This window comes from Meriones unguiculatus, chromosome 3, assembly GCF_030254825.1.
Source record: "Meriones unguiculatus strain TT.TT164.6M chromosome 3, Bangor_MerUng_6.1, whole genome shotgun sequence".
Classification (NCBI taxonomy): domain Eukaryota; kingdom Metazoa; phylum Chordata; class Mammalia; order Rodentia; family Muridae; genus Meriones; species Meriones unguiculatus.
Genome location: NC_083351.1, coordinates 15,666,575 through 15,806,908, shown reverse-complemented (window position 1 = coordinate 15,806,908; position 140,334 = coordinate 15,666,575). Strand labels below are relative to the sequence as shown.

The 140,334-nt window shown below is 47.5% G+C and overlaps 4 protein-coding genes across 9 annotated transcripts; all 4 read left to right on the top strand.

Moving 5' to 3' along the window:
* Positions 1-1,664: 1,664 nt before the first annotated feature.
* Asap3 (ArfGAP with SH3 domain, ankyrin repeat and PH domain 3) lies at positions 1,665-39,896 on the top strand. The gene is made up of 25 exons (XM_021631478.1): positions 1,665-1,957; positions 23,592-23,664; positions 23,745-23,890; positions 24,591-24,665; positions 25,646-25,695; positions 28,224-28,338; positions 28,575-28,660; positions 29,018-29,093; positions 29,293-29,379; positions 29,561-29,670; positions 30,698-30,767; positions 30,986-31,073; positions 32,359-32,407; positions 32,509-32,699; positions 32,779-32,912; positions 33,124-33,218; positions 33,418-33,595; positions 34,692-34,777; positions 34,917-35,032; positions 35,480-35,547; positions 35,631-35,738; positions 35,849-36,044; positions 37,363-37,588; positions 38,139-38,229; positions 38,462-39,896. Exons 1-25 carry the CDS (start codon positions 1,829-1,831, stop codon positions 38,534-38,536), a joined length of 2,718 nt encoding a protein of 905 aa, XP_021487153.1. The 5' UTR covers positions 1,665-1,828; the 3' UTR covers positions 38,537-39,896.
* Positions 39,897-42,636: 2,740 nt separating this feature from the next.
* Positions 42,637-70,588, top strand: Tcea3 (transcription elongation factor A3). The gene is made up of 11 exons (XM_060379287.1): positions 42,637-42,826; positions 49,514-49,576; positions 50,413-50,518; positions 51,040-51,181; positions 53,608-53,670; positions 59,473-59,636; positions 59,796-59,857; positions 63,155-63,304; positions 65,629-65,775; positions 66,830-66,901; positions 67,985-70,588. Exons 1-11 carry the CDS (start codon positions 42,758-42,760, stop codon positions 67,991-67,993), a joined length of 1,047 nt encoding a protein of 348 aa, XP_060235270.1. The 5' UTR covers positions 42,637-42,757; the 3' UTR covers positions 67,994-70,588.
* Positions 70,589-78,427: 7,839 nt separating this feature from the next.
* On the top strand, positions 78,428-87,006 carry Znf436 (zinc finger protein 436). 4 transcript variants are annotated; one of them, XM_021631476.2, is made up of 4 exons: positions 78,428-79,008; positions 80,305-80,397; positions 81,174-81,300; positions 83,188-87,006. In XM_021631476.2, the coding sequence occupies exons 2-4, from the start codon at positions 80,365-80,367 to the stop codon at positions 84,438-84,440; spliced, it is 1,413 nt and encodes a 470-aa protein (XP_021487151.1). In that variant the 5' UTR covers positions 78,428-79,008; positions 80,305-80,364; the 3' UTR covers positions 84,441-87,006. The 4 variants fall into 4 exon arrangements, with proteins under 4 accessions (XP_021487151.1, XP_060235269.1, XP_060235268.1 ...); XM_060379286.1 differs by having other exon boundaries at positions 78,434-79,008; positions 81,057-81,300; XM_060379285.1 differs by lacking the exon at positions 78,428-79,008 and having other exon boundaries at positions 79,450-80,397.
* A 16,580-nt stretch (positions 87,007-103,586) lies between these two features.
* On the top strand, positions 103,587-136,516 carry Hnrnpr (heterogeneous nuclear ribonucleoprotein R). 3 transcript variants are annotated; one of them, XM_021631475.2, is made up of 11 exons: positions 103,591-103,738; positions 106,898-107,066; positions 109,493-109,611; positions 110,214-110,321; positions 113,326-113,439; positions 120,603-120,779; positions 122,401-122,536; positions 125,831-126,036; positions 130,297-130,446; positions 134,394-134,515; positions 135,240-136,516. In XM_021631475.2, the coding sequence occupies exons 2-11, from the start codon at positions 106,910-106,912 to the stop codon at positions 135,850-135,852; spliced, it is 1,902 nt and encodes a 633-aa protein (XP_021487150.1). In that variant the 5' UTR covers positions 103,591-103,738; positions 106,898-106,909; the 3' UTR covers positions 135,853-136,516. The 3 variants fall into 3 exon arrangements, with proteins under 3 accessions (XP_021487149.1, XP_021487150.1, XP_021487148.1); XM_021631473.2 differs by having other exon boundaries at positions 103,599-103,738; positions 106,901-107,066; XM_021631474.2 differs by lacking the exon at positions 106,898-107,066 and having other exon boundaries at positions 103,587-103,738.
* The last annotated feature ends 3,818 nt before the right edge of the window (positions 136,517-140,334 follow it).

Below are 140,334 nucleotides of genomic sequence, written 5' to 3'. Positions count from 1 at the left end.
TTTTAAAAGGGGGCTAGAGAGATGACTCAGTGGTCAAAGAATACTTGTTTTTACAGATGACCCAAGTTCAATTCCCGGCACCTACATGGTGGCTCATCTGTAACTCCGGTTCCAGGGGATCTGATGCCGTTTTTCTGGCATCCAAGAGCACCCAGCATTCATTCATGTGGTACACAGACATATATGCAGGCAAAACAGCCATACACATTAAAAAACAAAACAAGCAAACAAACAAACAGAAAACAAACTCAAACCAAAACCCTAGCATACTAAAAGTGCGGGATAGGGAAAAAAGCCAGCAGGATAAAGATGTTTGGGGGTGTGGAGCGAGGGGTGAAGGAGGCATCAGGTGACTAGTTTTAAAAAAGGTGGCCAGGATAAGCCTCATAGTGACATTTGAGGGAAGCCTTGAAAATCAAAACCCCAAATCAAGTAAACAAAAAACAAAAACAAACAAAAACAAAAAACCGAAGGAAACAGTAAGTGGAACCGAACCCCAGGCCCAGGAAGAGGCAGATTCTAAGGTCCTGAGGCAGGAGTGCGTCTAGTGAGTTCATTAAGGAAGTCGGTGACTAGAGCAGAGACAGAGGATGAAGGAGAAAGAGTCAGAGCAGGTCTGACTCAAAACAAAGGAAAAGCAAGCAAACAAAACTAAACCAGAAAGAACAGCACAGACATCCAGGAAGGAAATGAAGACGGAGAAGCTCCCGGAAGCCGGAGAAAAGATGCACTCAGCATGGAGAAGCACCTGAAGCAGCTGCTGGGGCCACTTAGGACCTGGTGGGAAGGGGCCACAGGCACCACGCTAGACGGTGAGGGTGGCAAGAAGAATCCCCTGAAAAAGCCAAAGGAGATGGATGAGGAAGGCTTTCGAGCAGAAGCAGAAAGAGGATCCGGAGTCCAAGGCAAGGCGAAGGGTCCCCGGCCCACAGGTGGAACTAAGAAATCCGACAACAAAACAACAACAAACCCCGAGCTGTTCTGTGTACCTGAGATGAGGATGACCCGATGACCCCTTCCTACTTAAATATATTCTAGGTTATGACACGAGCCCAAACTCAGAAATCACTTTCAAAGCCAGAGAGGCAACTGATTCAATGGCCCATGGCTGGGTGACGGCGGTTATCTTACATGGCCTGGTGGCACAGGCCTTGTCTTTAATCTCAGCACTCAGGAGACAGAGGTAGACAGACGACTGACTGACTGCTCAGAACTACAGAGAAGCAACGCGCCCAGCTAGCCAGAGCAGGATGGGCGGAGCACCGAGCTAGGGACGAGGCTGGAGGCTGCAGGGTTGCAGGGGCTGGACGGGCAGGACAGGCTAGGGGCGTGTGTGCAGCCCTCAGAAGGTGGGAGGTCCTGGGGGCGGGGCTAGAAACTATGGGAAGCGGATAGGGGGCGGGGCCTGGGCATCGAGGGCGGGGCCCCGGGAGAGCTCTTTCCGACTGTTGGGTCTTGATGCCAGGCGGAACGGGGCCGACGCGAGGCTAGGGAGTGTCCAGGGAGTTAGGGGCGTTGCTGGGGCGTAGCCGGAGAGTTAGGGGCGTGGGCCGTGGGCGTGATCAGGGAGTTAAATAGCGAGTCGGGGGCGTGGCCAGAAAGGTAGCTGAGCGGGTCAGGGGCGTGGCCGGAGAGAAAGGCCGGCGGACGGGGCGTGGCAGAGGAGTGAGGGGCGGGGCGGGGCGGACCCGGAGGGTGAAGAAGCCTTGACTGGGACGCTGCGGGTGGTGAGGCAGGCCCTGCGCGGAGCAGCCACCCCGGCTCGGTTCAGTGCAGCGATCCCCGCGCCCGGCTCAGGCAGCCCCGGAGTCTCTGCCTCGCGCCCGCCATGCCTGAGCAGCTCAGTGTCGCGGAGTTCCTGGCCGTCACCGCGGAGGACCTCAGCTCCCCAACCGGGGCAGCTTCCTTCGCCGCCAAGATGCCCCGGTGCCGGGGAGCGGCGCTGGCACGGGAGGAGGTGAGGGGCCGAGACGGGAGGGGGCTCCCGTCACCTCGGGGCCTGGCTTTGACTTTTGCAGGAGTGCTTGGAGCTGCGGTAGATCTTCGCTGCGCTCCAGAAACCGGCCCCTCCTAGGTCTGTGGGAACCCCGCTCATCTCAAACAACCGCGTCCTCCCGGTGGAGCCGGGGAGAGAGGACCGGAGGGATTTTGTGGGGGATCCTCGGGGTCACCTCGATACAGACTCCACATGTCGAGGCACATCTCCCAAATACTTTGGACGACCTGCCCATCATATGTGTATTTGCTCAGCGGCTTACAGCTCTGTGTTTTCGTTTCTGGAACCCCACAAATATGCAACCCCCCGGGTCACGCCCTTTCTGAGAAGCAGGCTCAGTCCTGAGCTTACCTCTTCCCAGGCTGCAGGAGAGAGGAGGCCCCCTCCTTCTGGCCGCTGGTTCTGAGACTTGGCTCGCCTTGTGGAATGAATGCGAATGGGAAGGCGCCAGGAGCTGGGGTTCACCTTGGCTGTCGCCGGCAAGTTTATAGACTCCTCTCTCTCCTCCCTCTCCTCTTTGTGTTTTCAGGCAAAGTGTCCCAGGCTCTTTCTTTCGCCCTTGTAGGCTGCCCCACCCCATTCCCATGCTCACTGGAGTTCATTCCTCTTCTCTGAACTCTCTGCAACTTTTCATCCTCAAGGAATATTCTGGAGCGGACAGCCGGTGGTCTGGCGCCAGAGGAGGATAATGTAGCCACAGCCCTCTTCCATGGGATACCCTGAACTGGGGTGGCATTCTGGACCTCAGCAGGGTTTCTGACTCCTACCCTTCTCCATCAAGTGTCTACCTACTCTGTAGCAGATACAAAGCTATACAGAAATACTGAGAGCTGAGGTCTTAGGAACTCTCCCTTCCTCTTCTCCCCTGACTGGCTGGCCCTCTGTCTCAACTCTTTCCTCCTTGGTAAGGAGGCAGAGACTTGTGCGGACTGTCAATTTCAAGTGATGCTGACCTGTTTCCAAACCCTACCCCTGCAGTTTGCAAGATGGGCCTGACCATGTGCCCTAATCTGTAAAGTGAGCATAATTGTTTACCTCACAGAGCTGTGGGATGGCGGAAGCAATGTGGGCAAAGATGCTAACATTTCTGTCAAGTTAGTTGACAGATCTCTTCAGATAGAGATCTGATCTCTTCGAGCTTCATTTCTTGTGCACATAGTAGGACTACTTGTTTTCTGTTGCTCTTTGTTTGGGACCGTCTCCCTGTGTGACCCAAGCTGGCCTCAAACTTCTGATCCTCCTGTCTCTCCCTGCCCAGAGCTGAGGCATTACGGGGGTGCACCGCCACACCTGGATCAGGAGTTCAGGTCTCTATGAAGATTAGAAACAACAAGGCTAGGATTGCTTGAGCAAACCTAGTTTGGAGTCCATCCACAAATGTGGGCATTTTTCTGGTTGCTCAAAGGGCCTTAACCCCATGGCCTTAGCTCTGTGATCAGGAGAGCCTCCACATTTCAGGACCCTTCAGCATCTTTAGGGATTCTACCCATCATCCTCTTCTTCAGGTTGTCCATTAGAGTGTTGAATCAGAGCAGAAGGGACCTCTCTGACTGTAAGTGCCTGTACCTCTTACTGACCTTACCTGGCTACATAAGTTGGGAAAGGAAATGGGTCTGCAGATCTAATAGGCTCTAGGAAGGGCCAGACCAGACAAAACCCAGCTTTTTTTTTTTTTTCCTCTCCTTCAGATCCATGTACTTGCAGGCTGTTAATTTTGCAACAGAAAGGCATGAGGTCCCCAGCATAGCTTTTCTCTTCAGCATTCCAGAGTCCCAAAAATTGAGTCTAACTTCTGAATTAGATTTTGTTGGAGTTTTCTGGTTGGTTTTGTGGTCATGCCTCTCTGTTATTATACTGTGCTTATGTGTAGTTTGATACTGGGTTTTGTTTTTTTTCTCCCTTCAATACTGTGCATGACTAACCTAACTCCAGGCTTGAAACTGCAGTTGCTTTTCAAATCAAGGTTCCTAGTTCTAACCGGTGTCCCAGAGGTAACTAGGGACTCTGTCCTAGGACTTGCAGGCCTTTTTTTTCAACACTACTGGGTCATAGGAATCAAGAATGCCCAGGCTGAAGGACCCAAAAGAGAGAAATTGGCTAGAATTTCTCCCATTTAAGATGGAGAAACCCATAAACAGACAGGGCAAGACACTGCCTGAGCTCCCAGAGTGAGGGAGTCAGGGCAGCTGGCATTTCTCCCTCATTGCCTTGACCTCGGTCTTGCTCTCTTCCTTGCAAAGTTCGGTGGCCTGGCCTCCCTCTAGGACTCCTCCAAACCTCAGTTATTTCATCCTGAAACCGAGTCTCGTAATTCCTCCCTGCTTCACTTCACTGGATTGCTAAAGGCGGTTTGTTTTTCATTGTGAATCCTTGGGCAACACGAGGGGGTAATAAAATAAACTCTACATCAGAGAGCCCCCTCCTGTCCTGGACCCCTCTATGGCCATCACCACATTGGCTTTCACAGGGAAAGTAAGGCAGTTGCCATGTGTGACAGGGCAGGCCTGGCTGGCTGCTGAGTTCTGTGACGCTCCCTGTGCCATTTCTGTGCTGGGCACCAAGGGCATAACAATCCTGCCTTGGGGCTGACTGGAGTGGTCCCGAGTGTCCAGTGAGAGGCAGTCAGTGCTGTCTGAGGCCAAAGGAACAGGCTGGGGAGGGAGCCAGTGGGGACTAGTGCAGCATGGGAACTTCCTGGAGGAAGTTCTACTTCTACAAAAGTAGTTGAACCCTGTTTAGTGGAGAACACAAGTGATTGAATTCAGGGACTGGTTGGAAGAAAACTTATGAGGAAGCCAGGAGACTGCTTTGACCTGTGCTCCATAAAAGGCCCTCATGGTGCACACTCTCAGTGTTTGTCTTCAGAGCTGATGGGTGGGGGAAGGGTCATGGTTAGGAGAATGTTTATCTAAAATCTATATCATGTCTTACATTGCATTGTTGAAATTCTGATGAAGTCAGATTTACCTTTTCCTTGGTGTGTGTGTGTGTGTGTGTGTGTGTGTGTGTGTATTTTAGACAGGGTCTAGCCCAGGCTAGCCTAAAATTCATTGAATTCATTGATCCCACTGCCTTAAACTACTAATGCTGGAATCATAGGTATGCACTGTAATATCCACACCCAGTGATTTTGATTTTCTGAAACTTTTCTTTCTTTCCTTCCTTCTTTCTTTTTTGAGGCAAGGTTTTTCTACATAGCTCCAGGCTGCCTCAGCCTCCTGAATGTTGCAATTACAGTTGTGTGCTACCTCATCTGATTAAGGATTTCATTTTCAAGTTTGTTGTTGTTTTATTTGAGACAGGGTTTCTCCATGTAGCCTTGTCTGTTCTGGACTCACTTCGTAGACCAGGCTAGCCTTGAATTCACAGAGATCTGCCTGCCTTTGCCTTCCCACGTGCTGGGGTCACAGGCACGTGCCACAGCACCCAGCTTTCATTTTCAAGTTTTAATATTCTTCAGTACAGCTTGGCATCTTAGTCTAATTCCAAGCGCCATAAAAATAAAAGCAAAGTGACAGCGTAACCAGTATTAACATCCTCACAGTTTGCTTCATGATGTGCCTCTTTGTTGTAGTGTAAGAATTCCATAGACCGGGCATGGTCTTTAATCCCAGTACTAGGGAGGCAGAGGCAGGTACATTTCTGTGAGTTTGAGGCCAGCCAGGGTTACATAATAGAGAGATCCTGTCTCAATAAAAGCTTATATGATCCTGGAGTCTGTAGGCAATAAAAATGCTCTCAAGCCAGTTCCTGTGGAAAGGAAGCTTGTTTCAGAGAAACAGGTGCTCCTTGGAACTGGACAGCATGTCCAGCTAGACCCCCATTGGCCTGGGAGCTGAGGCTGCAGAGGAGTCAGGAGCTTAGGCAACTGCCTCATCCACCTTCTCTCTGTCTCATCCGATTATTGCTTCCGCTCCCCTCTCATTGCATGGGCCCCAGAGTGCAGCTTTACCCCCATGGTCACATGACATCATTGGCCCAGCGTCTAAAGGTAACCCAGCCAGTCTCTCATGCCCCACTTCCGAGTTCCTGGCAACCCAGCTCAGCTTCTGGACCGATTACAGAAGCTGGGTCTCCACCCCTGGTTTCATCAACAGAGGTCACAGAGGGAGAGACTCAGGCAGGGTAAACATGGCCACAGCTTTACCCTGGGGGAGGAGAGAGGAAGAGGACAGGGTCCCCCCATGGGTGTTTACAAAGCTTCTCTCCATTTGGCATGGTCTGGCCTCTGGGGAGAGGCTCATGGTTCCTCTGTTTAGAACAGCTACCTAGTCTCCCATGTGCTGATGAGCCTATCAGAGAGCTCAGCCAGAGAGTTCAGAGATGGGCTGGAATGAATGCCAAGGGATGCTTAGCACCTTGGGAGGCTTTGGCGCACGTTAGACATTTGGACTTTTTGCTGGACACTGGGGATCAGAAACCAAATCGGGTTGTCCACGGACTGGGTGAGGCAGCCTTACCAAGGGTCTCATGACCACACTGCATTCCAAGCTGTGTAGCAGGCGCCGGAAAGACCCATCTCTCAGTGAGAGACATGCAGACCCAGACAATCCCTTCTGGAGAAGTCAGCCAAGGAACAGATGAGCAAAGTCGATAGCGGTTGCCTATGGTAGCAGGTGGCAGGAAGTCCATCCCCTTGTCCAGACCTTCCTTAAGGCTGGGCCGTGGGTCATCTCTCTTCCTGCTGCCCGTCTCTCCAGGCTGCCTAGCCCATGGCTTCAGTCACCTCCCACCTCTCGGTGACTCATGCAGCCCAGACTCTCATGTCCAGCGGTTTGCAGCGGTTTTGCCTAGACCACACTCATGACTCTTCAAGGCTGGCTGCCAGGTTCTGTTGCACAAGCTGGGTGGGAGGCTCGTGCACACTTCTTCACCAAGGGCCATGGATTTTACCTGCCAGGTATCCGCAGTCTGCCCACCTCTCCTTAACTGCTCCCTGGTCCATACCTATCAAGCTGTCCCCTAGAACACGGCGGTGACCTCCAGCTGGCCCAACTGCCCAGCTCTCCTGTGTTTCCCACAGATAAAATGTATTATCTATTGCCGGGCAGCGGTGGCACATACCTTTAATCCCAACACTGGGGAGGCAGAGGCAGATGGATCTTTATGAGTTCAAGATCAGCCTGGTCTACAGAGTGGGTTCCAGGATAGCCAGGGCTACACAGAGAGACCCTGTCTAAACCCCCACCTCCTCCCAAATATAGGTATATATGTATATGTGTGTGTGTGTGTATTTGTATAACTATATTTTTATTAACATCTGTTTTGGTTTTTTTGTTGTTTGGTTTTTTTGTTTGTTTTTGTTTTTCAAGACAGGATTTCTCTGTGTAGCCTTGGATACCTTAGAACTCATTCTGTAGACGATGCTGGCTTCCGCCACAGCAATCCACCGGCCTCTGCCTCCCCAGTGCTGAACGTCCGGTTTCTTGATGGAATAGATTTTTCTCTTCCTTGAGACTTAGACTCGAAGCTTGGTATTATATTCCCAGTTTTACTGTTTTCAATGTGGCTGGCGATTGATCCTAGGGTGCTGTGCACACTAAACATGTCCCTTGCTGCGACCTATACCCCAGCCCCGTGTCGTAGCACTACAGTAGGTGCCTAGAAAGTATTAAAATAAATAAAACTGAAAACAGCGTAATGGTCTGGGGTTGTTCCATTGGAGAGAATAGCTTCAGCAAAGGCGACGTGGCAGGGTAGAGCCTGAAGTGTCTGAGGCGCTGAAGAGAAGCCGAAGGGAGAGCCTTGTGTGAGGTAAATGGAAAATCGTTGGCAGATGAGCTAGGAAAAGAGAAAGGAACAGGTCACATGGCAGCCTGCAGGCCATGCTAGCAAGTTTCCTTTTGCTGTAGTGTGTGTGTGTGTGTGACTTTTATTACTGTTGTTATCATTATTCATCGTCACTGTTATTATTTTGAGACAGTGTCTCACTACATAGGCCTGGTTCTCCAAAAGTTCCCAGGGTTCTGCCTGCCTCTGCCTCCTGAGTGCTACGGTTAAAGGTGAGTGCCACCATATCCAGTTTATTTTGCCTTTTTTTGTTTTGTTTGGTTGGTTTTTTGAGACAGGGTTTCTCTGTGTAGCCCTGGCTATCATGGAAGTGGCTCTGAAGACCAGGCTGGCCTTGAAGTCAGAGATCTTCCTGCCTCTGCTTCCTCAACTGGGACATATGGCATGTGCCACCACGCCCAGCTTATTTTGCTTTTTTTGAGATAATGTCGCTAGCCTGTTCTGCATAGCTGGTTAGAAGGCCAGCCTTGACTACAGATTCACACCCCATCTCAACAAAACAAGACACACAGAGAACTCTATCAACAACAAAATAGGGGCCTGGGGAGATGGCTCAGTAGGTGAAGTGCTTGCTGCACAGGCATGAAAACATGAGTTTGGACTCCCACATAAAAAGCTAGGCTTGCCAGTGCATGCTGTAGTCCTAGTGACGGCGAGGGAGAGAGGGGGGGTCCCTGGGGTTGGCTGGGCAGCCAGTCTATTGAATTAGTGTGCGCCAGGCTCAGGGAGAGGACCTATCTCAAGAAATGAGGTGGAAAAGCGGGATATAGTGATGTACATCTTTAACCCCAGCGCTCAGGAGGCGGAGGCAGGTGGATCTCTGAGTTTAGGGCCAGCCTGGTCTGCAGACTTCCAGGACAGCAAAAACCAAAATAAATAAGGTGGAGAACGATGGAGGAAGACACTTGATGTCAACTTCTGGCCTACAGGCACACATACACGTACACACCAGACATGTAGGTCCAGTGGTAGGTGTATCCTTAGGAGGGCTACTATAAACCCTGGAAACACCCACCCGGGCTGTTCTAAACAGAATAGAAACCCACTTGATGGGAAACTCAATAGTTCCCAGAACTTCCCGGAGCTGGGGAACTGGGTCTGAGCAGCAGGCAGATGTCGGCCAAAATGACATCACAGAGCCAGGTTGGCAGGACACCGTTCCGTGCGCTAAACGCCACAGCCTGAGGTGCCTCTGTCAGGCCACCGTCACTGCTGTCTCTTACCAGCACTAGAGTGGACTTTTCGTGCTCTGTCCTTCTGGTTCACACCCACAACGAGAGAGAGTTTCTTATTACCTGACCTTAGGTGCAGGGGAACTTAGGAAAGAAAGAACTCGGTCTCTTTGGCTTTTCTGAGTCACAGCCTGCTAAGACTTGTGTCATGATGTCAGACGTCCTTGGCATAGGTTTACCAGTGTGTATGGTGTCCAGGAGTCTATAATTCAGTACTCTACAATGTCCCCTGAATCTGTTCATCCATCCTGGCAGTGGACATAGACAGGATCACCTCTGGGAGAGGAATGCAAGGGCCACGGTCCACGCTCTGGTGAGCTGAGGTCTAGAGAGTTAGGGAAAGAAGAAGGGCAGGATCTGGAGACGGCAGGACCTCAGAGCTGTGAGAAGGTATGGAGGAGGAAGGCGTGGTCAGCTGCCAGGGTGCCTCGGTAGCAAAATAAGCAGACAGCAACCCCATCAATGTCTTTGGCAACTAGGCAGGTCAGTGGTGAGTGTATGGTGTCATCTTCTCCTGTGTGCTAAGGAGAAGAGGTGTGGACAGACTGGGAGATGGGCTGCAACTTTGAAGAAAGGTGCACATGACACCTGGACCTGGGGGCCCAGCCTTTTCCTGCCAGCTGTCTCTGTCTGGGGCGAGGGTCGGCCCCTGTCTCCGAGTCTGTCCTCCTGCACATACTTCTGCCGTGAGCGTTAGTTTTGTTGGCTGATGTCCAGCCGTGTCTGGTGCACGGACAAGATAGATTTGCGAACAGAAACTGAAACTTTGGAAGGAAGAGGCAGCCTCACAGGCAGCTTGAGCATCTAGTTCTGTGGTTGCTTGTCTTTTAATTTTACGGTGTGTGGTGTGTATGAGGGTCGTGGGGGCAGTGGGGGGGACGTGGCATATGTTGTTATGTGTGTGTGAATGTGTGTGCTGACAGATGTGTACGTGTGCATGTGGAAGGCCAGAGGTTGACCTTAGACATTTTTGCTTGATTGCACTCTTGACCTTTGTGTTTTGACACAGGCTACCTCACTGCTGCCTGGCAATGACCACAAGGGTTCTGCCTGTCTCTCCCGAACTGTACCGGCGCTGCAGCAGTCCTGTGAGCCTGGCTGTTTGTGCAGGTGCCATGGGTCTGAATTCAGGTTCTGGCGCTGGGCAACAAGTATCTTACTAACTGAACTATCTCCCCAGCCCTTGACTGGGGCTCCTGTAGCTCAGGCTAGCCTGGAACTGGCTAAGTAGCTGAGGATGACTTTGAACTCCTGATCTTCCTGCCTTTCAACTTTCAGGTGCTGGGACTGCAGGCATGTTCTGTACATATGTTCTACATACTGTACAGTGTTAGGGACCAAACCAGGCCTTCATGACTGGGGGACAAGCACTCTACCAAATGAGCTATGTCCCTAGCCCTCAGTCACATGGTTCTTCCACAGGTCAAGTCCGGAGAGCACACAGGGTCCCTCTGGCTCCAGGGCCGGCCCCAGGAATGTCCTGTCAGGCTCTGCAGTCACCAGAGGCACCTTGGCTGATCCAGTAGCCACTGTTATGGTTCCTCTATATTGGTTCTAGACCTTATGTGAGCTTGAAGAACCTCAGCTACCTCAAACTCCACCCTGACCCTATGGAATCAAAGTCAGAGTTTCCCAGGGTGGAGGCCTGAGTAGGAGCCATTTGGAAAATCTCCGGGTGACTGAGCAGTCCGTGAGGGAACAGATCAGATGCCCACACTAGAGGTTAGTGACCCATTAAACCGTATTTACAAAACACCCTCGGGTACAAAGGCGGTTTCTAAGGTCATGAGGTGACCAGACAGGATCCGCATCTGGCAGGGGAAGGACTCTGTCCTTGAAAGTGTGATCAACCTGTGATGCTAACAGCCTCCATTCGCCTGGCGTTGCTCAGTGAGTGAGGTCCGACGGACCTGGCCTTCCATTGCCATTGGCTGTGTGACCCCAGATAAATAGCTTAACCTTTCAGACCCTGTTTCCCCACGTGTAGGTCAGAGGGGCTTGTTTGAGGGGATTACATGCGATGCAGCCATCACATCTGGCACATAACAGACACTTAAATGGACGTGTCTGTGTGTTTAAACTGCAGGCAGGGTAAAAGTGGTGAGCACCGCAGCGAGAAAATAACTGCAACAGAGATGAGGCAGGCGCTCCGTGAGAAGAGTTGAGAATAGCCCTTGCCGTTCTGGTGCTGGGTCAGGAAGGACTCTGCTTTAGATGACAGAGAATGAGGTGCGGGTCCTCTTTGTTCGTTTGTTTATCATCATCTTTTTATTAGGGTTGTTAAGTCTTCATCTGTAGCCCGAGCTGGCCTTGCACTTCCTCCTCTTAGGTGCTGGGGTCATAGGTGTGCGCTGCCAGGCCTGGCTTGGATTTGCTTTGGAAGGAGGCAGGATCTTCCCTCTGCTCTGCCCTTTGCTCTCCCATCCACCTGTTTCTGAATCAAACATTTGTTAATAACTGACCCAGAGGCCCAGTCCTGGCTGCAGATTATAGCCTCCCCTGGTGCCACTAGCTGGTTTCATTTAAAGTGCCGGTAAGATTTACATTACATACAAGTCCCCATTTAAAACTTTCCCTCCTCCCTCTCTCACCTTCTTCTTTCTTTCTTTCCGTTCTCTCCCTCTTTCTTTCCTCTTTTTCTTTCTCTCTTTTCAGCTGAGCGTTGACCTCAGGGTCTTGCACATTCTTTGCGCAAGTACTTTACTACTGAGCAACAGCTCCACTTTAAAAATTATGTATTTAACTAGGCAGTAGTGTCACACGCCTTTATTTCCAGTACTCAGGAGGCAGAGGCAAGTGGCTCTCTGTGGGTTCAAGGCCAATCTGGTCTACAGAGTGTGTTCCGGGACAGCCAGGGCAATACAGAGAAACCCTGTCTCAAAACAAAACAAAAACAACAACAACAAAAACCGGCCGTGGTGGTGCACGCCTGTAATCCCAGCACTAGGGAGAGAAACAGGGGGATCTCTGTGAGTTCAGGACAGCCAGACCTACCATACAGAAAAACCCTGTCTTGAAAAACCAATGTGTGTGTGTGTGTGTGTGTGTGTGTGTGTGTGTTTAGGGGCTAGAGAGATGGCTCATGTTTAACAGAGTATAATGCTCTACCAGAGGACCTGAGTTTGGTTCCCAGCACCCACATCAAGGGATCACATCTGTGCTGACATCTGCACTCATGTACACATACCCACACTCAAACACACACGTAATTTTAAAAATATTCATTCATTCATTCATTTATTCATTATTTATTACTTGTGGTACTGGGGGTTGGATGAGCAGGCAAACACTGCCATTAGGCTCTATCCCCATCTTAAATCATATACTTTGGTGGTCTTCAGTACCTTCACAGTGTGGTACAGTCATCACCACTATTTAATTCCCAAACACATCACGCCAGTAAGGAGCCCTGGACGAGTGTCGGTGAGCCCCTACCCAGCCGCTTTCTGTTTCTGGAGTTGCCAGTTCTGGACGTTTTTCACAGATGCACTCCTATAGTATATGGTCTTCTGTCTCCTGCTTCTTAGATTTGGCATTGCGTCTTTAAAGCCTGTCCTTTTCGTCTGGCTTAGCAGACAGAGCAGGCAGCGTGGAAAGTGTTTCCCACAGACGCGCTCGTGGGCTCCCCAAGCGAGGCACCTTCCAGGGCATCGAGGGGGGAAGTAGCCTGGCAAGCGGGATTGCCAGGTAACATACAGGATGTCCTGGCACTAACCGGGCCGTACTTCAGTTCTTCACCTCCCAAGTTGTTCGCCAATTGTCTAAAATGTAAATACAGCTGAGGGTTGTGTATTTATTTTTGCTAAATCTGGCTACTCTACCAGCAGGAAGTGGCAGAGCCAGGATTTGCACCTGGGAAGCCGGCCCAGCGCTGAGCTTCCTGCTCACTCTGCTGGTGATGGGGGACAGCTCTTCATGCTGTCCCCAGGGGCTTTGAGGTCGTGGGCCTCAGGGGGGTTCCTGTTTTCTTCCTTTATCTTGCTGTTGCTTTTTGTTGCTGTCGTTTTATTGTTTAGCACGCTAGGTGGTTTTCCTGGGCAGCCTGGGGATATTGTAAAGGCAGCTGCTGGGCAGTAGTTACTGGGAAGCCCTTCCTCTGTGCAGCACACCAGCGTGGTCTCTCAAGCGCTGAAGAGACCCTGGGATAGGTGCCGGCGTTGCCTCACTTGACAACAGGGGAAATAGAGGCTTAGAGGTGGTAAGCCACTTGCCTCACATCTCACAGCTAGGATATCATACTATGACAGCTGCTGTTCTTAAGCCCTGCTGCCTTCTTTGTGTTCCTGTGGGGCTAAAATGATGCCTCAGTGGGTAAGAGCCTGCTGCAAAAGCACGAGGAGGACCTGAGTTCAGATCCAGACACCCATGTAAAAAGCCGAGTGGGGTCATGGTGGTGCCTGTAACCCCTAGCACTGCAGGAAGCAGAGACAGGAGCATTGCCAGCCTAGCTCCAGGTTCAGTGAGTGAGAGACCCTGTCTCAAAGGAATATGGCAGAGAGTGACAGCACGGCGTCCAGTGCCCTTCCCTGGCTGCCACCTATGCACACACACAGGAGGCACTCCCTTCTCTCTGTTTTCAGACTCACCTCCAAGGTCATGCATGCGGCCCACGGAGTGGTAAGGGCTCTGATAAAGAGCCTGTAGCTGGCACTGGATGGCAAAGTCGGGGCAGGGCAGTTCTGCAGTGGTGGGAGTTGGGGTGACCCTCACGCCGATCAGGAAAGATGAGGTGTTTCCAGGAGGAAAGAGCAAGAATCCTCCAGGCAGAGGGAGCAGCTGAGGTTGACTGGTTACAGCTTGGCGCACTCGGGAAATTGCCAGGCGCTCCATAGCTGGTGCCAGGGGGGCTCATGATGGAGAGCAGGGGGTGGGTGTTGTCCTGGCTACCGGTTGAGGCCAGAGGGCGCCAAGCTCCAGATCTCTTGCTTTTCTGTCCAGCGGGCCAGGCTGTCTCCCTCAGCTGGGTAGAATCCAGGGCTGGCTGCCAGGGGTCGGCTGGGAATCTTCGGGAATCTTCAGCCACCCGTCCAGCAAAGTTCTTGCTCTCTTAGCTCATCACTGCCGAGAAATCTCCTGAGGAAAATCCCAGCCAGGAAACTTGGGGTTTGCTGAGGTCTCCATGTCAGGGAGGGTGTGGCTGCTTTCCTGAGCCCCTCTTCCTCTCCACCTCCAAGTACCCCTCAAGGGGCAGTTGGAGGGACTGAGCTGGCCAGGCTGGCCTGCTGCCCAGGCTGGGAACCATCCACGGAGGCCCCACCTGGGGTGTATCGGGGCACACGGCAGACTCGGGCTCCTGCCTCGCAGGAAGGAAAGCAGCCTGAGTCCTGAAATAATAAATGGGAGAGCCAGCAGGAGCCTTCCCTGTCACCGCCCAGCTTCTTCATTCCAGATGAGGGGCTCCAAAGGAGGCCCAGGGACAGGGAGAGTGGGCAAAGCACTCCACTGGCCAGGCCTGGCTCCCAGGCCTTATGCTTGAACCCTATTCTCCTCCAGCACTTTCTGATGGCTCAGCAGGACACACAGGCCCAGGGCACGGGACATTGGGTAAAGTCACCAGTGCTCTTGTGTTCTTGCAGCTGGCCAGGCTGGAGCAACCTTGTGGGGCATCATGACCTCAGCTCTGAGTCCCAAGCATCCTTTGGAATGGACTTCAGGTCTCAAGTCTGTCAGAGCTAAACTGTACAGATGAGGAAACTGAGGCACAGAAGGAGGGAGCTTTCTCGGGTACACAGAGCGGACAGGCCAGAACCTCAGTATCTCACCCCCGCCAGCCTCCAGTCCAGGATGTTTGGTCGTGCAGCTGTGAACATGTGCGCTGGAAGGCTGGTCCCTCTGTGTTCCTGTGTTGCCTCTGAAGACGTCCCTGTTAGAGGAGCTGGCACTCTTTAGAAAAGATGATTGGGAAATGTGGGGGTGTGGTGACATATGCTTGTAATCCCAGAAGGTGAGGCAGGAGGATTGCTACGAGTGTGAAACCAGTCTGGGTTATAGAGTAAGACTCTGTCTCAAAAGAGAGAGAGAGAGGAGAGAGGGGGAGAGGTGTGGAGGGGAGAGGAAGGAAGGGGAAGGGAGGGGAGAGGGCTAGAGAAAAATCCCAGTAGGGTCTTTTTCTAACATGCATGAAACCCTGGGTTCACTCTGGAGATAAGGGCAGGAGGATCAGAAGTTCAAGGTCAGCCTGGAGAGATGGCTCAGAGGTTAAGAACACTGACTGTTCTTTCAGAGGTCCTGAGTTCAGTTCCCAGCAACCACATGGTGGCTCACAACCCATCTGTAATGAGATCTGGTGCCCTCTTCCAGTGCGTAGGCCCAGGGCTGGATAAATAATAAATTAAGAAAAAGGTACATAAGATCCTGACTCCCCTCACCTCCCCAAAAAAAAGGAAGGAAAAAAGAAAAAGATGACAGGGCCCTTACCCCTTGGGTTTACACGTTTGCTGGGGCAGGGGAATAAGAGAGATCTTCCTCCAAGACCTTGAGCCCATTGCTCAGCCTCCCCGGCCTCCCTCCCTCCTTCCTGTGTGACGCTGGGAGCCTAATGACCACCTTAGAGCCTATGGCGATGAGGAGAGCAAGCGAGGCATCCCAGACAGTCCCTGCCCCAAAGCTAGCAGCTCCTAAGTGGGGCAGCAGGTGAGTTCACTGCCGTGCAGGCTCCTGAGCCTGCTTGCAGGCTGCGTCCTTCCTGTCGGGGAATCTGCTCCAGGCCAGAGCTGGCTGTGCTCCTGTCACCCTGTCCTGCCCTCCAGGGACGAGGCTGTACTGCCTGTCTCCCACCTGGGCACCGACTGCAGCTGCCCTCGGAAGCCAAACTCTCTGTCCCAAGACCTTGTCGAGTCACCGCCCCTGTTCAGACCCTCCAGGACAGCGGTTCTCAACCCTCCTGACGCTGCGACCCTGTAACACAGTTCCTCGTGTTGTGGCGCCCCCCAACCATAAAATTATTTCATTGCAACTTCATAACTGTAATTTTGCTACTGTTAGGAATCATAATGTAAATACCTCATATGTCTGATATTTGACCCCCATTAAAGGGTCATTTGACCCCAAAGGGGTCGTGACCCACAGGTTGAGAATCACTGCTCTCTGTACTCCGGTGATTTGTAGGGGAAAACCCAGGGGTTTTGTTACTGCTTGGCCCCTGGAGTCTGCCTGCCTGGCTGAGTCTAGGTTCTAGCCCTTCTTTGGGTACCTGCCCTAACTCCAGCGGGCTGTAGTTTCCTCATCTATAAAACCTGCATTTGGTGGAATGACTCCGTAGGAGACAGAGTGGACCTGGTGCCGGAAATAAAGCCTGGGACCAGTGATGGGCAAGCGCTTCCCTCCCTGGCCTTCAGCGCATGCTCCCCGCAGCAGAGGCTGGGCTCTGCGGCTGACTGCTCACACTTCGTCCCTGGCCTGGGAGTGTAGACTGCTGGCATCCCCAGGCTTGCTCAGGCGCCCCTGGCAGGGGTGCTGACCTGCCCTCCCCATATATCGTCTTCTCTTGCTTTTCTGGGCCTGTGGCTGGTTCCTGGTTTGGGGGGTCTGAAGACGCATCACTTCCCCAGGGTGGGTCCAGGGCTGCTCTGCGCTCCAGGCCTGGGTGTGCCGAGTCTCCTCAGCCCTCAGCCCTCAGCCCTCAGTGAGGCGCCTCCTCACTGGTGTTCTGTCTTTACCTAGGCTGTGAGCGCCTGAGACAGGGTCACTCTGACATCCTCTGGCGCATAGTGCCATCTTCAGTGCCCAGGCAGTGCCTGAGACTGCCATTCTCATACTGGGAGCTGGCAGCCCAGAGGGACTTGGGACTTGCTGAGTGTCGCCGTGCCTGAGAAGGGTTGAGCCGGGGAAGAAGCAGTGTCCTCTCTCTACCTTTCACCCTGAGGTCACCTCCACCCACTGCTGCCCCACACCTTCCTTGTCTCCCACCCCTGACGCTCTCACCGGACCTGGGCCCCACGATCTCCCAGACTCCATTCTCTCTTACTGAAAGCTGAAAGGGACCAGCTCCCTGTACAGAACTGAAGTCGCTGAGCGAGTTTCAGGTTGCTCGCGCGGCCCTCAGCTTTGCTGGCAGTAAGGGCCCTTTTGTCTTCTTTATTTGCGTTGTAGAAATTTTCGAGTCTACTCTTAGCTTGCTCACCAGGCTTCAACGGGTGTCGTATTCTTTCACCCTCCTGCCTCCAGTTTTTCCTTTTTATGGGAAATTTAAAACATTCACAGAAACATCAGGTGGGCAGACTCCATTCACCCCGAGGTATTTTCTTTCTGGTCCAGATCTCCTGCCTGCCCCTTCTCCCTCTCTCTTTAAGACAAGGTCTCACTGTGTAGCCCTGGCTGGCCTGGAACTTGCTGTGTAGACCAGGCTGCCTCTGCTTTGTGAGTGCTGAAATTAAAGGCGTGTGCCACCATGCCAGGCTCCAACTCATTTTGATTTGCCTTCTGTTCTCTTTGGCTTGTTTTTTTTTTTTTTTTTTTTTTTTCTTGAGACAGGGTCTCACGTAGCCCAGGCTGGCCTCAAACTCACTACATACTCAACCATGAGCTTGGATTCCTCATCCTCCTGCCTCTACTTTTAAGAACTGGGAGTACAGATGCCACCATGCCAGGATCTCTCATCTGAGCTTGAAAAAAAAATCCTATCTTAATCATTTTATGCTTCAGTAGCTGGGTATTCCTTGTAAGGAGTAAGGATACTATTTCTGTAACTATGTCTGTTACCATCATTGTCCCCCAAACATTAACATTATCCCAATATCCCTAAATCATCACTTGCTCAGTGTTCTTGTGATTGTCCTAAGATCCTTTATTTTTTTGTGTGTGGATGTGTATGAGTTAAAGTTCTTATGACGGGTACATGGGTGCACACACATGACTGTGTGGGGGTCAGAGGACAGCTTTGGGAGTAGATCCTCAGGTGCTTTCCTCCTTTTGCTTGAGACACATTTTCTCATTGGTCTGGAACTTCACCATGGAGGCCAGGCTAGCTGGCCTATCAGATTTCAGGGATCTATCTCCACTTCCCATCTCACCACCCCAAAATTACACTGCCATAGCTAGCTTTTATTAAACAGTTTAAATCATAATATAATGTGTTAGATATCACTATATATAATACATTATATATAATTCTATGTAACATATTATTATATCTATATAATATATAATTATTATATATATGTTTTTTGAGGCAGGGTCTCACTGTGTAGCTCTAGCTGTCCTGGAACTCACTACATAGACCAGGCTGGCCTTGAACTCACAGAGCTCTACCTGTCTCTGTCTTTCAAGTGCTGGGATTAAAGATGTGCACATCTATACCCAGATTCCATTATGATATATATATATTTTTTTAACAGAATGTGATTTTTGTGGCTTCCCCACAGTCCCCTTTCCTCCACCCACTCACATTCAGCTTTTTTTTTTTTTTTTCTACCTGTGTTCTGGGAACTTGAACTCAGATCTTCATGCTTGTGAGATGAGTGACTGAGCTTTCCGGACTGAGCTGTTTCTGAGCCCCAGGTGTTCTGTGAGACAGGCTTTCACTATTTGGCCCAAACTGGCCTGGAACTTGCCATCCTCCTACCTCAGTCTCCCAATTACAGAGATCACAGATGTGTACCATCATACCCAGCTACAGTTAACTTTTTAAGAATAAGGGCTCGGGCTAGAGAGATGGTTATGAATGCTGACTGCCCTTCCAGGGGATGCAGGTTCAATTCCCAGCACCCACATGGAGGCTCACACCAGTCTGTAACTCCAGAGGATCTGTCACCCTCTTCTGTCCCCCTTGGCCACACAAGTGCTACATAGCCATACATTCAGGCAAAAACACCCACGCACATAATATAAAAATAAACCTTTAAAAATACCAGGACTCAAAGTTTATATAATGTCATTTGTAGATGTGTATTTTAAAGACCCTTAAGATTTCCCTTGCAGGACTGAGGGTGTAGTTCTGCGGTAAAGCACCTCCTTGGCATGCTCACAAACTGGGTTTGATCCCCAGAACTACAAAAAAAAAAAAAAAAAAAGAAAGAAAAGGTTTAAAAATTTCCCTCTTCTCAAATCTGTGCTGTGATGGCGCACATCTTAAGTCCCAGCACTCGGGAGGCAGAGGCAGGCGGGTTTCTGAGTTCAAGGCTAGCTTGGTCGACAGAGAGTTTCAGAACATCCAGAGCTACACAGAGGAACCCTGTTTTGAAAAAAAGAAATCCTTCCTTCACTAATTCTCCCTTCCTCCCCCCTCCCCACACTTCATCTGGGACTTTTTGCAGTTTCTGTATTATTTGCTAAGTGTGTAATTTGGTTTGGGCATTCCAATAACCTGTTTTAATGACCGTGTTTCATATCTAGAACATGTAATTTAATCTTCCTTGTGCACAGCCGTCAAAGATCAAAGGAGCCAGGAGTCACCACCTCACAGAATTATTTTGGGTGGCAAGGTCTCCGTGACTCCCCACGGCAGTTGCTGGTGTTGACTGGTTAGAAATCTGGGAAGGCTTGGAAGGGGCCAGGACCCCAGGAATGCTTTGATGATCTCCTGCAGTTTGCTGTGTATCAGAGCCACACAGTCTTAGAGGGCAATCGAGTGAGTTTCCGAGACCCTCTATTTTGTCTTTCTAGATCCGTGCTGGCAGGATGGGAGCACTCTTTTAACCGCTGAGGGTAACTCCGGAGGCACAGGTTGCAGTCCGTGGACTTCCAGGGTCTAGGTCACAGGGAAAGAGCTAAGGAGTTAGGAGTCTCACTGACTCATCTTCCAGATGGAAATACCCTGCCCAACTCCAGGGCCTCGTTGGAGTTAGAATGCTGGGGAGCTTACACTGGGTGTTATACTTCCTTATGATTAGCAAGCACCTTTGATCTCAGCGCTCTAGAGGCCGAGGCAGGCGCATCTCTGAGTTCGAGGCCAGCCTGGTCTATGGAGTACATTTACAGGGCAGCCAGGGCTACACAGAGGAAACCCTGACTCGGGAAACCTGATGATGAAGATGATGATGCTGATAGAAAACCATTAATAATTAATTTAATTTAAAATGAAATGTAAAGTCCCATCTGTTTTTTGCTTTGCTTTGTGGTTTTCAGACAGGGTGTCACTCGCAGCCCTGGCTAGCCTGGAGTTTGCTGGGTAGAGCAGGATGTCCTCAAATTCACAGAGGTCCACCCGCCTCCGTCACCTGCCGAGGTCTACAAGCATGCGCCCACTCATGGGTGTTTTGCTTCTGTTTTGTTTTGTTTTCTTCTTGTCTTAAAATTGACTTTTCCTTGTTTCATGTGTCACACATGCATGTGTGCCCACTTGCACTGCCGTAGCGTACATGCAGAGGCCCGAGGACCACTTGACGGGATCTATTCTCTCCTTCCGCCATGCAGGTTCGCTGGCCTTGAACTCAGCTTTATCAGTCTTTGTATCAAACCCTTTTACGCACTGAACCGTCTGCCCAGCTCCTGTCTGGGTTCTAGTTCAGCTCTTTCCCTTAGTCTGGTTGCGTTTCCAGTGAGACCTGGAGAAGCAACGCCTCTGGGCTTTCGTATTTTCAGCCTGTGAGTGTTCCAGGTGGTGGGTTCAGCCTAATATCCTGTGGCTCCGTCTCTCTTAGAGGCATCCTCATGCCACAGCAGAAAAGTGGCCCACCACCTGCTTCAGCTGTAGGCCACGGTGGGAGTTTACAGGCAGAGGGTACCTGGAGAGCCATCTCAGCAGAATGACAAACGATAGCCGTGATAGTCACTGGAGATACAAAAATGGTGCCTGTTCCTAGTATTATAATGGTCCAAAGGAGTGAGTGTCTAATGGTGAAATTTAATCTACAGCTCCCAGGGCCTTACTGCTGGTAGTTCGGCCCCTTTCCTGGGTTGCCCTGGTAACCACAGCTGGCACTGCAGAGCCACAGTGGTGAAGAATGGGTACCATTGATGCATCCTGACCCAAGAAGAGGTGAAAGCAGAAGGCCTTTCTAGGCAGGGCATCTGGGCACGGCCTGGTGCTGCCATCTGTGGTCTCTTGCACAGATAGAAAGCACAGGCCAAGAACCAGAGTGTATGTTTGTGTGTGTGTGTCCAGTGGGTAACAAAAGACAATGCCAGTGGTTGGAATTCAGGGCTTTTCTTGGGATGGACAGGCCAGGCTGCCTGAGGGACTCCAGTGGGCTTCCAAGTTCTCTTTAGTGCTGGGAGTCATTCATCTTTACCCAGTGCATTTATAGGTTTTTGCAGAGAGACACTAGCCTTTTAGTGTTGAAAGAAATCTAGATGGCCACCAGTCTTTTTTGCTTGTTTTTGTTTTTTTCAATACAGAGTTTCTCTGTGTAGCCTTGGTTGTCCTGGATTCACTTTGTAGACCAGGCTAGCCTCTAACTCACAGAGGTCCTCCTGCCTCTGCTTCCCAGAGTGCTGGGATTATAGGCATGCACCACTCTGCCCGGCTGGATACCAATCCTTAAACTTCATTTATTTGTTTGTTACAGTGTATCTGTGAGTGTGTGTGCATACTTGTGACAAGTGTAGAGGTCAGAGGACAAGTCTGGGGAGTCAGTTTTCTCCTGTCACCTTGCAGAATCCAGAGATCTAACTCAAGTCATCAGGCCTGTGCAAAAGCGCCTTTACCTGCTCAGCCATTTGGCCAGCCCTTGCCTGTCGGTCCTGATCTAGAATCCAGGGCCTCAGTCTCTTTAGCACCGACATGCCTGACCATGTCAAGTGGTAGAGAGCTCGCTCCCTTGGGAGGAAACTCTTGTCCTGTTTGAGCTGAAGTCTGTGTCTCCCAGACTTCCACCTCTGTGTCCTGGAATCCTCTCCAGGGTCATTCAGACCTCTTCTCTTTTCTGCAGAATAGGCTCGAGGGATGGAGGACAGCTACCAGCTTTGCTTTCTTAAGACAAGTCCCTCTTTCTTGCCTGCTTCCTCCTGTATGAAAGGACTGGGGAGATGGGGTTGGGATTGAGGTGTGGAAATGGTTTTAGTCCATGGATCAAAGCTGTGCCCTGACACTTGTGGGTCTGCTTGGTATGGGAAGAATATTGGCTGTGGATTTGGCCCAGCCTGGGTTAGGCTCTGATTCTGCCCATTTATGACTGCATAATCTAGACATCTTCCTCCCGCTTCGTGGTCATGGTGATGTCCTCCTACCCCATATGTGGCCGGGATCATGAAGTCAGCTGGGACCTGTGTGCCAGATGCTGGAGCCTAGAACCTCAGCTCCTCATTCACCACTGCTCTCAGAAATTCCCCCTTAACACTTTCCTTATCTATTTTTTTTAAATTGACTTTTCAAGACACCGTTTCTCTGTATAGCTCTGGTTGTCCTGAAAGTCACTCTGTAGACCAGGCTGGCCTTGAACTCATGGATCTGCCTGCCTCTGCCTCCTGAGTGCTGGGATTAAAGGTGTGGGCCACTATGCCCAGCCCAAGGTTTTGTTTTATTTTTGTTTATGTATATGTGGATGTGTATGCATCTGTCATAGTGTGTGGGTACCCGTGGGGGCCAGAAAAGAGCATTAAATCCCCTGGAGATGGAGCTACAGCTGATTGTGAGTCTTCCAGTATGGGTACCGAGACTTGAACTTGGGTCCTAGTTAAGAGCACTATGTTGGGCTGGAGAGATGGCTCAGAGGTTAAGAACACTGTCTACTCTTCCAGAGGACCTGAGTTCAATGTTCAATTCCCAGCAACCACTTGGTGGCTCAGAACCATCTATTATGAGATCTGGTGCCCTCTTCTGGCCTGCAGGCACACATGCAGGCAGAACACTATATACATAATAAATTGTAAAAAAGAAAAAAGAGCACTATGTGTTCTTAAGTACTGAGCCATCTCCCCGGGGCCCAGAAAGAACTAGTTTGATGCATGCTAAGGAATAATAGGAGAATATTCAGTTTTTGTTTTCTATAATCAAACCATAATGTTTCTGAAAGAGCAGAAGATTTTGTACGTGCAATTAGAAAACCACGCAATTCCTACCATGCAAGCGTCTTGAGTGTGCACCGACGTGTTTCAGGCTGTATTCGTTGATATTGTGTGGCAAAATGGCATAGTGTAAGGTGCTCATGTTGCGTATTCAGAACCACGCTGCAATGAAGTTGCTCCATAGAGCGTGGGTGAATGCTGCCAGGAATACCTCAGATTAATTATGCGTTTGATCTTGAATCAATTTCTGGTCATCACACCTTTAGAAACATTTTACTATTGCCAAATCATTTGTGATCCTCACATTCAGTTATGTGACCCATAGGTTAAGAAACCTTGGTCAGGTTGAGCTGAAGTTCCAACCTGGTCCTGGCGGCTCCCCTTTGGATCTCTAGGTATCTGTGGCAGGCTAGCCGGCACTAGGTTGTTAAGAAAGTCTGTAGTCTTCCAGTCATGGCTTCGTTATTTTGTGGCTTCTGTGTGGTCAGGCAGAAGTCTGTGTGGTCAGGCAGAAGAAGTCAGCTTATATTCGGCAAGGGGAGCCCAGGGAGGAATTCAGAAGATAACAAGACGAGTGTGTGTGTGTGTGTGTATGAGAGAGAGAGAGAGAAAGAGAAAGAGAGATATCAAATCCTGAAGTCAAGGCCGTCTTACACAGCCCCTCTGAACCTTTAACACTTTACCTCTAGGTCCTGGAAGGAGACCAGGCTATCTTGCAGAGGATCAAGAAGGCTGTGCGGGCCATCCACACCTCTGGCCTCGGTGAGTAAGCCTGCCTAGGGTCCGGGGCCTGGGGCCCAGCCAAGCCTGCAGCCAACTCTGAGAGCCTTTCCCATCTGCAGTCCATGTGGAGAATGAGGAACATTACCGAGAGGCTGTGGAGGCTTTGGGGAATAGTCACCTGTCCCAGAACAGCCATGAGCTGTCCACCGGCTTCCTGAACCTGGCTGTATTCACCCGTGAGGTGGCTGCACTCTTCAAGAACCTGGTGAGGCTCCCGCTTCCTCCCGCCAAACTCACAGCAAATCCAGTCTCTTGTTTATCTTTGAAGATGTGTTTATTTTTATTTCCTATGTGTATTTGTCTGCATGCATGTATGTGTGCCACATGTGTGTGTCTACCTGGTGCCCTTGGAGGCCAGAAGGGGGTATTGGAGCCCCTGGAACTAGACTTAGAGATGATGTTTGTCTACCACTTAAATGCTGGGAACTAGACCCAGGGTCTTCTTTGAGAAGCCAATGCCCTTAATAGAAGAGCCACCTCTCTAGCCCAAATCCAGCATCTTAGGAACTGACCAGGAAGAGTCAGTTGTGTCCCTTGACCTCTGACCCCTGACCTGTCTGTATAGTTCTGACCCATCTCTACGCTGTTGTTTTGAGACTGGTCCCACTCCTGCCTCAGCCTTCTGAATGCTGGGATCAGTCTGTCCCTGTCCCTCACCTTCCCCATCCCTCCTTCCTGCATCCCTTCTCTCTGCACTCAGGAACAAAGGGGGTCCTGCAGCAGGGCAGGAGGAGTCCCTTGCAGGCCTGGAGCAGCCCGGGGAGGGCACTGAGCGCAGCACCCCTGTCCTCCTCAGCTCCTTCATCTCCTCCCCTCCCTGCCTCTTACACTCCAGAGGCTCTCCATCACCTCCTGGTACTCCCTGGATCCTGATCCTCGTGGGGCGGGGGCTCTGCTCTTTGCAGGTGCAGAACCTGAACAACATCGTCTCCTTCCCACTGGACAGTCTGATGAAGGGGCAGCTAAGGGATGGGCGGCATGTGAGTGTCTGTGTGGAAGAGAAGGGCCTGCTGGGGTGGGGAGGACTGCATGCAGGGCTAGGCAGGAGGAGAGACCATGTGCGGGTCAGTCCCTGCAGTACTGCCTCCTACTGCCCCTGGGTCAGCTGGAGGGCCTGGCTTCCACGCCACGTGTAGATTTTGGCTTGCAGCTCTGCTTCCTCACCTCTACCAGCTGAAGGATAGGTGAGCCGCACATGTGTCCCAGTGCTGGTACACAGAAGGCTCAGGGTCCGGGCCCAGGATCCACAGTGTCTTGCTCCTCTGCACCCGGTAGTGCTGGGTCCATGTAGAGGTGCTGTGAAAGGACTGTGGCAGAGTCACCTCCTTGGGAGGTCTGCCCCACAAAGCATGGGGGTGAGGAGAAGGAATTGTCCTCAGCTGAGTGACACCGGCCTGGGAACCTCCCAAACCAGACAGGTGGCTTTTTTTTTCCTCAGAAGAAGTTGAGGCTGTCCAGAAGGGTGTGGATAGCTGGGCTGATTAAGGTTCAGGTATCCAGCCCAGGCAAGCCAGGCCAGGGGTCAGCTATGTCTTTCTGGTTTGCTGCGTGGCCTTAGGGAGACTTCTCAACCAGACTGTTCTGTGTGTTCATACCCTCCCCAGTGAGAGAGTGGTCTCATATCAAGCAGGAGATATCGATAGGATAAAATAGGGGTGGTGTTTGAGCTTCATCTTCCTGCCAGCATCCTCCGTGGCCCATGACAAGACTCAGAGCAGGGCCCAGAGGCTAGCTACATCCCAGCCTAGAGCCCACCGTACCTGACTGGTTCTTGGCAACTCTGGGAAGAGGCTGGGGTGGGCTGGGCCACAGGAAGGGAGTTGTCCCATGTGTTAGGGTCACTTGGAGAACAGTGTCAGATAGCATAACTCAAGAGTGGGTCCCCAGAAGGTAGCAGCGTGGCCTGCTTACTCTAGGCTTGTGTTTCCCTTTGGTCGACTTGTGCTTTCCTCAACACCAGGATTCCAAAAAGCATCTGGAGAAGGCGTGGAAAGACTATGAAGCCAAAGTGTAAGTGACCTTGGAAGGGTGGCCTTCAGGAGAGCGTGTTTGTGATGGAGAAGGGTGCTGACTTTGGGATGTGACACTCAGGATGTCTGGCTCTTGGGAGCCTTGGCCAGGCCTGGCTGGGTTCTGGGCCCTGTGCTGCAAGGCCATCTAAGGGAGCCGTTTTGAAAGGACCATGGGATGCTGCCCACAATGACCTGGCCTCTTGATGCCCCCGTGGACAGGGACATTGCATCCTCGAGATCATTTGGTCACAAGAGGGAGGTTTTAGTGTCCAGAGGCTCAGAGGATCTGCGTTGTTAGCTCAGGGCCACACAGCCTAGGAGAAAAATCTTCAATCCGCAGGAATGAGACAGTAGTATTTTTCTTCTATACATTGTGAAAAATGTTGACGAGACTGAGATCAAAGTTCTTGTGTAATCTGCTATTTACACAATATGGAGCTGGACCTGGTTATAATGCCTATAATGGTCGTACTTGGGAGGGTGAGGCAGGAGGATTGCAAGTTTGAAGCCAGTCTGGGAAATAGAGAGACCCTGCCTCAAAATGAAAACATAATAGCTGAGCCTCGTGGCCCATGCCTTTCATCAGGAGGCAGAGGCAGGTGGATCTCTATGAGGCCTGGTCCACATAGTGAGTTCCAGGCTAGCCAGGGCTAGCCTGTCTCAAGAGCAAGTAAACAAACAACAAAGGGGGCTAGGGATGTAGTTCAGGGTGTAGAGAGAGTGTTTGCCCATTGCACTCAATGCCCTGGGTCCAGTTCCCAGCAGAGTATTCCTGGGTGTGGAGGTGGCACAGACCTGTAATTCCAGTACCCAGGGAGAGAAGGCAGGAGGGCAGGAAGTTCAGGTTACCCACCCCTCCTCAGAGAGTTGTGAGGCTAGTCTGGGATGCATGAGACCCTGTCTCAAAAGATAAAAAAAGAAACCAAAATTGTGGCCCATCTTTCTGCATTAGGACATTTTCTCGGCAGCAGTTAGCTCCAGGGTGCGCCGACACACACATTCCTCAGTGTGTTTAACCTGCCCTGTCATGGCAGGAGCATCTTGGGAGCTGCATATTTGCTCCTGTGCATAATGGCCTCCTTGGGACAGGTTCCAAAACACAGATGCTGGAGAATTTATTGCCCTTCCATCTCTTAGAGCTGCAAACACCTGTCCCAGTCCAAACACCTGTCCTGGTCCTCCCTTCCCCTTATAGCTGGGAGCGCAGGGCCTCATCCTGTCTGGGATGGGGTGTGGCCATCTGCTCATTTTAGAGGTCCAAAAAAGGGCATAGAGACATAGGCTAACCTTATCTGTATGAGTTGCTGAGGGGATCATGTGACCCTCTTCTTCTGCCTTTACTAATTTTTTCTAGTGAACTTTTTGTAAGATTTCAAAGATGTGGTGGCATGTGCCTTTGATCCCAGCACTCGGGGTTGGGGGCAGAGGCAGGCAGGCCTCTGAGTTTAAGAGCTAGCCTGGTCTACAGAGTAAGTTCCAGGACAGCCAGGGCTACACACACACACACAAAAAAAAAAGTCTCAAAAAGCTGAAAAATAAATAAATCTTTAAAAAAAAATCTCCGGTGAAATTCAACAAGTATTCCTTTTCTACATCTCTGTGCTAGAATAATGGGAAAAGGCCTTACATTCACTGGGAAGCATTACTGTTAAGCAAGTGTCTCCTGTATATGGGACTCATGGATCCCCGCACTCAGCCTGAGACGTACAAATATACCCTCGGCTGCTGTGGGTGGGTTTCTTGGGAACAATCCACAAATGGATCTACCATCCCCAAAGAGGAAAAACCAGCTATCCCTGGAGACCTATTGGGTGTGCAGGGGAGAGGCCCTAGTTTTTTTTTCATTCTTAGGGGAGATGTGGAGATTGATCCAGAGATTCATGGGTACTAGGCTAGCCCACTGCTCCAGAGCTGCCTCCCCGCCTGTGTGCCACAGGCTTCCAAAGCTTTGACTAAGAGGCTCCATAGGCTCATGAGAACCAAGGCTCTGTGGTCATCTGCCCCCTACCGGGCCCCAAACATTTTCTAAGTCCCTTCTAGCTAATGAGAATAAATCACCCTTGGTCCCACCTGGCCTTCATCACCTCTGGCATAGAATCTTCAAACCTCTGCTCTAGCTTAAAGACCTAGGAGCTTAACTGGTGTGGTCCTGTCTCTCCCCATTGCTGTTGCCTCAGGCAATGTCCCATCCCTGTCCATCTCTGCACAGCTCCCTGAACCCGCCACCTCAAGGCATTCCAAGGTGTGGTCCTCCTCCCCAGGCCTAGCTTCTCTGAGCTGATGTCTCTGGCTTCATGCTGCCATGCCGAGGCCAGGCCTTACTCTCCTGTCACCGCTTCAATTTGATTTGTGTCTTTCTCTTCCCTCTGGACTCGCCAGAACCCCTCACTCTCTGTTGTTGCCAGTCCTAGTACGCAGATGGCACAGGGAAGGGCTTTGTCTCCACACTCATGGATCCATAGTAGAGATAGCAAGTGGGATTAGGGCTGGCGAGGCTTGTTCAATGTCTCTTCTTCTATGACCTAGGGCCAAGCTGGAGAAGGAGAGAGATCACCGAGCCAGGGTCCTGGGCGGAACCCACGGGGAGCTGTCCCAGGATGCACAGCGGGAGCGAAGGCTCTTCCAGCTGCACATGTGTGAGGTGAGGTGCGATCCCCCCTCCCCACCAGGGAGGATGTGCCCTGTGTGTTTCCTGTTTGCCTCTTCCAGATGGTCAAGGCTCTGGTCGCAGGCCCTAGGGCTGGCCAGCTGGCCTGTAGGATGTACCGAAGGCTCAGTCATGGCCGAGAGGGTTAGCCCTGGGGTAGGGACCGAAACCCGTCACCAGATCCAGCTCACACTGGATCCTGGCCCACGTCTTGTCCTGTCCTTTGCCAGTACCTCGTCAAAGCTGGAGAGAGTCAGGTGAAACAGGGCCCAGACTTCCTTCAGAGCCTCATCAAGTTCTTCCATGCCCAGCACAAGTAAGCCTGTCTCTCCCCGCCTCCACCCTTAATGCTTTGGGACAACAGGACAAAGCACCCCTCCGGGGGTTGAGACCTACCAGGTCTCTGTATATCTGGACATTGTGGGCAACGCTTTTCTACAGAGCTGCCACTTTATACACTACTCACCATGGCTCGGGCACTAAGGATTGGGCCTGGTGCTCTTACCGACGCCCCCCTGCCCCGCCACCCAGCAGCTGCAGCGTTTGTCCATATTTCATAGATGGGAAAACTGAGGCTCACTGCATGCCCAAGGGTGCCCTGTGGGGACCTTTTCCAACTTCTGGCCTCATCCACATTTCCATCCTTCCCTGATCCCTTGCTCTGGCCTCTCAGCTTCTTCCAAGATGGCTGGAAGGCAGCTCAGAGCCTGTCCCCCTTCATCGACAAGCTGGCAGCCTCCGTCCATGAGGTAAGTCAGGCCTTTCCCTCATTTGTGGGGTCATACCCCCACCCCCGTCCTTCCGGGAAGCTGTGAGTGTGGAGAGCTGACTCGCTGGTCATAGAATGAGACACTGCCCCAGGGTGCTGGGGTCAGGCACATTGTCCCAGCATACTGGGTCAGGCTCTGCCCTGCAACCTCTTCCCGGATCCTGTCCTCTGCCTCGTAGCTTCGGCAAGCTCAGGAGGAGGAGCTGCAGAAACTAACCCAGCTCCGGGACTCCCTCCGAGGGACGCTGCATTTGGAGAGCAGAGAGGTCAGGCCCTGAGTAATCCTAAAAGAGATGGCTGGCCCAGCCGCCACGCCCTGGCACATGGAGGGAGGGAAGGAGGAAGAGAAGCCCCCCCCTCCGGTATCCCCCACCCCGGGGAGCAGTGCAGCAGGGGACCCTTCCCTCCCAGTCACCCTGAAGTCTCCTTTGCATGTCTGAGGGGCAGGAGCACCCAAACCGGAAGAACTCGGGGGGCGGCTACAGCATCCACCAGCACCAAGGCAACAAGCAGTTTGGGACAGAGAAGGTGGGCTTCCTGTACAAGAAGAGTGATGGGTGAGTGACTCAGAGAGCTTAGGCAACTTGCCCAAAGACACACAGCTGGGAAGTGAAGGTTAGGAAGCTGCCTCAATGACTGTTCTCACAGCCCCTGCACCGTGTCGCCCACTCTGTCGGTGGACAGTTATCAGAGGGCGACTGGGCGTGCGACTCTTTGCCAAGGGTCCCTGAAGGTTATTCTTCCAGAACTGCGGCACCAAGGCCAGCCACGGCACATGCCCTGAATGCCAGCACTTGGGAGGCTGAGGCAGGGGACTGCTGTGAGTTTGATGCCTAGCACTTGATACGCCTCCATCTTGCCCTCTCTACAGTACCCTGAATGTGCACGGATATGAAAACACTGGCTGTGCCCTGCTTCCTGGTGTTAACTTTTTATCTTAAAAAGGCCTAGAGGGTAAAGGTGCTTGCTGCCATGCTTGAGCTCAATCTCTGGAACCCACAGGGTAGAGAGAGAACCAGCTGACTTAGTTTTCTATTGCTGTGAAGAGACACCATGGCAGAGGGGAAAAAAGGTTTATAGGGGTTTCCAGTTCCAGAGGGCCAGTGTATAACCTTTGTGGAAGAGAGCTTGGCGGCAGCCGGCAGGCTTCGGTAGCTGAGCGCCCACATCTCACCCATAAGCACAAAGCAGAAAAAGAGCGAACGGGGAAGGGCACGGGCTTTCGAAACCTCCATCTCCCACAAGGCCACACCTCCTCATCCTTCCCAAACAGTCCTACCAACTGGGCACCAAGTGTTCAAACACTGGCCTGCGTGAGTCCTTCTCATTCAAGCCACCGCAGTGATTGGTTATCCACTGCTGTGGGTTGTGTCTCTTCTGTCAGGCTGGAAGCTCTCAGGGTACCAGGGCTGTAGTGACGCTTAGAACAGGAATCCAAAGCCTGAGGCTTTTCCCCATCATGGTGCAGGGAGTGACGAGGCACAGAGGGTGGGACGGGAAGGCGGCACACATTCTGTCCTCTGAGGCAGGGCAGTTAGGCGTGGGCCACTGGTCACTGTTTTTCTCTGTCCTTTTGGGCCTTAGGATTCGAAGAGTCTGGCAGAAGAGGAAGTGTGGGGTCAAGTATGGCTGCCTGACCATCTCGCACAGCATGGTGAGGCCCCTGAGGGGATCTGAGCGGACAGGTGCCGCGCTCTTCCTGCAGAGCGGGCCTCCGACCTTAGATCCAGAGCATTCGGGAGCCCTCTCAGGAGGGACGGCATCCAAAGGACCCGCACCCCTCCCAGGAGGGACTTTTGAGATGACTTAATAGACAGGAAGGCAGAGTCCCAGAGGGTAACATGGCGGCCTCCACCCTCACGTTTCCCACAGATCAACCGGCCTCCAGTGAAGCTGACCCTGCTGACGTGCCAAGTGAGGCCAAACCCTGAGGAGAAAAGGTGCTTCGACCTGGTGACCCGTGAGTAGCCTACGCAGGCCCCACACTGCCCCGTGCTCCTCCTGAGGGGCTGTGGCCAGGGCTCTGTATTCGGGACACTAAGCAGCCAAAGGCTAGCACTGCAGGCCCAGGACTCCCAGGGCTCGCTCCCTTCCAGGGTCTCAGCTGCCGTCCCACTGACCACGGAAATACACCCACCTTCTATGTATATCAAGTATATGGTCACACAGAGCATGGTTGAATGGCTCTGGCCTGCCTGGCTTTGGAAAATGAGTTACCTTATTTTTGTGGCTACGGGGGTAGGCGGCTTTAATGCCGGGCTTTAGGGAAGGTGAATCAGGCTGGGATGCAGCTTATACTGCATGCATGAAGCTCTGCGTTCTGCTCTGAGAACCATCCAGCAGAGAGATCAGAAGTTCAAGGCAATCCTCAGCTACATAGGGAGTTTGGGCCAGCCTGGGCTATATGAGATCTTATCTCATTTAAAAAAAAAAGGCTCTTAATGGGTTATTTTACTTTATGTGTATTGCCATTTTGCCTGTCTGGGAGTCCCTAGAACTGGGGCTACAGAAAGCAATGAACTGCCATGTTGGTGCCGGGAATTGAACCCAGGTCCTCTGGAAGGGCAGCCAGTGCTCTTAACTGCTGAGCCATCATCCCAGACAGGGAACCCTCCCTGTAGTGAGAGGGGAATCCAAGATTCTAAGATGGCGGGGGAAGGGGTGCTCAGAGGAAAGAGGTATGCATAGAGGCCCTCGGAAGAGCTGAGCTGCTGGAGGGAATTAAAGGCTGTTTGAGGAGAGAGAGCATTTGTGTTTAGCCTTGAGAGATGCAGAGATTGGCTTTGTGTGTGTGGATGGCTGCTGGGGGGGGGAGGAGTTATCAGCGTGAAAGGCGTGGAAGCAGGACAGACTATGCCCACACCAGTCTTGCGAGGGACTCCACGCAGGAGAAAAGCCTAGAACTGCGCCGTAAAGGTTCGAGCCTTGTTCTCTGATAGTAGGGACCCTTGGGGGTCTGGAAGCAGGGTGCAGTGTGGTTAGAGCCCTAGACGCAGCAGCCTGGGAGCTGGTAGGACTGGGTGAAGGGAGAGAGGCCGGAAGCGAGGAAACCGGAGTGGGGGTGGCTGGGGGTGAGGCCCATGCTGTGCTTCACCAGGCAGGGCTGGGCCTGCGGGGGTGCTGTGCACCGGCTTTGAAGATGACTTGCAAAGATGGTGACGTTCTCTGAGGGGCACACAGGTGTGCTTGTCCTGGGGAAGGCCCACAGGATCTGTGGCCCTGACGCCATCTCCTCTGGCCCACAGACAACCGCACATACCACTTCCACGCAGAGGACGAGCTGGAGTGTGAGGCGTGAGTGCCGGGTCTGGGCGAGCAGCGGTGGGGTGGGGTGGGGAACCTGGTCCCTACCCCGTCTCCTGTCGGTCTCCAACCCGCCCCGTTGGTCCGCACAGATGGGTGTCTGTGCTGCAGAACAGCAAGGACGAAGCCCTGAGCAGCGCCTTTCAGGGGGATCCCAGCGGCGGCCAGTGGCCTTGGGGGGGCCCCAGACCGGATGCGGAGCCACACGACCTCACTAAGATGCTCCTCGCCGAGGTGAAGAGCAGGCCGGGGAACGACCACTGCTGCGACTGTGGGGCCGCAGGTCAGCGGTGGGCGAGGCGTTGGGGGGAGGCGTGGAGAAGGGGCCGTGGGTCGCGGGCTCCAGCTGCGCTCCCCCGCAGACCCCACGTGGCTCAGCACCAACCTGGGCGTGCTCACCTGCATCCAGTGCTCCGGCGTCCACCGCGAGCTGGGCGTGCGCTACTCCCGCATACAGTCGCTCACCTTGGACCTCCTGGGTCCCTCGGAGCTGCTGGTGAGAGCAGGGGCGTGGGGCGGGGCGTGGGAGATGGAGCTTGGCTAACTGGGAAGGGATCCAGAGTAACCGACCAGGGGGTTGGTAGGGGCGATGACGGCTGGGGAACTGTGGGGAGGGTCTGAACTTTGAAGGCTGAACCTTGCCAGGAGCTCTGTCCTAACACCTTATTCCCCGCTGACATGCCACCCGCACCGCGCCGTGCCTCCAGCTGGCTTTGAACATCGGAAACTCCCGCTTCAATGAAGTCATGGAGGCCCACCTGCCCTCCCATGGCAGCCCTAAACCCTCTGCTGAGAGTGACATGTAAGGACAGTCTTGGGGGCAGGGGTGGCCAGCTCCCCAGTTCCCAGGGTCAGAGAGGAGGGATCTGGGATCACAAGGCTGGGGAGAAGGGAGCCCTTTGACCCTAAAGTTACCGGGAAGCCGGATTCTTCTGGAGGGCGGTTCCAGAAGTTACCGTGTGGGAGAACTGGGGACCCGTGACCGTCTTTTGTCGTGACAGGAGTAGCCGCAGGAACTATATCATAGCCAAGTATGTAGAACACAGGTTTGCGCGCCGGGCCACACCCGAGCCCCAGAGGCTACGGACGGCCATCTGCAGCCGGAACCTTCTGTCAGTACTGGAGGCCTTTGCCAACGGGCAGGACTTCGGACAGCCTCTGCCAGGGCCTGATGGGCAGGTGAGGGCCCCTCCCAGGGCCACTTAACCCATTCCTCAGACCTCCTCTAGGACCGTCACCATCCAGTACCCTCTGCCCAAATCTCACACACCAAGTGGGGAAGAGAACAGTTCCAGCCAAGCAGACCTGGATTCAAATCCTGGCTGTGTCTTTTTTTTCTAGCTGTGCAACCCAGGGCAGTTATCTAATTTCTCTGAGTCTGATTTCCTTGTCTATAAAATGGGTTAGTCCTGGAAGGGGATGGAAGGGGGGGGAAGCCAGGTCTGATTAGAGTGGTGAAAGCCACTACTTTGGTGATAGTCATGAGGGAGGAAGGATTTTGTCAGCAAGAGTTGCTGTGAGTAGACATTTAAAACTGGATGTGTGCACTGGCTGCTCTTCCAGAGGACCTAGGTTCAATTCCCAGAATGCATATGGAAGCTTAACAACTGTATGTAACTCCAGGTCCAGGGGATCCAATGCCCTCTTCTGGCGTCTGTGGGTACAGACATGCAGGCAAAACACCCATGCAATATGGGATTGGACGAGAGAGAGAGAGAGAGAGAGAGAGAGAGAGAGAGAGAGAGAGGAGAGAAAAGGCAGTCTTTAAAAAACAAAACAACTGCATGTCACCGGCTGGGGGACTAGCTCAGCGATGGAGCACAGCGTGCTTAGCCTGTGAGGCCCTGCATTGGCACCCGGCCCTGGAGGAGACAGAGCAGGATGTCACTGAACTGTACAACTGAAATCTTCACAGGCCCCCCAGTGGGCAGTGAGGGCATAGCGCTTGAGTGAGGCAGGAAGCTCTCTCAAAGCACCTGGGTAAGAGGGCAAGCTAGAGACCTCAGTGAAGAAGTGGGAGAAGGCGGCAGAGCCCCAGACAGGTGATGGTTTGGGAACACCTTCTCCTAGGGCTGAGGAGGAACCAGAGGACTTCCTGAGCCTTGTCACGCCTCCCTGATGTGAGGGTCTCTCCAGATGGTCTCATCTCTTGGGGTTTCTGGCCACTTCATAGTCAGAGATACTGGGGCAACAAGGGTTCATGAGGGCAGCACTAGACTGAGTGCAGGTGATGGGGAACTCAGGCATGTATGTGTGTGTGTCTGTGTGTGTTCAGGCACCTGGAGAGCCCGCCCTGCACTTGGCCATCAGCGTCGCCTGCCAGGCTTCCCTGCCCCTGGTGGACTTCCTCATTCACAATGGGTGAGAACCCCTCTGCCATCAGCAACCCCACTGTTCCCCCCCATCCCCCCCATTTCCCTGGAACTTTGATACCGCCCCCCCCCCGTCTCTTGGCCGCCTGTTCCCCTCCTGGAACCTCCCTGCACCCTCCTCCTCCTAGCGGCCACCTGGATGCCAAGGCTGCAGATGGAAACACCGCCCTGCACTGCGCTGCACTCCACGGCAAGCTGGACTGCCTCAAGCTGCTGCTGACAGGGAGAGCCCCCGTGGGAGCAGGTGTGGCCTGGCGCCTCCTCCTGGCTTGTTCCTTCCCTCCTTAGTGGCCCCGGGGTGGGGTGGGGGTGCCATTCGTCTCTAGAGCCTCAGCTTCCTCACCTGTAAAACGGGAGTTTCACAGAGCTGGCGAGCCCACCGAAAGGTGGGGATGGAGCCATGAAGAAAATCCCAGCAGAATCCGGGCTCTAGTGATGTAACTGTTACGTGGGGTCTGGTCCCTTGATAAGTGATCTGTAGTGTGAATCCTCGAAGCCTGGTATCACATTCACCTTATAGATAAGATGATTAGGACCCAGTGAGACCAAGTAGGTCACCTAAGGCCACCCAGAAAGTCACAGAGACGTCTAGTTTTCATACCCAGATAGTCCGAGTCCAAGGCCCATATTAACCTCTGTGCTGCAATGTCTCCTTGATTCTGACCATGACCCCTGGACTTGCCCTCCACAGTAAATGATGCTGGAGAGACAGCTCTGGACATAGCCAGGAGGAAACAGCACAAGGAATGTGAAGAGCTGGTGAGTGTGAAGGCGGAGGCTGACCTCTGACCCCTCTTCATCCCCGATAGCCCTCTGACATGGCGAGCCTTTGGTTTTGGCAGCTGGAGCAGGCACAAGCAGGGACCCTCACTTTCCCTCTCCACATGGACTACCCCTGGGGACATTCCACGGAGCATGGCTTTGACAGTGAGGAGGATGAGGACGAGAAGGTAGGCTCAGCCCCTTCCTCTCCGGATGGCACCGGACAAGAGCCATATTGCGCCCGGCGTGGAAAGGGGCTGGCTGATCTGTGGAAACCAAGATGGCCTTGTCCCCACAGCACTGTCCTGTAAAGCCTCCAGCGCAGGCCTGCTGTGGCAGTGGGAGGCTGGACATCAGCAACAAGACCTATGAGACCGTTGCTAGCCAGGGACCAGCCACCTGTCAGAACCAGAGTGGGGACAGTCCGCCACCCCTGCCCATCAAAAACTCTTCTCGGACTATACTCCCTGGGCGAGCAGGACATTCCAGTGGAGGTATAGTTGGCTGCCCAGGAGTACCATGATCGAGCCATTTATTGAGGGAGTGCTGTGGAGGGCATTGAGCTGGGAGGGCATGGCAGAGCTAAATGTAGTGGCTCGTGCCTATGATTCCAGCTCTCAGGAGGTGGAGGCAGGAAGACCAGGAGTTCAAGGCCGTATATACTGAGCTCAAGGCCAGCCTGGGTTCCTTGAGACCCTGTGTGAACACAACAAAGAGCGAACAGTGGCAGCCCATCCTGCCCTCCGAGTTCTGTTGGGGCTGCCGTCCTCTTCTTCCGGTTCAGGGCCACACCGAAGCTGCCACTGTTTTTTAAGCTTCCGTTTCGAGATTCCAAGCCAGGTCTGTCTGGCTCAGACTTTTCAGTGCCGCACTTAAGCAAAAAGACAAGTGTCCGAGGAGCTTGCCCTGCACACTAGTGAGGAGATAAAGGCTGGGAGGCAGTTGGTGGTGACACAGGCGCTCCGCCCACTGAAGAGTGCTAATCCATTCCAGGAGGCCCAGCTTCTGTCCTCTGTAGGCTGCTCTGTGCAGCTCTGGGTAGAGCCCGGCTGTGCGCTTGTGCTGTGTTGGATGATTGGAGCTCGTTCTGGGAGGCCACAGAGAGAGGGGGAGAAAGGGAGGGGCAGGTCCTGTTGGAGCTGGCAGTGGGTTGGGAGGACTCCCTGAAGGAGGTGGTGCCTAAGCTAAGCTTGGTGGGGGGGTAGGCAGGAGGCCCAGGCTGAGGAGAGGGGGGTGAACAGAAACAGCACAAACCATCATGTTTGGTGGGTGTGACATGACTGTGCTGGGGTGATGGAGGGGCTGGAAGAATAGGGAAGGACTCATGAGGGATCCCGTAAGTCTGCTTTGACATTGGACAAAGCATCTCTACTTTCTTTTTTTTCTTTAATTAATTAATTAATTGGCTAATTAATTAACCGTGTGAGTGCGCTGTCTGCATGTACACCTGCATGCCAGAAGAGGGCATCAGATCCTTTCATAGGTCATAAGCCACCATGCCATTCCTGGGAATTGAACTCAGGACCTCTGGAAGAGCAGCCAGTGCTCTTCACAGCTGAGCCCTCTATCTCAGCAGCCCAGCATTTGTTTGTTTATTATAGTTTTGAAAAACAGAGTTTCTCTGCGTAGCCCTGGCTGTTCTGGAACTCACTTTGTAGACCAGACTGGCCTTGACTTCCCAGAGAGCCACCTGGCTCTGCCTCTGCCTCCGGAAAGCTGGAATTAAAAGCGTGCCCCACCGCCACCATGGGCTTCCATTTTCTAATTACAGGAGAACAACTCAAAGCAAGCATTGTCACTTTGTGGTTCTAGATCGCTCTGACATTCCCAGCCTGAGGTCAGAGTCTCCTGAGGCCTCAGAGAACCCGAGCAGCCCAGCATCTTCCTCTTCCAGCCTCACCAGCTCTGTGGAACCTGGAGGGCTGAGCCAAGCTCCATCTAACCCTGAAGAAAGCCTCCAGGAGCCACCATGCCCCTTCCACCCTAGGCTGGCCCCTGGAATCACCCCTGCTGAGGTGTATCTCCCCGTCAAGTTCAGGTTGGTAGAGGCCTGGCTCTGCCACCCAGCCCGTCTCCTGGCTCTCTGAGCATTTGTTAACTTCTCGACCTGAATGCTACCTGTCTGAGGCCTGGGTCATAGTCTCACTCTAGGCGCCAAGTTGTAGGCCAGACCTGGGTGGGGGGTACCTTACCTTTTCCTCTTCCACCTAATTGCTTTCAGGTCTGGCCAGGAGAGCCAAGGAGGAGCCTGGGGCTTGGGCTGCTGAGGTTGGTGGGAGGGGAAAAGGCTTTGCCCCACATGCATGGATTCTTCTTAAGGGCTCTGGAAAGTCTTCACTCGTCCCCAGCTGCAACCCAGGATCCAACTCTCTTCTCTGTAAACCCTTTTTGTCTAGACTTAAGTTTGGGGAGAACTGGACCTAGGAACACCTCAGAGCCCTCTGGGGAGGTCAGTTCCAGACCTCCAGGGTCTCTCAAGACCCAGCCTAGGGGCCTGATGGACTCTGGTTCCCCTTCATTACCCCCAACCTTGTTTGTCCACCTGGGCTCCGGGCAGCGGGATGACATCAGCTACCCCTGCCTTCCAGCTCAGAGAGCACTCGCTCCTACAGACGGGGAGGCCGGAATCTGGAAGACGGTCCCTCAGCCCGGCAGCCACTGTCTAAAAGAAACATTCTGGTAGGAGTGCTGGCGTGTGGTTTGAAGTGTGGTGCCTGGGCTATAGAGTTGGTCAAGAGCAGGCAGAGAGGGGAGGGAGCCCTTGCTCCGTGGAGGCCACACTTGGCCAAGGTTAAGCCTGTTGTCACCTGCCTGCTCTGGCCCAGGACTGTGTGAAGCTGAGCGAAGCTCACCCATAGCCGACTCCCAGAAAAAATGCCAGCTTCATCCTTCTCTTCCCTTCTCTTCCCAGGTTGGCCTCATGGAAGGAGATGGCTCGAAGTCTGGGGTCCTCCCGGCAAGTTCCCTGCAACTTTTGCACAACTAGCTCCTTGCTGACCCCTCTGCATGGCCCACGCTGGAGCTGAACATTCACAGCTGGGGCTTGAGCCCACAGATCTGGGAGCCCACCTTCCTATGGGAACCACGGCCCTGCCAAGGACACTGGCCCCTCGGGGTTGGGGCTGATGTCCTGGGCCAGGCAGCTCTGGCCTGGGTTAAGTTACACATCCCTCAATCCTTACCGCACCCGCACTGTGTTTTTCCCTGCCAGGGTGGGACCCGCTTGCCATCATTCACTCCCAGGCACTGTCTTGTGGCCATTAATTACAGCTTAATGTCCAGCCCTTTGCAGGTACAATGGCTGCCACATGAATAAGACACGCGTCATGCAGGTGTGGTTCCTCACCGGAAAGCCGGTCCCCAGAACTGACTCGGAATGAGCAGAGCCAGGCTGCAGAGGCCGGCTTTGAGCTCAGGGGCAGGACCGGCTTGAGCTGGTCCCCCGTCAGATCATTGAGGTTGTTACAGGCCAGTTCTAGTTGGCCCAGGCCTGTGCTGCACAGGCTAAAGTACTCTGAAAGCCTCCTGCAGAGGGGCGGCCTTGCCCTCCCTAGGGTCTGCACCGAGCTCCTCGCCTCGCTATCTGCCTTGATGCGACAGAAAGGAAAGGAATGGTCTGGGGTGACTTGACCCTGCTTCTCTCCCTTTTCTCCTGATCAAATCCGAAGCCTGGGGGAAGTGAGAGACTGAGAGAGGAGAAAGGAGTTGGAAAGATAAGAGAAACTTCAAGAGTCGGCTTTCCAGTGCCAGAAATGCTACCACTGCTCAGCCCCAGTTGTGAAGCTGGACTACCAGTAACCACGGGCAGCTCTGGTTCACAGCCACTTGGGGCTGGGTCCTGAAGGAGTGGGCCAAGCCAAACAGGGGAGACCAGAGGGCATCCAGTCTGGCTAGGAGTTGAGCTGGTCACCCTGGAGGCTGGGCTGTTCCCTGGTCTTAAAGAAGCAGGGTTCCTTCTGAGCCCCGAGGGTCAGCTTTTGTTCATCTCAGACTTCTTATCTTACTCATCTCCTAATAAAGGGTTCTTGGGGGAGGGACGAATCCCCCTGGTTTCATTTGTGGGTTCTAAAGAGAAATAGGGAAACGAAAGACTCTCAGGACCTGGGATTCTTTCCCTGAGCCTGGCAAGGGCCGTGGCTGGTAGAGAGTAGTGGTCAGAGTACAGCAGGAAATTTTGCCCCGGGAGACGTTTGGTATGGCAAACCGTTCCGACTGGAGGGCGCATCCCTGAGGCGAGGGTGCTGGTGAGTGGTCCTCCAGCACAGTGTCTCCTGGTCTGCTTTGTGTCGCTGTAACGGAATGCTGAAGGTTGGGGCACTTTCTGCAGTAAAGAGTTTGATTTGGTATATGGTTCTGGTGATTGGAGAATCCAAACAGCGTGCCACGAACGTCTAGTGAAAGGACCCGACTCCATCACAACATCGCAGAGAGGTGGAAAGCAAGCACCTGTGCAGAGTGGTCTCAGTGTGCTTTATTAGCAACTCACCTTTGTCAGAACTCACGCCCTTCCAGGGCAGTGCCCCTGTGACATAATTGCCCCCCACTAGGCTCCACCCCTTAAAGGCTGTCACCATTCAACATTGCCACACCAGGAGCCAAGAAAATACACTCAGACCATAGCCACATGGCAATAGCCGTCCCCACAGCAATGAATTAGCCAATCCAAAACGCTGTCAAGGCTCAGAACCCCTGACGTACAGGAAAGCACACTTGATTGGAGCCATGTTTGACTCTCCCATGGTCCCTACCACGGCCCCTCGTGATTGTCCTGAGATTGATGGGCAGAGTAGTTTGTGAGGTGACCCCTGGAAGCATAACAAGGGGGGAAATGAAACAGGAGGCCAGCAAGCAGTAAAGGCGGGTAAGGAGAAAGCTGTTGGGAAAATGCTTGCCGCACAAGCTCGACATGAGTTCGAATCTACAGGATGCATGCAAAAGGCCAGGCATGCAGTGCGCTCCCGGCTCTGTGGAATCGGACACTGGAGCTGGAGGATCCCTGGGGCTTGCTGGCCAGCTCCAGAGTCAGTGAGAGACCCTGCCTCAAAAAAGCAGGTGGCTGGCAACTGAGAAAAGCACCCATCAGTCTCTGGCTGCCATGTGCACCCACACACATCCACACAAAAGCACAAAGGATGGCGACACAGTGGCACACATCTGTAATTCCAGCAGTCTGAAGGCCGAGGCAGGAGCATAGTAAGTTAGGAGATATCTTCAGTCTGTTCCTTTTAGAGTAAAGAACGGGGCATTTACCACCAATGCTGGGCCCCTCTGGGGATATCAGTTCCCCGCCTGCCCCCAAAGCTCACAGGGAGACACGCCAAGTGGCAGCTATGTGTCATGATTGTGTGCAGGTGACCTCTCAGGTGGGCAGAGGGGATGTAATGGCTACCAGGAGTGCTGGCTGCATTCCAGGAGGCTATCGCTGAGGGGTCCCACCTCCAGAAACTCAGCCTTCCCATTTGCATAAGACTGGACATGGTTTCTTAGGGCCCTTCACAATTCTGTCGGCCACATGGCCTCCCAGAAGTTCCAATCAAGAAAAACCTGGTGGGGGCTGGAGAGATGGCTCAGAGGGTAAGAGCGCTACGTGATCTTCCAGAGGTCCGGAGTTCAAATCCTCACACCTGCATGGTGGCTCACAACCATCTATAGTGAGATCTGGTGAGCAGGCTCTACAGCAGATGCAGCATTCATCTACATTAAATAAATCTTTTTTTTTTAAAGCCTGGCTTTGTCTACTAGGTGCTACGGCCCCACCCTTCCCCTGCCCACCCTCTCCACTCTCTGTGCTACAGACACCAACTTTTCAGTTCCTCTACTGCTGACGTGCCAGGAACCCTCCCTTGCCCAAGCTTTGGGCAATGAGTGCTCCAGATGGGCTGCTGTCTTGCTCCCTACTAGATGCCAGAAATCCCTGGAACACAGTAGGTGCTCAGTCAATAGAACAAACACATGCTGCCTCCTCGATTACACAGACATGTCTCCTTCCCTCCACCAAACTCCCACTTTGCCCTTTGAATTTACTTTGCAATAAATTTCACTTCTTGAGAGGGGATGACCCCTCCCAGCTGGGCCTTCTAAGTGCCCTCTTCTCTCTTTTCCCCACCCCAGCTGGGAGGCATACAGTCCTCTTTAATGGCTATCTCGCCCAGCCTGCTGCCCTGAGGTCTTTCCTGCTTGTTGGTTAGATATTAGATATGTTTGTTGAATGAAAAAAAAAAAAAATCCTTGACTGTCATCACACAGCAGAGTGGGCAGACAGGCGTCCACAGCAGGCGGGATTGCCTGGGCCTCTGGTCCAGACCTGGTTCTCTGAGGTTATTTCAGAAAGCTGGAAGTTTTCACAGTTCCCCAATCCTCACACCCTGGGCCCTCTTCTGCCCTCCTCCAGATCAGAGACCGTCCAGAAGGGCCATTTTCTGTCAGAACTCGGTCCACAGAGGATTCTTGGAAGATGTTCCACCCGAGAGCAGATGTGTGCAGAGCTGAGAGGGGGAGGCACACTTCCTCAATTCACCCCAAACTACTCTTCCAAGCCCACCCACCCCCAAACCACCCCCTTGCACCGCCGAAGAACCAGCCAAAGCCTAGCCTTAGCCGGTCAGAGCGTGGCCCAGGAACTGGCAGCACCACAGCGCTCTGAGAGCTGGTTAGAAAAACAATAAACTAGACTGGCAGGCAAACGGCTCGGAGCATACCTCCGGGGGCGCGTGCACACCGCAAGCCTTGGGCACACGGAGGCGCCTAAGTTAGGGCTGAGCTGACTTCAGGATCTGATGAATGCACCAACTTTTCCCGGCCTGGGCATAGCCACGAAGCCAAACCCTCCCCCCGGGAGCGCAGCGATGGCGAGACCCAGCAGCTCAGAACTTCCCAGAGTTGCACTGAGCTGACAACCCCGCGGAACCCTCACGCCTAAATCTCCCTGCAGCTCGGAGGACCCCCCTAGAAGGGGCGGAGGAGAAAAGCCCCTTCTCCCAGCCTGGTCCTTCCTCCAGAGGCGCGACCCGCCAGGCCCATGCAATCTTTGCCCGGGCAGTCCTTGAAGTCTATATTTAGTGGCCGCCACCCATCCCCCAGTGCTGGGAGGGGCGCGCCCCGCCCCCGCCGGGCTTGAGTGTCGGATGTGTTTGCGGCCCGTGCCGCTCGCGCCTCGGCGCTCGCTCCTGCCCCGCGCCCCTAACCCCGCGGGGCGCCGTGGACCAACATGGGCCTGGAAGAAGAGCTGCTGAGGATCGCCAAAAAGCTGGAGAAGATGGTGGCCCGCAAGAAGACGGTGAGGCTGCAGTCTGCACCGCAGCCCCCCGGGCCACGGAGGCGCGCCTCGGCCGGCGGCGGGCGGGCTTGGTGGGCGTGCCGGCCGTGTGCCCGAAGGAAGCGCGCGGGACCCAGGACCCGAGGCGGCCGGCCGGTCGCCAAGCCGGGAGTCCCCCCGACCTACCCGCGGGGCATTTAGGGTGGGCATGTGCGTGGCCAGGTCTGGAGGGGATCACGCAGGCTCCCCCAGGCGCGGCTGGTGCAGCTCAGTGTGGACGGGTCCGGTGCGCTCGTGGTGAGGAGAAAGAGACACGAACCCTGGGAAGAAGGACTTTGGGAGTCCCGGGGCTCGGGGTGTGAGCAGGGCCCGGGAGCTGGAGGCACCACGGCGGGAGCTGGAGGGACAAACTCTGGGTTGACTCGGAAAAGGTCGGAGAAACTCGGGCTGAGAAGGGGGCGTCTGCACCCCCCGGGGAGTGGGCTGCTAGACCCGGGCGGAGGGCCGTGGCTGGGGTGCCAGGAGCTTGTTTGCAACTTTCTCCTTGGCCGCGGGACGGAGCCCTGGCTAGCGGGGGTGAACAGGTGCGGGCGGGGGAAGAAAAGGATGAGGCCTGGGCTGCCCCAGCGGGGAGGGGGAAACGGGGGGGGGGGGGAGGTGCGCGAAGGGGAAAAGAACCGTGCTGGGATGAGGGTCCGCAGCCCCGTGAGAGGGTCCCGAGTTCTCGGACCCGGCAGCGCAGGAGGAGAGCCAGAAGGAGAGTTAATGTTTGATCTACCTAGCGATCTTTGCCTCTGGGCTGGCTTGTGCCAATTCTGGAGGGCGTGGACTGAAAGGCAGAACACCGACAGACGCGGTGGCCAAGGCCCTTCATGCTAACGTGCCGTGGGTCCTTTTCAGCTCTCGCATAGTTTCTAGCATTGCCTTGCACCGGGACCAGCGTTGCTAGTAACATCCCAGAAAAGTTGGAAATGCTGGGGTCTTCGGAGAGGTTTCAGACCCAGGAAATCCTGCAGTAGTTGCTGGGTAGCAAGGAGAGATGTGATGGTTGCTGGTACAACGGTTGAGAGCCCAGGTTTCCTCGTCTGTAAGATTGCCTCGTCTGATTGCCTGGGGGAAGAGCGTCTCTGGGGCTGAGGAGCGAGACAGGTGTGCAAAGCCGGTGGCAGGTCTGAGGCTGGTCAGTGAGATGAGCGAGGCTTGCTTTTGCGTGGCTGGAGGGGGTGTAGAAAGATGCCTCACACCTGCGAGGCTTCAGGGCTTCCCTCAGCTCCCAGCTTCCACCGAGTTGCCCTGGGCTTCCCTCAAAGTCACGGGACAGTCCCGCAGCTGGAGAGGGCAGAGCCCAGGTAAGAAGCAGGGGAACTCGCTGGTAATTCGGGTAGACAGGTGTTGTCTGAGCCTAACCCCTTGGTCACCCCAGACTTGGGCCAGTAAAGAAAGCCTGGGTGAGAAGGATTAGGGGCTGGGAGGAACCTCAGGAGGCTCGGGGAAGACGGCCAGGTTGGAAAGGTTAAGGAGCCTGCTATGGCTCCCCTCTCAGTCCTTTTACAGCCCTCCACCAGCTAGTCCACGCTCCTTCTTTGAACCTCAGTTTCCTCTTCTGTGAAACGGGAAGAGGAAACGGCGACTCTTGGGGATGGGGAGTCCCAAGGAAGAAGCAGGGCGGTCTCCAGGAAAGCGGCACCTTTGGCCACAGACAGGCTCCTTCCAGGGCAGAGCTGGTGTAGAGTCGACTGTCTGGAGTCTGCGCCTGAACTCCGGCAGGGTTTGGGTAGGCACAGAGCTCTGCTGGCCTTCTGCCTGGGGAAGGCGGGCCTGCACCGAGTGAAAGTGGGCCCGCCCAGGGTTGGTGAGTCCAAGAAGGCATACTTCCTGCAGTAAGGCAGATCCTCCACGTTGCAGCTTGGGGCTGGAGTTTGTTTATTCAGTGAATTGGGGCTGCGTCAGACACTCTGAACACACACCAGCTAAACAGCTTGCAGAGACGAACACACATCAGCTGTCACGGCTGTTCGTGCATGAGAGGACGCATCAACAGAGCCATACAAATGCTACCTAGCGAGCACCTCCAACTTGACTTCATGAGATGTGCTACTGACCCTAACAGGACAGGCATGATTCACACACACACACACGCACGTGCAGTACTCTGACAGTTTGCATTAACGCAAAGAGATACCCCAAAAGTTGACAACACGGCTTCACTGGGGAACACAGAGAGCCTCTTTGATACCTTCAGACATCATCACACAGAGCCAGACAGACACAGGGGGCTCTCGGGCTGCCTCCTCATTGCTCCATGGCTGCACCAGAGAGGCTGTTAGCCATGCAGTGAGAGATGCAAGATTGGCATACAGCTTTATGAGCCCACCTGAAAACACCGGCTCATGGGTGTTACTCTACAGTGTGACCCGGTTATCCGGAAACCTGTACTCAGTGGTGAACTGCAAATGATTTCATGCTGACTGGAGTTTTCAGGAAAACCCAGTTCAGGAACAGCAGGCTGGCAGTTTGAGATTCATCACTGAGTGTTTATACCCAGAAACTAGCAAACGCTGTAAGTCGGGTTTTCTCCTTGAGAACTGTCTGTCAGTATGTGCCAACTAGTATGTGACTCCACACACGTGTGTCGGTATTCCGTGTCTGCGTACATATTGGCAGATCTGTGTCTGGATATGGTATGTGATGCTCCAAGCCCAGTGTTTGTCCCAGACCGACTCTTCACAAAGTTTCTTGGTTTCCTCGTCTGCGAAATGGGCTTGTCACCCTGTAGAAGTGGTATAGTGAAAGGACCCACTTCCCAGGGGCCTTCTGAGAGGAGGGTGTTTTGTGTCTTTGATTTTGAGACAGGGTCTTATACACAGCATGCCTGCCTCAAACTGGAACTGGAGTGACCTCCGTGCCTCCCAAGAGCTGAGATTCTGGTTGTGAACTAGCACCCTGGGTTTGTACAGTGCTGGGACAGGCCATCTAAGCCTTGTGTGTGATAAGGCAAACACTCTCCTTCCCATCTCCTCATGAGAAGTCAGTGCAGGTCAGGGGTCAGGGCTTAGAAGTATCCCTGGTACATAGGAAGCCTTTCATTAACATCATGGCTTCATGCCTCCAAGTTCGTGTGCACCCACACCTGGTCCGAAGGCCATTCTGGAAACACAGTGAGCCTCGGTGCTAAGGGAGGCTAAGGGCTACCAGAGGGCAGGCTCACAGGATGTGGTCCAGGTCCTGGCAAGGGGAGGCTGGTAGCTGGAACCAGGCGAGGGACATACTGGACATAGTGCATGTTCCACAGGGGGGAAAAAAAATCTCAAGATAGCCAGGGTTGGCTTCTAGACACTAAACTTGATCTTAGCCAAAACTCTGAGGTGACAGGGCTGGCTACTAGGAGGCAGGTACCAAGAAGGAGAAGGCTAAAATGGGATGAAGGTGTGTTTAGGACCTGGCAGACTGACTTTCAACTCTAGGCTTCCTTCTTCCTCTCTTCATCCTGCTTTCTACTTCATTTGTTCTTTGGGTTTTTTTGTCTTTATTTATTTATTTGTTTTCAAAACAGGGTTTATTTGCGTAGCCTTGGCTGTCCTGGACTCAATTTGTAGACCAGGCTGGTCTTGAACTTGGAGAGTACTGCCTCTGCCTCCCTGAATGCTGGGATTACAGGTGTGTACCACCGTGCCTGGCTATATTTATTTTTATTCTGCGTGTATGAGAATTTTGCCCGAATAGGTGTATGTCTCTCCACCATATGCCTGGTACCTGAGGAGACCAGAGGAGAATGTTCCATCCCCAGGAACTGGAGTTACAGATGGTTGTGAACCACCATGTTTGTGCTGGGAACTGAGTTCTATTTATTTATTTATTTATTTATTTATTTATTTATTTATTTAGGTTTTTTTGGGGACAGGGTTTCTCTGTGCGGCCCTGGCTGTCCTGGAACTGCACTACAGTCTAGGCACTGTACAAGGAGCTTCTTTTAATTATAAGTTAATTGTAAATGTTTGTAGCGGTCCTACCTTGAATCCACCCACTGGAGTCTTACTATGCCATTAGATAAGCAGATTGGCATGACAGAAAACTACCCAGTAACAAAAAGGAACTGTTGACCTGAAGCAGACTGAGCCGTCTGGATGGATCTCAGAAACAGTAAGCTGGGAAAACAAAAAAGATGCTGTACTGTGCCTTTTATATAAAATACTTAAAATGACCCGGCATGGTGCCACAAGCCTTTAGTCTCAGCATTTGTGAGGCTGATGCAGGAGGCCCACAAGTTCAAGGCCAACTTGAGCTACATATTGAGACCCTATTTAAAAAAAAAAAAAAAAAAAAAAAAACAAGAATAGAATCTAGTGACGCACAGCTTTAATCTCAGCACTTGGGAGGCAAAGCCAGGTGGATCTCTGTGAGTTAGAGACCAGCGTGGTCTACGATGCAAGTTCCAGGACATCCAGGGCTACATAGAGAGACCCTGTCTCAAACAAACAAACAAACAAACAAACACAAAATCAAAGGTGGGGAGGTAAGTCAGTTAGTAAAGTGTTTGATATAAAAGCAGGAGTTCAAGCCCCAGTCCCATGTAAAGGGAGGCATGCATTACAAAGAACCCAAGGAAATCTCTGAACAGACAACCACGTTTGTTCTTGGTGTCACATGATGATGGTTTCATGAGATTAGATGTGTCAAAACTCAGAGGCAGATCAGGGAGATGGGTTAGTGCACAAAGACACTTACTGCCAAGCCTGGTGACCTGAGTTTGCTCTCAGGTGAGAACCAGCTCCAGCAAGTGACCTCCACATACACACCTTGGCAGGAACATCTCTTCCCCCCACAAGGTAAATATGTTGGAAAAAATATTTTTAAAGCACCAATTTAGGAGCCAGAAGGTGGTGGCACACACCTTCAATCCCAGCGCTCAGTAAGCAGAGGCAGGGGGATCTCTGAGTTTGAGGCCAGCCTGGTCCACAGAGCAAGTTCCAGGACAGCCAGGACTACACAGAGAAACCCACCCTGTCCCGAAAAATCAAAAATAGAGTCAAAGCTGGAGAGACAGCCCAGTGGTTAAAATGCAGACTGCCTTCAGGGGACCAGAGTTTAGTTTCCAGCACCCACTGAGCAGCTCACAGCTAGCTAACTGTAATACCAGCTGTAGGGCCTGTGACCTCCTGCATTCACACGCCCACACAGAGACACATAGGTAAGTCACACACATAAATTAAAACGTACCCACGGGGCTGGAGGATGGCTCAGTGGCTAAGAGCACCGCCTGCTCTTACAGAAGACCCCAGTTCAGTTCCCAGAGCCCACATCAGGGCTCACAACCATCTGTAACTCCAGTTCCAGGGAGGCCCAGTGCCCTCTTCTGACCTTCACAGGTACCCAGCATGCAGGTGGTGCTCATGCATGCATATAGACAAAACATACATTTAAAATAAATTAGAAGGGGCCAGATGCAGTGGCACACATCTTTAATCCCAGCCCTTAGGAGGCAGAGGCAGGTGGATCTCTGTGAGTTCAAGGCCAGCCAGCCTGGTCTACAAAGCGAGGCGAGGGCAGCCAGGGCTACACAGAGAAACCCTGTCTCAAAAAACATAATTAATTAATATGTTTAAATTATGCATATGCACACACGTAATTAGCCGTGCAAGTCTGAAGACTGGGCTTCGGTCCCTAGCACCCATCAGCTGAAGGCCTGTACTCTCCACATGTGCCGCAGGTGGAGACAGAGGGTCCCCACCCCAAGCTGATTGGCTCGGAGTAGCCAGATAGACAAGCTCTGAGATCAGTTGAAAGACCTTGTTCAATATATAAGGGGGAGGGGCAGGAGAGATGGCTCAGTAGTTCAGAGCACTGATTGCTCTTCTAGAGGTCCTGAGTTCAATTCCCAGCACTCACATGGTAGCTCACAACCATCTATACTGGGATCTGACACCCTCTTCTGTCTGATGTTCTTTTCTGTCATGTAGGCATATATGCAAATAGGGTGCTCATATACATGAATAAATAAATCTTTAAAAAATAGATAAGGTGGAGAGTGCTAGAGAAAGACAGATATCAACCTCTGGCTTTCACACACATGTGCACGTACAGCTAAACGCATGTGAACAAACATACAAACACCATAGTGAAATATGTGTGAGGTGGAAAAAAAAGACTCATACAATTGTACGCTATAACACGTGTGGCTTACTGCATTGTCAGTTATACCTCGATAACGCTGATCTAAAAGCCGGAGAGAGCCAGGTTGCCAACCATGAGCCTATATAATCCCAGCTGCTTGGGAGGTTTGCAGTGGGAAGATCCAAGAGTTCCAAGCTAGCCTGGGCAACATAGTGAGACCCCTCCCCCATCAAACCAAAGAAGCAAAAGTCCTTAGTCCTCCCCCACGGACACAGTTGGGGAGGGATAAGGGATGCCAGAGAGGAAAGGAGGTAGGGAAGCTTCAGGTAGTGTCTGCATTTCCAGGCAGACACAGACATGCTGGGCAGAAAGAATCTCAGGGAAAGGCTGGTGGGAGGTGGTGGGAAGTGATGGGAGGGGCAGCTAGCCAACTGAGGGGGGGGCACACAGAACCTTCCCCTTCTCTCTGCTTCTGTGTGCCCACATCTGTCCTTGGCCCACACATCCATCCACCTGTTCTCCCCAGAGCTCACAGCAATCAGAGAGAGGCCCGGGGCAACACCCATGTCTTAGTGTTCTTCTTGTGACTTCCCACAGGAAGGGGCCCTGGACCTTCTGAAGAAGCTGAATGGTTGTCAGATGTCGATCCAGCTGCTGCAGGTGTGTGTGCTGGGGGGGCTCTGGAAGCAGTGCCCCTGTGGGAGGGAAAGGCCCTGTGGAGGTCTCCGAGGGGTGGGGGGTTGCTAGGGCTGAGATGCTGGAGTCGAGGGAGCATCCCTCGAGGGTAGGTTCTTTCCCAGGCTCAGGGGTCAGGATCCTTGGGTTTAAGGAGAAGGTGCTTTCTTTGAATCTTTCAAAGCCAAATGCCCGTGGGATCCAATTGGCCTATGACCTTTTTGAGATTTCCCACCTCACCCAAACTTTACCAGAGACTTCTCGCCCCCAAAAGACAAGCATAGATTGGAGATGTGGCAGCCAGCGGTGGGCCTAGGTCGACTTTTCTCAAAGCATCTAGTAGGGTCCTAACTACAGCCAACACCCACCGCTACTCCAGCTTTATCAGTATAGGGGGTGGCAGGTCAGGGCCAGGTTCTAAGATAGATGACTGACGGATCAAGGTAATGCCCTCTGCTGGAAGCCAGGGCAAAGGTCCTGGAGAGGTCTAGGTTGGAGAGAAGTGATGGCTGAGCGAGAGCTGCTCTCTTCAGTAAGAGTGGACAGTCCTATGGGTCAGCAGCTGGTTTTGTGGGTAGGCTGCCAGTCCTATGGGTCAGCGGACAGTCCTGTGGGTCAGCTGCCAGGCCTGTAGGTCAGCAGCCAGTCCAGTAGGACAGTGGCTGGTCCTTTTGGTCAATGGCTGGTCCTATGGGTCAGCCGCCAGTTCTGTGGGTCAGTGGCCGGTCCTGTTGGTCAGTAGCCAGTCCTTAGGTCAGTGGCCAGTCCTGTGGGTCAGTGGTCAGTCCTGTGGGTTAGATCCCTTAATCCTTTCCTCACAGACCACCAGGATTGGAGTCGCCGTTAATGGAGTTCGCAAACACTGCTCAGACAAGGAGGTGGTGTCTTTGGCCAAAGTTCTCATTAAAAACTGGAAGAGGCTGCTGGGTGAGACGGGGCAAGACTGATGGGAGACGGGGCTCCCTCCCAACATATGGGAGAGGCCAGGCTGGCTGATAGGCTCAGCTTATATCATTGAGTTATTTAATAAATGGTACACGGCCCCTGGACCGTGGAATTCCCAGTGTTGTGTGTATGGGTATAAGTAGCACTTGACTTTTCTTGTATGTGTCTGTATGCTTCTGTTTGTGTGCATGTGTGTGCACATTGCCTGACTCTGCATAGATGGGTGTACTGCTGTGTTCGTGTTCCTGTGTGAGTTGCGCATGTTACATATGCATCCCTGTGTACCCATGTATTTATGTGAGAACATTCCTGCATACGTGCATATGTGTATAGGCATGCACATGTGTGTGCATATGTATCTGTGTGTGCATTCCTGTGTTCATGTGTGTGGTGGGGACGCATGCAGCTGCTCCCCTGTCCTGGCCCTTTATTCCCCAAGGATGAAAGTCACACAGGGCCGTGCTGAGAAGGCTGAGTGAGGGGACGATGCCTTTTGTTTCCAGACTCCCCTGGAACCACCAAAGGAGAGAGAGAAGACAGAGAAAAAGCAAAGAAGAAAGAAAAGGGGCTCGGTTGTTCAGACTGGAAGCCAGAAGCAGGTCTTTCTCCACCAAAGAAGAAAGGAACGGAAGAGCCCAAAAACAGGTACTTCTTTCCTGGGCTGGAGAGCAGGAGGTGGGGGAGGCATGCTTTTCATAGCCTCTGCCAGCAGCTGTTGAGAGGATTTCCGGAAGATACACCGCTCCCGAGGAGGTGGATGTGAGGGTCTTCTCCAGTGCCCACCCTGGGGACTTTGGCCCAGTCTTACTGACTCACATGGCACTTGGCGTCACAGAGACAGGCGAAGGGATGGGAAGCATGACAGACATGAAGCCCTGGCATCGCTCACCCTTCAGACACTCACAGGAGACAGGCACGGTGGCACATGGCTGTAAACACAGCACTCAAGTGGTAGGAGCAGGAGATCCTGGGTTTGTGGCCAGGCAAGGCAACATAGCAAGCCCACGGCCTCAAAAAACAAGCAGGGTTCTCATAGGAGACTGCACAGCTATTCTCTGACCCCTCAGATACAAACAAAGAAGACCACAGTGGGAGAGAACCCCTGTTTTGAGGATCCCCATGTCCCCAGCATTGCACCAGCCCCATAAGCAAAGCCTTGGTGTCCAACAAGAGCAGTCACCGCTGACAAGAGCACTTTTTGAGGGAGCCGGAGAGATGGCTCAGTGGTTAAGAGCACTGACTGCTCTTCAAGAGGACCTGGGTTCAGTTCCCAGCACCCACATGGCAGCTCACAACTGTCTGTCATTCCAAAGTCTGACACCCTGACACAGATATAGATGCAGGCAAAATACCAATGCCCATTTGCACTGGCCGTGATGTTGCCTGGTAACACACATTCCTACCTTGGTCAGGTCTGCAGAGCTGGCAGGGCTAGTTGAGAAGGGGAAGTCATTGATTCAGTATCTACTCAGCATTTGTGTCAAGCCACCAGGAAGCAGAGGATCCTGGGAGTAAGGACTTTGCAGATCCCACAGTTATTCTGTGGGAGTGGGACTGGGTCTTTGCCTCTGCAGAGAGCAGCAGAGGCGTGGTGGTCTCGACTCCACGCCGTTCCCGTTGCCCACCTCAGCCGGGTATTCTCGAAAGCCTGTGTGTCGTGGGTAGGACACAGACGCCACGTTTATTATGGCCCATTAAAGACTTCAGCAGATATATGGATGAGCCTTCGGGGAAGCTGAGGCAGTAGAGTACCTTGAGAGCAGTTGGAGATCAGCCTGAGTGATGCACGGAGCCCCCATTTCAAAAGAAAATTTTTCAAAAAGTGACTAAACCTTCCTTCATCCCTGTAACTGGGAAATGTCCTAACTTCTTGGGGTTTGTATTTGGCCACCCGGTAATTAATAGGTTTGTGGTAGATTTTTTTTTTTGTCAGACTGAAGACACATACCTTCAGAATCTGTCAAATGCCTCAGTGCACAAACTTAAAAAAAAAATGTGTGTGCACAGGTGTGGAGGTCGGGGGACAACCTGCAGGGGTCAATTCTGTCCTACCATATAAGGTCAGTGTATTCACCTCAGGGCGTCAGGCTTGACATCTCCCTCTCCTTCCCTCTTTCTCTCCCCTCCCCTTTTCCATCTCCCACCTCCCCTCTGCTCTCTTCCCTGTCCCTCATCAGCTCTCTTCACGGTCCTGGGGCTGGAACCCAGGGCCTTACTCATGCTAGGCAAGCGCCTTTATCACTGCGGTCCAGCCCAGTCCTCCCGCAATGCTGCTTTTGTGTAACTCCCAAGGAGGGCTGTGGCCCAATAAATACAGTAGGAAGTAAGTTATGCAGTATTGGAGAAGATGGGAGCTTTGGAATTAGGAGAATCATGAGACGAGACTGGAACGCAGCTTTCAAGCGGGAATTGTATAAAAGCAATGAAAGGAAACAGTGCCTTAGAGACCACAAGAAGTTGCTCAGTGCATCTTGGAAAGCAAAGAATTTTTTTTTTTTTTAAACCTCTCACCTAACAGCACGGTGGTTACAGGATTGGGTGGATTTTCAGTCTTTTTTTTCCTCTTGGACATTGTTCTCTTATAAGACTTTTGGGACAGAGCACACATCTGCTCTTGTCCCTTGCTTTTTACACTTGTCACTTGAACTCAGCTCTTCTGCCTCCCAAGTCTGTGTGCATCTCCCAGGCTCCTAAGTAGCCTGCAGGGGAGGCTGAAGGCCATCACAGCCTCTCCAGCTCCAGATAAAAGTACCAGGGCTGGGACCCCGCTGGCCAAAGCCTGCCTGATAGCACGGAGGGGACCTGTGAGCGCTGTCAAGAGAGTGATTAGTCACTACAGGGTAGCATGACGGCAGCATGTCTATAGACATCTGTTTCCTCCCTTGGCTTCCTCTGTCAGGTGGGGGTAAGTGAGAGGGTACCTCGGGATCTCCTTTTCCCTGGCAGCTGCGGCCCAGGCAGGCCCCCTCCTTCCTCTGCCCAGGAGGCCTGGCTCCAGGGTTTCCTCTCTCAGGGAGCAGTGTGGCTGCCGGCCTGCGAGACAGCATCATCTCCAGTCTTGTGTCTTTCAGGAGAGACTCCGTAGAGTCCAGGTCATCCATCACCTCGTCTCCGAAAAGGCCGTCAGTGGAAAGGTAAAGGAAAGGGTCTTGTTCATCAGGGATGGGGGGGGTATCTCTGCCGCTACCTCCAAATGCTGGGACCTTCAGGTGGGACTGCTGAAAAGCCACCGTCACTCCATCAAGAGTACCATCCCCAAGTCGAGTGGCGCTTGATAAGGACAGCCAGTGATTACAAACAAACCAAAAAACAATGGTATTTGGGAGGCTGGGGGATTCCTGTGAACCCAAGGCCAGCCTAGGCTGTATAAGAGGTAAGGGAGCTGCTTATGCAGGTGTTGGGAGTCACATGTAGTCAAGGGTGTGTGAGGGCAACCTGACAGAGCCAAGGAACAGTGACAGAATCTGCAGAAGCGGTGTGAGGGAGGTAGCAGAAACAGAAAGAGTTCAGGTCTTCTGAGCGGGGTGTGATGACAACGCGCTTGGGAGGCAGAGGCAGAGGCAGGTGGATCACCACTTTAAGGCCTAGATCTAGAAATGTATTTGAGCTGCAGAGGTAGGTGGATTGTTTGTAAGTTTGAGCTGATCTACAACAGAGTTCCAGGACAGCCAGGGCTACACAGAGAAACCCTGTCTCAGAAAAAAAAAAAAAAAAAGAGAGAGAGAGAGAGAATCATTAGTGTTTGGCTGGCATTTTAGGCTAGAAGCCTGAATGAGGGCAACAGAGTGTGGGTAAAGGAATGAATGGAAATTGGGGTTGAAGAAGGGAGGAGGTCAAAGGTCAGAGCAGCATATCTGAGGGAGAGCGCAAGTTGCCTTGTGGTGGATGGGGAGAAATGGAGAGGATCTAGGAGCCATACTGAATCCCAGGCTGGCTTGCCTGGACACCAAGGGATTGTGGGAGAATGTGTCAGTCAGACGCTGCACTTCTTTGAAGCCTGCTTTCAGTAAGATTGCACTTGGAAAGAGTAAGAGCGCAAAAATTTGTTCATTTAAAGCTTTGTGAAGACTTGCTGGGATTGCAGGTATATGACCTATGACCAGCTCTGTTTAGGCTCATTTATTCATTCATTCGTCCATTCATTGGTTAATTCATTCATCTTTTCAGCAAACCACAGCTGCTAGGCATGTCTTTGCAAACCCACCATTCCCCAGATCTGGAGGACACAGTCACACCCTGAGTGACTGATGCAGCGTGCAGCTAACTAGACAACCCGACTACCAGAAGGGGTGACGCTACCCAGCCCTAAGCAGTGGTTGCCTTATGAAAGCGCACGTGCGATTAGCCTTTCAGGGTTTGTGATTGTTTGTTAGTGAGATGGGGTCTCACTGTGTAGCTGGGGTCTGTGTAGGGATGTGTACCCCCAGAATTTTACCTGGCTGACCTTAAGCTTTTGGGCCCAAGCAGTCTTATTGCCTTAGCTTCCCAAGTAACTGAGTATTCAGAGTTGTCAGCGTGCTTGGCTGTCATCTTTCAGATTTTTATTTATTATTTGTGTGTGGGGGCGTGCATTTGTGTGTGTGTGCATGTGTATGCGTATGTGTTGTGTGATGTGTGGATGCATGTGATGGGGTCAGAGGACAACTTTGTGGATCTGGTTCTCTCTTTCCATCCTTATGTGGATTCTGAGGATCAAACTCAGGGCACCAGGCAGATGTGGCCATCTCTCTGGCCTCAATCTTCCGGTATTAAAGTTATTTCTACATTGATTGATTGTGTGTGTGTGTGTGTGTGTGTGGCCAAAGGACACCTTATAGGATTGGTTCTTTCCTTCCACGATGTGGGTTCGGGGTGGAATTCTGGTTGTCATGTTTGGTGGCAAGCACCCTTCATCGCTGAGCCGGCTCACCAACCCTCGGTCTTCCGGTTGTATGCGTTTTATTGGTTGTTGTTTAATTTATGTGTATGTGTGTTTACTTCCATACACACGCTGGAGCTCAGAGGCCAGGAAAGGGTGTTGGATCTCCTGGACCCAGAGTTCCCGGTGGTTTGTGAGCCACGCTGGTGAGGGAACTGAGGTCCTCTGAAAGAGCAGTTAACGTGCTCAGTTGCGGAGCTCATCTCTCCCAGTGTTCCAGCGTTGGTTTTGTTTGTTTTGTTTTGTTTTTGAGACAGGGTTTCTCTGTGTAGCCTTGGCTATCTGGGACTCACTTTGTAGACCAGGTGTCCTCGAATTCACAGAGTGCTGGGATCAAAGGTGTGAACCACCATGCCTGGCCAGTGTCCCAGTTTTTAAGGAAAGCTAGATATTAATATTTCTTCATGTTAAATTCACAATTGTAAATACTGGCCACTCGTGTAGATTTTTCTAAGATACAACAGAACACATAGTGTGTCCCACCAGGGTACAGCCTGTAAGGCCAGGCAAGGATCGAACTCAGGACCTCTGAGTCAGAGGTCACATGCTAAAATGCTAGCTTGGGTTCCTTAGATCCATAGCTTGGATTCAGTGCAGCAGCTATACCGTGAGGTAGGAACACAGGAACAATGTCAAGAATGCCTCACCCAAGAGAGAGATCTGAGCTGGGAGTTGGAAAGCAGGGCAGAAGTGTGTCAATAGGAGTGAGCAGCTGTTGTGGGAGAGAGAGACACACCCGCTTGAGGGCCTCCAAGGTGGCGGAGGAGAAAGGCGTGCACATCAGTCGCCTGTCTTCCAGGCTTTGGCTGGGCAGCTACTGCCTCGTGCAGTAACTGAATTGTCCTCGAGGTGGCGCTCAAGAGCAGCGAGCAGAGCCCCCAAGGGCCTCTGCCGAGCCCTAGGGAAGCTGACTGACAAACCTCGGAGCAGAAGGAAGGCGCTGAAAACCGCGCCTAACTCCCGAGCCTCCTTAACGAGCCCTTTCTGGAGTTTGGTAGCTCCTCACGGTATGAGTGTGACTGCCTGAAACAACCCGGTCCAGTCAGGAAACCCAGGCAGCCAGCTCCTAGGCAAGCTGGAAGACACAGAGCCGGCTCCTACCAGGAAGGAGGGGAAAGTGCTCCAACAAGCGGCACTTAAGCAAGGACGCTCTGGAAAAGTCAGTTCCAGACACGGCGAAATGTGTTGGGGGAACTGGAAGGACAGACAGCCCTTTCCTGTCTCACGGGACGTTGGATGGATGACTTTGAATAACTTGGTTTCACTCACTGAGATCTGCTCTATTGATCTATAGGGCGGGAAGGATTTTGACTTCCCAAGGTCATGGTGAGACTCAGATGGCAGGATGGACGGCTTGGCCTTGCTCCCAACCCACACGCCGCAAATGCAGAGCGTGGGAAAGTAACGTTCATATTCAGTATAAGTGACCTGATGCGTTTTGCTGCCAGTTTCTTAGGTCCTTTTAGTCATTCCAACAGACAAGATGGAGGCTACTCTTGTGTTTTGTTTTTCGAGACAGGGTTTCTCTGTGTAGCCTTGGCTGTCCTGGACTCACTCTGTAGACCAGACTGGCCTCCAGCTCACCGAGATCCACCTGCCTCTGCCTCCCTGAGTGCTGGGATCACAGGTGTGCGCCACCTTGCCTGAGGGATGGATGCTACTCATTCATTCCTATTTTACATGTGAGAAAACTGAAAACTACCCAAGGCCATAGTGGGTGTACCAGGCTTTGGGGTTTGCCTTGGAAGCCCAGATGTGTGGGTTGGTGTATGAGTGAAGGGGAGAGTGTGTGTGAGGTGGAGGAGGGGAGGCACACATGGAGGCCTGAGGGAAACTTTGGGGAACTGGTTTTCTCTTTCCTCCGTGTGGGCTCTAAGTCTTGAAATCAAGTCATCAGGCTTCGTAGCAGCTACCTTCACCTGCCTGGCTATGAAAGCCTGGTTTCTTTAGGGACTGGGGTATGAGGCTAGCCTTCATTCTGTAGCCCAGGCTGGATCTCCTGGCCCTCTTGCCTCAGTCTCTTGAGCACTGGAATCACAGGCATGTGTTACTGCACATAGCTCCCAAGCTTGCGTAGACGTTCCAAACATGATAACTGTCGTTGCTGTCAACTCCAAAGCCCTGTGCTGTGGGCTTCCTCCACACGTTCCTTGGTGAGCCCTGGACCTCAGGTGTGCCAGGGCCACACATATCAGCAAGGACTCCTTTCCACTGAGGAATGGGAGAGTGAGCCCTCTTGCAAGCCCAGGAAATAGGAATACTGATTTTCAGAAAGGACGTGCCTCCTTCCGGGTGAGCCCCGTCTGTACTCCCCGGTCCTTCACCCAGCATGCATTCAACAGCAGGTTAGCGAGCTCTTGCTATGGAGTGAATGGGCCACACCATCTCTAATCACAGACTTGGGTAAGTGCTGTGCAGTAGGAGAGCAGGGTGGAGGCAGTCGGCCTTAGCTAAGGTGATGGAGCACATCTCCCTGAGGATGTGGCCTTTGAGCTGAGACATGACTGACAGGCAGGAGGGACCTCTGCTTTTAACCCTGGGAAATGCCAGCTACTCAGTCAGTCCTGCTCTCCAACAAAACTTCTCAGGCTTGGTAGGGCTCACCTTTTATCCCAACACTCGGGAGGTTGAGGCAGGCAGATCTCGGAGTTTGAGGCCAGCCTGGTTTATAGAGTGAATTCCAGTATAGCCAAGGCTACACAGGGAAACAAACAAAACAAAACAAAAAAACCCAAATAACCCCCCTCTCCAAAAGAAAAGAAAGACAGAATAAGAGACAGCTCAGCAAATGTAAGTGCCATCTACAGCATCCATGAGAAGAAGCTGGACATGGCGACCTATGTACATGCTTGCAATCCCAGTTCTGGGAAGGTCGAGTCAGGAGGGTCCCTGAGGCTCCCTGGCTGGTCAGCCTAGCCTGCAGGGTCCCAGCAAGAGACTCTTATCTCCACACACTGCACACACACATGCACACAAATACCAAACACAAAATCAATCACTCTATCCTGCTGGGGACATGGTTCAGTTCTTAGCATGCTGGCCTGGCATACCCAAAGCCTGGGTTCACTCCCCAGCCCCTCATAAACCAGGCAAGGATGCACAACTATAGTCTTAGCAGTTAGGAGGCGGGGGCAGGAGGATCAGAAGTTCAGTGCTTTCCTCAGCTACGTAGTGAGTTTGAGGCCAGCCTGGACTATGAGATTTTTTTTTTTCATCTAGTCATTGGAGTAAACGGGTCACTATAGACAATGCTTCTATTGTCAGTATGTCTAGATAGGCCCTGGGTCATTCCAGGTGGAACTCAGTGATGGGATTTTCTAAGCTTATTTTTTTGTTCATAAATAGGATGATGGGAGTGTTGACCACCAGGGACTCCTATGAGAATTAAACTAGAAAATGTTCCAGGAGTGCGAGGCACAACTCTGGAGCCCAGTAAGAACCAGGCCTCTTAGATGGTTGTAGATAAATACTACTCAATAGACTCTGAGCTCCAGGAGGGAGAAAGATAATCCTGCTTGGGTGCTTATTGTTCACACAGTTTTTGGATAGTAGGGACCTGATGATGGATGGATGGATGGATGGATGTGTGGATGGATAAATGTATACAGTACCTAATAAATTCTGGATGAATGATATAAATTTATATGTAAGGGTGCATTTACCACAGTATAGAAAAGCTAGAGCCTAACCATTAAGTGTTTCTCATTCTGAAACAAGCAGAGCACAGTGGTTGGCAGGAAGCCTGGGTACCACAGGCTCAAATGCTTGCACTTGAGTTCTTATAGGTTCCCAGATATGTGACAGGAGTCAGGGTCATATATTTTAGCCCACTTTTTTTTTTTAATGAGGATTAAATGAGATGATCCTCGTCGAGAATCTAAAGTAGCACCTGCCTCAGAGGGCTGCTTTGAGAATGAGAGGAGAGCACCCATATTCATGGAAGCATCTAGAATGTTACTCTCCAAAAATGGTTTGTTTGCCTCATGTCAACCTGTCCATGACTGTCTGTCATCCTCAGATCCAACAGCAGCAGATCCAAAGCGGAAACTCCCAAGACCCCCAGCAGCCCCTCAACTCCCACATTCGCCCCCTCTGTCTGTCTCTTGGCCCCCTGCTATCTCACGGGGGACTCTGTCCGGGACAAGTGTGTGGAGATGCTGTCAGCAGCCCTGAAGGCAGAAGGTGAGGGCTTGGGCTGGGGGAAGGAGGAAGCAGCAGGGGAGAGGCTGTTGGTGTATTTGTTTGAGGCAGAACTCCAGTAGGGGGTACAGGAATACCAGGGGTACAGGCATCCCTGGCAAAGTCAAGCAGGGCTGATGTCTGTTTCCCCTTCTCTTCTAGACGATTTCAAGGACTATGGAGTCAACTGTGACAAGCTGGCCTCCGAAATAGAAGACCATATCCTCATGTCACGTGGGGCTGGGGTGCCTAGCTTGTCTGGTTGGCAGAGCTGTGGGAGCAGCTCTGGAGACAGCTCGCTGCCCTGCCCTTGAACCGGGGCCCCTGAGCACAACTGACACTATTAGGCCTTGCCCAGTCCATCAGTGGGTTCCCTGGGTTCATCCGATTGCAGGTGAGGCACCAGAAGCTCAGAGAGGCGCTGTCACCTGGCAAAGCTCCTGCAGCTAAATGTAGCTGGAGTCTGAACCCTGAAAGTGTGACTTCAGAATTGGCGGGTGGGGTGCTCAGCTGCTGGGCCAGACAGACCATGCCATACAGCTGGTCAAGCCATTGCCTCCCAGACCTTGAGTGAACAGAGAACAGTGTGCCTCATCCTCAGCATTGCCCTCCCTCCTCTGATGGGCACAGCTCCCCAGTTGCACTCTGTGATGCCACTGAGCAGGCACCTGACCCTTCTTGACTCTCTTAGTGCTCCCTGCTGTCCCTGTGGGACATGCTGGTGTTCTTGTATAGACAAGGAAACTAAAGCTGGGAGTGCCAGGGCATCAGAGCTGGACCGGAAGCCTCAGTATGCTGTTTTATGTATTAAAAAAAAAAAAAAAAAAGAGGAGATTTTAAGAATAGAACCTCCTAGGGAAGGCAGAGGCAGGTGGATCTTGGTGAGTTTGTGGCCAGCCTGGTCTATAAAGGGAGTCCAGGACAGCCAAGGCTACACAGAGAAACCCTGTCTTGAAAAACAAAACAAAACAAAACAGAATCTCACTATGTAGCCCTGGCTTGCCAAAACTCTCTCTCTAGGTAGACCAGGTTAACCTCAGACTTACAGAGATCTGTCTGCCTTGGCCTCCAGAGGCTAATAGTAAAGGCATACACCAAACTGTCCGGCAGCTCTATATACTTATACTCTCTATATACTTTACTCATTTCACTGCCTGATTTTTGTTTGTTTTGTTTTTCAAGACAGGGTTTCTCTGTGTAGCCTTGGCTGTCCTGGAACTCACTCTGCAGACCAGGCTGGCCTTGAACTTGGAAATATGCCAGCCTCTGCCCCCTCGAGTGCTGGGATCAAAGGTGAGCACCACCACGGCCCAGATATTTTCACACTGTTATTGTACAGATGACATTAAAACAAAAATGGGCCCAGAGCCACAGCGCCACCTCCTTTCTACCAGTTCCTGACAGTCAGCTGCTCCGCTCTGGGCATTGCTCTCTCTCAGCTGTGCTTTTTCCCAGCAGTGGCTCAGGAGACCAAGAAAATAAGGTTGATCTCCCCAGTCCTGCTCCGTGTCTGGAGGGGAGGATCTAAGCTACTGGGCCATGGAACTGTGGTCCATGGCCAGGGGTGACTTCCTGCCTTTGAGTGGACAGAGCATTGCCGTAGAGGAATCCTGACTTGCAGCCTTGGCCCCCTTGGCCCCACTAGGAATCTGCCCTCTGCCCTTGAGCAAGGATCTGACCCTTTCTAAAAAGAAAAAAAAATTTTTTTTTTTTGAGAAAGGGTTTCTGTGCGTGTAGCCTTGGCTTGTAGACCAGGCTGGCCTTGAACTCACAGCAATCCTTCGGCCTTTGCCTCTTTGAGTGCTGGGATTAAAGGTACGCACCCCCACAACTGGCATAAATTTTTCTTTTCTTTTTTTTTTTTTTTTTTGTTTTGTTGTTGTCCTCTCTCTTTTTCACCTGAGCCCTTTCTAAGCCTTGGCTTTTCTCATCCACTTGCAGGAGAAGTAACTGGCCAGTCATTCCCAGAGTGGGTCCCTGTGATGAAGGGTTGTGCCTAAGAGGGGGGGAGATTTCTGAGCAGACTCCTTGGGGAGAGGCTGGGATGTAGCTGGTTTGGGAGAATGCTTACTTGTGATTCCAGCACTTCGGTGATGGAGCCTAAAGATTCAGAAGTTTAAGCTCATCCTCAGCTACACAGAGAACTCCAGGCTATGCTAGGCTACAAGAGACCATATCTCAAAAGAAATTGGTGGTGGAGGGGAGAGCAGGACTGCCCCTGGATTTTGTTGTTTTGTTTTTGTTGGTTTTTTTTGGTTTTTCTGAGACAGAGTCTCTGTAGCCCCGGCTGTTCTGGAACTTGCTGTATAGACCAGGCTGGCCTCAAACTCACAAAGATCCACCTGCCTCTGTCCTGAGTGCTGGGATTGAAGGTGTGTGCCACCATGCTAAGCTTTCAGTGGCGTCATGGTTTGGTTTGGTTTTGGTTTTGGTTTTTCTTTTTTTTTTTTTTTTTTTTTTAAAGATTTATTTATTTATTACTTATGCAATGTGTGTTAGCATGTACACCTGCACGCCAGAAGAGGGAACCAGATTTCATGTTTAGATGGTTGTGAGCCACCATGTGGTTGCTGGGAATTGAACTCAGGACCTTTGGGAAGAGCAATCAGTGCTCTTATCCTCTGAGCCATCTCTCCAGCACCCGGTTTTGGTTTTTCGAGACTGGATTTTTCTGTGTAACCCTGGCTGTCCTGTAGCTTGCTCTGTAGCGGAGTCTGGCCTTGAACTCATAAAGATCCACCTGCCTCTGCCTCCTGAGTGCTGGGATCAAAGGTGTTCGCCACCCCCATGCTCAGGTGCCAATGGTTCACTTTTGCACTTACTTCTCCGAGCCTGAAACGTACCTTGACCTTTCCTTTGACAGCTGGTCTTCAGCTCTGGGGTCCCTTCACACTGATGTCACCCTCACCATTCTCATCGTAGCCCTCCTGAGTGCAGAGCACTTGACATATTCCATGCCCTATACTGGTTCCTTGTACACGGATGTCTCCTAACCGTCCTGGTTTGTTTTGTTGTTTTGTTTTTGTCTGTGTTGTTGTTTAAAATAAGGGAACTGGGGCTGGAGAGATGGCTCAGTGGTTAAGGACACTGACTGCTTTTCTAGAAGACCCGGGTTCAAATCCCAGCACCCACATGGCAGCTCACAACTGTAACTCCAAGATCTGACACTCTCACATAGACAATGCAGGCAAAACACCAATTCACATAAAATAAAGGTAAATAAATGGAGAAGGAGAAGAAGAAGGGAACCGAAGCACAGAAGTCATGTGACTCACCTGAGGTCACGTGAGAGACTCAGACAAACCAGCATGCCTATTCCAATCCCCCGATGCCACGGTGCTTGCTGCAGTCTGGCCTCTTCTTGGAGGCTGTTCCTGTCTCTGATACTTGGCCGATCTCAATGCCCAAACCAGATGCCCTTTAAGCAGAGGCTACAGAGATGACTCCTGACCCCTGTAGCAGGCTCCCAAACCCCGAGCTCCTCCAAGGATGCAAGGTGGCCCTTAACCTAGCTACATATCTATCAGGAACTCAAGAGCACGGACATGAAGTACCGGAACCGTGTGCGCAGCCGCATCAGCAACCTGAAGGACCCCAGGAACCCAGGCCTGAGGCGGAACGTGCTCAGTGGGGCCATTTCCCCAGAGCTCATCGCCAAGATGACAGCAGAGGTGAGGAGGACTGCAGGGTCTTGGTGTAGTGAGGGAAGGAGGGCTGTTGAGGAGCAAGGGGGAGAACCTGGGGCAACCTGGCAGTGCACAGGGTCTGTCAGGGGAGGCCAGACAGAGCCCTGCCGGCGTCCTTGGGGACGTGATCTAGCTCTTTCAACGGACAGAGCCTTCCTCTCACAAGTTCAAATATATTAAGGACCATAATCGTGGACAGATGGGTATTTGACCAGTTATTTCAAACCCCACCTTTGGCACATCCTTGGGTGTGATTTGCTTTCAGAGCTACTGGGGGACTCCCTGTCAGTCCTCAAATGCTGCAGAAATGAAGAGACCCAGAGAAGGGGATTAAGCCCCTCAAGACTGGGTGGGATTCATAGGGTTTTTATTTTTGTTGTTTGTTTGTTTGTTTTATGGTCCAGAGTAGAGGATTGTGTGCATGCCCTGCACATGGTTATACAGGATGAGCATCTGGGGTAAGTGTGTGTGTGTGTGTGTGTGTGTGTGTGTGTGATGCGGTGTGTGGTACATCCGATCTACAGAGTGTGTGTGGTGTGTGTGAGAGATGCGTGGGTAAGACGTTTGGTGTGTGTGTGTGGCACGGACAGCTTTGTGTGCTGTAGGTGCTGTGTGGAACGTTTGTGTGTTGAGCTATGATGTGCATGATGTGCAGTTACCATGAGGAGGGCGTGCCACAAGTAGGTAGTGTGCCATGAATGTGAGCGTGCGGTTAGCGAGTGTGAGTGTCGGCATATGCGTGCGCACAGGGATGCGCACTCCTGAGGCAGGAGCGTGCTTTCCTCAGGCACCCCGGACAACAGCCCCAGGGTTGGGATAACCAGGAACCTGGCTCCCGTGTACCAACCGGGTATCAGAATTGTCACTTGGCTCGTTTTCCCTTTGCTTGTTTGTGGAGGGCGCACCCAGGCCACAGGGCATGTGTGGCGGTCAGGGGACAACTTGCAGGAGTCAGATCTGTCCTTCTAGCTCGTGGACGCCACAGACCAAAGCCAGGCCCTGCTGCCACCGTTCCTTCTTATGCCATCTTGCTGCCCACTGTGCTCCATTTAAAAGGCCTGGGTTTTGTAGTAGTGGTTCATTTGTTTGGAGTTAGGGCCTCCCTATGTAGTTCTGGCTGGCCTAGAATTTACCATGTAGACCAGGCTGGTCTTGAACTCACAGATATCCACCTGCCTCTGCCTCCCATGTCCTGGGATTACAGGCACATGACTGAGGTTCAGTTTACCTTCTTTCTGTTTTTCCTGTTGGAACGGAGTCAGGATTTTGAACCCAGGACCTTACCAACTCAGACATATCCCCTTGCTGGCCTGACTTTGTAAATGACAACACTGTGCAGAGGTAGAAATTGCAACTTAGCTTTGCAGTGTCTTAGCCAGTCCAGGTTGCTATGGTAACAAAACAAAACACCTGTACACCCAGCCCTGGGAAGGTGGAAGCAGGAGTATTGGGAGTTCAAGGCCAGCCTGGGCGACATAGCAAGCTCAAGGACAGCCTGTGATATGTGAGACTCTGTCTCAAATGAACAAATAATGACAATAGCAAAATAATGATCAGCTGAAACAGATCTCCCTTCACCTGAGCCTAGGTTACACTCTGATCCGCAAACCCACTCTAACTGCTGCTGCCTTCATACATGTCTGTCCTCTGGCAGAGGCTTGAGGGGGTTAGGTGGACAGGGGTCAGATAGGAAAGGGAAGGGACTGGATGATGCTGCCTCTCCAGCAGGAGCGTGGTCTGGGTGCTGCTCGGACAGCTGTGTGAGGTTTGTATCCACAGTGAGTACTCAGACCTGAGAGCCTGGTTCCTGTGGGCATCTCCCGGGGGGTGTAGCCCCCAGGTCATGGTTCCCACAAGCAGACAGAGCTAGTGAGCATTCAGAGCTGGAGCAAGTACTGGGTTAAAGCCCAGAGTGGGAGGCTACGGGACACGGGGGAGCAGCAGCCAGATCAGCTGCTGGGCGAGTGAGTCAGGCCAAGGCCTGGCAGGCAGGAGGAGTCCTGAAGGAATGATCCCACAGTACTAATTCCAGCGATGAGCGCCTGCTGCTGTCCTGCGCACACCCAGCCGACCTTGACCCCGCAAAAACTCCCAGGTTGGGCCTTCCAGCCAGGATGGAGAGGAGACTCCCCCAGAACAGCCCTTTCCCAAGTCAGGGGCCACTAGGAGGAGGGTCCAACCTCTCCTTTAGCTCTATGTTCTTGACCCAGTTAGGTACCACCTCCTCAGCTCAGACTCTAGAAACCTGGCAAAGGGCGGAGTCTCCCCTTCTTCCCCACCCCATCCCCATCGGACTCATCTCTCTCCAGGAAATGGCCAGTGACGAGCTGAGGGAGTTGAGGAATGCCATGACTCAAGAGGCCATCCGTGAGCACCAGATGGCCAAGACAGGCGGCACCACCACCGACCTCTTGCGCTGTAACAAGTGCAAGAAAAAAAACTGCACTTATAACCAGGTGGGCAGGAGTGGGCCAGGGCGGGAGGGGGGGAGGGGTCCCAGCAGGGGGAACAGAGAGCTGCCCAGGGCGGTTCTGAGAGGAACCAGACTTGAGCACTCCAGGCCACTGGGTGAAGGGCAAGCCAGGAGACGCCACCACCTTGTGGCTTCAGGGAGTGGAATCAGCTACTGTGTATTCATGGGGCAGGGCCAGTGTGTCCTGTCTTGAAGTGAGAGCCAACGCTAGGGCCCCCAGCCTGTGCCACATTGTCCTCCATGCACACTGCTGGGCACAGACTTCAGGAGAGTCACGAGCCTTGGAAGGAAGCATAGCAAGGTGAAACCCAGCTCCTCATTAAAAGCCCAGGGGAAACTGAGGCTCAAATGGGATGACTTGATAGCTTAGGTCAAGGTGTCCAGGCAGGCTAGTAGCAGGAAGGCTTTGAACTAAGAGCCAAACCTTTCTTTTCTTTTTCTCTTACTTGGCTATTTTGAGATAGGGCCTTGAATTTAATTTGAAGCTAAGGTGGCCCTGGAATTTCTGATCCTCTGGCCTCAGTGCTGGGATCTTTTGTGTGGGTCCCAACCTTTCTGAGCAAGTCCAGTGAGCTTGTTCAGTGATGACTAAGGGGTTCCTGAGGATGAAGGTACCCAGGAACCATAGCAGACTGTGTGTGTTGGGGGGGAAAACTTTCCTAGGCCCCAAGGTTGCCCTATTGCTAGGTTCTATCTCTGGAGTACCAATATCTTGAATTCTAACTCATATTTAGTGATTCTAGAACTCTCTTCATTTCTCATATTTGCTCAGCAAGCAAGGCTCATCAGGAGTAGCCAGGCTGGTCGCATATCTCTGTAATTCCATCACTGGCAAGCATGAGTGAGACGGAAGGACACGAGGATGGGGGTGGGGGGGTTGGTAAAGCCATTCCGGGACACATGGGAAAACCTTCCTGAAAGAGAAAAAATAAATATCAATGCCAGCCTAGAGATTTGAACCTGCTTCGGAAGACGGCGAGAGCCACGGCGGCCCTAGAGCGGGGCGTGACCTCACGAATGATTCTTTTCTCCGTTAGGTGCAGACACGCAGTGCGGACGAGCCCATGACCACCTTTGTCTTATGCAATGAATGTGGAAACCGCTGGAAGGTCCGTATGCGCTTTCTTTCTCCCTCCCCATCGTCCACAGGCGCCGCCCTGCATGAGGAATAGTATGTCTGCAGACAGGAAGAGGGTCCCATGCTAGCCGGCAGGCAGCTTGCCAGCCTGCAGAGTCGGCCCGGCAGCAGCTGGGGTGGGTGGCAGCTCAGAGTTTATTCTAGTGTGGGCAAGGCCCATGGCTGACTGCGGATGGGGTTGGCTTCCGGGGGACCACCGAGGGAGGAAAAACAAGAGCACTGAGCATTTCCACCAGGCCTCTGCAAAGTGTTTTTACAGAAGCCATGAGCCCTTGACCTGGCCGCATGGGGATAAGACGGAGTAGTTTTCCGCCACGGAGGACAGGCAGGATCCTCTCTGGGCACTGCTTGCGGGTATAGCTCGGTACTAGAGCATGTTGTGATGTGTATGAAGCCCTGAGTTTGACCTCCAGTAAAACACACAGATACACACACACATACACAATTATAAAAGTGTAATCTGAGAAGAACACGGAAAAGATACTGTATGAAATGGGCTTAAACATATTACTGCAGCCTAGCACAGATCAGCGTTCAGTAGTGATGGTTGCTGTGGAAAAGGCCATACTGTGTGCTCCTATGTGTAGGTTAGAAAGGCAGGACCCAAGAGAGATTGCAGCTTGTCTTCTTTTTTCTTTCTTTTTTTTTTTTTTTTTTTTAAGATAGGGTTTCTCTGTGGCCCTGGCTGTCCTGGAACTCAGAGATCTGCCTCCCCAGTGCTGGGATCAAAGGCATGTACCACCATCTCCCGGCTCCGTTTTGTCTTCTGACAGCATTTTTTGTTAACGTCCACTTCCGTGTGGCAGAGCTAAAATCCAGCCAAGCAGTCTGTGACAATCACAGTATTTTTGTTGCTGTTTTGAGACAGAGTCTCTCTATGCAGCCCTGGCTGTTCTCACACAGACCAGGCTGGCCCCAAACTGGATCTGCCTGCCTCTCCTTTCTGAGAGCTGGGATGAAAAGCAGCATATGCCGCCACCACATCTGGCTGAATCCACCTTCCTGTCTGAGAGTCCGAGAGACCTCTTACACTTTTGCCTTTTGGTTTTTATAGTTCTGCTGACTGAACCACCCACCAGGATGGCAGTGGACAAGGGGAGGAAGAACAAGCAGGAAGCACAGACCATGTGACCCGGAGCAAAAATAAAAACTCAAATGAAGGAAAAAGCTGAGCCCTGGATGAGGCTAGGGATTGCAGGAGGGGTGGGGTGGGGGAGGGTTCTTTTGCCAATTATAATTAGTCATGAAAAATGGTTGGCTTGTGGGGGAGCTTTTCTGGGGTGTCAGTCCTTATTGACAGACCTACACAGAATGCCAGCAACAGATTGGAGGGGTCTTGTCCCGACAGTGGACTGACAGAGCTTTTGAGTTTCTTCTGCCCTACTGAAAAATAGCAGATTGGGGCTGTGGGTATAGCGTAGGGTAGGGTATATGGCCCAGCCTGCCATCCCCACACAGAGTCGAGGGGAAGGAGGGAGAAATACAAACCCTGCATGGTGCTGTTCACTTGCGAGTCCAGTGGCTTGGGAGGCTGAAGAGAGTCACCCGATTCTGGGAGTTCAAAGTCAGCTTCCGCAACATAATGAAACCCTGTTCCTTATTTTCTTTATTTCGTTTCCATTTTATGATTGTATTGTTTATGTTTATTTGTTTTAGTTTTTTTGTTTTGTTTTGTTTTTGAGACAGGATTTCTCTGTGTAGCCTTGGCTGCCCTGGACTTGTTTTGTAGACCAGGCTGGCCTCAAACTCACAGGGATCCGCCTGCCTACCTCTGCCTCCGTGAGTGCTGGGATCACAGGTGTGCGCCAACCTGCCCGGCGATTTTCTTGTATTTTAAAAGATCTCATGTAACCTAGGGTGGATAGACTCTGTGCATAGTTGAGAACTTCTGATCCTCTCAACTCCACCTTCAAGACTTGGGATTATAGGCCTGTACCACCATGGCCGGCTGACACTGTGTGTGTGTATGTGTGTGTGTGTGTGTGTGTGTGTGTGTGTGTGTGTGAGCCTTGAACCCAGGGCTTCATGCTTGCTGGGAAAGCACTCTACCAGCTGAGCTATACCCTCAGCCCCAAACTCCATCTCTAAACAAAACAGAAAACGTCGGGGCTGGAGAGATGGCTTGGTGGTGAAGAGCACCTATCGTTCTTGCAGAGGACCCAGGTTCAGTTGCCGGCACCCACATACTGTCCCACAGCCGGAAGGGTGGCTGTGTGGTTTTGCTTCTGCAGATAGAAATCTACTCCCAAATGCTGCTATACCCTGTTGGCCGCTGTCTGGAAGGCCTCTGAGGCCTCTGGATAACTCGAGGCAGGAATAGATCTAGCATGCAGGCAAGATTACAGCAACGCCCATGACGTCTAGCCCCCTTGAGGGTCCTGAGCCCCAGAGCCTGCTCAGGCCTAGCATGTCCCAGCTCTCTGTAGTCTGAGCTTCCGAGAGCTATGTGGAACACAGTAACTTTGCTGAACTTCTCCCTTGCTGACATCAGCTTGCTCTCTATGCCGAGGAAAACTAGAAAGTTTTGGGGAAAGCTAGAAAGTTCTGGAAAAGTTTTTGTGCAGGTCTGATGAGCTGTGGCAGTTCTCTCACTGTTTGCCCCTGGCCGCCTCGCAGCCCCAGACTGAGCCTCCTAGGCTGTGTCCAACCATGATGAAGCACAGAAGGCTTCCTAGGAATTTGAACATGTCACCTTGCACCAGTTTCTTAACTAGAAACATGTGAGCAGCGAGCACCTGCCTCCTGGGGTGACTGCAGAGTTTCCATCTGTCCCAGTCACCCTCGAGGTGAAACTGCTGGGCAGTGAGAGTGGAGGAGCTGGTGCCATCTGGGCATCGTCCCTACAGAATGGGTGGTTGGCAAAATGTCGTGGTCCTCCACCAAAAGATGGAGCCTGTAGAGACTGGGTTCAGAAATCTGTGGCAGGGGGCTGGCAAGATGGCTCAGTGGAGAAGGGTACTTTCTGCCAAGCCAATAACCCAAATCTATTCCTTAAGATCCACAGAGAGAGTGGACTCCCACAGGTTGTCCTCTGATCTCCAGACACATGCCATGGGACAGGCACCTCCCCTAAATACATACATACAGATAATAATAAATGAAGAGAAAGGTTGGGGAGAGAAAGGCAGGCAGGCAGGCAGGCAAGCTTGCTTCAGCTTTTAACCCAGTAAAGTTTGGGGGTCCTGTGGAAAGGCTGGGTATCCTCTGTAGAGGATTTCACACCCACAGCTCCTAAAGACAGAACAGGACAGACCTCCATTGCGTCTTCCCTTTTGCCTAAGGGCAAATGTATATAATCCTCCACCCAAATGTTGAGAAACGAACAAAAATTAAAAGGCATGGCAGTGTCCACTCTCGGTCCAATGATGTTAGGGAAGGTTACTTCAGCATGCTTTGTTGTTGTTTTTTTAATTTGCTTTCAAGATAGGGTTTCTCTGTGTAGCCCTAGATGCCCTAGAACTCACTAAGTAGACCAGGCTGGCCTTGAACTCACAGAGATCCGCCAGCTTCTGCCTCCCATGTGCTGGGATCAAAGGCATGTGCCACCATGCCCAGTGTTTTTTAAATTTAACACTTTTTTCCACCTGTACATAGTGAACTGAAATGTATTTTTTAAAGGTAAAGAAAACTTTATAAAACAAATGTTCTAATCCCAGAATTAAGCAATGAGTTTTTCGTTATTCTAAGCTGTTTATAATAGGAGTTAGAGTGGTAACACTTCACTCTTGAAAATGTCACAGCTGGGGCTGGTGAGATGGCTCAGTGGTTAAGAGCATTGAGAGGACCTGAGTTCAATTCCCAGAACTCCCATAGCAGCTCACAACTGCAACTCCAGTTCCAGGGGATCCGACACCCTCACACAGACGTAAATGCAGGCAAGATGATAATCCATATGAAATTTAAAAATATATTAATTAAAAAAAGAAAACGTCGCAGATAATTTCACACTTATTTATTCATTCAGATTGTGTGAGAGCACACACACATGCCACATCTGTTATGGGGGACATCCTGTGAGGGCTGGATGGGTTCTCTCCAGGATCGTCCATGGGACTGAACTTAGGTCCTCAGGCTTGATGGCAAGCGCCTTTTCTCCTGAGCCGTCACCCCAGCCCGGGTGTTTTAAAGAGACACCCTGGAAAGACCTCAGTATCAGAACCTAAGTATCTTATGGTCTGTAAGTCATATAGCACGGGAAAATCAACCGAGTCGTCATCAAAGGGCCTTACTGTTTACGAAGGAGATGAAGCGGAGCAAACATGGAGGGAACGGGCCAGCGCAGGGCCACAGGTGGCATGGCACCGTGCTCCCACAAAAGGACACAAGAATGAGTAGACTGTGGACTTTATAATGCCCTCCCAGTGTGTCTTTCTGTCCCCACCCGGATGCATCCAATTCACGCCTTCAGTGGCAAGACTGGAGACAGCTCTGTGAGATCCCAGGTGCTACAGTCCCTTGCTACCAGCATCCGTTTTTCCCTCACGCTCTCGGTGGACTTGGAGGTCCTGCAGGTTCTGCTTTGCCTTCACCCTTGGTTCCACAGCCACACTGGCCTCTCAGATCTGGTCTGTTGAGATGTGACTTTCTTTTTTCATTTTCGGTTTTTCAGCGTTTCTCTTTGGTTGTACTGGAACTTGCTCTGTAGGCTTGACTGGCCTCGAACTCACAGAGCTCCACCTGTCTCTGCCTCCTGAGTGCTGAGAGTCAAGGTGTGTCACCATCACCACCCGGCTACTAAGATGCCTCTTGACTTCATCCATGGCTGCCTTCATCTCAGAGATGCAGGGGTCAAGCCTTAGGCAAATTAGCATTAACAGCCACCGTTCAGGAAGGCTTCCTGGAGGAGGCAAGACTGTTTCTCCAAACAAGGAAAAGGACAAGGTTGGGTGAGGTAGAGCAGAGAGAAGACATGTTTTGGGAGTTTGGGGTGGGGGTGGGAGATTCACCAAGATGTTTCAGCAGAAAGATCTTGAAAATAAAAGCCCACTAAATAAGCCACAACTAATTTAGAGGGCATTTTTGAAAGGTTAAGGACACGCGGGCTAGGATGTAGCTCAGTTGGTAGAATGTTGCTTTACATGCAGGAGGCCCTTTGACTGTCTGATCCTCAACACTAGCAGGGCTCTCCCTAGGTGCTCTAGGCATCTAAAATATGGTAGGAGAGTCTTCATTTTTATTTATTGTGTGTGTGAGAGAGAGAGAGAGAAAAGAGAAAGAGAATGTGAAATAGTGACCCATGCAGGCTTCTAACTCAAAATGAACTTGAGCTCCTGAATCCCCCCCTTCATCTTCCCGGTTAGCTGGCATTACAGGCTGCAGTAACACGCCCAGTCTGTACCATCTCAGGATCGGGCCGGGGCCCCGTGCATCCTAAGCCAGCACTCCACTGACTGAGTGACATCCCCGCCCTGGCAGTCTTAACAGTTATTATTTTATGCATACGAGTGAGTGCCTGGATGCTGGCAGTGCACCAGCTGCGTGCCTAGTACCCACACAAGCCAGGAGAGGGTGTGGGAATCTCCCGGAACCGGAGTTACAGAAGATTGTGAGCCACAGTGTGCGAGCTGGGAATTGAACCCCGGTCCTCTTCGGAAGCAGCAAGTGCTCACGACCACTGAGGCATCTCTCCAGCATCCCGCCTCCGGAAGTCTTCCCCTGATCATCTCATTATTTTCAGCACCCCCATCCTTTTTTACCCAGGGCCCCTCAGATGCAGTGTACTCCCTCTCTATTGAGCAGCCCTTCTCTCCATCACTGCCACCCTCAACATGGCTTCTCAGGATGCTCTTCCTGGGATTGATGGAAAGCCCTTCGACCGGGTTCTGGCTCTCTCTGGTCTCCCTGCTCCACTTTTGTCCATTTCTCCTGAGCAGCACCTGCCAGTCATCCTCAGCGCATTTCCATCAGCCCACAAATGAGGCTCAATTGCCTTATCCAACTTCCACAGCCCCCCTTCGTGTGCAGTCTGCCTGTTTTGTTCTGAGGGATCTGGAAGCTTTTTTTGGGGAGAGGGGTCTGGCTTGGAAGTTGCAACCCCTCTGCCTGTCTTCAATGCTCCTCTTCCACCTCTCCTGTCCTTGCCACTCCAGCGTAAGCATGGGCTATTTGCCCTGTTCATTACCACTTGGCCCTTTCCACCCATTGGCTAGCCGGTCTGCTTCCTCCAACCCAGGCTGGTGCAAATCACACCCGTTCCTCAAGCTCTCCTCAGACAGACAGGCACATTCCATCCATCGCAGGTCCCTCCCCCATGCAACAGGACAGGGGACCTCAGAACTCCTGCTCTCCTCAGTGCCTCGATTCCAGCTCAGTCTCTTGGTGCAGTCCATTATTCTTAGAAAATACACCTTTGTGTCACAGTGCCAACCGCATCTGCCAATCACTGGGCATTGACCAAGTATGTATCTAGGGCACACAACGTAAACTCTCCATGCTTCCAGTTTTCCAGTGGAAAATAGTGGTAATACTCGCTCCTAGCATTACACTAATAGCATGCAACACGCTTAGAATCCTGCTGCACTCGGGTTCAGTAGCAACAGCTACTCTCTTCACTAAGAGCACCCGACATTGGCTTTCTCAATTAACCCTCTGGCCCAAGAACTGCTCAGTATTTTTGTTGTGGTGCTAATGGCGACTGAACCTAGGGTGTACACTGGGCAAGCTCTCTACCACTGAACTATATCTCCAGCCCCCTTGTTATTTTGCTTTATTTATTTATTTGAGATGAGGTTTCAGCTCAAAAAGCTTCCCAGGATGACCTTGAACTTAGGATCCTCCTATATTTGCCTCCTGAGTAACTGTCAGCACAGGCCAGCACCACAGGCCCTGCTTGAGTTGCTGGAATTATAACCTTTTAAAAATTTACTTGGAGCTGAGCGTGGTGGGCACACGCCTTTGATCCCAGCACTCAGGGAGGCAGAGGCAAATTGTTGTGAGTTCGAAGCCAGCCTGGTCTACAAAGCAAGTCTAGGATAGCCAAGGCTAAACAGAGAAACCCTGTCTGGAAAAACACAACCAATACATACATACATACATGCATACATACTTACATACTTGGGTCCGGAATTTCTAGACCCATTTGACTAACACAGTGAGACATATGTCAACCAGTCAATAAGATGATAGGAAAACACACCCAGGAAACCATCTTAGCCACTTGAAATGTATAGTTATGCAGTTGAGTTCAGGGGCAACATTCACATTGCCATATGACCAACCAGTCCGCCTAGCAGGCTTTTTGCTTTTGTTGCATGCATGTATGTGTTCTTGTGTGCACATACATGCATGCAGGTGTGTGTGCATGTATGTCTGTACCCATAGAGGCTAGGGGTCAATGTCAGGTGTCTTTTTTTTTTTTTAATCCCTCTTTTCAGCTGTTTTTGACAAGGTCTCTTCAATGGACCTGGAGCTCAGCAACTTGTAAGCTTCAGGGATCGTCCTGTCTCCATCTCCCTGATGCTGGCATTACCGTGTGTGGCTATGCCCAGCTTTCACGTGGGGGCTGGGGATCAAGCTCCGCCCCTCATGCTGTCATGTCAAGCACTGGATTGACTGAGCCATCTTCGCAGTCCTGCCTAGACTTTCTCCTCTTTGAAAGGCTGAAGCCACGCCTCCGTGGTAGAGTGCCTGTCTAGCATTCTAACATATGTGGGGTCCTTTCCCTCCTTCCATCCCTGCACCCCTCCCCCATCCCGGCAAACACCAGAGAGCACTGTTTGTATTATTAGACCCTCTGTAAGCCGAGGAGCCCAAAGTTCAGGGAGTAATTTGTTCTTGGGAGACAGAGCTTGGATTTGGATCCTGATCCCCAGTTTCATTCTAAGTCACTCAAATTCACACCCAGAGCATCTGCGACGCATTTAACTCCATCCTGTCTTGGATCCGCGCGCGCGCGCGCGTGTGTGTGTGTGTGTGTGTGTGTGTGTGTGTGTGTGCGCGTGTGTGCGTGTGTGTGCATGCGTGCGCCAAGTGTCATTCTCACATTTAATCCTCACAGAGTCCTGCAGCCATTAGAGGGTGGTGTCCGGTTCCCTGTTTAGCGTCTAGTGCAGAAAGGGCATAACAACCTGGGTCCAGTCGATGCCCTTAAAAGCCCAGACAACGGCACATAGGTTTGTGGTGCATTTTCAGTGTCATTCTCTACATTTGTGGAGAATACTCTTTGGGGAAAGCCAGCAGAAGCATTAGGAGGCCAAGCTCCCCACTCTGTGCCCTTCTCTCCTCCTGCCCAGCTGCTCTTCTCACCCAGGCCAGGCCGTGGGGCCCTTACTTGTGGGACTTACTACCAGCTCTACTGATCTGTAGCCAGAGGCAGAGACAGACAGGCACTCAGGGAACATGAGACACCGTCCTCGCCCCGCTTCTTCCCCCGCCACTCTTCCCTTCTGTCCTAAGAAACCCAAGCCATGCTGGAACAGAGCTGTCCTTTCACGCCTCTGTGCCTTTGCACAAACTGTTCAAGACTAAAGCTCTCCCTCCTACAGTCTCTACCCCTGACATGCCTACCGTCTGCAAGACTGTCTGGATGTCACCTCTTCTGCAAAGCCTCCTTCCTTCCCAGTGAGAAGGGCTTGGCCAGAGGCGGGGACAGGACAGGATGCAGGTCTGGGTGCAGCTGTAAAGGCAAGGGGAGACCCAGGCCATTTATTTATTTTTTTAAAGAGAAAATTGAGCAAATAGGATTACAAACATGGAGACATTTTAAACTGTTTAACAGGTTAATACTTCTGATACCAAAGAAAAACTATAATTAGACTGCTCATAAACAACCATAGATTTATTAAAATATGGGGCTGGAGAGATGATTCAAAGGTTAAAGGTGCTTGTTTTTTTTATTTTTATTTTTATTTTTTTAAGAGGCCTGGAGTTGGGTAACTTACAATCTCACAGTGGCCTGAAATTCCAGCTCCAGGGGACGTGGTGCCTCATTTTCTCAGGGTACCTACATGCATACACACACATACACACACACACACACACACACACAGAGTTAATGAATCTTTTTTTTTTTTTTGAGACAGGGTTTCTCTGTGTAGCCTTGGCTGTCCTGGACTCCCTTTGTAAACCAGGCTGGTTTACAAACTCTGGTTCCCAGAGTGCTGGGATTAAAGGTGTGTGCCACCACACCTGGCATGAAATGAATCTTTTAAAAAATATTTACTAAAAATAATCATTTATAGCTGGGTGGTGATGGCTCATGCCTTTAACCCCAGCACTCTGAGTTTAAGGCCAGCCTGGTCTATAGATTGAGTTCCAGGACAGCCAGGGCTACACAAAGAAACACTGTCTTGAAAAAAAAAAAAGAAAGAAAAGAAAAGAAAAGAGAGAAAAACAGACAAACTGAACTTCCTCCCCCCCAAAAAAAATCATTTACAGAGGGCTGGAGCAATGGCTTTGTGGTTAAGAGTGTCTGCTCTTCCAGAGGTCCTGAGTTCAATTCCCAGCAACCACATTGTGGACACAACCATCTATAATGAGATCTGATGCCCTCTTCTGGCATGCAAGTGACCTACAGATAGAGCATACATATATGTAAAATAAATATTTTTTAAAAATAACAGAGCCTCACAGGTACACTAATCCAGTAGCAACGGCACTTTTTTTTTTTTTTACAATTTATTTAATTTTATTTTCTGTGCATTGGTACAAAGGTATTAGAATCCCTGGAACTGAAGTTATAGACAGTTGTGAGCTGCCATGTGGGTGCTGGGAATTGAACCTGGGTCCTTTGGAAGAGCAGGCAGTGCTCTTAACCACTGAGCCATTTCTCCAGCCCTAATAGTTCAGAATATATATTTTTTTAAACATTACTTATTGATTGTGTATATAGTGTTCTGCCTGCATGTATGCAGGCCTGCAGGGCAGATCTCATTACAGGTGGTTGTGAGCCACCATGGTGGCTGGGAATTGAACTCAGGACCTCTGGAAGAACAGCCAATCCTCTTAACCTCTGAGCCATCTCTCCAGCCCAGCAACGGCACTTTTTAAAGATAGACAAGGAAGATCCTTATTTTCTCTGTGGCAAGCTGTACTGAAGCTCCCCCCCACTCCAACACACACACAATATGTGTTCACCATTTGCTGAGTGATGGGAACAGACAAGACTTTCCAACTCCCTCTAGAAAATCCAAACACTGAACAATAGGGCAGGAAGCCTCCTCCTCCTCCAGTGAACCGCCCTCCCCATGCCCTGGGAGTCAATCTGCAGGCTGCAACAGGAAGCCCCTCAGGCACTGTCTTTCCTTCCCCACTCTCCAAGGTGCTTCCCATCCTCTCCGTACCCTCCCTCCACTCCCAGGTGGAGAAAGAAAATGCACTGAGTCGGGCAGGCTGACAAGCTGGGCACACAGAGCCCCCCTGCCCCTGGGCACAGTCCTTGGGAATAAAAGGAAAAGCAAGAGGGACAAAAGAGGGCTTAAAGCTTGACAGCAAGGGGACAAAAGGCCTCAGAGGTGACAAAGCAACCACGTGAAAAGGGAGGCCCCTTTCCGGGGATGGCCTGGGCCCTTGTCTTACCTCAGAGACCTGAGTGAAGCAGAGGGATCTATAGCAGTCATCTTCCTTGTCCCTGGGAGTTTGGTTATTGACCCCTGACTCAGTTTTCTCTGAGTGAGGCCTCAGCTTGCTGTGTTGCTGGCAATCCCAAATACCAGGTCCTATATACCGTGCCCTTGAATCCACCCACTGGCCATATTTCCAGCAGAAACAAAAGTGCGAGGATAAGGTCCTCCCAGAGTGGCTATGATTTCCCAGACCTTCAGGCCACTGACTATACCCACGGGCCTTTCTGGAAGTTTCTCCTGCTACCAAAGGCAGGATCCATCCAAATCCCTATGGTCTTATTGTTCATTCTGTACAGGGGTGCTTTAAATCCCTTCTCAACATCCTCAACTATGACAGTTTCAACTGTACTGAAAAGGAGATGGCCGGGCTGCAGAAAGCTCAGTGGTTTAAAGTGTATACTGCTCTGCAGAGGTCCCACATTTGTTTTCTAGCACTCAACTAGGGTGGCTTACAACCACCTGTAATTCCAGCAGAGACTGGACACCCTCTTCTGACTTCCTCAGGCACCTGCACTCACATGCTTATAACCCCCTCCACCGCCCCCAAATAGAAATAATTAAAAATGAAACAAAATTTACTTTTTGTTGTTGGTTTTTGAGATAAGATTTCTCTGTGTAGCTCTGACTGTCCTGGAACTAGTTCTGTAAGACCAGACTGGCCTCAAACTCACATATTCACCTGCCTCTGCCTCCTGAGTGCTGGGGTTAAAGGCTTGTGTAGTTGCCACCCCCCCACCCCCCCTTTGGGAGTGTAAGAAAAGCACACATAGAAGAGATGCAGTATGGCTGTTAGGGGTCCTGCTAGCTCGTTTTTAGACCCCTGAGTCATGTAGCCATAAATAACTGGGCACTGGAAACAGGACACTCTTATAAAAGCATGGCCAGGAATCATATTTGGAAAAAAAATTGTTTTTCCAAGTTCTTCAGTGCATGGATGTATCTGCAAAACAAAAGAAAAGCCCCTTTTCCCAGCCCAGGCAGAGCAGTCTCATGTTCAGTTGGAGACAACAGGCTTCTGGGCAGCAAGCCAAGGTTCTGGGGATATTTATAACTTGAAGAGGGTGGGAGTCCCTAATAAGCTGCTATATTCTTTTTCCATCACTTCCCTCTCCAAGGCTACAGCAAGCTGGGAGTTCTTCCCCAGGCAGAATGCCTGCTTTGCCTAGCCCTAGCCTTCCATTGTCTAATTCCTTCATCCTCCAGCAGTCCTTCCATTTGGAGGACTCTTACTGAACACAGCTTAACTGTTGCTGGTGTTTCTTGGCCAGCTGTTGTGGCCTCAGGGATTTGTTTATGAGCTTGTGGTTTCCAGGAGCTATAGAACAATTTCTGCAGCCTTGAAGCTTTAGCTCACCCTAACATCAGACCCTTTCTATGGATCCGGATTTCTACCTGTGGCCCTGAGATCTCCGGAATCTGCTGGTGCCTCTGTGATACAGAACTGGGGGGCTTTGGAATCTCAGGCCTCTCGAGGATCTTGGAGCCAGTGACCAGTAGGTTTTTCGCAGACCAGGAGGTAAGCTTCTTCATTCTGTTCTAACCCAGGTTTGTGGCTTCCTTAAACAGACAGAGGCTGCTAACATCTTAGGACCCTTTCGGGTCCTGCTCATCGCAGGCCCTGGGTCTTCATGGTGTTGGGAGCATTCTCCAAAAACCCTTTCAGCGGAACGCAAGGTCCCTGAGTTTCCATTCTGGGACCAGCTATCTCCCTAGACACCCTACCCTCTTTCCCGCTTTGATTTCAGTGTTCTGGTGTCTTAGATAAGTGCATTGAGTCCGGTCTCTATGAAAGAGCGCGAGGAGTTCCCTACAGGGTTAATATCGGAACACCCCGTGCCTGGACTGTAGCTATTGCTGAACGCACGCACTCCAGCTCAGGGCAGGCGGCGCGAGGCCTCCTGGAATATGTAGTCTGAGCGCGGGTGCAAGTGCCGCAAAGCCTGCTGGGAGTGGTAGTCCACGGATCCAGAGCAAGTGCTACAGGCGATGCTGGGAGGTGTAGTGAGTACGTGGGCGGGGCCCAAAGTTCCATCGCGGCCTGGGAGTCTCCCGAGGGAGGCAAGGGGAGCATTTTCTCGCTCTGGCCAGGGCTGTCAAATGAGGGCTGATCCCAGATGGGTTTAGCCCCGGCCCTCACACTCAATCTGATCTCGCGGATAATAATCCGACCCGGAGACGGTTCTTTGGGAAAGGGCCGTGAGAATAAACAGAGAGGCCTCCTTTGCTGAACCGTGCAGTGGTCTCCGAGGAGAAAGTGGAAGATACTCCGACGGGTCTTGAAAGACGCGGTCCTGTCCTCCTCCCTTTTGTTCTTTTTCCTCCCCTGCTCTTGGCCTCTAAGTGGCCTTTGTACGGCAGAGTGAAACTCCAAGTCCCGGCAGGCCGAGAGGCGCGCGCACGCGCGGTGGAGCTGCTCCGCCACGCCGCAGGAGGAGGTCTGATAGTTTGGCATCTGATTGGCCCGGTGTTTTATGAGTTTTCTTCTCTGATTGGCTGAGCTTGCTGCCGGAAAGGTCCCGAGCCCGGAGATGGAAGAGCAGAGGCGTTCTATGGGCTGGGTTGAAAGCCTCATCCCCCAAATAGCATCGTCCTGACCCCCAGCCCAGGGGCCACCTAGCCAGTGGCTGTTCTCTCCCAGCATTGCGTTTATTCGGTGTTAACAGAGACACGGAGAGCGGGGCACGCTCGCAGGTCAGGGAGGAGAGTGACTGTTCCTGGGCCTTCCCCTCCTACCCTGCGACCAGAACTCCAGCCCTAGGGAGTGGGCAGGGCCTCTTGCCGAGCCTCACGCCCTGCTTTTCGCCTCCTTCAGCGTTGTCTGCTAGCTGCTTTTCCTGCTCTCTCTCCCAAGAGACGAACGCTTGAGCCCGAGATGGCAGCCACCCTGCTCATGGCTGGGTCCCAGGTAAGCCGGGGGTGGCTTCCCGGACCTCGCCTCTGCTTACCCATCTCGATGGGTGTTTCCCCGTTCTGCAAACCCCTATAATACATTCCCTGGGATTCTGCTCCAGGGTCTTAAGGCTGGCTAACAGCCGTATTATAAGCATAGCTACTGTACGATCAGAATATCTACTGTATGCCTTTAAATATTGAGAATAAAACCGAACAAGATGGGTGGTACCCTCCTTAACCAACGATCTGTAAAGAGAAAGGTGCATCCGGCTAGCCTTGATACAATATGATAGATACTGTTTGCCTTAGCAAGAGTGTACTGTGGTGTGGGAACCAGTCAGTCGTGGAATGATTCATTCTAGTTGGGGTCGGTATCCGAGGAAGGAGTGAAGAGCAAAAGAGTCGGGGGGAACAGAACTACAGTTGGCTCTAGAACTGGATCTTAAAGAAGAGAATTGCACTGGTCTAAGAAAAGGAGGGCTTTGAATGCAGAGGTAGTGAGCCATGTGCGCGCCAAGCCTGTTCTGAAGAGGACGCGGCTAGAGGAAAAGGCCCCCAAAGTGGGCAGGGATATCTAGTAGGTTGCCCCTGCCTTTTGACCACATGCCTTTTTGTTTTGTTTTGTTTTCTTTCTTTCTTATGTCTTTCTTTCTTTCTTTTTGGACTCTACAGAGGAGACGTAATGCCATTGCCTTCTCGACGTTTCTAACCATGTCTCTAATTTCAAGAAGAGAAGCTGGTACTAAACTCCCAGATACCAAGTAGTGAGGAAGCGTTGTGTGCTTTCAGGCCCCTGTGACGTTTGAAGACATGGCCATGTACCTCACTCGGGAAGAATGGAGACCCCTGGATCCTACCCAAAGAGATCTTTACAGGGATGTGATGCAGGAGAATTATGGAAATGTTGTCTCACTGGGTGAGTGAGGAGTTTTATCTTTTTTTTTCACCTCCTACCATTTTTTGAAACTGTCAAAATGGTCTTTCAATCCAGCCTTGTTTGTTTGTTTGTTTGTTTGTTTGTTTGTTTGTTTTTTAAGGAAAAACCACACAGTTAGTTACTGGCTTTGGTGCTCATGCAAATCTTTAAAAAAAAAGAAAAGAAGGAAAAGAGGTTTCTGCAGTTGCAGAGGCCTTTAGAATTCTCCTTGCCCTGAGTCATTTGCCATTCTGCAGCCTGTTTGTACAGATCACTGACCAAACAGGTCTGACACTGTGGTGCTCGCCAGGACATAAATGCCCTGTAACCGGCGCCTTTTCTCTGGGGCGCTGGAAGATGAGGGGTTCCCAAGCATGTTCGCTGGAGGGCGGAAGCCACCCTGTGTGTTTGTTTTGGCTCCATGGCTGTAGCTTTGCCTCCGGTGCCCAGGGTCCTGTCTAGGCGATCATCCTTCAGCTGTGTGTGCTGCTCTTTCAGAGGAGGCATTGAACAGTTAGATCACAGATCCCGCCAAGGGGAGAGCTCGAGGGGCTGCGGGTGCGGAATGCCTGTTTGACCTGCTCGAAGCCCTGGGTTTGAGCCTCAGTGCTGCATAAAGTCAGATGAAGGGCTAAGATATTTTAAAGTGTTTTAATTTTCACAACAAAAGGGTTTTTCTTAGCTTGGACTTTCTGTGATGTCCTGATTTCCTTGGAGTCTCCTTTTTATTTTCTTATTTGTTTTTAGATGACATCAAATAATGAGTTTTTATATATGAGTGTCAGTGTAAACTTTGATCTGATTTGTTCCCCTCCCCCAATTCTTTATTGAGCCCTTGCCCCTTGAATTGTTCTTTAAAAACAGCAACAGTAACTCCACTGTGGAAAACAGAATGAACAAAACCAAAAACGGGTTGGAGAGATGGCCCAGCTGTTAAGAGCATATGTTGCTTTTGCAGAAGACCTGAGTTCATTTCTCAGCACCCACACCAGGCAGCTCACAATTGCCTGTAGTTCCAGTTCTGGGGATCGGAGGCCCTCTTCTGGCCCCTGAAGGCACCTGCAATCAATCACACATACTCCAACCCAGACACATATACATAATTAAAAATGAAGTAAAAATTAAACAGCCAGAACTATGTTATTTACTCAAATCTATTTTAAATACAACCTAACTATAGCACCCCACCCAACAAAAAAAGAAAAGAAAAGAAAAGAAAAGGAAGAAAGCCCAAGTGTGATGGTCTAATCAATCCCAGCACTCAGAGAGGCAGAGGCAGGCAGATCTCTGAATTCAAGGCCAGCCTGGTCTACATTAATGAGTTCCAAATGGACAAGGCTACACACAGAGAAACCCTGTCTTGGAAAGCTGAAAGAGAGACAAAGACCTAGTTTAGAAAATACAGTGTCTGATAGAAATTCTTTGTTGTTGTTTTGATTCTGGTTGTTTTCCTTTTTCAAAATACCAGGGATCGATAGCTTCTTAAATAGCCATTGAATAACGAGCACAAACTAAGCAAACAAACTTGAGTTTGAATGTTTAGATTTTTGTTTTTATCTTCATTCATTTTCAGTTTTCTGAGTCAGGGTTTCTCTGTGTAGCCTTGGCTGCCCCAGGATTAAAGGTGTGCCACTTCCATCCGGCTTGTTTTCTCTTTTAATTTCATGGGTTAGAGAGTGTGGGTTTGTGTATGTGAGTTTGATGCCCACAGAGGCCAGGAGAGGGCTTGGTGTAGCTGAGCGTTAGAGCGTTTAAACGGCAAGCACAGACTCCCGAGTTGACCCCCCGGACAGCGGAGGAACTGAAACCCCTCAGCTCAGCGCCTCGAACCCGGGCAAGGATGCTTGCGCTCTGACCCGCCTCTGCCTTGTTTCCTCCGCCTCACAGATTTTGAGATCAGGAGCGAGAACGACGCAAACCCGAAGCAAGAGTTTGGCGAAGACGTGGAATTCGTGACCATGGCCGAAGAGCCGGCCGAGAACGCCGAGAAGAACGCCGACGGCGAAGAGGCCTTTGGACGCGGAGACGGGGCGGGGAGACGGTGGGGCGAGCTGACGGCGGAGGAGTGGGTGAGCTACCCGCTCCAGCAAGTCACCGACCTGCTGGCGCACGAGGACGGCCCCCCGGGCATCCGCTACCACATATGCTCACAGTGCGGGAAGGCCTTCGGGCAGATGGCGGACCTCCACCGGCACCAGAAGACGCACGCGGGGGACAGGCCCTACAAGTGCTACGAGTGCGGCAAGGGCTTCAGCCGCAGCTCGCACCTCATCCAGCACCAGCGGACGCACACGGGCGAGAAGCCCTACGACTGCAGCGAGTGCGGCAAGAGCTTCGGCCGCAGCTCGCACCTCATCCAGCACCAGACCATCCACACGGGCGAGAAGCCGCACAAGTGCGCCGAGTGCGGCAAGAGCTTCTGCCGCCTGTCGCACCTCATCCAGCACCAGCGCACGCACAGCGGCGAGAAGCCCTACGAGTGCGGCGCCTGCGGCAAGAGCTTCAGCCGCAGCTCGCACCTGGCCCAGCACCAGCGCACGCACACGGGCGAGAAGCCCTACGAGTGCGACGAGTGCGGCCGCGGCTTCAGCGAGCGCTCGGACCTCATCAAGCACTACCGCGTGCACACGGGCGAGCGGCCCTACCGCTGCGACGACTGCGGCAAGAACTTCAGCCAGAACTCGGACCTGGTGCGCCACCGGCGCGCGCACACCGGCGAGAAGCCCTACCACTGCGACGAGTGCGGCGAGAACTTCAGCCGCATCTCGCACCTCGTCCAGCACCAGCGCACCCACACCGGCGAGAAGCCCTACGAGTGCGGCGCCTGCGGCAAGAGCTTCAGCCGCAGCTCGCACCTCATCACCCACCAGAAGACCCACACCGGCGAGAAGCCCTACGAGTGCGGCCAGTGCTGGCGGAGCTTCGGCGAGCGCTCGGACCTCATCAAGCACCAGCGCACCCACACGGGCGAGAAGCCCTACGAGTGCGTGCAGTGCGGCAAGGGCTTCACGCAGAGCTCCAACCTCATCACCCACCAGAGGGTGCACACCGGGGAGAAGCCCTACGAGTGCACTGAGTGCGACAAGAGCTTCAGCCGGAGCTCGGCCCTCATTAAGCACAAGAGAGTTCATACCGACTAAGCCCCCCCCCCCCTGCGGTGCTAAGGGAGAAATGACTCGTGGGAAGGTCGGCTGTCTCTGGTGTCGGCGAGCTCTCTTAAGACAGCGCCTTTTAACCTTCCGACTTCCTGTCTTGTGAGGCCACAGTCTAGAACAGGAGAGAAGACGACCCTTTTGAAAGTTTAACCCGCAGCTCTGGGGACGTGCTCCCCTCCTCCAAGATAGGGATTTTTATTCACTGGTCATTACGTGCATTGCTTCGTCGGTCAGCCCCCCCTCCCAACCCCAAGTAACTTGGAGGCTGAAGACCAGAGGACAAGATGCTGGTGGATGAGGCCTGGAGGTGGAGTAGACCTTTAAAAAGTTGTGTTGTTTTGTTTCCTCTCGTATCTTTGGCCCAAAGAGACTGCAGTGGGAACGTAGAACTGAAACAGGGTGGTCGCAGCGGCTTCGGCAGAAGGCAGGCGGACTTGCCCTGAGTTTTTGTGGGTCACACACTGGCCGCTGGGCTCCCATACTTCCCTCCCGAAGGGCTTTGGTTTTGAGTAACTCCCACTCGTATCTTACCATCTTCTTGCACACAGGATTCAGCACGCTGAAGGCAGCGATCGCATCGTTTCTCTTTGTTTCTCAAGGAGCATAGCTTGCATGTTTTTCCGAGCTGACCGAAGATTCAGAGCAAAAGGAAAAAGGAGGCGCAGGTTTGGGGACCAAGGGCCCGAGGATGGTGACGACGTTAGCAAGCGATACATACCCATCGATACTGCCACTAGTCAGATTTATGTGTTTTCTTTAAAAATCACCTTAGGGATCATAGTACGGAGACTGCCTTTAGGAAAAGATAGGGCTGGAAGGGATGACAGGATGAAAGAAGGAAGGGAACTGACCCCTGGGCAGGAAAGGGAGCGCAGAAACCTTCCCAGAGGACGTCATCTCTGTGTGCCGTCCAGCCTTTACGGTAGCTCGCCCCTGTACTGCTCGCCCTGGAGTTTGGTGGGTCCACACCCCAGGCTTTATCCTAGCTTGCATTAAGGCATGTGTCTGTACAGTGAAATGTGTATTCTGATAGCAGCAACCGAATTCCTAAGAATCAGCATGTTCTTGCGTGACGTAGATCCTAAGATAGAACTGTAACATAACTCCAGTGTGAGAATCTTTCTTTTGTTATGGAAGAAAATTAACATCAGTGCTCAGGCTTGCCCTGGCCTGTAAGGTTTGGTTTTGTACAGAACTGAACGCTTGTGCGTGTTCATCAGTTGTGAGAGAATGGCTGGACGGTTAGATCCATTGTCCTCTCTCAGACTTAGTTATCTCCTCCTGTGATGAAATGGCCTCATCCGAAGAAATACATCTAGACAGGAATGTGTTTCCGGCCTCCAGATAAAAATAGTTAAAAAGGTACCTCAGTTCTCCTTAGGTAGCCCATGTATTGGTGCTTATCCAGCCTTGGGGGGATGGAAGGGAGTTGGCACCCAGGAGCTGGGGCTGGGATGTATATAAATTATATATATTTCCATCAATCACTGGGTATATATATATATATATATATCCAGTATATTTCTGTGGTGCTTAGTTGCAAATGTAACTTTATTATTTTTTTATTAAAGAAAACCCTTTTTTGTTTAATTTTTTGGGATTTGGCACTTAAAGAGAGTGCTTTCACTACAAAAAGTCACTGTGACCACAGCTAGGGGACACCGTATCACTAGCTAGTGATAACTGCAAATGCAACTGAATGAAAAACTGCTCCAAGAGCCTCTTAAGTGGTCACTTCCATTTGAGTGTGGACTCGAGCCAGGGCACATGGTTTCTCTTCTGTACAAAATCTAGCCGACTGGGTACTCATATTTTAACTCCTAGGTGACTTACATTCTCTTGGTTACTAAACTCAGATATGTCTTCTGTATCAGTGTAGCTGGTGACTTACGTGGAGTTCAGCGTTCTCTCATTGCTTCTTTGAGCCACTGTAAGTGACTGCTTGGGAGTGGCCTGTAGAACACAGCACCTCTGACCCAACTTCATACACCCCCTTTCCCTCCTGTTTCCAACACAGACACACACACACACATACACATACATACATGCACATGCATGCGCACCCCTGTGCCCCAAACCCCGCTGCACCCCCACCGCTTCCCTCAAGCGCACCTGGCCTTCCTGTAAAGGTTATGCCACGTCCCGATGGCTGCTTTTGCCTTCTAGGAGCTGAAGGGCTCCCAAAGGTTTCTGATCGCCTGTCCATCTCTCCATCTGTGTCCATCACCCCAGCTGGGTGGCTAAAAGGGCAACGGCCATGCCATCTCTGGCCACTCTGCTGCGCTCAGTGGCTGCCCTTCCTGTGCTGAACTTTGTGGAAGTCTGCCACACTTCACTAACGCTATCTGCATGCCTTCTGTTCGCAAGTCCCTGTTTCTGCACCCACCCAGACACTCTGTGCCTGTGTTCTATGGTTGTGGAGAGTGGATGAACAAGTAAATCTGTAGAGCAGATTCCCTTGGTATTGGTCAGTTACCCTAGTATCTTGTCTATCGCTGTATTATCTAACAACACTCTACAATTAAAGATATAATTTTTAAAATCAAAACAACTGAGTTATTTTGGTAATCTCAAACTCACTGGTGTCAGAGCCTCTCATCGGGCTTGTTAAAACTGTGCGTGATGTTCTTTGCAGTTAGCTTGGTGGAGGTTGCACAGGCATTTTGCATAGGCTTTCTAGTAGGACTTGAGAATACACTGTCTCGACCTCTAGTGTGGCACATCTCGTCTGGTCAGCGTGAAAGCCTGGCTAGTTTCCTAAGAAGTTCATGCCAGTGGCTAAAGCAACTGGAAGTATTAGGTATGAGCAGCTTATTATTTGCAGGAAAAAGGAAGACACCCCAGAAGTGAAAATTAGAGTTCTAGGGGGCTGGAGAGAGGGCTCAGCGGTTAAGAGCACTAGTTGCTCTTCCAGAGGACCTGGGTTCAATTCCCAGCAACCACATGGTGGCTCACCACTATCTGTAACTCCTGTTCCAAGGGATCCAGCACCCTGACATAGACATGAAGGCAGAACACCAATGCATATAAAAATAAAAAGCTCTTTAAAAAAACAAAAAAACAAAAAACAAGAATAGTAAGACAGTTAGGCCATCTCTTAGAAACAGAGCATGTGACTCAAGACAAGCAGGGGCTGGAGAGGTGGTTCAGCAGTTAAGAGCATGTCCTGTTCTTGTAAAGGGCTCAGGTTTGATTCCCAGCCCCACATAGTGTCTCAGAACCATCCATGACGCCAGAGGATCCAAGGCTCTCTTCTAACCTCCGTGGGTACCAGGCACAAGAGTGCTACAAATACATGCATTCAGGCAAAACTATCATATATATATATATATATAGAGAGAGAGAGAGAGACACATATGCATGTGTGTAGCTATATATTTCTGTTTGTTTGTTTTGTTTTTTACTTTATTTTGTTTTTCGTGACAGGGTTTCTCCGTGTAGCCCTGGCTGTCTTGGAACGAGCATTGTAGACCAGGCTGGCCTTGAACTCACAGAGACCCACCTGCCTCCCCAGTGCTGGGATTAAAGGCGTGCACCACCATGCCCATCATAATTTATTTATTTTTGTAACTTGTACTATTTTTAGCGGCAGATCAGCCTGAACAGAGGTAGTGGGAAAAAGTGTTTTATGTCTTTGTATTTGGGGGACTACAGCTATGCAAGCAAAAGTATATGTATATCATAGCCAAGACTCAGCAAAGAAATTATTTTTAATCTATGAAGCAAGATGGCTCAAAGGGAAGAGGAGGAGCCTGCCTCTAAATGTGGCAACCTGAGTTTGATCCCTGGACCCATGTGACAGAAGAGATTCCCACATGTTGCTCCCCACCCATCACAGCCGAAACAAATGCACCTAAGCTGTGTCGTGCTGGGGATGGTGGCATAGGCCTGTGTCCCAGCCTCTTGGGAGAGACCTTAGAGTTGAGGCTGGAGAGATGGCTCAGTGTCTGCTCTTCCCAAAAAGTCCTAGGTTCATTGCCCAGCACCCACGTCTATAATGAGATCTGATGCCCTCTTCTGGCATGCAGGTGTACATGCAGGTAGAGTACTCAAATCTTTAAAATAAGGCTCAGGAGGCTCGGTGGTTAAGAGCACAGGCTGCCACTTTAGAGCGCCTGGCTTCGATTCCTAACACACCCCTACGGTACTTCAAAACCATCTATAACTCCAGTGCTAGGATAGCCGATGCCCTCTTCTGGTACCTGGTTTTGTGGTAGATAAATGTATACAGGCAAAATAGTCATCATACATATAAAAATAATGTGATTTTTGTTTTCTGTTTCGTAGTTTTTTTTGTTTTTCAAGACAGGATTTCTTTGTGTAGCCTTGGCTGTCCTGGACTCACTTTGTAGACCAGGCTGACCTTGAACCCACAGAGATCACTTGCTTCTGCCTTCTAGAGTACTGGGATTACAGGTGTGGGCCACTGAGCCTGGCCCATTCTTCTTTTTTTTTGTAATTAATTTATTCAATTTACATCCCAATCGTAGCCCCTCCCTTCTCTCCTCCTGGTCCCACCCTCCGTCCCTTTTTCCCCCTTCCCTACCCCATTCCAGCACATCACGTCACATCAAGACTGAGCACATCCTTTTTCCCAGTGGTCTGGCCAGGCAGCCCCGCCAGGGGGAAGTGATCAAAAAGCATGCCACAGAGTCCTTGTTAGAGACAGCCCCTGATCCCATCCGGTACAAATGTGTAGAAGGCCTAGGTCCAATCCATGCACAGTGCTTCAGTCTCAGAAAGACCTCCTGGGTAAAAAAAAAAAAAAGCTGGGAGGTGGTTGGTAGTGGCACACACTTTTAATCCCAGCATTCAGGAGGCAAGGGAGGTGGATTGCTGAATTCCAGGCCAGTTTGCTCTGCAGAATGAGTTTTAGGACAGCCAAGTCTACACAGAACCTTGTCTCAAAACAAAACAAAACCGAAAAAACAATAAGTTGCGGGGGGATGCCATCAGCAGTACGAGGGGTGCTTGGTGTGGGAGACCCTGAATTTGATCCTCAGTTCTAAACAAACCCCAGCACCGCATCTTGGCTGGATGCTGGAAAGGAGTTAAAGGGAAATGTTCATTCCCACCTACCATATTTGGGATGTTACTTTTTCTCCAGCATTTCTGGCGAAGCGAACGTGCTCCAGTGTGAGCTGTCTCCTAGCAGGGTATGGGTGCAAAGGGCGCACAGAGCTGTTTCCAGGCTGCTAGGGCTTCAGGGAGGACACAGAAATGACGATTGGCTAACCGGGTCCCTGGTGTGTCAGAAGTTCAGGTTGCTAGCCAGAGCTTCCACACCCTGGAGGAAATGGGCCCTTAAGAAGCGTTAAAACTCTGTGGGGGGGGGGCCCTCAAGAGCACCTGTACTCACTCGTGTGCACATACCTACACACACTTATGTGGGCACGGATGCATGCAACACACACATGAACACATACTTCTAAATAATTTCTTTTTTAAAAACCCTCTTGGAAAAAAAAAACAACCCTCTTGGACTAGATGTATGGTGGGTCTCTGTCGGGCTTCAGGATGAGAAGAGAACTGGTTAGCAGGCCTGGTGACACACCTGCAGTCCCAACTAACTCTGTAGGGGAAGACAGGATTGTGGTGCACAGTCAGGCCTGTCAGAATTGAGGGAGGAGACAGGGATCCTCAGAAACTACCGGCAGGTAAAAAGCAGTGGAAGACAAGGTAGGCAGTGTCACTGCAATTGTCTTGTTTTCAGAGTTGGCGTTGGTTTCAACATCTCCGAGGGCTTCGTTCTGCATCTGGCTGCGGTGGAGGTCGACGTCATGCCATCCCAGCTCTATCTTTGAGCTTCCCCACAGCCCCTGCAGCTGCCTCGCAGTAGCTTCCTGATGGGGATTCAGATACCTTGAAATCAAACACTAGACAATTAGCCCACGGATCCGCTCCCGAGGCAGTCACTGCCCAGATAGCCCAGCTGGAAACTTGCATAGTATCCTTGCCCCCTGCTCCTTGGCACACCCACTCCCCAGTCAGTGACACTCGTCAATTGCATAATTGTTCAGTCCTGTCACTATTTCCCAAGTCTGCTGACCCTTTCTCCACTGCCACTGTTTGCCGCGTGACTTGCAGCGATTCCTTGGTTTCCCTTCTGTTTGAGTTCCCCGTCCATATACGGAAAGTTATACCTATATGTTTACTTCATCGAGTTGCGGAGGCAAATGGCCTAATGGGATTCAGACTAGTAGCAGTTACTCAGACTGTCATCAGGACCACATTTTACTTAATGAAACAAGCACCTAATGAGTTTCCTGGATTTCAGGCCCCTCCCCTTGCTCAGCTCTAATGAGTTTTCTGAAAGGCAATTAATTTGATCTCCAGCACTAAAGGGGAAAAGGGAGAGAGAGAGATGAGGCTGGAGAGGTGGCTCTGTGGTGAAGCGTGCTCAGCAAGCTGGATGGTGGTAATATATTTGGGAGGCAGAGGCAGGTGAACCTCTGTGAATTTGAGGCCAGCCTGGTCTACAGAGCTAGTTCTGGGACAGCCACGGCTACACAGAGAAACCTTTCTCAAAAAACAACAAACAAAACAAAAGAAAGAAGAGAAAAAGAAAGCATACTGCTCGTTCAGAGGTTCTGGCTTCTGTTCTCAGTACCCAGACGAGGTTACTGGCACCCATGCCAGCCTCCTCAGAACCATTTGTAACGTCAGTCCTAGAGGACTCAATGCCCTCTGGCCTCCATGTACTGCGTGCATATGGCGGAAATAAACTAACGTAGGGGGCACACATATACACTATAAATAAATACATGCTTCTAAAAGTTAAAAAGTGGAGTGGGGGTGAAAGCTCAGTGGTGGAGCAGTTGCTGAGTATTTGTGGAGCAGGGAAGGGCCAGAGAGAGAAGAGGAATGCAGAGAGAGAGAGAAAGAGAGAGAGAAAACCTAAAATGTCTGCATTTTTTGTTTGTTTTTGTTTTGTTTTGTTTTGTTTTTCAAGATAGGGTTGTTTTTGTTTTTTTTTTTCTTGTGTTGCCTCAGTGGTCCTGAACTCGCTTTGTAGACCAGGCTAGCCTTGAACTCACAGAGATCCGCCTGCCTCTGCCTCCCTGAGTGCTGAGATTACAGGTGTGCATCACTGCACCCTCTCTCGCAATGTCTGGATTAGATAGAGAAGAGCTTCTGGGGGAGGGGAAACCCAGTCCCTGGGCTAGAAAGTTCAGGGCAGAGGGCTGGGTATGTTAGTCATGCCCTGTAACAGGTAAGGACTGAGGGCTGCTGGGAGAACCTGGAGGCCAGGTCTAGTTTGCTTAAATGGGCACCTCAGCCGCTTGTCCTGGGTCTGAACCCAACACCCCTCTTTAATTCCCAGCACTCAGAAGGCAGAGGCAGGCGGGTCTCTGAGTCCAAAGCCACCCTGGTCTACATAGAAAGTTCCTAAATAGCCAGGGCTACATAGAGATACCTCAAGAAATAAATAAACTAACAAATAAAACCTTTGCATATTAGGGCAGAAGAGATGGCCCAGCAATTGTGTGCTGGCTGCCTCTAACAGAGAACCGTTTCAGGATCAGAGAACAGTTTCTGGCACCTGCACTAGGTGGCTCACACAGACACAGACACACATTAAGCACAAATGTAAACAAACAAACAAACAAAAGCCCCTTTCTTTAGGAGCCGGCTACAAACAGTGCTGCTCCTCCACAGCGGCTGAAGAGGAGGTCTTCTATGATCTGGCTCCACCTCCCTCACGCTTGAATAACTACAGCTGCAGCTGTCGGCTCTCCCTGGCTGCTTTACTCCTTTTTCAGTTTCTGTCCCGAAAACTGGACCAAGGGCTTCCTTTCTGATTTTTCTGGGTTGGACACAAGCGTTTATCCCTGTTCCTCCCATAAACCTGAAATCGAGATCTTGCTCCTCTCCCCTCCCTTTCTTCTTTCCTTTCCTTCCTTTTTTCCTTCCCTCCTCCCTTTTTCCTCCCCCCCCCCACTTTTTTTGGACAGAGCCTCTTTATGTAGCCAGGCTGACCTTGAACTCCTGATTCTCCTCTGTCTGCCCCCTGTGTGCTGGGACTGCAGATGTGTGCACCCCCCTGCTCAACCCTTGAGCCCTTGTCTCTTCAGGCCTTAGCAAATGTTTGATCTAACATAGGCAGGCAGCAAATACTCCTTGGATACGTGAGAGAATTTTATATTTATTTGGTAATTTAGTTCTGATTTGTCACCACACCAAACTGATCTTGAAAGAACTGTGGAATTGGTGTATTAGGTGGGGACTTGGGCAAGAGGAAAGCTCCCAGAGACAGCGTGACCCGTCTACAGCCCTGTAGGTCACTCTTGTGCTTAATGGTGAGTCCTTGTCATCTGTCTTGGTCAGGGTTTAGCTTGTGTCAAGTTGGCGTAAATGTCTAGCACATTTGACAGCACCCCAAGATCTCACCTTAAAAACATTAATACCTTTAAAACTTCTACAGTCTTTACAAATAGTCTCTTTAAAATTCTAATATCTCAAAAACCAAAACTCAATATCTCTTTCAAGAGTTCATTCTCTCATCTGTGGGTTCCTGTTAGGTCAAAATTAAGTTAAATACTTTCTTACTTCAAGACACTGGACACAGTCACAGTCCAAACAAAGCAAAACCAAACTCCAACAGTGTAAATAACTCAATGTCCAATGTCTGGGATCCACTCATGACCTTCTGAGCTCTTCCAAAGCGCTTGGGTCACTTCTCTGCAGCACACAGCTTTCTGAGCTCCAGATGGCTCCTCTCCATACCTGCTGCTGTCCCTGGTGGTCATCCCAAGGTACTGGCGTCCCTTAAAACATTGGGGCCCCGCCTGCGACTTTCACTAATAGCCTCTCTTGGGTTCTCTTTGTTGTGCTAAGCCTCAGCTTCTCTTCGTGATCTCTTCAATCCTGGGCCTTCAACTGAGTGTAATAGAAATTTTGGTGTCTTCGTGTATTATGTAAACATGTTTTTGTTTTAATCCCAAGTGTGGGGGTTTAGCTAGGCTATAGTTTGTCCACACCTGTTAATTCTCTCCTGCGGAGCGGTGGATTCTGCTAGCTGGTAATGGCCTTTGATGTGCTGCAGAGAGGGGGCGTGGTCTGGGACTCTAAGAGTATAAATATGAGGCAGAGGAAGAGCCCGTGTGGTATTCTGTGTGCCGCATGGCATGGAGCAGTTTGCAGAGATCAGAAATGATGTGGCAGTTTGGAGCAGACAGACGGAGGGAAATGCTTTGGGGTGCAGCGGCGGCGTGGAGGAGCCTGCTGGCTGCATCTGTGGTTGACAGAGGTCGGTACAGAGCCCTAAAAGAGCCCCTTGACCCTAACTAGCTGGGAGAAGTAAAGGGGTCTGGGCCCCCTCCCCCCACTAACCTTTTCTCTTTCCTACTTAAGGTTGGGGGGTTGGTGGGAGGGAGGTAGAGGCCTAAACACCCCAAATAAAGTAGAGTTTTAATAAAGGACCACTAAAGGGGCTGGAGAGATGGCTCAGAGGTTAAAAACACGTGCTGTTCTTCCAGAGGTTCTGAGTTCAATTCCCAGCAACCACATGGTGGCTCATAACCATCTATAGTTAGATCTGGTATGCAGGCAGAATGTTGTATAAATCACAAATAAAACATTAAAAAAAAAAAAAAAAGGACCGCTAAAGGTGCCTTTCTGCTAAAACTGAGGATGCACCTTCTCCAGTGGCTGCTCCTATCATAATGCCAAGCCTCAGCAGCTCTCCAAGACTCTTTTCATGCCTTCCAAACCAGGTACCTGGGATGACTTTCACACATTACCAAGTCTGGCTGCCAGCAAATGGTATAACCTTGGCCATGTCTGTAACACAGCTTCTGTGTGCTGCCTCCTAGGAAACACTTCCAGAAGATTTCAACTCATTGATGCTAGTGTCTGCTTAATCACCTCTAACGTCTAAGCCTCAGCCCGCCAGCAGGTTTTCATTGTCTGCACTGCTCTCGACATTCTTATCTTCCAAGCTTCTCCAGAACAGCTCACTGAGCTCTCAATACTCAATGGCTTTTCTAGCCCAAAGTTCTGCAGTCCTCCCCAAAACAACATGGTCAGGTCCGTCATAGTACCCCACTTCTGGTACCAACTTGTCTTCGTCAGGGTTACTATTGCTGTGATGAAACACCATGATCAAAGCAACTTGGGGAAGAAAGGGTTTGTTTTGCTTACTCTTCCACATCATAGTCCATTAGTGAAGGAAATCAGGGCAGGAATCTGACAGTAGAAGGTAATGCAGAGGCCATGGACGGCTGCTGTACAGTAGGATTTCTTGGACCTGCCAGCAGATGAATAAAGACATGGAGACTTATCATCTATAAAAGCTTAGGCACTCTCAGCTGGGCAGACTCTCAGCTAGCTCATACACACTAACCCTTACTATTCCTGGCCTGTGTTCTGCCACGTGACCTGTTATCTCTCTCTTTCAACCCAGGCACCTGTTCCTTCCCATGTAATACTGGTGAATCTTCCCCCTTCTGTTTTTTTTTTTGGGGGGGGTGGGGGCTTCAAGACAGGGTTTCTCTGTGTAGCTTTGACTGTCCTGGACTCTCTTTGTAGACCAGGCTGGTCTCAAACTCAAGAGAGATCCGCCTGCCTCTGCCTCCCCCAGTGCTGGGATTACAGGTGTGCACCACCGTGCCTGGTTTGCCTCTTTCTTTCTTTCTTTCTTTCTTTCTTTCTTTCTTTCTTTCTTCTACAATGTTCTGCCTACATGTATGCCTACATGCCATTCTTTTATTCTTTTTTAGATTTATTTATTTATTATATGTACAATATTCTGCCTACATGTATGCCTACATGCCAGAAGAGGGCACCAGATCTCATTCTAGATGTTGTGAGCTACCATGTAGTTTCTGGGACTTGAACTCAGGACCTTGGGAAGAGCAGCTAGTGCTCTTACCCTCTGAGTACTGTCTCCAGCCCCCTGAAGCATTTTCTTGATTGAGGTGCTCCCCTCCAAGATGACTTTAGCTTGTGTTAAGTTGACATAAAATCATCCAGCATACTACCTTTGCAGAGTTGACTAGTATTTGGTGAGTATGTAAATTCTTCATAAACCAGTAGTTGCTATTATTTAGTAGAGGATCCAGATTCCTTTAGGAATTTAATGATAGTTTTGGATTATCTGTGCTTTTATTTATTTATTTATTTATTTATTTATTTATTTTTAAAGATGTATTTGTTATGTATACAGTGTTCTGTCTGCAGGTGTGCCTGCAGACCAGAAGAAGATATCAGATCTCATTATAGATGACTGTGAACCAACTTGTGGTTGCTGAGAATTGAACTCAGGACCTTTGGAAAAGCAGACAGTGCTCTTAACTTCTGAGCCATTTCTCCAACCCCCACTTTTATTTATTTTTGAGGGTTTTTTTGTATGTTATGAATGTGAGCTATCATCTACCTATCTATCTGTCTGTCTGTCTGTCTGTCAATCCATCCTCTCAGCAGCATGATCTCAAACTCTCAGTCCTTCTGCCTCTCTGTACCGATTGATGGGATTACATGGAGGGCTCCCTCCCTGCTGGGGATCCTTGGCCACCATCTCTGGAGGAGAAAGGAGCCAGGGTGGGGGTGGGGAGAAGTTGTCAGGGCTTGGATAGCCATGAGTATAACTGAAATGACCTTCCCGGATCAGCTTCAGGAAGACTGCTCAACTTTATTCAGCCTTTATAAGAAAAGCTGTATGGTTCTTGGGGAGTGGGTGGGAGGTTCCTAGGGTAGCTATACACTATTGGCTGGGGCTAGCAGTACCAGGAATGCTTTATTTGCATTTGGCAGCATGGGCTTATCATATGAAGGGGAACAGGTTACCTAATTATCCTATGGGCAGCAGAGGGAGCATGCTAGCAGGGAACTGTACCAAAGTTTATATTCAAGATATCGCTCAAGGCATCTGTGCCTAAGGATGTTCTCTAGATGAGGTCAGGAAGAAAAAAGGAAGGACAAAGGGAGTCAGGATTACAGATGTATGCCAACATATATGGCTTTGATAGGATTTTTATATAAGATTCCCACTTCAAAATACCTGATTTGGTAGCTACTAATAGATTTTCAGTCTTGAAAATAGTAATACTAATAATTTTTCAGTCCTGTGGGGGAAAAAATCAAGGCATATGAAAGACACACCAAGTAGCTGGGTTGTGGTGGTGCACGCCTTTAATTCCAGCACTTTGGAGGCAGAGGCAGGCAGATCTCTGAGTTTGAGGCCAGCCTGGTCTACAGAGCTAGTTCCAGGACATGTAGGGCTACACAGAGAAATCCTGTCTCAAAAAACAAGCAAACAAAAGGCATATGAAATGGCAGAAATGAGAAAACTGAAGGGAAGTGGGTAGGAACTGATTTTATGGAAAGTGGCCATGGAAAGCTTCTCTCAAGAGATGCTGTTTGGGGTTGGGGTATAAATCAGGGGCAGAATACTTGCCAGGTACTTGCAAAGCTCTGGAATGGATCCCCAGGCTTGCAAACGAGCAAACCACAGTTGCTCTCTGAACAGAGTTCGGAATGAGTGGACAAGCCACCTGGGAGAAGGAGCTGAACACAGGTGACACTCAGGAAACAGCACCAGGTGGCTGAGCTCCAGGGTGAAGGGGTTGAAAGGTGGGGACAGAAGTCATCTGTACAACCATTTGTGTTTGCTTGCTTGCTTGCTTGCTTGTTTTGAGAGGGGGGTCTCACACTGTAGCTTGAGCTAGCCTTGGAACTCAATGTATAACCCAAGCATGTCTGAAACTTTTTATGATTCTTTTTCCTTTGAATTCCAAGTGTTGGGATTGCAGCTATGCGCAGCACTCATGGGTTAGAAACTGGTTGTTGAGGAGCTGGGGAGTTGGCTCAGTGGCTAAGAGCATAGTGTACTCTTCCAGAGGTCCAGAGTTCAATTCCTAGCAACCATATGATGGCTTACAACCATCTATGATGGGATCTGATGCCCTCTTCTTACCTGCAGACACACATGCAGACAGAACATTGTATACATAATAAATAAATCCTTAACAAAAAGGAAAAAAAAAAAAAGAAACTGGTTGTTGAGTTTAAGAATGAATGTAAAGTTCAAGACCAGAGATGTTACTACAGATTAAAGAACATGGAAGCTGAACATGGTGGCACATGGATATTCCTGGTGCTTGTAAGGATAAAGCGAGAGGATTGCCAGCCTGGGCTACATAGAGAGATCTTGTCACAAACAAACAAGCAAACAAACTCACATGCACCATATCTAGAAAATAGTGAGAAAAGCACTAATATGGACATGGTGGCTGGTGGAAGCCAGTTAGAGTGCTTGGCTAGAACGCTCAAAGTCCTGGTTTTGATTCCCAGCACCTCATAAACCCGACGGGAAAATGCACAAGTGTAATCCCAGCACTGGAGATGATGAGGCAGGAGAATCAGACGTTCAAGGTCATCTTTAGTGCTACATAGAGAGTTCGAGGACTGCCTGGGTTACATGAGATCTGGTCAAAAAAGAAAACAAAAAATATTGGTAGCAAAAGCGTGGAAAGAAATGCGGATCTTGGATGGAGTGAGAGTATTGTGAAGCATGTCATCCTAGGAATAACAACAATGATCTGGAGGAGACTGAGGACCCTGAAGGAGGGACCAGGACAGGAAAGTCACAGGGCAAAAGACCTGTCACATTTCAAGGTGTGCAAGTGTGGGCAAGATGTCTCGTGAAGTCTGGAATTTGGAAGGCTGTGAATGAAAAAAAAAACTTTATATTGTGGTTATTATTCACAATAATTACAGAGCACATGCCCTGTCCTGGAGTGGATATTTTAGCTTAAGGGTAATGAGGGCTTAGTTATATACACAGTCTATTTAGTGTTTTGTTGAATTTCCAAACATGTGCTAAAGTTAGACCAAACGCTGTAATTACTTCACGGCACCACGCTGATTTTGGAAACAGGATTCACGATCCCTGTAGAATTGAATTTGTGAAACTGTGTATTTAACTCGTATCTTTGAATATGGGTGGTAATACTTATCTTAGAATCTGTCAGGATTTGAGTTAAAAACTTGCACTCTCACCCCCATGGCCGGTGGCTCTTCTGCCTGCCTATAGGGGAGCCTGAAAATAATTAGGGTCAAAAGAACTATGTGCAGCAGCTACTGGAATGTGGCTCCTGCTGCTGTGGCCTGTTTTGGTTTCTTTAAAGTGGATGTGGAATTTGGTGTCACTGGGTGGGTACTCTGAGGCCCTGGTGGTGAGTTGCCAGGGAATTCCACTATTGTAGAACGGAAGAATGTTGTGTCCAAGTGTTTAATTCTTTTAAATATGGATTTGATTTTTAAAAAGATTAAAAAAATGGATTTGATAATCCTAATTGGCATTAAAAGTTGATTGTTGCTTTTTAAAAATTAAGCTGGGAAAGGAGAGTTCTGTTTGCTATATTTTTCTGGTTTTACTCCCCAATATTCTTCATCTAAACTCAAGAAGATAATTTACTCAAAAATAAAAATAATGGGAAGGAAGATGGAGTGATGGCTTAGGGGTTAAGGGTGTGTACTGCTTTTCCAGATGACCTCTGTTCATTTTCCAGTACCCATGGTGGCTAAGTCACAACTACCTGTCACTCCAGTTCCAGGGGCTCTGATACCTTCTTATGAACTCAACGAACACTTGTGCTCACATACAAATTCGATGTACTAGCCACGCTCGGTGGGCCAAGTGCAGCCAGGCTCGGTGGTCCAAGTGCTAGGAACCACCACGGTCCAGCAATAAAAATAATTTCTCCAAAAAAAAAAAAATCAGTTGATGCAAACAGAAATTTGAAGTGACAATACCAACCAGGCATGGTGGTGCTAGTGTGCACTCTGGGGCTCAGGGAAAGAGAGCTGCCATGTTATACAAGGCCGGTTCCAGGGCTTGGGAACAGGAAGGTTTATAGGGGGGTATAATCTTACTGGCCCCGTAGGATAAGCATGGACTTGGGCCCGGAATTTAGAGTTGTACCAGCATTGGCGTCTCAGCTCTGACTTTGGCCTTACTTTCCTCATGTGTAAAGGAAGAAGATGCTTGACATACTGTGAGCATCAAATGGTAACACTGTCGGTGCTTATCACATATTAAGGCATTATCAAGCCTGTTTGATAAAATCCTGTGAGACATTTTCTTTATGACCAAAAATTGCTTCCCAAATTTGAGACTCTGAGTTGGGGTGTAACTTGCTGTCAGAGTAACTCCCTGTCATGTACATGGGTCTTGGTTTGATCCCCAGTACCACAAAATCAATAAAGTTAGATAAAATAAAATAATAATACAGGCTAGTGAGATGGGTCAGCGTATCTGGCCGCTTGCCATTGAGCGTGGCATCCCATTCTGACTGATAACAAACCTGTCCCCCCCCCCCGAGACTAACTGAAAAGTACTTTTTCTTTGTCCTCTCTCTTCCCCTCTCCCTCTCTCTCTGAGACAGGGTTTCTCTGCGTAGCCCTGGCTGTCCTGGAACTCACTCTGTAGACCAGGCCGGCCTTGAAGCCATAAAGATCTGCCAGCTCCTGTCTCCCAAGTGCTGGGACTAAAGGCGTGCACCGCCGCGGCCGGCTTTGACCTTCACTTTTATCTGCAGTTATTTTATGAGGAATTTATCCCCATGTCCTAAGTTTTGTTTCTTCAGTTTCTTCTGGGATATCTTTTTCTTCTGAGCAACCGTCTCTTCTGGCTTTGGAACAATTTGTTCTTTTCAGTGTGGATCATCTTGACGTGGCAGGGGGAGTCATGAGGGCTAATCTGGCCATGACCTCTGTGAGTCTGCTGGTGCATCCCAGGTGCTTTCTTCAGTGGATAAGTTCAGTGACTAGAGAATCCTGCATCTAAACCCTTAAGTGCAGCGTTGCATTCTGCACTCTACGAATGTGCAGCAAAAATTCAGCAAATTCAGCACTCTTTGGCCATAAACCCTATGTCCAGCCCCACTGCCCGGTGCATCTACAGACTCCTCGTTATACCATTGGAAGCACACGCATGGCCTCTTTTCCCTTCCTTCCTTCCTTCCTTCCTTCCTTCCTTCCTTCCTTCCTCTCTCCCTTTCTTTCTTTCTTCCTTTCTTCCTTTCTCTCTTTCTGGTTTTTGGAGACAGGGTTTCTCTATGGAACAGCCCTGGCTGTCCTGGAACTTGCTTTGTAGACCAGGCTGGCCTCAAACTCACAGAGATCCGCCTGCCTCTGCCTCCCTGAGTGCTGGGATTAAAAATCATCACCTTCTGGCTTACACATAGCTGCTTCTGCTTCTTCTTCTTTTTGGTTTTTTGAGACAGGGTTTCTCTTTGTACCCTTGGCTGTCCAAGATGCTCTCTTTCTAGACCAGGCTGGCCTTAAACTCACAGAGATCCACCTGCCTCTCCCTCCAGAGTGCTGGGATCACAGGCATGCATCACCAGGCCATACATAGTTTCTTTAAAGTGACATCTTTCATATATTTGGTGGCTTTCTGGATATGTCTACCCTTGATGGCCTAGGCAGTTTCATGTGTGTGCTTAAAGTGAACATAAAGTTTTGAACCTCCTGATTTTCATCATTTCGGAGGGTTTTCTGGGTCATGAGAGTAGCAAACCATTCTTTACAGGTCACCCCAGGCTGCTTATAGGAAAAGGGGAAAGAACAAAACAAAACTCAGGAGGCAGAAGCAGGTGGATCTCTGTGAGTTCAAGGCCAGCCTGGTCTGCAAAGTGAGTCCAGGACAGCCAAGGCTACACAGAGAAACCCTGTCTCAATAAACAAACAACAAAAAAAAGAAAATAGAAACACACTTTCCACTTAAAAATACCTTTGATGAAGGGCTGGAGAGTTAGCACAGGGGTTAAGAGCACTTGTTGCTCTTCGGGAGGAATTAAGTTTAATTCCTAGGACCCACATAGTGGCTCACCACCATCTGTAATTCCAGTTCCAGGGGCCCTGAGACATTCTTCTGACCTCTGCAGGCACCAGACACACATGTGGTACATAGAATACATGCAGGCAAAACACTCCCACCCATTAAAAAACAAAACCCAAACCAAAAAGCCTCCCAAACCAAAAAGCCTCCCAAACCAAAAAGAGTGAATGGTCCAGACAAAATAGTACACCCCTTTAATCCCAGATCTCTGTGGGTTCAAGGCTGGCCTGGCTGACATAGTGAGTTCCATGATAGCCAAGGCTACATAGATAGACCCTGGCTCAACGGACAAACAAAACGTCTTCATTCAGGTTGTGAACAGTAAATGTGAAAACTTTGATTGCATATTCCAGAGCCCTGGAAATTTCCTAAGATACAAAAGCTTATTTACTGTTTTTTTTTGTTTGTTTGTTTGTTTGTTTTTAAGATATATTCTTTTTATATGTTTGGGTGCTTTGCCTGCATGTATGTTCGAATACTGCTGTATGCCTAGTGTCCAAGAAGGTCAGAAGAGGGCATTGGATCTTCTGGAACTAGAGGAACAGACATTTGTGAGCCACCATGCAGGTGCTGGAACTGAACCTGGGTCTAAACCCGCAAGTTGGGGTCTGAACTCAGGGCTCTTTGTATAGATGTACATGCTGTAAAACTGAGCTAATACCTTAGCTTCCAGCAAGTCTGTGGTTTACATCCTATAATACTCCCTAATACACCTAATGGGTGCCATAGCCTCTTTAGTACTGCTATGATAAAATACCCGCGGTGGGAAAATTTATAGAGAACAGGGCTTTCTTTAATTTTGTGTTTTACTCAGGTGCCAGATTCAAGGTCGGGTTTTTAAGCTTGCGTTTGAGCCATCTCTCCAGCCAGGGTTAAATTTTTACAATTCTGTCGGCAGGCAAGTCCATCGTTGATGGGCAGGCGGGATAAGGGCCTTTCTTGCGGTGTCACCCTCTCGTGGAAACGCAAAAGGTGCAGAGGAAATTAGAGTCAGCCGTCAAACTCACAGCCTGGAGGCCTCCCCTAGTCAGCGTTAATCCACTGAGGGTGGAGTCCTTGTGTCTGAAACACCTCCCACTACAGGCCCCACCTCCCAACACTGTCACATTGGCCACCAAGTTCTAAACACGAGCATTTTTGCAGATGCACATAAAAAACGCAGGGGTAGATAACAGTAATTACATTTTGGTTTATAGGGTTTGGCAAACTTGATCTCCAGATATACTTGGAAGCAGATCCCTTGACCTTCTTCACTGAGATAGTGTTTGGGTTGGCGCAAAAATGACAGGAGAGAGAGAGGCTTATGAAAAACGGGAACTAGTTTCTTTGGGGGAACGAAGCCTTTACCCCTTGCATGGCTTTCAGTCGTGGATCCAGCGCACTACCTACTCGCTGCTCCAAACTCCGAAGGGTCCCTGATTTCTCTTAACGTCGCTCGAGTCAGGTCCGATTCATTCTGTGTGGAAAGGAGCCAGGGAGGAAAACTGGCAGTTTTTCCCGATGGTTCCAAGGGATGCTTCTCTACAGATAAACCTCCAGCAAACCAGTTAAATCAGCTGGACGACGGTGGCGCAGGCCTTTAACCCTAGGACGCGGGAGGCAGGTAGATCTCTGAGTTCAAGGCCAGCCTGGTCTACAGAGTGAGCTGCTGGACAGCCAGGGCTACACAGAGTAAACCCTGGCCCCCAAATCCAAAAAAACAAAAACAAAAAAACCCCAACGAGTCAAACCATCCTTAAATTGTGCTTTGACTAGAGCAAACATGATCTAGCGAAGGAGCCGAGCGCGTGGCGAAGGGTGTGTTTGAGCTCTAGGCTATGCGGGGGACCCGCCGGCAAGGAGAGAGGGAGGAGGGTCGGGGAGAAGGGACTCCCGCGCCGGGTGGCAGCGCCATTGCGGAGCGTGGCCGCAGGGAGCCGAGGGGGAGGGGCTCCGGAGGCGGCCACGCGGCGCGAGGCCTGGATTTTTTTTTTTTTTTTTCAGCCTCGTAACCAAGGCAGACGAAGAGGGAGGAGCTTCGGCCACGCAAGGCCTGCTGCCCCGCAGCAAAGCCACTACCAGGTTCTCCCACCAACAGACCCCTTTGTGTGCATGCCCCCGCCCCGGAGGCTCCGCAGCCAGGGGCGCTGAGAACCCTCATTGGCTCAGCCCGGCGGCCACACCGATTGGCTGTCGGAGTCGCCGGCGCGGGGGGCCGCTTTCCCTCCCTCTCATTGGCCGGCTGAGCTGCCCGTCAGGCAGCCTCGCGGGTTGATTGCTCGGCCGCGCGGAGTCCCTGGAAGCAGTTCCGGGAAACCCCGCGTGCTGCCGGGATCGCGTCTCGGCGCATGAGGGAAAGGGGGGGGAGGGGGTGGCGCGCGCGCCATTTCTAGTCGTTTTCAAAGCGCCTCGCGCTGATTCTCACGGGCCCGGCCGCCGGCCCCCCAGCTCTGCCCTGGTGAGTCTCGCGCTGGCCCGTGGGGGGAGGGGCCGGGGAGTCCCGGTCGCCCCGGGCTCGGCCGGGCCCCGGGCTCGGCGCCGTGGCCTTGCAGTTCGGGGTTTGGTTCCGAGGCCCGAGGGTGGGGGTGGGGACGGGCCGGGGGCGGCCTGTGCTCGGGCGGGCCGCGCCGCCGTGGGCTTGAGCCCCGCCGCGGGCGCCTCTCCTCTCCCTCTCCCTCCCTCGCTCGCCCTCCGCGGCCCCTCCGGTGCCCGGTCCCTCGGCCCGCCGGCCTCCGCGCGGCCTGCCGGCCCCGCGGCGGCTTTTTCCCGCCTCCGTCCGCCGCTGCCCGCGGCCGGGCCGGGCGGAGGGTTCCAGGCGCGTCCGCGGCCCCCTCAGGCCTGCGGCCGGGCCGGGCCCGCGCCTCGCCCCGCCGGGCCGCGGCTGGGATGGGTCGGTAACCGCCTCGCGCCCGAGGGGGTGGGGTGAGCCGAGGGCGGGGTGCAGAGCCGAGGCTTACCTGAGCCGCGAGCAAACTTTGGTGGGGGCCGGGGCCGAGGGGCCGAGGCATGGGGGGGGCCGCCCCCTGTCCCAGTCCCACCCTGCATGCCTGCAGCCGAGATTTGAAGGAAAAAATGACTACTTGACGCCGCGACCCTTGCTTTCGAGCGGCGCCTGAGCTAGGTAATTCTGAGGCTGTCCTAGGCGCTCCACGTTGGAGAGAGCGCTTCTTTTTCTTACACGGTGGTAACCATGTGGCCAGCATTTCAGGACGAAAGCCCAAGGGGTTCTGGAGAGGTTCAGTCCTTTCTGGTTACCTGTTTGAGATTTTTTTTTTTTTGTTTTTAACTCTCCTGCCCTGTGGAAGCAGAGTGTAAAAGTGTCAGGAATCAGTCGTAGTGATTAAGGGCTTGACACTGCGGAGCTTTGAGATAACCGTTAGCCTTCGTTGGTTCTTTTAAAGCCCTTCTCTTAACATTTTGCTTAGAGATGGATGTTCACCCAAAGTCAGGGAGGAGTTAGTACTGACTTCCCAAATCACCCAGCGGTCCTTATAAATCTTATTTAAATGACTTTATTTTGTAATTTTATTATTATTATTTTTTTTTTTTTGCAAAAAAAATGTTTAGGTCAAAGGATTTCAGTCACGTTAGTATATTTGCTGCATCCAGAAATATGGTTTGGCTGTGTGGCATTGTGTTGAATTGACATGAGTTTTAAATGGTCTCGTAACATGAAAGTCTTTTAAATGAGCACTTTGTATTCGGCTTGAAGAGGTTTTTTTAAATTTATTTTTGCCTTGATCTGAAGGTTTTATTTTCTGGAGTCTATTTTACTTTTTTTTTTTTTTTGTTTTTGTTAAAGTTGACAAATCTGGAAAATTTAAAACAATTTTAATATCGATGATAGTAATAAATATCTGTCAATATCTGTCTTGTGCTTAATACATAACTTGTCGTTTTGCTTCACGCATACTTTAAGAAAACACTCCACCTTAGCAGTGTTCATTGAACTTTTCAGTTAATCTGCCTCTCCTGTAACAGTATTCGGAGGTGCAGTGCTGTGAAGGCCTTGTGATAGAGCTGTTGAGTTGTGGTGATGGTCTCACTGTAGTGTTTGGGAGGGAACGGGAAAACACAAACGAGTGTTCATAAAATGATTTTGGATTGTAGAATGCTTCTTCATAGGCTAGGTTGTAGTACTGTGCTCATCTCATGTGCTAATTTTCTTGTGCCGGTTTTGGAGATTGCCATTTTTTGCTAGTTCATCAAGAGTCAAGGCTTTCCTGGAGGAACATTTGTCCACTCAGAGTTTAAGTGCAGTTGCGTCTCTTAGACTTTAGAGGGTGAGGGAGCTTTGTGATGATGGGAAGCCGTGCGGTTGTTTAGGTCATTCTCAGAGTCACACTTTTCACAGTGCCCTTCCTGCTGTTGCCTCTCCCCCTCTTCGTCTCCTCTCATTAACTTCTACCAAGTGTTAGTGGATGTTCAAATGAAGAGTTATTTTATGTCAGGAAATGGCACCTGGTGCTTTTGCGTAGTGTTTGATGAGTAGGCAGAAAGTGATGGTTATCTTAGTCTCTAGTACTTTTAGGTATTTTCTTTTTAGCTGGTTATCTTGAGTTCTTTAAAGAAAAGTAGGCGTTTTCTTGAGACCCACCTTCATCATGCCTTTATTTCCGTATGTGCTGCTGTCTGTATCGTGCCACCATTTATCTTCATCACATTCTAATTTCACCACAAAGACACACTTAAATTCCCTCACTTTGAGGTAGCATAGACTGGCCTTGTATTCTTTTGTGATTTATTCTCTTCTCAGGGAATTGGTCCATTTCAGCATTATATACAGGCTGAACATACAAAATGATTTTGGTGGGTTAATCTGAGAAATCTGACTGAAGTTTATGCCAGTTTGTGTTTGTGAAGTTTTTTGGAAGTTGTCTGTTCTTCAGTAGTTTTTGCAACTTTCTTTCACTGACAAAAATTCAACTCATACTCCTGATTTTTTTTTTTAAACAAGAAGCAACCTCAACTGTAGCTCACTTATTTTTAAGTAGACTTTAAACAATGGCTTAGCTTTTAAAGTTGGTCATTTTTTCTTTTAAATCTGTGAATGGGAATAGCAAATTAATCTTAGAGTGAAATCAATGTGAAAGTTGTGTTTTTTAAAGTAAGGTGGAGAGAACCCAAGCCACCAGCTCATTGAACTAGATAACAACATGGATTTATTTCATACCTGTGTTGTTTCTGAATCAGAGCTAGGAAAAATGAAAAGTTCTTAAACCTTGATTAAGTGATGTGTGGGTGTTCATTCTGTTTTAAACCAAGCTTTAGAAATTTATGAGCTGAGGGGCTTTTAGGATTTTGTGGTGGTTTGTTGATCTGCTCCCCAGAACACAACAGCTGCTTTTGTTACTCAGCAATTGTACTTTCAGTAAATTCAAGCACTTTTAACCCAGAGTACATGAAGTTGCTTAAGGATCCAATACTTCCATGTACATTTTCTATAGTTTCACAAGATTATTATTGAAAATTTAGATCAGATGCTCACAGAAGGCATAAAATATTCTGGATAGTTGTTACTAGCAGCATGTGTACAAATAGTTCAGGTAAATCATGCATTGTCCTACAAACTAGTTATTTCTGGCTTAATGTAATATAGCTCCTGAATTTTTTCCAGCAGCATAATAAAATGGCTAATCAGGTGAATGGTAATGCGGTACAGTTAAAAGAAGAGGAAGAACCCATGGATACTTCCAGTGTAACTCACACAGAACACTACAAGACACTGATAGAGGCAGGCCTCCCACAGAAGGTGGCAGAGAGACTTGATGAAATATTTCAGACAGGTATAATATGCATTTCTTTTTTCTGACTGGTTATGAAAGTGAGGGCAAACCACGTTGAATTTTATAGATTTTTAAGGTTAAATAATGCTTACTGTTTCTGATCTGTGTAGAGCTGAATATTACTTTCCCTTCATTGAAGGCATATTGTGTTTGACTTTATTCCTATTTCACTATTTTGAAGCCTTCTTAGTGTTGAATATGCAGTCTTAGTTGTTTCAGAACAGACCATCAATTTGTCTTAGATTTACTACCAATTAACTACCAATTAAAAATGTATGTTTCAGCAGACCAAATTTTGCATTTTCCCCTTAACCAAAATCAGTCATCATTTTGCTTTTACTTTTCTACTTTTAGCTTTTTAAAAAGTGATTGTTAAATCAGCTAAGGTCTGATTAGGTGGCATTATAAGAGGAATAGTTAGACTATATTATCTGAAATGATAATATATGTCAGACTCTCTGAGAGTTTGTGGCCTGTCTAGTTTGTAACAGACAGATCTTCACATCTCTCGGTAATTTGGAAGTGTTTGGTTTGTAACAGCTGTTTTTTTTTTTTTGTTTTGTTTTGTTTTGTTTTTTCCTTAATGTGTAAGTCCCATGGTTAAGTGCTTAAGCAAATTTGAACATCTTAATATGGTTGGTTGTAAGTGGTTTGAAGTTTTAAAGAGGGAGAGAAATATTTACCCTTAGGGAATGGTGTTCGTAAATAAACGTGTCCTCCTTTGGGGCCATAGATGGAAACTTTCTTCCTCTGTGTTTGTGTGCCTATCCAGTTCAGGAGAGAGAATTGAATTGTTTCCCTTAGAAATATGTCTTAAATATAGTAGACATAGCTGTGCTTTTTTTTTTTTTTCTTAAAATATTTTAAATCTCACAGCTGAGATTTAATTTTAGACACTGAAATGACTTATAAAAATGACTCCTGGGTGATGGTCCCATTTGAAAACCAGTCCTCAGGAACTTTCTGTGACATTCTGCCCTAGAGAACTGGCAGTGATCTGCTTAGAGATTCTCCCTGTAATAGTGTTTTGTTACTGCTAAGAGGCTGATGATTTGGGTGTAGGATTGGCTTGACAGGATGGATTGATGATTGTACTGAATTGTGGCGTTGGGTGGTGGTATGAAATAATTCAAGCAAGGAAACTCCAGTCACTGAGCCATGCTCATTTTGAGCTTTTAAAACATGACATGGCAACATTTTTAACAGCAACTTTGCAGGGACTGGAGAGATGGCTCAGCGGTTAACAGTTAAGAGCACTGACTGTTCTTCCGGAGGACCCTGGTTCAATTCTCAGCACCCACATGGCAGCTCAGAACTGTCTGTAACTCCTGTTCCAGGGGGTCTGACACCCTTACACAGATGTACATGCAGTTAAAACACCTATGTGCATAACATAAAAATAAATAAATAAAAACAAAAAAGAACCCAATAACTTTGCAAGTGGCATTAATTTATTTTTAGTTTATTTACTGTATGCAATAAAGTTCCTTTTGGCTTTACCAAAGTAGAATCACTTTTGGTCTTGGATCATGTGGACTTGGGGAAGGGGGTGTTCATCTGTCAAATAGCTCTATTTTACACTGGATCAATTCTGAAAAGGTTCCATATATATTGAGTTATTTTAAACATAGTACATGTTCTCTGTGTGTAGTTAAATAGACTATATATATGTAGAATACAGGATATTTTCTGCATAGTTTAAAATTTTGTAACATGTTTACTCACATTTGAAAGAGATTGTCATTATTGGCAGTGTTGTAGATGCCACAACTTAAGTCTCAGCTTGTTACTTCAGAAGAGCAAAAAACTGACTTAAAATATAACTTTCAGAATTGATTTACAAGCTGCACTTGCATTTGTAAAATTTAAAATTATGCCTTTCCACATTCTGACTGCAGCAAAGTAGATGCTTGGATAAACACTTAATTTATTCTCTGTGCTAAGGAGGGAAAACCTTTGATACTCTCTTGGAGTGGAAAAAATTAAGTAAAATTGGTTCTTATATTTTCTCCTACCTCTTCTCTAGTAAACAAGTGTAACAGCTGTAATTGAATGTTTGTCCCTGGGAAAGACAGTGTATTCTTAGCACTCTACTCTAAACCAGAATTTCTTAAATGCTCAGCATGAGCAGCAGACTTTCAGAACTCACTGCTATTTGGGGAGTTGGAAATATATTAGAGTCTTTCCACTAAAGTTTTTTTTTTAAGTTAAAATTTATTTTCATAGTTGTTGATATTTTACCTTTGATTTTTGTATTTGTCCTTGACCTTTTTATATCTTACTTGTGTAGCTATGTATATGCATATAGTTAAAATGTAGTTTGTCAGAGATGGTATTAAATATAACGACTCTGCTAGACCTTACTAGACAGTTTAGCCTACTCCTTTTATTGCAGTAATGTTAACCCTTTTCAATTTAATTTTTAGGGTTGGTAGCTTATGTCGATCTTGATGAAAGAGCAATCGATGCTCTCAGGGAATTTAATGAAGAAGGAGCTCTCTCTGTACTACAGCAGTTCAAGGAAAGTGACTTATCTCATGTACAGGTAAGGCCAGACCTAGCAAGTGCATCTGAGCAGTTAATGATCTGTAACTGTTGAACTGTGACAGTATTCTTCCCTGTGGGGAAGTGGTCTATTTTGTTTGTGACTATCCTTTGAAAAATTTAAGGGAAAAAAGATCTTCTGTGCCAAAGAGTTTCAGAAGCATAAACACAAAGCAAAAGTCTTCTCCCACCTTTGTATACAGTAAGTTATTTTTAAAAACTTAAAAGGCATGGTTTTTGGTTGGTTTGGTTATTCTTACTATTAAGGTTTTATATGTTTGAATTGCTTACATTAAAATGGGGGGGGGAGCTTATTTATTTTTGTGTGAGAAATACTATTAGCCATTTTGGAAAGATAGTCCGGATTCAATTAAATATTAACAAATGGAAGGCCATTCCCCCCCCCCCAGTTTAAACCCCCAGAGGCGCTGTCTTAATGCTGTCTGCTTCAGCCCCTGGTATATCAAAGTATTTGTGGAATGAATGGAATGAATAGTTTTGTTAAAATGTTGGTGTTGAAACACCATCATTTAAATTTAATTGTGTATTTGACCCTTCAGAGATTCCTGGTAATTTTTCCTTTGAATTGCTTGCATGTTTTAGAACAAAAGTGCATTTTTATGTGGAGTTATGAAGACCTACAGGCAAAGAGAGAAACAAGGCAGCAAGGTGCAAGAGTCCACCAAAGGGCCAGACGAAGCAAAGATCAAGGTAAAAGAATGATGTGGGGAGTTACAGTATTTGATGCTCTAATTAGACTGTTCCTTGATCCTTGGTCTTCTGACTGAGAGGGACGTGTTTGTTGTTTCCTTATAAGCACTGTTTATATTTTTGTTTGGTACAGGGTTCCATTAGCAGCTCAAGCTGGCCTGGAACTTAACCTAGGCTGCTCCCAAACTCATGGTGATCCTGCCTAAGCCTCCTGAGTGCTGAAGTAAAAGCTGGAGCCTGGGGCTTTTTCTCTAGGGGAAAGCGCATTTGTATTCTAATAGATTTCTTCCTTTTGAATTTTCTCTTACCTTAGTTTATTTATAAAATGGTCATGGTTGTGCCTGCCTCCTAGAGTTGTGAAGAGGAATGAATTCATATGTAAAGTCTCTGCCTTCCCAAGTGATTATTATTATTATTACTTAGATAAACTGCTTTGAAAGATAAATAGGCTTTTCTTACAAGACCTATTTGCAAGGGTATTGTTGATGTTGCAGAGATTCCCTGTACCCACAGTTGGAGAGCTAAACCAGGCCTTCACAGGTGCTCTATCTTCACAAGTGCTCTATGCTGAGCAGATTTAATTTGAATGGTATTGAATTGTAGAGTTGTTTACACAGGTGGCTTATGTTTAGCTATAACTAACTTTGTCAGGTACCTTTATGCTTTTCTCCTCGCCATTTGTAAAATGACTTAGCCCCATTCTTATACAAATTCTAGGCTACTGCATAAAAACTTCGTTTGCTTGACTAATCCTGAATTGGGAGAGAAAGACCCCTTAAAACCCCAGCTCTTAAAGAGGGCAGCTTCCAGAGTAACCCACTGTTCTGCAGAAGGCCTTTCATTTCTTCGTGTATCCCCCACCTTCACTCCACTCCACCTGGTGTCTTTCTTTCTTTTTCTTTTTTTTTCTTTTCTTCTTCTTTTTTTTAAAGATTTATTTATTTATTCTGTATACAATGTTCTGTTTGCATGTACACCTGCATGCCAGAAGAGGCCACTGGATCTTATAGATAGGTTGCTGGGACTTGAACTCCAGACCTCTGGAAGAGCAGCGAGTACTCTCAACCTCTGGGCCATCTCTAGCCTCCCACCTGGTATATGGAAGGTCTAAGACATCCATCCCTGTGGAATCCCAGAGCTAACTAAACCTAATAAACATAAATCTTGTGTTCTGTGTAGTTAAAAAATCTAACATGCAAAGCTCTTCTCTTTGATAGATTACATATTTTGTTTGGGAAGAAAAGATATTCTATAAAAACGTTAACTATAGAGTAAGCTCTTTGAGGGCAAGGGTATTTTTTTCTGTGACTTTTACTAACTAATGTTAATGAGGTAGGACAATAATCAAATAATGTTTCATTTTGTCTTTGTTTTTGTCTCTATACTGTGAGATTGTTCAGTGGTGTTTTGTTTGTTTGTTTGAGTTTGTATTAAGAATATGAAACAAGGGCTGGAGAGATGGTTTAGAGGTTAAGAGCACTGGCTGCTCTTCCCAAGGTCCTGAATTCAATTCCCAGCATCCACATGGTGGCTTACACCCACCTATAATGAGATCTAGTGCCCTCTTCCGGCCTACAGGCAGAATACTGTATACAGAATAAATGAACAAATCTTTAAAAAAAAAAAAGAATATGAAACAAATAGAATAGTTAAGGACAGTTGTGAGCTGCCATGTGTATCCAGGGACTTCTGTGAGAGCAACAGGTGCTCTTTATTTCAAAGCCTGTTTCTCTAGCCATTCTTTTAAATATTTTACAGTTATTTTTAATTATATGTATATGTGTATCTGAGTGTAGGTTTGTGCACAAGACTATAGTTCCCACCAAGGCCAGAAGAGGGTATTGGAACCCCTGGACCTGGAGTTACATAATAACATGACAGTTCACATGGTTGCTGTAACTAAACCAGTGTCCTCTAGAAGAGCAGTAAACTGTTTACAGCCCCTTTCTTCCTCCTCCTCCTCCTCCTCCTCTTCTTCTTTTCTTTCTTTCTTTCTTTTTTTTTTTTTTTTGAGGTGGGAGGTTGTTGAGTTTCAGACACGGTTTCTCTCTGTAGCCTTGACTGACCTAGAATCTCTCTGTAGACCAGGCTAGTCTCATCATCAGTGATCTACCTGTCTCTGCATGCCCAGTGGTGGGACTAAAGATGTGTGCCTCCACCATCTGGTACCCCTCATTTTTTTTAAATTTTATTTTATTATTATTATTATTTATTATTATTATTATTATTATTTTGTTATGTGTCTCCTTTAGCCCACACAGCCTAAGCTGACCTTATATTCCCTGTATATGTGTGACTTTGAACTCTGAATTGCCTTGCCCCATCGACGAAAGTGCTAGGAGTCTAAGATGATGTTCGTTTTGAGACAGGATCATATGTAGCCCAGGATGTATGTATATCTGAGGTTAGCCTTAAACTTTGGATCTCCTGCCTCTGCCTCGCTTGTGCCAAGATATAAGGCTGTACTACCATACCTGTTTTTTTTTTTTGTTTGTTTTGTTTTGTCTTTGTTTTTGTCTTTTTGAGACAAGGTTTCTCTGTGTAGCCTTGACTGTCCTGGACTTGATTTGGAGACCAGGCTGGCCTTGATGTGCCTGCTCTGCCTCCCAGACTGCTGTATTACAGGCATGTGTCACCATGCCTGGCCCATACCTGATTTTTGAAGACAGGGTTTCTCTGTATAGCCCTGGCTGTCCTGGAATTCATTCACTTTGTAGACCAGGCTGGCCTCAGACTCAAAGATCTGCCTGCATCTGTTTCCTGAGTATTGGGATTAAAGTCATGTACCACTACTGCTTGGCCATGTGCTTGGTTTTCATGTGATAATGGGGATAGAACCCAGGGACTCAATGTATGCTAGACAAATAACCTTTATCAACTATTTCCAGCTGTTCCCTTTAGAAAATACATTTCATAAGATATTATTGTATCTTTTAGAAAAGCTTAATGCACTGATTTGTGTGTGTGTTTGTATTTTCAAGTATAACATTTTGATTCTCTTTAGGCCTTGCTTGAGAGGACTGGTTATACTTTGGATGTAACCACAGGACAGAGGAAGTATGGTGGTCCTCCACCAGACAGTGTGTACTCCGGTGTGCAACCTGGAATTGGGACAGAGGTAAGTGCTCTTAGCCCTTTGCCAAAAATCTTTCTAATGTATTAACTATATTATCTAGTGATGATCTTGGTAAAGTACTTGATTCCTTTCAAAGTGTGGCTAGTATTATATTGGTGATAGCTATGTGTGTTTTGTGTCATTATTAGCAAAGATAGCTAATCTTGGTATAGATACCGTAATACCTTTTAAAGCAAAGAAATACAATTCTTAGAGCTTATAGCTGAAGGGAGAAACAGTTGTTTTTTTCTGTTTTTAATTTTGTAGGGTTCTTTTTTTTTTTTTTTTCTTTCTTTCTTTAGGTACTAGGGATCAAGTTTGGGGCCTCATACATTCTGAGCATGTTCTGCCATTGTTTTATGCTCCTGATCTCAATCTTTCATTTGAAATAATATCTTAGTATGTAGTCCAGACTGCCTTTCCACTTGCAAGCCTCCCTTCTTCTCAGTATAGGGGATATGCGAATTGCCACTCCTGTTTGTTCATTTTAAGACAAAATCTTACATGTAACCCTTCCTATCCTAAAGTGATCTATGTAGACTAGGCTTGTTGGGCCATGTGTGGATCCAATTTTGTTTTGTAATGTCAGCACTTTTTATTTTATTTTATTTTTTTTTTTTTTGTTCCTGTTTTTGGAGACAGGCTTTCTCACTGTAGTCCTGGCTGTCCTGGAACTCTTTCTGTAGACCAGGCTGGCCTTGAACCCACAGATTGGCCTGCCCCTGCCTTCTTGTTTTGCTACCACTTGGCACGCCTTTGATTTTGTTTTGTTTGTTTGTTTGTTTTTGAGATGGTATAGCTCAGGCTTTCCTAGAACTAGCTAACTTACAATCTTTTTGCTCATACCCACTGGAGTGCTGGGATGACAGTTTACTGCACATCAGGGTTTATGCAGTGCTAAGCATCCAAATGCCAGAGTTCCTGTGTGCAGAGTTCCTGTGTGCTCGGTAAGCACCTTACTCATTGTGTCCCTCCCAAGTCCTACAGCCCTATTCTCTCCATGGGCTTGCTGTCATTGTAGCATTCTTGGATCTTTTAAATGGAGAGACTAGGTGATAAAAAATAACCTATAGCAGGGACTTTCTGATTTCATGTTTCCAGTGTCTATTTTTAGTACCTAGCATAGTGCCAGAAACACAGTGTACAGTATTTGATGAAAGATTAAAAAACAAAAACAAAACTCTGAAATTGTGGCCTTTTCATAACAAATTTAAACTAGCCTGAATGATACAGGATTTTTTTTTTTAATTGGATCTCATTTGGATTGAGTGTGTGTATGTGTGTGATATAGGATGTATGTGTGAGTATGGGCATGTGGAGGATAGAGGTCAGAGGACTACTTTTGGCAGCCTGTTCAAGCCACTGTCCATTCTGGGTACTGAACTTAGATCATCAGCCATGTGACAAGTGCTTTAATGCTCTGAAACATGTTGCTGGATCTCACGTAGTCCAGCCTGGACATGAACTTGCTGTATAGCCTCTCATGTGCTGGGATTACAGGCTTGTGCTGCCTTCCCATGTTTGTAGGGGTCTCTTAGACAGCATAATGGGGGTGAGGATAAGGGTATCTTCTTAGGTAGTTATGGTGTATGCTTAGGGAGTATTATTATTAGACATTAGAGTTAAATGTTTAGGTTGTTATTAGAGTTACAAGAAAAAAAATTTACTCAGACTTCCATTTGAACAATTTTTAAGGAGATCGTGATGTCTTTAGACTATAAATTGTATGCTCATAAAAGCTAAAAAAAAAGCAAAGTTTTTTTTTTGTGTTTGTAAATACATAAGCAAAGATGATTAGGTAGCATTACTGTAAAGAAAAAAATGTGCATGTGTATCTGTTTGATGTATAGGTGTGTGTGTGTGTGTGTGTGGAGATTAGATTGCACAACTTTGTGGAATTGGTTGTTTCTTTTCACCTTTCTGTGGGTTTGAGGATTGAGTTAGGTCATCAGGTTTGTGCGAAAGTGTCTTTACATGCTGAGCCATCTCATTGGTCCTGGTAGCGATTATTTTATGTGTGTGGGTGATTTGCCTCCCTGTATGTCTGTGTACCACTTGCATATCTGCTGCCTGCAAAGGCCGGAAGAGGGCACTGGGTCCCCTGGAACTGGAGGTGTAGACGGTCGTGAACCACCCTGTGGAGCCTAGGCCCTCTGGAAGACCATGTCTCCAGCCCCATACTCAATTTCTTTTGTTTGTTTTTTCAAGACAGGGTTTCTCTGTGTAGCCTTTACCAGGCTGGCCTTGAACTCAGAGATCTGCCTGTCTCTGCCTCCTGAGTGGTGGGATTACAGGCATGCTCCACTGCACCCGGCTTCTGCCAGTTTTAATATTGTTCTTTTACTTGTTGTTTGAGGCACAGGTCTCATGTACCGTCAGGCGGTCTTTAGATTTGCGTTGTGGTTGAGACAGTTCACCACTTGTGGCTGAGAGTTTGTTCTGAGCATTAGATTTTTATTCTTATAAATACACATAAAAGATAAAAATGGGATTAAGTGTATATTCCTTGTTATTAAGGTATCCTGAAACACCCAGAGGGCAACCCAGTTTAAAAGCTGCTGAGATTTGTTCCTAGGACTGAGGTCAGACTGTACAACTGCCTGTAACTCCAACCCTGGGGGATCTGATGGCCTCTGCAGGCACTTACACTTGTGTGCTCAGCCACATAAAACAAACACATGCACATAATTTAAGAATTAAAAAAAAAAAAAAAGGAACTAGGGAAGTTGCTCAGTGATTAAGAGCACTGGCTGCTCTTGCAGAGGACCTGGGTTCTGCTCCCAGCACCTACATTGAGTGTAACTCCACTTAGGGGATCCAGCACAGCTTTTTGGCCTTCACATATATAGACAAGTAGGCACGTACATACATGCATACATACATACATACATACATACATGTATGCAAAAAAACAAATTAAAAGAATAATGAGTGTTACTTTTAGATAGTACCTAGATTCTTGTGTCTAATCTGATTATACTGTCTGTATTCTCCAATTAGAATTGTTTGACTACTTTGGGAAGCAGATTTTGTTCTTGCTAATATACATATGGTATCTATGAGGTCATAAGCTGCCTACTTATTATTTGGGAGAGGGTGGATTTTGCTGCACTGCCCTGCTTGGTCTTCAACTCCTGGACTCAAATGATCTTCCCACCTCTTCCTCTTGAGTAGCTTACATTGAGTACTTTTCAACCACTGAGCCATCTCTTCAGCGTGCTGTGATTTTTTTATTATTATTATTATAGTTCCTCATCTTGTGGTGACCATAATATTATTTTTGTTCCTCCTTCAAAACTGTAATTTTGTGGCTGAAATTATAATGTGGCTATCTGATAAGCAACTCCTGATACGCTATATGAAAGGGTCATGATCCACAGTTTGAGAACTGCTATATTAGTTGGATATTTTGCAGAAAGAATCGAATAAAATGGTGGATCATTTTTAATTTTGTTAATGAAGTTTTCAAAGAGCTTGTGGGTTTAAAGAGACTTTGAAAGCCCTGCAATATGTATGGGGGAGAAAATGTTGTTTTATTTATTTATTTTTTTTAAGATTTATTTATTACTTATGCAATGTGTGTTAGCATGTACACCTGCACGCCAGAAGAGGGAACCAGATTTCATGTTTAGATGGTTGTGAGCCACCATGTGGTTGCTGGGAATTGAACTCAGGACCTTTGGGAAGAGCAATCAGTGCTCTTATCCTCTGAGCCATTTCTCCAGCACCCTTTTTTTTTTTAAAGATTTATTTATTTCATGTATATGAGTACTCTGTTTTTCACACACACCAGAAGAGGGAATCAGATTCCATTACAGATGGTCGTAAGCCACCATGTGATTGCTGGGAATTGAACTCAGGACCCCTGGAAGAGCAGTCAGTGCTCTTAACCACTGAGCCATTGCTCCAGCCCCTGAAAATGTTGTTTTATAAAATAATGAACTGAGAGGTAGGGAGTTGGCTCATGCAGAGCACAAGTTAAGCTTTTACTAAGAAAGTATAAATTGCTTATTTTCTTAATCTTTTCTGTAGACTGTTTGATTAACCAACTCCTAAATTATTTTTGAAATGAGCACTCTTTATTTTAGTTTAGCTTAGTGAAACTTGTCTGGTTCTAAAAATAATGACACAGATATTAGAGAAATAGTATAAATACCTGATGCAGCTGTGATATATCTATATATATATATAGAGAGAGATATATACATATTATAGTGTCACTGAGCTTTTTGCTTTGTATGTTTTCCTGATGGGTAGGAAGAAATCAAGAATCATGAAAAATAAAATTATTAAACATCCTAGTAATGGAAACTTACTTTGACTTTATAGAAGCTTACTCCCCCTCCATGTATGTTAAAATCAGACCACATTCTCTACCTTTAGCTATACTATAATTTTGAAATTCACAAAATAATAAATTCATATAAAAATGCTCTAAGCATAGGTTAGGGATATAGCTCTGATAGTATACTTGGCTATTGTGTGTGAGGTTCTAGATTTAATCCCTAAACCTCCTGTTTTTCCCCAAATGGATTATAGTCTGAGCATTTAACTCATTTGGTGCCATGCTTGTCTCTATGCGTGTGACTTTGTGTTTGATGAAGAAACTCGTTCAGAGTAACTAAAAGTATAAATCTGAGCCCAGTGTAACTTAGTACCTCTTATCACCCTTACAACTCTCATCTACTAGGTTAAGCCACCATTGTAGCTTGCCAGGATTGTCTTGTTAACCCTGGCTGACCCTGGGCCTGTTCACATAATACATTTTCTACCCAGTTATCTATATGCTTCCCTTAAAATGTAAGTCATACCTAGTCATTTTTTGCCCAGCACATCTTGAAAATAGGTTTAAAATCCTAAGCATGGATTAATTTGGCACTATTTTCTGACTTTACACCACTGTTCACTAGAATGGACAGCTCTAGCCTTCTGGCAGTGTTTTTTGTTTGTTTATTTGTTTTTGGTTTTTTGAGACAGAGTTACTCTTTGTAGTCCTGGTCCTGGAGCTCCTTATTGTCCTCAAATGCACTGAGTGTTCTTTTGTTCCTAATATGTCAAGTATATCGCCTCTGACAGACTAATCTTTCAATTTGGAGTGCTTTTTCATCAGATTATTTTACCCACTTTTGTCCTTAGGTGTCAGCTCAAACTTACTTTTTGGAAGATCTTCCTAATTAAAAGCACAACTGTGTCAGATAATCTTTTCCTGTTTTTTGTTTGCTTGTTAATTTTTAAAAAATGGTTTAAACATCTTTTATTGGTATTTATATCTTTCTCTTTAAATGTATGAGTGCCCAGTCAGTGAATGTATTTCTAGGATCTAGAGATAGAATAGTGATAACTAAGGTACAGTGTATGGTAGGTGTGTGTGTTTGGGATAGTCTCACCTTGTAGGCCAGGCTGGCCTTAAGCTGCTCGGTCTACCTGACTTAGAGTAGTGTTGTGTGGGATATAGTAGGAGTCACAAGAATACTTTTTAAGTTTTACTTGATGGCAGAGAGACTTATAGAGGTGTTCAGCCTTTGGTGTTAGGACATCATCTACAAATATTTTAGGCTGCATTCATGGCTCTGTGCAACCAGTAGGAACTAAGATTTTTAACATAGCATAGCTTTTTTGGAGTCTAGTAATTTTATTTATTTTTTTATATAGGGTGTCACTATGTAGTCTTGGCTGATTTGGAGCTAGATTATTTAGACCAGGTTGGCCTTAAACTTACAGAGATCCACTTGCCTCTGCCTCTGCCTGCTGAGCAGGATTAAAGACATGCACCACTATGCCTGACCATTAATAATTTTTTTTACTTTATTTGTAGTGCTAGGGATTGAAGCCAGGGTCTTATTCATTCGAAGAAGACACTCTACCACTGAGCTACATACCCAGTGCCAGAAATACCTTCCACATGTTTCAGAATGCTTTTGTTACTTTTATTAGTTGTCTATGGCTTGGGTCATTGTTCAGAATTTAAAATATTGATGTAGATGAGTTTTCATTAGAAAACTTCTTTCGTGTAAATATTAGTTTACTGTTAAATATTTTGTGGCTTATAAATGCTTTTTGAAAAGATAGGCACATCTTTAAACATAGCACTCAGAAGGCAGAGGTGCGCAGAGCTCAGAATTTGAGGCCAGCCCTGTCTACAAAGAAATTTCCACAACAGCCAGGGGTACACTGAAAAAACAAACAAACAAAAAGTTGATGTTGGAGAAACTTGAAATTTTAGTGTAAATGCTGATTTTTACTTTATTTTTTTATTATCTTACAGTAACAACCCTGTTTTGTAGTTTCAATTTTTTTTGTTTATAATTAAATACCATGACTTCCTTAAATGGTAAAAAAAAATTATGAAAAAATACTTTTTTCATACCTTAAAATTATATGTGCTAGCTAAGCATTTTATGTATGCAACTTAGGAAGGAGGCTGAAGCAGGAGGGTATCTAAGCACAGGAGTTAGATTGACCTGGGCAACATAGTGATGCCTCATTTTAAAACAACTTCCATATAAAGGAATAGACTGAAGACAAGAGTTTTTGAAAGCTATTAAGGTTGTTTCCTTTAAATTATGAAGATTTTAATATTAAGAAAACTCGATGAAGGCCAGGTCAATTTTCTTCTTAAATTATTGTTAGATAAAAATGATGAGTACCACATTTCCATGAAGGCACAGATTAGCTTTTTCTTTATTCTTTCAACAATATCTCACTGTAGTCCTGGCCTTGGTGCTTACTGGCTGTAACAGAGGAGATCTACGAGAAAAGGCAAATTAAAAGAAAAAATTCTTTTAAATCTGAAGTAGTTGGTAGAATTTTGTGCAGCTACCAGTTTCTGTCTTATTTCAGTATAGACTGTAATTCTTTGTTTATGTCCCTACGACTGTTTTATGTTTATTTTGTTCTTTGAGACAGGGTCATACCATGTAATCTTGGCAGGGCTGAAACTACCTGTGTGGACCAGTCTGGCCTCGAACTCATACATTCACCTGCCTCTGCCTCCCAAGTGCCCGTGTTACCTCACCTACCTGACTTTATTAAAGTTAATATAAACCAACTGCCAGATTCAAACTGTCCTCATTCTACCTTTATCCCCTAACAAAAGGTAGGAAGTCTGACTCTGGCTCTGAAATGAAGTGCTGATGTTGGATTCTAACAAGGAAGTTTTATTTTAGGTCTTTGTAGGTAAAATCCCAAGAGACTTATATGAGGATGAGTTGGTGCCCCTTTTTGAGAAGGCTGGTCCTATCTGGGATCTACGCCTCATGATGGATCCACTCTCTGGTCAAAACAGAGGATATGCATTTATCACCTTCTGTGGAAAGGAAGCTGCCCAGGAAGCAGTTAAACTGGTATGTGATAAAATTCAATGTCCAAGTACTTGCTATTTGAGAGAATAAACTTCAGTTCAAAAACATTTGCAGTTAACATAGTTTCATTTTCTTTAGTCACTGCTTTTAATAACTTTATATTAACTGAGTTGCTATATAACCTTTGCTTTTATTTTTTTCTGGTTGTAATTGTAAGTTAACAGATTGGTTAGCACAAAAACTCAGCAGCTTTTTAGTATCAAACAAATTCAGTTGTTTTGTTTGTTTGTTTGTTTTTAAATAATGTCAGTTCTTGTCAAGCCTTAGGGTTAATACTAAAGTATAATGGAGGTTGAAATGGTTCTGCAGAACATAACTGGAGGACAGTGGCCTTTTTAGGACTTGGTTTAGAAAAAAGTGTAAGAGTTTTATTTTCACAATCCAACTGTACAATTAAAATTTGTATTCTAAATCTCTCTCCTTTTCTGCCACGTAATAATAGCTTTCATTTTTCTCCAGGGCTTTTTTCCACCTTGTTCTTGTTAGAGCAGCAGTAAGTTTTTTGTAGGTGGCCTGTATTCTTACTGTATGAAGGTGACTCTTAGTGCATTAAAGTAACAGTGCCATTGTTTTTGGCAGATCTTGCCAGACGTCTAAGGGAAAATGCAATGTGGTATAGCACTTCTTGCCTTTTATTTAGCACAGTTGTATCTGCCAGATGTTTTTGTTTTCATTAGTGAGTTCTGAATTAGTCCTTTCCCAGCTTGGTTCAAGTTTCAGTTTTTCTGACGGACTTTTTTTTTTCTTCCAACTTGTTTATTCAATATTAAGAAATTTTCAAGGCTATATTTTCAAGGCTATATTTTGACAGTGTATGGTTGACTTTTTAAATCATATCTTTTAGTAAATTAATGGTAAGTAATATTAAAGCATAAACTGAAATTTAATAAAGTATTCATAACTATGTGAGTTCAAATAAAACCTTTTTTTTTGTCTTTATAAAGTTTTGAAAGTGTTTTGATAGTTTGTAGCTTTATCCAGAATTGTGGTTTGTATACACTGTGAAACTCCTGTAAGTTTCTTTGACATTCATTAAACCTGATTGTTCCTTTTTACATGTTATTGTTTTGGCTATTGCTTTTCTATATCTAATTTCATCCTCAAGGACTCTGAATAAACAGTTCAGATATTCTGAAATTCTCTGGAAAAGAATTTTCAGGTAGATAAAATTGAAATATGAAGCAGTGATGGTGCACCCGTTTATTTAATTCCAGTATTTGGTGGAGAGAGGGGTCCAGGTAAATCTCTTGAGTTCAAGGCAAATCTGGTCTACACAGTGAGTTCCAGAACTGCCAGGGCCACACAGAGAAACCCTGTCTTGAAAAACTAAAAAAAAAAAAAAAAAAATAAGAGAGAGAAAGAAAGAAATATTCAGTGTTAAAATGAATAGCCTTGAGCCCTTTTTTATATAGATGAACAGTAGAGGTTACAAAACCAAGCTATAACTGGAGATTGTAACAAATTTAAAATATACACTCATGTTTGAACAAGCTTGAGGGAGCTTGGTGAGTGTTTGACCTTAAATTGTTTGGCTTTTAAGATTACTATCAGTTGTCCTCAGTCTGGGGTGGTTTGGGGGTCTCTGGTTCTTTTCTTCCTGCAGTGTGACAGCTATGAAATTCGCCCTGGTAAACACCTGGGAGTGTGCATTTCTGTGGCAAACAACAGACTTTTTGTTGGATCCATTCCAAAGAATAAGACTAAAGAAAACATTCTGGAAGAGTTCAGTAAAGTCACAGGTAAAACAAAAATGCATTTAGAAGTTGGTTCGTGGGAATCTGTTGCATTATTTATAAGTGTTCTCCCCAAAGGAGATATATAGTAAATAAGAATTGAAGTCTCTTATATCTGAGTTGCTTCTTTTCTTCTTTAGTAGTGGTTGGACTAAACATTTCTACATATTCTTGATTTTATGGAGTTTCCTTTTTCTTTGTTTTAATCAAAGAGCCTTTGCTCTCTAGCCCTCAAGTGAAAGCTTTTTCCTCTGATAACTTTTTAGGATTAGGGAGAAAAGAGTTCTCATTTCTTTCTGTTAACCTATCTGTGTAAATTTTCAGAGATTCTAATTGAATCCATGCAATTGACTGAGAAGTAGATTTTATATCACAGGTTCACATACTTAAGTATATGTAACTGGAGTCATGCAAGGGGGCGCATGCTTGTATTCCTAGCACTTGGAGGTTATGAGTTTGTCAAGCATAGCTAACTCAAGGATAATCTGGAATGCATGAGACTCTATTTCAAAAACAGACTCTATGTATAATAAAAAGGAATTGAATAAAACCATATTTTGATTTATTACAAATGTTCCTTGTACTTTCCATTCAGTTTCACTTTTTATGTGAGTGCTGGGGATGTGAACTTAGGTTCTCTGCTTTCACAGCAAGCATTCTTATCTACTGAGCCATTTCTCTAGGCAGCCTTTTTTTTTTTTTTTTTTTCTTTGAGACAGTCTCACTATATAGCTTTCACGGGTCTGGAGTTTGCTATGTAGACCACACTGGTCTTGAATTTAAAGAAATTTAGCTGCCTCCACCTCCAGAGTGCTGGAATTAAAACAGCGTGCCACCACACCTGACCTGCATTTCACTTTTTAAATGTTGAAATTGGATCAGTGAGATGGCTCAGCTGTAGAGGTGTGTTTGCTGCAGGCCTCATGATCTGAGTTCATTCCCCAGATTACACAAATTGGCAAGAGAGAACCCACTTGTGAGAGTTGTTCTTTGACTTCTTTCATAGATGCATCACAGCATAGAAGGATCTGCTAGGATGCATGCTGACATGCTGTCTCTCTTTGTGTGTGTGTGTGTGTGTGTGTGTGTGTGTGTGTGTGTGTGTCCGTGTGTCCCTGTCCCTCCCATCTTTCCCTCTTTCTCTTTTTGGTTTTTCAAGACAGGGTTTCTCTGTTTAGCCTTGGCTGGCCTGGACTCACTTTGTAGACCAGTCTGGCCTGAAACTCACAGAGGTTCGCCTGTTTCTGCCTTCTGAGTGCTGGGATTAAAGGCATGCACCACTGCACCCAGCCATCTTTTCCTCTCTTAGACACATGAATGAACGAGAGAAAAGAAAGGAAGAAGGAAATACTGAGATTATGATTAGAAAACACTATTTTAAAGACTGTGACCTCCTCTTATAAAAACCACTGTATTTGTTTTTGTCATTCAGTCATATTGTCTTCTCTGTTTACTTGAAGGTGTCATTTACTACCCTGGTTTTACCCTTTCTTTAACCTGAAGGTTGCCCCAGGCTAATTCTCCTTCTGTCCTAAATTGATTTATTCTTAATACTTTTATTTACTTCTTTGTTTCTTTCTTTTCTGTTTTTTTTTTTTTTTTTTAAGGCAGGATTTCTCTGTGTAGCTATGGCCATCCTGGAACTCACTCTGTAGACAAGGCTGGCCTTGAACTCACAGAGATCCTTCTGTCTCTGCCTCCCAAGTGCTGGGATGGCATAATCCACCATCACCTGGCTACTTTGAAAATCTATCTAGATGGCCTGAGGCCAGAGTTCAGTTCTCTAGTATCCAGACTAGCTCCTGGACCTTTTCTTCAGAAATTCTACTTACTCTTAAACCTTAATTTCCATTGTCCATTTTATTTCGGTCGCATTGCTCTGCTGACTACCAGCAATCCTTTCTGTTCATGTCCTTCTACTCATTCCTCAAGCATGTGCTTATGAAAATTCCTGCTAAACAATGGGATACAATGGTGGATAAGAGAGCTATTCTTAGCCTTTAAATGGCATATATGTGGGGAACCAGTCAAGACCAAAAAATTGAAATATTTCCATCTTGTAGTAAAATACTTTAAAGGGGGAAATACAGAATGTTTAGCTGCAGAATATCTACTTTTTTCAGAGTTAGCTTTTCTGAGAAGGTGTTATTTCAGTCAAGCGTATACAACATACAAAGAATACTGCTTTCCCAAAGATTAGTATTGCAAGTGTCAAGGAGTAATTTGTTATATTAAAGTAACTGATAAAAAGGTAATGTTTGTTAAAAGGTAATTAAAAGAATTCTGTGAGATAAAGTAGGCAGGACTCTTTTAGACCATGTGAGAAGTTTGTATTTTATTGCATACAGAATTAGATGTTTGGAGGTCTTAAGCATGGAATGATAGATGTTTCATCTTTGTAGAATGCTTTTTCTTTCCTTTTTTTTTTTTAAAGATTTTATTATGTAGACAGTGTTCTGCCTACATGTGTGCCTGCAGGGCAGAAGATGGCACCAGATCTCATTATAGATGGTTGTGAGCCACCATGTAGTTTCTGGGAATTGAATTCAGGACCTCTGGACGAGCAGCCAGTGCTCTTAACCTCTGAGCCATCTCTCCAGCTCCTAGAGTGCTTTTTCTATTGCTCTGTGGACAAGGCTTAGAGCTGTCATAGGATTAGTGGTTGGTTCAAGAGAAGCATGGATGGGGTAATAGTGAGATGGGAAAAGTAAATGTGTTGGATTTGGATAGTAGAGATGAAATAACGGAAAAAAGTAATCATTTTCTGGTTTGAGGACTTAGCTATAGGAAAGCCTAGGGAAAATATACCCTGGGTGTAGTAGTGCTGTTTTTGAACATTTGAAATTTATACAAGGTATTTAAGTAGCTCGTGCACATGGATCTCAAGAGAAATCTAGGCTAGAAAAAAAATGAAGCATTTGTTTCTAAGGTTATAGAACACACTTAGGGTTAGCTCACATGACCTAGAAAGAACATACGTGGAGAGACGACATGAATAGTTACTAATCATTTTTGTTTGTAGTACGAGAAAGGTGGGTTTTTTTGTTTTGTTTCTGTTTTGATTTGTTTTGTGGTCTGTGATTAGTTGTTGAAAGTTATTTATGTAAAATTAATAGAGAACACAAAACTGTCCCAAACTCTGCATCAAATAATGCTGATCTAATGTTTACTATTGTGAGGCTTCTTCAATTATTTTTTTTTTTTTTTTTTTTGCTCATTGGCAAGTGGATTTAGGTCTGCCTAATCACTAGACGTGTGGTGGATGCTTTTGGCTTATATATCTGGCTGTTGGTTTAACAGAGGGTTTGGTGGACGTTATTCTCTATCATCAACCCGATGACAAAAAGAAGAATCGGGGGTTCTGCTTCCTTGAATATGAGGATCACAAGTCAGCAGCACAAGCCAGACGCCGGCTGATGAGTGGAAAAGTTAAAGTGTGGGGAAATGTAGTTACAGTTGAATGGGCTGACCCCGTGGAAGAACCAGATCCAGAAGTCATGGCTAAGGTAAATACAGCTACCTGGGGCTGGGAGAACTCAAAAGTTGGAGCTGTGATTGTAAATACGAAATGTAGCTGTTTGCTATATAATTGCTTAGAAAAACAAAAGGAGCTGATGCAACACTAATGTAGCAAGCATCCTGTCTTAGCATCTGCTCAGATACGCCAAGAGAACTGAAATCTAGTTTATTCTAATAAATATTTCATACACACTGAGAATTTTTTTTTTAGCACCATCAGAAATAAGAAATACTGGCAATAATAATTTTTTTTCTTTTTTGAATAGTATGCTTATATACCTCAGCCTTACCTGGCACTCACTGTGTAGTCCAGGTTGGCCTCTTAAAATCCTTTTGTCCCAGACTCCTAAGTGCTGGTCGTATAGGCATGAACTGGCTCATGCTGTGACTTTTATTATATGTCTTTGAATTATAGTTTATTTAGACTAATAGTTAACTTATTTTAATGTATCTAACTTTTTTTAGAGTATTGTCCCTGTGAAAAAAGACAAGATTGCCGTGCTTGCTGATATTTAGTAGTGGCAAATAGACTTGACATATCCTACAGAGGGCAGGTCCTCAGTTTCCTCATTGTTAGGATCTTTGCTTAGGAGTCCTGATTCTTAGATTTTTCTTTGGATAGTTCCTGGGACTGAAGGGATTCATCTGCTGCTTTCTGTGAGTTTGTGTACTTCAGTTATGGCTCTTCTCTCGGTAACGACTTTATTAATGACGGTAAATCAATGTTTGAGTTCTTCATAACTGAAAAGTCTTGTTTTGAGATTTTTGCTTATTTATTTATTTATTTATTTTGAAGAGGTGGGTGCTCTGACTGGTTTGGAGGATGCTGGTGTAGGTTAGTAATGTGTAGTATCTTTGTATGCATAGACATCTTTGATCCATTGAGAAGAACCTGAGAGGCTCTCGGGAGTTCTGTTTTTGTCTCATAGTCCCTGAGTATCCAGGGAAGGGACTAGGAATCTAAAGAGTCCTAGTTCTTTTTTTTTTTTCTTTCGTTTCTTTTTTCTTTTTAAGTGGCTTGATTTCAGTCTTTATTGTTTGTTCTAGTACCTTGTGGCATTGTGCTAACTACTGGACCTTGGATGTCATTTATTTTATTTGGTTAGATAGTCTTTTAAGTTACATTATAGCATTGACTACCTAGTTCTAAAGCATAGCCTCTGCTGCTTTTTAAAACTGAAATATCTAAAAGTTAGAAGGGATGTTATAACCTGGGAACAGTAAAATTCCCTAGAAATCTCAAGATGGAACTATTAATTTGCTTTATCAGTCACTTTTCACTTAATCCTGTTAACCTTTCAAGTGGAAGTTCAAAATGAATCCTACGGCTACCACCTATTAGAAAATGTCAAATTTTGTTTTGTTTTCTTTTATTTTTCGGGACAGGATTTCTCTGTGTAACATCCCTGACTGTCCTCTCAGTTTGTAGACCAGGCTGCTAAAGGCAGGTGTCATCACACCCAGCAGAAAATGGCAAGATTTTAATTTTGTTACTATTATTTTCTGGTTCAAAATATGTTTCAGTTGGTAGGGTACTTGCCCATTATACAAGAAGCCCTGGTCTCCATCCCCACTACCAAATAAAAGTTGGCATGGTGGTAGTATCCTTGCTAGGTCAGGACACTTAAGACCAGGAATTGAAGGCTGCTGTTGGCTACATAGCAAGTTTTGAGACACTGTCTAAACAAAAGAAAACCTCCCAAAATTTATGAAAACAAAAGATTTCAGAGTGGCAAGGCAGCCTCTATAAACTTGGAATTGAATAAAATTGATACCTTAATTGTTTTCTTTCACTTTGTGTTGGTAAAATTTCTGTTCTGTACTCAAGGTCACAGTATACCCTTTGGCAAGGTGGGTCAGTTTTACAGTAAACTGAAACCTAAAGTCTAAATGTAACTCACAGCCCCCCCCCCCCTTCTGAATATTGAAATTCTGTTCTTGTAGTGCTGGAATTCAAACCCAAAACCTTGGCAGTGTTTAGCAAGTGGTATACGAGTGAGACACACTCCACAGTTTTTGAACATGTTAAAGTACAATTCCAGCTTGTTTTATCTTGCTTTGGTGCTATGGATCAAACCTTCAGTCTTATCTATGTGAGGCAAACACTATCGTTGAGTTAGTTACACTTGAGTCCAAGAAGTTCTTTTTCTTTTCAGAAGGGGGATAAACCAGTGGAAGCCTGTCTAGTCCAGAGGATAGGTCAGTCTGACAGCATGGAAAATTTCTCTCTCTCCCTCTTTTTTGTTTTGTTTTTTGAGACAGGGTTTTTCTGTGTAGCCCTGGCTATTCTGGAACTCACTATGTAGATCAGGCCAACCTCAAACTCACAGATTCACTACTTCTGTCTGCACTGTGCCACGTGGTTTCCCAAAAGAAGTGTTGGGACTAAAGGTGTGTGCTACTATGTCTGGGCTCAAATCTTTCTGAATCTTCCAGCTCTTTATCTGAGACAGCAGTTTGTTTAGTAGGTATGCTAATGTTTTTTCCCTGAATAGGTAGTTTGTTAATTTAAGGATTCAAATATTACACAGAAAATTATACCCAAATCCACTTTCTATCCCTGTCATCATGTCTGCCATGACTCCTATAAGGCACCTAGTTTTAATAATCTATGGATTACCCTTTTAACATTTCTTTAGACAAGTAGAGGCAAATGAAAATCTATGTTATTTTCCTTAATTCTTAGATGAGTAGTTATTGGCAGCCTTTTGTGTTTATTGTTCTGTATTTGCTTTCTTCACCATTCTGTTTAATCAGCTCTAGGAAGATGCAGCATTATTATGTGTAACATAAGAAGTTACATAATTCTGCCACTTAAATTGTCGTGGTGGTTACTTATCTTTTACTGTAAGTTTTAGCTCTGCTTTAGAGATGTGAAGAATTGGGAAAGAATGTTCTCTGAGCACCCATAGATCCTGTTCTGTATCAGCTCATAGAGCTCCTCTTGTTTTTTGTGTTGTTTTTTGTTTTCAGAGCTGAGGGCTCAACCCAGGGCCTTGTACTTGCTGGGCAAGTGCTTTGCCACTGAGCTAAATCCCCAACCCCTCTTTTTATTATTTGATCTCCATAGTGTACTCAGCTCTAGATAGGCATTTGTTTCCAATCTTCTGTTAGAAGTATAGTAAGCTTGTACCATGTGTGTTGATATGGGCAAATATGTTGTAGGATAGACACTTAGCAGAGAATTGTAATCCAAGGGGTAAATGCCATTATTAAGATATGCCCATGCTTTACTCTTTGCAGGTGTGCCTCATACTTGACAAAATAGCATATGATCAAACTTATATTTTGCTCACTGCTGTTTATAGTTAATTACTAGGTTTATGCTTGAGTATTGAATATATTGAGTTACATGTATTTCTTTATGAATCATGTAGTGATGAGTTTTGCCAATTTTTTTTTTTTTTTTAATTTTTCTGTTGCTCTGATGCTTCTCTGGTGTAAGTTGCAAATTTCATGTTTGTCCTTTGTCTTCTGGCTTTGTTGTGATGGTTTTGCCATATACGATTGTTCGCATTAGGTAGTATCATTCCTTCATTTGGGTTCTAGATTTTAAGTCATAAGCTGCTTCCTACCAGTACTTTTTGTAAAAATTTGTATTTGTGACTTTTAAATTTTAATTTTTGCGATTATAATTATATAATTTCTCCCTTTTCTCATACCAATATTCTATAAAGAAATCACCCTTGTTTTCCTCTAATATAGCCTCACATTTACTTTTTTACAGCTTTGATTTGTTTGGAGTTTATCTTGGTAAATGGTGTGAAAATGGACTTTTATCTATTAATGCTACTCTTACTAAATAATTTAAGTATTGTACTTTGTTTCTAAATTTTGTTCTGACTTTCTCTCCAGTCCAAGTAATAGTTTTTATGTGAATATTCACGGTTTTAAGGGGAACAGATAAACTTGTTTGGGGGTACTTCAGAGTCATAAATTTGTGAATTAGCAATGATAATTATGTTTTGTGCCTGATAGGTTCTGTTCAGTGGTAGCAGTTCTGTTGGGAGAACAGGAACCAATAATTTATTTAACTTGATTACTTTTTAAAAAGCCTTAGTAAAGTGGTAGCTAATGTGAGAATCATTTCTTAATGTTTCACAGACTTCTTATGACTACATTTTTAGACCGACTTACTGGGTTAGAGAAGAAAAGCCAAAAGCCTATGTCATGAAGACAAGAAGTAGTATTTTAAGATTTGAGCTAAAATTTTAAGAGTGCCAATTTTGTATATTTATTGCCATTAGGTGAAGGTTTTATTTGTGAGAAACTTGGCTACTACAGTTACAGAAGAAATATTAGAAAAGTCATTTTCTGAATTTGGAAAACTGGAGAGAGTGAAGAAGTTGAAAGACTATGCATTTGTTCATTTTGAAGATAGAGGAGCTGCTGTTAAGGTAGGAACTTTCGATTTTTTTTCTTGCTATATTTTCAAACTTGGTAGACACATAAAGTATAAGGCTTTTAATAATTTGTATATGTGCATGTCTGTGTGAGGGCATGTGTACATGTGAGTGTGTAGTCCAGAATTCCATGGAGCTGGAGTTACAGGTGGTTGTGAGCTACCCAATGTAGAAACCAAACTCAGGTCCTCTGGAGGAACATTACCGTCTCCTAACCTGAGCTGTCACTCCAGCCCCATCAAGTAACACATAACATATTTAGGAATGTGTATGTGAGTAGTTATGTGTTTGTGGGTGTGTTGCTGCAGTTTGAACCCAGGGCCTCATACATATGAGGCAAGTGCTTTTCTTCTGAGCCACACTCTAGTCATCATCATCCTTTTTGTTGCCAAACTCTGAACTTTAAAAAAAAAACAAAAACAAAAAAAAAGGTGTACCGTCCTGTGTAATATCAGGTAAGGTAACTCTTCATTTCTGTTGTATGTTTCTGTTTTGTTTGTTTTGATTTTTGAAACAGTTTCTCTACATAGCCCTGGCTGTCCTGGAATTCATCATGTAGATTAGGCCAGCCTTGACCTTACAGTGATCCACCTTGCCTCTGCACTCTCAAGTGCTGGGATTAAAGGCGTATACCACAGCCCCAGCTCTTAATTGGTAAAACTTTTAATTTCTTCCTAGTCTTGGCCCCTTCCTTAACAGGAAAATCAAGACAACTATTGTAGTCTTTTTTTTATATGATCAGGAAGGTGGGCCCAAAATAATAAGTGACTGAAACATTGTTATTTTCCACATTTTCTGTTGGTGGTTTGTTAGTGTTATCTTTATAAAAGTGTGGGTTTTTTTTTAAATCATTTTCTCTTAATTCAGCTGTCACATAAATAATTGAGACTCATATTTATTTAATAGTAAGCTTCGCAGCACAATAGACAATTATTATTCTATTCTTAATTCTCTAAGCTTATCTGGTTTCCTCCCAGTGTACATCACAGAGATACTTGCACTTAGTAGCTTTTCCTGCTCCAGCTCCTTCTCCTGATGTCTCTTGGACCTCTGTGAGTTCTGAATCTCCTACTTCTTTTCCCCTTGCTGGCAGGAAACAGTCCTGCTTTCTCCCCTGCTCAGTGATTGGCTGTAGCTGCTTTATTGACATAACGGGACAGTTGAGGAGCAGTGTTTCTACAACATTGAGACAGGGGACTCTCAGGACAAGGATTGCAGCCAGATATGGCGGTACAGAAATCAGCATTGGAATTCCACAGTAACCTTATACCTACAGCGGTTGTCTTCGGGTTCTATTGCTTTGATAAAACTTAATGACCAAAAGCAACTTAGGGAGGAAAGGGTTTATTTCATCTTAAAGCTTGTAGTTCATCATCCAGGAGAGTCAGGACAGGAACTCAAGTGGAGGAATTCTGCTTATAGGCTTGCTCCTTTGGCTTGCTCAGCCTGATGATAGCACACAGGACCACCTGCCTAGGAGTAGCACCACCTAAAGGGAGCTGGCCTCTCCCACAAAGCCTTTACAGGCTTGTCCACAGGCTAATCTGGCAAAAGCCTTCTCTCAGTTGTTGTTCCCTCCATATGACTCCAGCATGTGCTGACCTAGACCAGCACAGTGGTGTACTTCCAACTTTTGAGCGTTTCCCTTCCTAGGCTTCTTCTTTAAAGTAGGTCTTAGAGAATCACTGCCTACTACATGGTTTTGTTTGATTTTTTTGTTGTTGTTGTTTTGTGTTTGAAGTACTGATGATCACAACCCAGAACCTCCAGCTTATTAGATAGACATTAGCTGTCTTTTGAGTTCTAGTTCTAACGTAAAATTGATCACTTTGCTTTCTGCTGAGGTCTGTTGAAGTACTAACTATGAAATTCATAGCTTAGCCCAGTGATGGTGGTGCATATCTTTAATCCCAGCAGGTATCAGGTGGATCTCTAAATTCCAGTCTGCAGAGTTTCAGGACAGCCAGGGCAACATAGAAAAACCCTATATTGAAAAAACAAACAAACAAAAAAGTATAACATTCACAGTGTAGTGTGCAATAGTTTCCTTCTAATGTTTGGCTTCTTAATTTTCTTTCTGATTTTTCAAGACAGGGTTTCTCTGTGCAGTATTGGCTATTCTGGACTTGCTTTGTAGACCAGGCTGGCCTCGAACTCACAGAGACTTGCCTGCCTCTGCCTCCCAAGTGCTGGGATTATAGCTGCACACTACCACGCCCGTCTGGCTTCTTAAATTTCTAATGATATAGAACACAGTTTATAAATACTCCTTTTTACTTGCTACAGAATATAATTGGGTGAGTTAGAAGGAAATAGTTGCAAGAACTGAAAATATTTGCAAGAGCTGGTAGGATGGTTTGTGAAGCCTGTGAAGTTATAAAATTTCTAGTCTAGGAACTGAGGAGTGTCCTAAATGATCAGGATAGAGCATAGGTGTTCCATTTTTATTTATTTGCTTGTTTTGTTTATAGAAGTGATCACATTTCTTTTTGTTGGTGCTATGTCATACTGGGCATCAAACTCAGACGTGCTAGGCAAGTGTTTTACCCCAAAGCTACAAGTCCTGAAGTAGGAAGACAATAGGTTGCTTTAATCAGTACATCAATAGACCCCAGCAGAAAGCTGGATTTGATACCCAGCACTTTAAAACAATAAAAGAAAAGCAAATAAGTTGTTTTCTCAGCATCTGGGAGGCAGAGGCAGGTGGATTTCTATGAGTTTGTGGCCAGCCTGGTGTATAAAGCTCCAGGCCAGCCATTGAAACTGTCTGTAAATTTTAAAAAAATGATTTTTGCTTTCTTGGTTGCTCAGGGCTTCATGAGCATTTTCTGGGCCCTGCTTTTAGTTTAGGCATAGTAAGTTCTATGTTAGATATGAGGGAAAACAGTATTTTGTTACATTTCACATCCTTGAAACATCTGTGCAAGGCTTGGATGTAGATTATCATATCTTTTTTTTTTTTTTTTTTAAGTTACTTATTTATTTATTATGCAGTATTCTGCCTGCATGTGTGCCTACAGGCCGGAAGAGAACACTAGATCTTATTTTCGATGGTTATGAACCAACATGTGGTTGCTGGGAATTGAACTCAGGCCCTTTGGAAGAGGAGCCAGTGCTCGTAACCGCTGAGCCATCTCTCCAGCCCCTATTTATCACATCTTTATTGATATCTGAAGAGTTAGTTTTTGATTGATTTGTATTGATGCTCGCATTTTTCCTAGGTGTGGATTATTTTGAGAATTATTTGAAATGAAGGAGTTTGGTTAAATGCAGCTTTTTTTTTCTTTTTTTTTTTTCTTAAGAAAACTTTATAGATTTATTTATTTTATGTGTATGGGTGTTTTGAGTGTGTGTGTACCGCTTGTGTGCCTGGTGCCCACAGAGTTCAGAAGATAGCATCAGATCCTCTGGAATTGGAGTTAGGGGTGGTTCAGTGCTGGAAACTGAACCTATCTCCTCTGCAAGAATGATAAGTACTCTTTACTGCTGAGACATCTTTCCAGCAACTCTTTTACCTTCTGAAATATGGTAAGAAGGCATTGTTTTTCATTGTCAGCAGTAATTTATGTATAAAACATGAGGTGAAGGAAAGGGTTCTTTTTGGCAAGGCTACTCTTGCAAGTTAAAATAATTATAAAATGCTTATTAAAACACAATGATAAGTTTGTGCTTTTTCAAGATTTTTTCTTTAATTTTGTGTGTATAGGTGTTTTGCTTGCATGTGTGTCTGTTCATTATGTACATGCATGGTGCCCATGGAGACTAGAAGAACGTGTCACGTTATTGGAATTGGTGTTATGGATTCCTTCTGGGTTTGGGGAATTGAGCCTGGAGTTGTCTGGAGGAGCAGCTAATGCCCTTAACTGCTGAGCCAGCAATCTACTTCCCTAATTATGTTCTAAAATACTTTCTTATACAATAAACTTACTTTTATAACTTAGGCTATGGATGAAATGAATGGAAAAGAAATAGAAGGGGAAGAAATTGAAATTGTCTTAGCTAAGCCACCAGACAAGAAGAGGAAAGAACGCCAAGCTGCTAGACAGGCTTCCAGAAGCACTGCGTGAGTTTATTATTTGAATAAAGAATACCTTGGTAACAGATCAGATTGGATTTTGGGGGGTTGGTCTGATGCTTCTATTTTGATGCTAATTACTGGCCCTCAAGATCCTGTTATTGCCTGGACACCTATCCTTGTTGTGTAGACCTACCTAAGACATTATATCTCATTGGTTGAGTTAAAGGCCTAAAACCTTGGGCAGGGCAGAATGGGTTAGGCGTGGCTAAGGTTCCTGGGCTTTGGGAAGAAGAAAGACAAGAAGAACACAGATCATCAGGAAGAGTGGAGGAAGGAGGATGCCATGATGGGTTAGCATGGAGAAGAAATTGTTTGGGCTGGGAGGAAGGACTCCCAAGGATGGCATAGATGGAAAAAACACCAAATATAGTCAAGTATTCATAAGATTATGGATGGAAGGTAGCCCAGATAAGGATGGTTAAGGTGGATGGCATTGATTGAATGGGGGCTGGGAGGCGGGTGGTGAGGTTGTTGAGATAGCATAGATGAAATAGCTGCCCAGCCCACAGTAAATCAGGCAGCTATAAAATCCATCAGGCATCTGTGTCTTATTTGTGATAGCAGGTTAGAAAATACTGCCGTGATAATCATAGAGCAAATAATAAATAGCATTATTTAGCCCAACACCCATCTTTTTATTTACAACATAGGGTGGATCTTTAATTAAACTGATTTGTTGTTTCTTTTCCTCCTTCCTTCAATTTGCTAGGTATGAAGATTATTATTATCACCCTCCTCCCCGAATGCCACCTCCAATGAGAGGTCGAGGTCGTGGTGGAGGGAGAGGTGGATATGGCTACCCTCCAGATTATTATGGTTATGAAGACTACTACGATGATTACTATGGTTATGATTATCACGACTATCGTGGAGGCTATGAAGATCCCTACTACGGCTATGATGATGGCTATGCAGTAAGAGGAAGAGGAGGAGGAAGGGGAGGGCGAGGTGCTCCACCACCACCAAGGGGGCGGGGAGCACCACCTCCAAGAGGTAGAGCTGGCTATTCGCAGAGGGGGGCACCTTTGGGACCACCAAGAGGCTCAAGGGGTGGCAGAGGGGGCCCTGCACAACAGCAGAGAGGCCGTGGTTCTCGTGGCGCTCGGGGCAATCGAGGGGGCAATGTAGGAGGCAAGAGAAAGGCAGATGGGTACAACCAGCCTGATTCCAAACGTCGTCAGACCAACAACCAACAGAACTGGGGTTCCCAACCCATCGCTCAGCAGCCGCTTCAGCAAGGTGGTGACTATTCTGGTAACTATGGTTACAATAATGACAACCAAGAATTTTATCAGGATACTTATGGGCAACAGTGGAAATAGACATGTGAGGGTTTGAAAACTGATACTGGCAAGATACGATTGGCTCTAGATCTACATTCTTCAAAACAAAATTGGCGTAACTGTTTCATCTTTAAGTAGCAGTTTGCTGCCATTTGTATTCAGCTGAAGAAGTCACTATTGTGTATATATATATACTCAAGGCTTTTTATTTTTCTTCTTTTCTAAATGCTCTTGGACATTATTGGGCTTGCAGAGTTCCCTTATTCTGGGGTTACAATGCTTTTATCGTTCCAGGCTTCATTTTAGCTTCAAAACAAACTGTTAAATCATGATTTTGCAGAACCTTTGGTTTGGACAGTTCTGTTTTTTTTGGATTTGGAATAGATTACATAGGAGTATGAAGTATGCTGTAAATAAAAGTACAAGCTAGTGCTTTGTCTTAGTAGTTTTAAGAAATTAAAGCAAACAGATTTAAGTTTCCTTGTATTGAAAATAACCTATGACTGTATGTTTTGCATTCCTAGAAGCAGGTTAACTGTGTTTTTAAATTGTTATAACTTCACACCTTTTTGAAATCTGCCCTACAAAATTTGTTTGGCTTAAACGTCAAAGCCGTGACAATTTGTTCTTTGATGTGATTGTATTTCCAATTTCTTGTTCATGTAAGATTTCAATAAAACTCAAAAATCTATTCAAAACATTACCTATTTCAAATTCAATTGTGTCCTAAAACATTATTTTATTCATAATCCTTGAAGGAATGCTGTTTTCAAATAGAACTGCCTATGTGAGTGATCAAATTCATGAAAAATTTCTTGTCTATTCCATCATGTATTGTGGATATTAGATTTGAGGGTTATTCTAAATTCACATATTCCAAATACTATTTCATTGATCATTGTTCACATAATCTCTTCTAATTTTGAAATTTTATCTTTAAAACAAACACACTCAAAGGTTTTTAAACAAGTTTTGAATAATCATCATTAAAGCAAAATGGAGGTGGGGAAGCAGACTACAATTTATTTTGACCCACATTCTTTCTAATCAAGCAAAATTTGTTACTGAAGACCTTATTGCTGGATAAGTAAATACACATACAGAGGAAACTTAGTATTGTGACATCATTTGCACTGTGGGTTAAACTTCAGTTTTAGCATTCATAATCAGCACCCTTATTTTACTGATTTAGGACTGTGATTCCTGTTGTCATGTACACTTGCTTTGGGAAGCAGTCTTGCCTTAAATATCAAGTGGTTGTGTCTTTGGCTTTCTGCTAATACCTCTTTATTTTTTAAAGGTTTACCATGTTTACTGGCTATGTTTTTTTTGGCCAAGTGATAACATCTATCTTTTTGGTTTTTTTTTTTAAATTTAAAATACTTATTCAAGTGACTTTTTGCTAAATGAAAAGAATATACATTTTCCTTCTGAATATTTTTTTTTTCCTTTTAGTTCCAAGAATTGAACCCAGGACCTTGCACACATGCTACCATTGAGCACTATCGCTAACCCCTCTACTGTTTTAAATTATAAGACATAAGCCACTGGGGAATAATTAAAATGGATTCCCTTGTTCTATGCTTTGTTCCTGTTTGGTGTCTTTTGTGATCACAGTTTTAGGTTTCAGAATCATAAAGCCATTTCCTTCCTTGTCGGCACAGTCAATCACATTTTCAGTTTTGTGACTTCATTTTGAATTTTAAAAATTAACATTTGCTGCTGAAAGCCAAATACTACATTTTTTTTCAAAATTTACTAATTTAACAGGCTTTATTGATAGTCTTATTTTGTAAAAAGTTGGTAAAGGAATTATGTGGCCTGTTGTAGTTAAAAGTTAACATGGGTGTTATTTGTAGTTAGATTTAGATTCCAGTTTTAAAATTTTTCTTATGCCCATGTATACAAATAAAGAGAGCAGATACTCTTTAAATGCTGCTTTTAAACTTTGAGAATATAGTAATTTGAAACCTTAAGTATAAATTAGACTTAAATAAAACACTAATTTTTTTTTAAAAAAACAAAATGTACAAGTAAAATTTTCATTGCTACTCTTTTAAGAAACATGTGATGGCCCAGCAAGTACTGACAGACTTGACTGTCTGGGTGTGATCTCCAGAACCCACATGTAGGAGAGGATAGGTCCCCACAGCTGTCCTCTGACTGCTCTGAGTGTGCTATGACACATATGCTTCACACATACAAAATTAATTGATTTTAAGATGTTTAATTAGATGTGAGTCATAAAGAAAACTGAAAGGAAATAGAAGTGATTCAGAAAAAGCAGCTGTATATTCTATTTCAAATTTTAAGTGAGCACTTTCTATTCTGTCCCTCTCACTAATTAAAAACAAGTATGCAGAGATTTCCCTGAATCTTTGCTTTACAGGTTTTTACTTAAAAATCGGTGACCTTATATAAAATTTCACTTTAGAGCTTTTCCTATTTGATGTCATGAAATATAGCTTGTAGCATTCACAAAAAATAAACTAATTGCCCAACTTTAATGAAAATTGGACAAATGTCAATCAAGGAAAATTGTAGGTTTGCACTAGGGCATTTTATTTAATAAGCAAATACGCACAGATTATAATTGTAAGGGATTTGACTTCTTACTCTCCTACCTCCCCCCCCACACAACCTAGTGGTTAAGCTGTCTTTATAAGCCTGTCAGATTAAATGAGTGTTGGGAAGTAATACCTATATTGAGGTAGACCTCTTTGTAGGTATCCTCCTGACGTTAACAAGGATGTTTCTTCCCCATAATGGAATGCAAATTTTTATTTGATCACTCATTTATAGCAGTTGTTTAAATGTGTATATTTATATGAAGCTGTTCTAATTAAAAACAAAAAGTTCTAATAAGTTGCCAGATTTCTAATTAAATTGTTTTCCCTGTTCAAAAGATAAGGAAAACGAGTTATAGTTTTAACGTTCCGTAAAAAAGTACAAATTTATTTTTCATTTTTTCTTAGTTACTGGGGTTATTCTGCAAAAGAAAGCCCATTGCTTTCTCCTAGTTATAGACAATTTTTTTCATTGACTTTGGTTTAGGATGTGAACCCTCGTACAAAGGTTAGCATGCATCAAAATAATGTATTTTAAATTTTAGAAGAGAAGGGACATAAAATTTCACTCCTATCATAAAGCCATATAAAATTATTCTTGAAATTCATTACATCATTTGCCTCCTGCCCATTTAAATATAATCATACCTATGTTTTATTAATTGTGTATTATTTGTAAAACCAAACCCTTCCAGTAAATACTTGCTATAAGGCTATTCCTTGTTTATTAGAAAGATGTTCAAATTTGTTAAAAATTTGCCCGTTCAAAGACAATCCCACTGAGCTGTTCTCAGGACAGTCAGTTGTACTGTTCCCACTGCACTTGGATTATGTGGAATTTCCTAAGTGAGCAGTACAGAGAAAGCCTTATAGAAAGACTGCACTGGACATAAAGATTTGTTTCTCTAAAATGGGAGCTTCTGTTAACTTAGGTGGAAAGTTCTGGGAGAGCTGTTGGTTGGATGACCAACTGGACCAGACGTGTTTACTTTTGCATTGTGGATCAGGTCTTATTTTGAAACGCAAATACGAAACCTTAAAATATTAACGTATTGATCAGTAAATTAATGTCAATATTGAATTTGAAGTAATTACTGGTACTCTTTCTAAAAATTGTTTTCTTTTTAAAATATGTGTTTATATGTGTATATATATATATATATATATTCATTAGTGTTATTATTTTGAGGTTACCAGAAGCTCTGGTTTTGTTTTGTTTTGTTGTTTTGTTTTTGTTTTTTGTTTGTTTGTTTCTTTTTTTTTTTTTTATCATTTTCAGATGTTGTCCAGAAATCTGCAAGTGTTCTTTTCCTGTTTTAACTCCTTCCTTTTATCACCTGACTATCAGGGAAGCGAGGTTGAGGCTGCCCTGCCCTGACATGTCGTGATGTCGACTTGCTAGGTGGGGTTCGCTGGGGACCATAACCAGTGGAATTGTTGGTAAGAACTTTTTTTTTCTATTTCTTTTTCTTCCGTCCTTTCTTTTTTTTAAATTTACTAGTGGGGTATTAACTGTGGGAAACCTTACAGAAAAAGATTTTAAGTAGTATTTATATTCTCAATAGGAACATATAATAAGGACTTAACTCATTTTCTGATTAGTAGATCAACTGGAATGGCCTACAGATATTAAGTAATAAAATATTCCAGTTATAATTTATCACGCTAGGTACCTTACGATAATGACATTTTATTTACCTGTGATTTGTTTAGCTTCCCTGGTATCATATCTGTTACATTTTTATGGGGTAAGTTAGTATATAGCCATTATAAGAGATTTATGGCATACTAATTTTTAGTGAAAATGAGACGGTATTGCTTAAGACTGGATGTTAAAATAGTATGTATCTCTTAATTCTATAATATTTTAATATTGCAAAATTAAACTTGAAGATTTCAGCAGTTTAATAAAATAGCAGTATTGGTTTAAAGATATGTTGATATGGTAGCTTGG

What these genes read in the sequence shown, in the direction of transcription:
- Znf436 (XM_021631476.2), top strand. Translation starts at nt 80,365, where the DNA reads ATGGCAGCCACCCTGCTCATGGCTGGGTCCCAG. An exon ending in TGCTCATGGCTGGGTCCCAG is followed by an intron (nt 80,398 to 81,173) that starts GTAAGCCGGGGG and finishes GTGTGCTTTCAG; the next exon opens with GCCCCTGTGACGTTTGAAGA. An exon ending in TGGAAATGTTGTCTCACTGG is followed by an intron (nt 81,301 to 83,187) that starts GTGAGTGAGGAG and finishes TCCGCCTCACAG; the next exon opens with ATTTTGAGATCAGGAGCGAG.
- Asap3 (XM_021631478.1), top strand. Translation starts at nt 1,829, where the DNA reads ATGCCTGAGCAGCTCAGTGTCGCGGAGTTCCTGGCCGTCACCGCGGAG. An exon ending in AAAGACTATGAAGCCAAAGT is followed by an intron (nt 25,696 to 28,223) that starts GTAAGTGACCTT and finishes TCTATGACCTAG; the next exon opens with GGCCAAGCTGGAGAAGGAGA. An exon ending in AGCAGGACATTCCAGTGGAG is followed by an intron (nt 36,045 to 37,362) that starts GTATAGTTGGCT and finishes TTGTGGTTCTAG; the next exon opens with ATCGCTCTGACATTCCCAGC.
- Tcea3 (XM_060379287.1), top strand. Translation starts at nt 42,758, where the DNA reads ATGGGCCTGGAAGAAGAGCTGCTGAGGATCGCCAAAAAGCTGGAGAAG. An exon ending in TGGTGGCCCGCAAGAAGACG is followed by an intron (nt 42,827 to 49,513) that starts GTGAGGCTGCAG and finishes GACTTCCCACAG; the next exon opens with GAAGGGGCCCTGGACCTTCT. An exon ending in AAAACTGCACTTATAACCAG is followed by an intron (nt 65,776 to 66,829) that starts GTGGGCAGGAGT and finishes TTTCTCCGTTAG; the next exon opens with GTGCAGACACGCAGTGCGGA.
- Hnrnpr (XM_021631475.2), top strand. Translation starts at nt 106,910, where the DNA reads ATGGCTAATCAGGTGAATGGTAATGCGGTACAGTTAAAAGAAGAGGAA. An exon ending in CCCAGGAAGCAGTTAAACTG is followed by an intron (nt 120,780 to 122,400) that starts GTATGTGATAAA and finishes TTCTTCCTGCAG; the next exon opens with TGTGACAGCTATGAAATTCG. An exon ending in CAGGCTTCCAGAAGCACTGC is followed by an intron (nt 134,516 to 135,239) that starts GTGAGTTTATTA and finishes TCAATTTGCTAG; the next exon opens with GTATGAAGATTATTATTATC.